At 38.8% G+C, this 126,650-nt stretch overlaps 4 protein-coding genes across 4 annotated transcripts; 1 reads left to right on the top strand and 3 right to left on the bottom strand.

Annotated features, from left to right (window-relative positions):
* Nucleotides 1-23,162: 23,162 nt before the first annotated feature.
* LOC118819180 (granzyme-like protein 1) lies at nt 23,163-27,568 on the top strand. Its single transcript, XM_036586865.1, has 5 exons — nt 23,163-23,220; nt 23,942-24,092; nt 24,716-24,857; nt 26,396-26,644; nt 26,782-27,568. The coding sequence occupies exons 1-5, from the start codon at nt 23,163-23,165 to the stop codon at nt 26,935-26,937; spliced, it is 756 nt and encodes a 251-aa protein (XP_036442758.1). The 3' UTR covers nt 26,938-27,568.
* A 21,773-nt stretch (nt 27,569-49,341) lies between these two features.
* On the bottom strand, nt 49,342-64,191 carry LOC118819283 (granzyme B(G,H)-like). Its single transcript, XM_036587001.1, has 3 exons — nt 64,087-64,191; nt 49,672-49,920; nt 49,342-49,532 (listed from the first exon to the last, which is right to left on the bottom strand). Exons 1-3 carry the CDS (start codon nt 64,189-64,191, stop codon nt 49,377-49,379), a joined length of 510 nt encoding a protein of 169 aa, XP_036442894.1. The 3' UTR covers nt 49,342-49,376.
* Nucleotides 64,192-82,644: 18,453 nt separating this feature from the next.
* Nucleotides 82,645-85,663, bottom strand: LOC118819375 (complement factor D-like). The gene is made up of 5 exons (XM_036587130.1): nt 85,591-85,663; nt 85,236-85,386; nt 83,848-83,989; nt 82,966-83,211; nt 82,645-82,854 (listed from the first exon to the last, which is right to left on the bottom strand). Exons 1-5 carry the CDS (start codon nt 85,646-85,648, stop codon nt 82,702-82,704), a joined length of 750 nt encoding a protein of 249 aa, XP_036443023.1. The 5' UTR covers nt 85,649-85,663; the 3' UTR covers nt 82,645-82,701.
* Nucleotides 85,664-90,813: 5,150 nt separating this feature from the next.
* Nucleotides 90,814-97,954, bottom strand: LOC118819282 (granzyme G-like; the record flags this gene model as incomplete). The annotated part of the gene is made up of 5 exons (XM_036587000.1): nt 90,814-90,985; nt 91,104-91,356; nt 93,361-93,424; nt 94,747-94,887; nt 97,921-97,954. Coding segments are annotated over 5 exons (648 nt in total), but the record flags the coding sequence as incomplete, so codon positions are not given.
* Nucleotides 97,955-126,650: the final 28,696 nt, after the last annotated feature.

Below are 126,650 nucleotides of genomic sequence, written 5' to 3'. Positions count from 1 at the left end.
ACAATTTGCCCATGCAGTCTTTCACAGGGTGGTGAAACCCTTCTCATCTTTACTTCTGAAAGACTCAGCCTCTCTGGGATGCTCTTTTTATAACCAGTCATGCAACTGACTTGTTGCCAATTAACCACAAGGAGTTTTTAGCATTACACAACTTTACCAGCCATTTGTTGCCCCGTCCCAACTTTTTTGAAACGTGTTGTTGGCATCAAATTCAAAATGTGCATATATTTTTCAAAAAACAATAAAAATTCTTTGTACTATTCTCAATGAAATGCAGGGTTTTAAATGATTTGCACATCATTGCATTTTTTTTTTTTTATTTACATTTTGCACAGAACCCCAACTTCTTTGGAAATGGTGTTATATAAGTTATACAAGTTATATAAGATATAAATTAAGTGTAGCGGGTAATGCTGGGGCTTTGCATGCTGGTGGCTGGGGTTCAAATCCTGCATACATAATAATCTTACTGTTTTTGCTTGCCTTTGGAAAAAAACTGCAATGTATCATTGCAATATAGTAAGTTAATTTTATTTCATCTTCATCTTTCATCTTCAGCAGAAGAATTCATCAAGTGTAACGCCACAGAACTGATCAGATGCTCGTGGATAGGTTAGAAGAAAAGGCTTTACTGATTAATGCAGAATCCAAGCTCATTGTCAAAAAAAACAGGCGTGGGTCAAATCCAAAACAATTCAGTACACAAGAACAATAATATAAAACAGGCAAACAACACCAAAATGGGCAAAGAGAAGGGGAACGACGATTGGTTGTGGTTGGCGGAACAGTCATGTGCTCTCCAAGAGAGTTCTGGGAGTTGGATTCTCCCCCAACGACGAACAGGGTGGAGACTGGTGATGACCCTGGAGCGTGGTGCAGGCTTGTCCAGATGTCGGGCGGGGAAGTCTGCGATCAATCCTGGGTCCAGGACATCATGCACTGGTACCCAACACTGTTCCTCCGGACCGTATCCCTCCCAGTCTACCAGGTATTGCAGCTGATCCCAACATCTCCGGGAGTCCAGCAACCACCTAACAGTGTAGACTGAAGCTCCATCCACTACCTCCTGTGGGGAAGGGGTGTCATCGGTCAAGGCCTCGTCCAGTGAACCTGAAAACACAGGTTTGAGATGGGAGACATGGAAAGAACCGGACACAAGATATTGAGGTGGCAAATCAAGTTTGTAAGTCACATCATTAATCCTTTCAAGAATTTTAAATGGACCAATATACTTAGGACTTCATTTCTGACTCCCTTCTGCAAGCCTGAAGTCCCTGGTCGAACGCCATACCCAGTCTCCAGGTTGGTATGAGGGGTTCTTACCTCTGCGCCAATCTGCTTGTCTTTTGTTTAATTGCAGCACATCCTCTATCCTGCGGTGAGTCTCCTCCCAGACTCGTTCGCTGTGCTTCATCCACTTATCTACAGCCAGAACGTCGGTGGAGACCCCTGTCCAAGGAGCTATGGGAGGCTGGTAACCCAGAACACACTGATATGGTGTCAGTCCAGTAGCTGAGCTTATTAATGAGTTCTGTGCCATCTCTGCCCAGATTAGATATTTTGCCCAGTCATTCTGATTATTATGGCAATAGAGTCTTAAAAACTTTCCTAATTCTTGGTTCACCCGCTCACACTGTCCATTCGACTGAAGGTGATACCCAGATGTTAAGCTCACTGATACTCCTAAATGTTCGAAGAATGCTGACCAGACATGTGAGGTGAACTGGGGTCCTCTATCGGAAAGAACAAAATAACAGAAAACCTGATTAGCCAAAGTCTCTGCTGTCTGAGATGTGGTGGGCAAAGAGGAAAATGGAATAAAGTGTACGCTATGGGAGAATCTATCAATAATAGTGAGTATGGTGGTAAAGCCCCGCGAGCTAGGTAGGTCAGTAACAAAGTTCAATGCTAAATGTGACCAGGGACGATTTGGTACGGGTAATGGCATCAGTTTACCAACTGGTAACGTCTTTGGGGTCTTACATTGTGAACATATAGAACAGGATGATACGAATTTATGGATATCTTTGTTCATCGTCTCCCACCAATATCTATTGGAGAGAAGTTGTTGAGTGTGCATCTTGCCTGGACGACCAGCTGTAAGTGATGAATGGGCCCATGTTATCAGTTTATCTCTACATTCCTCTGGAACATAAATTCTCTCTGCAGGGCAGTGTTCAGGGATATGGATATTCTCTAAAGCTCTCCTCGTTTCCTCATCAGTGGCCCAACGAAAGGACGAAATCTGAATATGTGAAGGTAGAATGTTCTCTAGTTCCTGCTTTTGGTCTCCCCTGTCCGTTTCTTGATAAATTCTAGAAAGTTCATCTGCTTTAGTTTTACGTGACCCAGGACGATATGTTAAATTGAAATCTAGAAAAGAATAATGACCATGTGCTTGACGAGGATTTAGACGTTTAGTGTTGCACATGTATTCTAGATTTTTATGTCCTCCAGTCAATTTCTCCACTCCTCTAACACCAGTTTAATTGCTAGAAGCTCTCGGTCCCCTATTCCATAATTTTGTTCTGTTGGAGAGAGTTTGTGAGAATAAAAAGCAATGGGGTGCAATTTAGGAGGAGTGCCTGACCTTTGTGACAAAACTGCTCCAACCCCTGCCTCTGACGCATCAACCTTGGTGATAAAAGTTAGCAAATCCCAGAAATCGTTGCAGTTCTTTAATTGTCATAGGTTTCGGCCAATTCACCACTGCTTCAATCTTGTGGTCATCCATTAAAATGCCATTAGAACTGATGACATATCCCCAAAAGGTCACAGACTGTAAATTAAATTCACACTTTTCCCCTTAACATACAGATTGTTATCCAGAAGACATTTTAAGACAGAATGGACATGACTTACATGAGTAATTTGATCAGCAGAGTAAATGAGAATATATAAGCGATTTAAGCAATTACGTATTCGCCTATAAAATCTCGCAGCACGTCATTAATGAATGCTTGAAACACTGACAGTGCAACAGAAAGGCCAAAAGGTATAACAGAGTACTCATAGAGTTCCCTAGCGGTGATGAATGTGGTTTTCCATTCATCTCCTTCTCTGATGCGCACCAAGTTGTAAGCGCTCTGGAGATCTAATTTTGTGAAATACCTCGCACCACAGAGTTGTTCTAGAGCTACCGCAATGAGGAGACACGGACAAGGGTATTTTTTGGTAACTTGATTGAGACCTCGATAACCAATTCATGGACAAAGGCCTCCATCCTCCATCCCGAAAGGGGCAAAGACAAAAGGCAGAGTCATAAATCCAGAAAAGATAATTCAATACACAAAAAGGGCAATACAAGAAAAAAAACGCTCGGTTGCTCAAGAGAATGAAGCAATACCTCGCAATATCCCAACTAAAGCCCAGGCTTTAAATACTAACTACTCCTAGTCATGTGACAAACGAAACAGGTGCAACTGATCAGTACTCCGGAGAAGGGGAACGACGATTGGTTGTGGTTGGCTGAACAGTCATGTGAACTCCAAGAGAGTTCTGGGAGATGAAGTTTGTTAGGTTGACGGATCTATTGGAAGGCGTGACACCAGTGAGGTGGAGGCTACAGTCTTTCATTAAATGAAATGTAAACTGGACAATTGAATGGCTTAACAACCAGCATTATATTTGTGTTCCATAAAGTGTATGTAATCCTACTAATTTGCTTTTACTTAATTATTGTAAGGATTTGTCAAAAACCAGACGCTCGCGGATTAAAAGGACAAAAGGTGTTTTGATCGGGCTAGGCAGATGCAAGGTCAGAAGGCAGACGTGGGTCAAATCCAGAAGACAAACTATAAACAAGGCGGTGATCATATCACCGAGCAGACAAAGTCCAAAAAGGGGCAAGGCAAAAACAAAGTCAAAAAACAGGCAAAGGTCCAAAAACACTGATCAGCAAAGACAGGCAAAAGTACAAAAGGGCAAAGGCAAAAGGCAGTCAAAGAACAAAATAATGGTCAAACAACGTACAGCAAATAACACTTGGGAAAAACGCTCAGTATGTTCGTGGAGAAGCAATGAGTTTTAGTGTCGGCCACGCCCTTTTCTCCTTCGTGGATTCAGGGCAAAGCGTCTGCCTTTGTATTTCGGGAACCTGGTCTATAGGTTATATTAAAACGGAACCTCGCAAAAAAAGGGACCACCGGGCCTGTCGTGCAATAATTCGCTGTGCAGTACGAAGATATTCACGGTTTTTGTGGGCGGTAAGGACTATAAAGGGCTGTGATAGAACTGCCCCAACACCAGTTTCGGAGACATCTACTTCTACTACAAAAGGCTGTTCTGGATCAGGGTGTTTCAGGATGGGTGCAGTTGTGAAGGCTACTTTGAGACCCTGGAATGCCTGTTCTGCTACTTCGGTCCATTTTATCTTCTTGGGGTAACCTTTAAGCAGGGATGTCAGAGGAGTGGCAATGCTACTAAAGTTCCTGATAAAACGTCTATAAAAGTTCACAAAACCCAAAAATCTCTGGAGTTCTTTGACAGAACTAGGGGTAGGCCACTGAACTACAGTGTTGACTTTTTGGTCATCCATGATGACTCCCTGGTGGCTTATTATGTATCCCAAAAAGGATGCAGACTGTAGGTAGAATAGGTGGATAGAGAGCCCGAAGGGCATCACCAAGTACTCATAGTGCCCTCTGGTGGTCAAAAATGCTGTCTTCCACTCATCTCCTTCCCTCACTCTAACCAAGTTATAAGCACTACGGAGATCTAATTTAGTGAAAAGCTTAGCACCTTTTAGCTGTTCTAGTGCCACGGGTACTAGTGGAAGGGGATATGGATATGATTTAGAAATTTGATTAAGGGACCGGTGATCAATACATGGACGCGATCCTCCATCCTTCTTCTTTATGAAGAAAAAGCTAGATGCTATAGGGGACGTAGAAGGTCTGATGAATCCCTGATCTAGGGCCTCTTGAATGTAAACATCAAGGGCTTTTTGTTCTTCCTGTGTGAGTGGGTATGCTCTAGACTTGGGCAATACGGGGTTTTCTACTAGATCTATCGCACAGTCATAAGGGCGATGAGGTGGTAGCTTGGTGGTGTTCTACCAGTCTCGTGTGGATAAAGTTTCCTCCGGCTCCCAAGTCGATCAGTGCTGAAAGGACAAGAGAATTGGGATGACAGTACAGAGTCACAGGTAACAATACTAATTTAGAGACCAACCCCTTTGTGGGCACTCCACATGCTGTGCAGGGGTTGGCTCCTTCGGTTTTTGTGGCCGTGCTCGGCATTCATGAAGCCGATGTCCTTCCTTGCCACAGTACAGGCAGAGATGATTCTTCATTCTGTGTTGTCTTTCTTCCTGTGATAACCATGAGGAGTCACATTGCATGGGTTCAGAGGAATCGTTGTTGTCTCGCGGAAGAGCTCTTTTGTATTCTCTAATGGGTCTGGGTCGTGAACGGTGATGTAATAAATGATCTAATTTAATCGCTAAAGTGATGAGCTGATCAAGTGTTAAATTGTCATCTTTACTGGCCAGTTCATTGAGAATCTCTGGATTTAGCCCTTGACGAAATATAACCAGAAGTGCAGCCTCATTCCAGCCGCTACTGGCAGCGAGAGTTCTAAATTCTAGCGAATAATCAACCACCGAGCAATTTCCTTGACATAGCTTGCACAAGAGTTCTCCACTAACCTTCCCTTCATAGGGATGGTCGAACACCGTTTTGAATTGTGTCACGAACTGAGCATACGACAGATGATGAATATCAGTCCAACTGGCGGTAGCCCATTCCAGTGCCTTACCCGCTAAGTGAGATACAACAAACGAAATTCCTGCTTGATCTGAGCTATGAGGGGAATTTTCAAAAAACACAGCATTGTAGCAAAAAACCACAAAATTTATCTGGATCACCTTCGTACTTATCAGGCTTACTAACAGGAAAACATGCTCCTGAGTTTTCCACAATCGCTGGAGAGGGAACTGGACTTACCGCTGGGTCTGTGAGGGTCATATGCTGTAACTGTCCCGTTAAATCCTTTACACTGGCGACCAGCTGAGCCAACTGAGCCTGTTGTTCAGCCTGCTGTTGAGCGAGTGTCTCCAAGGAGTGTGTCACTCCAGATAGTACTTGCTGATGACGACCCAGAAGTTGAGAGCCTTATGAAAGGCTTCTTGTTCCGCCGTCTGCATGTTTGGCGAGGTATTCTGTAAGGATTCGTCAAAAACCAGACGCTTGCGGATTAAAAGGACAAAAGGTGTTTTAATCGGGCTAGGCAGATGCAAGGTCAGAAGGCAGACGTGGGTCAAATCCAGAAGACAAACTATAAACAAGTCGGTGATCATATCACCAAGCAGACAAAGTCCAAAAAGGGGCAAGGCAAAAACAAAGTCAAAAAACAGGCAAAGGTCCAAAAACACTGATCAGCAAAGACAGGCAAAAGTACAAAAGGGCAAAGGCAAAAGGCAAAGTCAAAGAACGAAATAATGGTCAAACAACGTACAGCAAATAACACTTGGGAAAAACGCTCAGTATGTTCATAGAGAAGCAATACCTCGCAAAGAACTAAACTAAAGCCTGGGCTTAAAAGCTAATCTGACTGAGTCATATGATTCAAAACACAGGTGCAAACATTTAGTACTCAGGTGAGCGCGACCTCTGATAGGAGCGCAGAATCTCCTCAGAGTTCATGTCATTCCCCATAGTATTGTGGGTAATGCAGTCTGTTGAGTTTTCAGAGTTGGAGGGAAGTTGCGTTGTCACATGATCCTCCTGAGGGTTCTGGGAACTGAAGTCCAAGTTTTCTTGTGACACAGGTCGATGTGTGACAATTATAATGAAGTAATTTTATCAATTGTTATTGATGACAAAAATGAGTCTGCATTTGACCACAGAAGAGATTTCTAATGACATCATAAAAGGCTCTTTGAACATTGTCTTGTGAAAGATGTCTTGTGAGTGTCAGTAGTGAACATTGAGGACAAATGTCATAAAAACTTTCATTCTGGCTCCTAACAAGAGGGTTTTTGGATGGTCCTTGGGTGGTGTCATGAACTTTCCTAACATGGAGAACAAATGTAGAGAGGGGGAAGAAATTATTTCAGCATATTTTTACTCTTTCATAGTCAATAAGTAACTAATCAGGAACTAAGCAGGAACATGTGAGTAGTGCTGCATTAACACTTAAGTAACTACACTTAACTACCAAGGACCACTAGTTAACTGCTCAGTAGGTAATAGTGAACTAATGATTAGAAAAAATAAGATAAGATAAGATAAGATAATCCTTTATTAATCTCAAAACGGGGAAATTTGCGGTGTTACAGCAGCACAGAAGACAGAGCAGCAGGAAATATACAAACAATATATAAAATAGAATAAACAATAAAAATATATGTATTGTACGTGAGTGCACAGTGGGGAAAGCATCCCACGTCCTTACCGTCAGTGTCATGTCGAGTGAAACATGTATAATTACCTTTACCAGGTTCGAACCGGGGTGGGATATGTCCTATCTTTTGCACTGGTGGAAATTTCCAATGCATAGCAGCACAGTCAGAGTCATTTGAAAGTGTTCTATGAGAAAGTAAAGTCAACAAACAAAGTGTACAGTTGTAATCATCTGACAAAGCTGGAAATGGTGATGATGTCAGTACTGGCTTAGCTGTAGAACATGCATAACAATTTTTTGCACCTAGGGTGAGTGCAGTGTAATGTATCCAATCAATCCATTTATTTGTATCTCTAAATCCAGTCTCTACTGCTATCACTTCATCAGAGTCTCTAAAGGAAAGGGTCTTAATTTCTGGAACAACTTTAGGTGAAATGGTGGTGTTTGGCTTAAGAACTACAATTTTAAATCTACCTATGGGGTCTCTGAATGTCCAAATGTCCCATTCATCAGTGCAGTGGCATTGTTAATGGTGAGATAGAGTGGATTACAGTTCTGCGAACATGGGTGTGTGCTACGACCTTGAATTAAGGTAAGACTATTCTGGAATTTTTTCCAATTGGGTGTAGACTGTCTGTAAATGTATCCATTAACACCTGTATTCCACCATACTTCATCCCATCGCCTACAGACCCAAGAAGGGTCATGCTGATATGTAGTACTCACACACATATATTTATCTGTAGTCATCAATTGTTGGGCATAAGTTGCATCTGAGCAAGAGACTACTGAACAAAAGTCAAAGTTAAAGGTAGTTGAGTTGCCCTCAGTAATTGTCAAAGTTAACTCAGTGCCATTGATAAGGGGTGTGATGGCTAGCAATAAAACTAGAATCTGCAACATGTTTATGAATGTGTATGTGCTAATGTATGTACATGTGTGCGTGCGTGTAGGGATTCCAGCAAACAGGAGGAGCTTTTACCCTTCTTGTAGTATATTGGTGCTCGGAGTGCAGGCACGCCCTATCAGCACTCGTCCCACCTCAACTGGGCTCCAGCACACCCTCCTTAGCCTGAATCCTACCTCAGTCTGTGTCTGGTGAGTCTGGTTTTGGTTCTGCCGGTGGATCTAAGTCTGCCAGTTCAGAATCGGAGTTGTCACTGTCCTCCCTGACAGGTGGTCTCAGTTCCTTCCGGGCCACTGCTCTGGTTCGTGGCCTTGGGAGTCCACTTGGTCCTTCCCCTCCAGAGTCGTCTTGGCTGTCCTGTCCCTCTGGCTGGACTGGTTCTGGGGGTCTGAGTGCTATTGGAGCAGCTGAACAATGATTCAAATGAATCCATACTTTTCTGCCTTCTACTCTGACAGCAGTTGGAGTAGCTAGGACCACTTTAAATGGACCTTCACATCGTGGTTGTTGCCAGCCTATTTTTAAGGTTTTTATATAAACATAATCACCTGGAAGCACTTTTTTCAGTTCCTCTTTTCTAATTTCTGATCTACGCCCTTCAGTAGCACCTTTAACGTCATGAAAAATCTCCCTATGAATTTTTGTCAAACAATTGACATAGTCATGCAATTCGTCTTGCAATAGCTCGAGCCGGGGACCTCTAGTAGGTGCCCTCAAGTAAGTTACGGGCATTGGCCGTCCAGTAAGCATCTCATGCGGAGTCAGATGCGTATTACGATTAGTCGACATTCGCATACTCATTAGTGCCAATGGTAGGGCATTTAACCAATTAATTTTCTGTCCACTCGCCTCACATAATTTAGCAATTTTGGCCTTAAGAATACCATCTTGGCGTTCAACCATACCCTGTGATTGTGGATGATAAACACATCCAAGTCTGCGCTTGATGCGAAATGCCTGTGTGATTGTTGCAATAACTTTATTGACAAAATGTTGGCCATTATCAGAACTAATCTTATCAGGTATGCCAAACCTAGGAATGACTTCTCTTAGCAGAAACCTAGCTGCTGAACCTGAATCTTCCTGAGTAGTCGGCTGTGCCTCCATCCGACGAGAAAAAACGTCTACTATCATTAAAACGTAACGGTATTTTTGGACTGGTTTAATCATGTCTACATAGTCCATTACTATATGTCCAAAAGGACCATCTGGTACTGCAATGTGTCCCAAAGGGGCAGTAAATGACTTTCTATAATTGTACTGTACACATGGCACACATCTACTTAGATATTCGTCGATAGCTGGAACCAAATAAGGAGACCACCAATCTTGTTTAACCAACTTAATTACTTCTTTTTGATTTACATGTGTTGGTCCATGTGCATCATGTATTAAAATGTTTAGCAATTTTAGGCGCGCCACATATAGGCCATTTGGTCTATACCAAATGTCATGAATACAAGTTGCTCCTCTACGCTTCCAATTGTCTTTTTCAAATCTTGCCGCTAAACGCTGCAACTCTTTTAAGCTAGTTAGATCTGCTGTGTACTGAGGCTCCTGAAGATCTGATAAGCTAAGATCTCGACCTAATCGTGGATGGTCACCCATCTGACCCTCTATTGGACATTGAAGAACTGCTGATGCAGCTTCCTTAGCCTGCTGGTCAACGAAATTGTCTGACTTATGTCCTGCACATTTGACTATAGCGAGTTTCTCAGGAAGTTGAACTGCCTCTAACAACTCTGCTATCGCATCCCCATGAGAAATTTTTGTTCCGTCGGCTCTTACAAAGCCTCTTTGTGCCCAGATGGAACCATAAATGATGCACACGCCGTAAGCATAGGCTGAGTCAGAAAAAACTGTCAGACGCTTGTTTTTTGCTAATTGACATGCAGTCGTTAATGCTTTTATTTCAGCCAATTGAGCTGAGCAGGGTTGAGGGACACTAGCCCTGAACACTGTTTCAAAGTCATCAGTGTCTGGCCTATATTTAGCTACAGCAAAACCCACTAAATTTCCCTCTGGTCCTCGAAAGCAAGAACCATCTACAAATAAAACTAAATCATTGTCTATCAATGGCTCAGTATACAAATCTTGCCTAGGTCTCAAAAAATTTGCAGTCAACAATTCACAATCATGTGGCTCACCATCCTCAGGTGTAGCTAACCTCTCTGCCGGGTTCACTTTGGAACACTTCCGTGTTGTCAACTCAGGAGCTGAAAGAATGATGCCATATCCTGTCCTCTTAGCATTAGTCAACACAAAAGAATTAGATGTTAAAAGAGTATGTAGGGCATGATTTGTAAAAAGCTCAACCTTATGTCCCATCGTAATAGATGTTGCTTTTTCATAAGCAAATGCTGCTGTTGCTAATCCTTGATAGCAAGGTGGCATCCCTTGTTCAATTTTATCTAGTTGGGTGCTAAAGTAAGCTATTGGTTGACTTTGGCCATCATGCTCTTGTGATAAAACAGCATTAGCATACCCATTCTTTGTGGCTACGAATAACTGAAATGGTTTAGAATAATCTGGGTTGGCAAGTGCTGAGGCTGTACACAAATCTATTTTAATGGCCTCAAAGGCTTGTTCAGCTTCCTCATCCCACACTAGCCGTCCTTTAAAATTTTGTTGACCCACACTACGCATCCTTCTTAATGGGGCAGTTTTTAAAGCAAAATCACATATCCATTGTCTGCTATATCCTACCACACCTAGAAACGTTAACATTTCAGAAACTGATGTTGGTTTCAGTGCACTTTGAACTAATTTTATATGAGATGGCATGACTGATCTCTCATTTCCCCTTAATCGTCGTCCTAAATAGTCTACTTCTCTGGCACAAAATTGTAACTTATCTCTACTGACCTTATGTCCCTTTTCAGCTAAAGCTGTCAGGACTGTTATAGAGTCCTTTTCACATTGTTCTCTGGTGGGGCTACAAATCAACAAATCATCTACATACTGTAGGATTGTACTTTCCACCTGAATATCACTTAAATCTGCTGCCACTACTCTGTTAAAAACTGACAGGCTCTTGCAATACCCTTGTGGCAGTCTCATGTACGTATATTGTTTACCTCCATATGTGAAAGAAAACAAATATCTAGACTGTTCGTGCAATGGAATGCTGAAGAAGGCTGAACACAAATCAACAACTGTATAGTACATTGTATCGGCTGGAATATTAGAAAGCAAGGTGTATGGATCTGGCACAATAGGTGTTTCAGCATCAACCACAGCATTAATTGTGCGTAAATCATGCACCAAACGCCATTTGTCTGAGTTTGGTTTTTTGACCGGGAAAAATTGGAGTATTGCATGGGCTCTCAGTTTCAACTAAAACTCCTGCCTCCACTAGTCCCTCAGTTGTTGATTTAATCCCTTCATATGCAGCTGCACTAAGAGGATACACTTACATGTGATTTTAACTTAATTTGAACTTCTCCTGCAGACCTAACTAGGCCCTGGTCCATAGTTCATCAGGAACTTGTTTCAATATCATTTCTTGTTCTTCAGTGAGAACATAATGAGAGGCTGGTTGAAATCTGTCCACCAAGACCTTTTCTGCCACCGTTCTATCCACTGACTTCATTGCGATCCGGTAGTAGGCACCATCTACTGAGCGATGGATGTACTTATTGTCAGTCTTTATCCAGTTCACTTCCTTGCTGGCTTTCATCATTGGTCCAAGCTCTTTAGGTTGACAATCTTTTGAAACCATCAATGAAACATGTGGAACAGCATCTTGTACTTTATACCATTGTATAACATCAGGGTCTAATTCTGCATATACAGCTGCTCCTTGTGGACCTATAATTAAATCTCCTGTGATCACAAGTTCTTCCTTCCATACAATCTCTCCAGGCTGAATCATACTCTCCGTGAGCACTCTTTGGGTCATACAGGAGTGTGCAGTGTAAATCATCAATTACTTCTGTCATTTCCGGTCGAACAGCTTGTATCCATGTCTTCCATAGCATGTAGTTGTTAAACAGATTAGGCTCCATCAATTTCAGCCAATAAACTGATGGTAGATGTGTTGGGGGTTCCTGTTCAGCTGTAGTCAAAAACATTTGCCATACAGGCGCTGGAAAATCTACAAGCACTCCATCAGGAGTACATTTAATGTCAGCATTCAGCTTACACAATATATCTCTTCCCAATAAATTTACTGGACAGGAATCTGAATATAATAGAGGCATTACTACTCTTTGTGAATCAATGGCCAGTTCTAATGGTTCTGTAAATTTTAATGTTTGCATCTTCCCAGAGAAACCTTGTGTCCTAATCTTTTTATTAGACAAGGGGAGGTGTGCCACATGTGGGCCAATCACAGAATGCGTGGCTCCTGTATCCACCAGAAAAGGTAAAGTTTGTTGGCCATTTATTGACACCTGCAATTTGGGTTCCCCCCCCTGAATTTGTGGAGGCCACCAAATGCAGATATTCCCCCCCTAGGTTCTTTGGGCACCGTCAATACCATTCTTGGTTAGATGTGTCTCCATTGGCGCAGTTACGACTCACATGCCCTGGTTGTCCACACGTCCAACAATATATTGGAAATCGTGGGTATTGTGGATACTGTTGGTCTCCTTGCATATTCGGCATCTGTTGATTTCCTACTTGTGGTGGGATGCCCATTGGGGGCATACTCATTGATCTCCCTAGACCTCCTCTTCCTCTGTTTCTTCCTCTTCCTCTTCCTCTTCCTCTATTTCCTGGTCCTCTATTCACATAAACATTAATTGGAGGCATTCCTGTAGTAACTGGAACAGGCTGTGTGCTTGGCATAATCTGTGGATTGATAACTTGACTTGATTGAATCATCTGATTAACTTGGCCTGGTTGAATCGCTTGATTTGGTTGGATTGCTGAATTTGGCTGAGTTACAACTGCTGCTTGTGTGATCACATGTTCTTGAGATGTAGACATCACTTGGTCTTGTTGTTTTGGTGTTGGCACTCCTCCTTGTGGTGTTATGACTGCAGTTTGATTAGCTGTTTCCTCTTTCTTTTTATCCTTCTTCTTCAGTTTATTCAGTTGCGCTTGCTGTAGGCGTGTTGCCAGCTTTTCGTTGCTTTCTCTTGTTCTTTCTTCTTCCTGTATCTTTCCACATGATGAATCACATGGTCTTTGAATACTTTCCACTCCATATTGTGCAAGCCCACAACTTCGTCCAGAGCATTCTGCACTTCCTGTGGCATACTTCTCTTAAGCATCATTTGGAAAAGCCTTTGATTGGTTTCAGTCTGGTTCCAAGATGAACCTGTTTCTTCTAGCCACTTTTTCTGAAAACTACTGATGAAATCATTGACACACGCTCCTGGTTTCAACTCCATTGTTTCCAGTTGGCTGGGATCCATTACTGATGGATACTCTTTTCTTATTGCATCCCACACACTGTTTCTGTATGGGTCAAAAGGCTTATCATCATCATCTTGAGTGGTGGCTAATGCTGACCTATGAGCCAATCCAAGAATAGCTTCCATCTTCACCTTTCCTACTCCTATTGTTTGGGATAATATGGCTTTAATATCCCCTATTGCCAATCGTTGTCCAGCTGTGCGTTCTTCAAAAGCTGTAATCCACTTCTGTCCTCCATCATTTATACTTGGCAGTTGTTCAACTAATCCTTTTAAGTCTGCAAATGACCAGGGCACATAGGTGCGCTTGTACCCTTTGTACAGTAGGGGGAGTTGACTTCTTGGTCTGAGGTCATACCTGGATCGGTGTGACTCTTCCTCATCATCACTAAATTCTCCATCTAAACTCAGACGGTCTGCCTCTTCCCACTCTGGGTTTTCTTTCCATGTAAGTCTCTTCCTGATTCTTTGCCATTTTTTATTTACTTCATCTGCCATTTCTTTACACCTCTTTTTCTCGTGTTCCTTTTGCCTCCCTTCTTCCTCTCTTTGTTGCTTTTGTTGTTCTTCAAATTTCTTCTTTTGCTCATCATACTTTTCTTGAAGCTCTTGACGTTCTCTTGTCATTTCCTCTTCATACTGCTTGTGTTGCTCTCGGTGTTCCTTTGCTGCTTCTTTCAATTCCTCCAGCCTTTGCTTCTCCTCCAGTGTGGACTTCATTAAGGAATCCATTTCCTCTCTTATAGCTTGTTGTCTTCGTCTTCCTTCTTCAATTGGTTCAATGACAATTTCTCCGTGTATCTGTTGGAGGACTGGTTCACCACACATAATATTTCTTGGCATTGCCTGTGGTTCACATGACAGAAAATGTTCAGTTTGTGGATTGGGCATTGAAACTGCTACATTTCCAGAATTAGGGGTGCTAAATTTTCCTGGCACTGGTCCCATAAAAGATTCGAAAGTTTGAGGCCTTATCTCAATACTATGACGCAGCCATTCATCACTTGTCACCGAAGCAGGTTCTGACATAGCTGGTGATGTCACTAAATCTTCATGACTGTGTAAATCTATTAATTCTCTCTCTTGGGCCTCTGTTCCTCCTCTCTCTTGTTCTGTTGGCTCAGTCCTGAACCTTAATGATCCTTTCATTTGCAGCTCCGCTTCTTTCCATTCCTCTGTTTCAATCACTGGGAAGTGACGAGCAACTCTTTTACGTTTTGAAATGGTACGAGGTGCTGGTGCATATGGAGGAGGTCTTTCTTCGTTTATTTTTATCTGTGGGCCTCTTGGTTCTTTTTTTCTTTGGCTGCTCTGCTCCCTCTCTAAATGCTTGCAGGATTGCTAATCTTCGCTGCTTCTTAATGAGCTGGGCCTGTGTCCTTCTAGCCTTTTTTCCAGTAGTCATTAATTTAATTTGATACTCAACTAATTGAGCTTGTGTCTTGCGTGTGCCATTCTCCTCTAAGTTTTTTACCATGTCACATAAGTCTGTATCAAATGACCCTCTAAGAGGCCATTGTTTTTCTTCAAAGCGTGTTAACTTGTTCCATTTTTTCATGCACTGTTTTAACTCTTTCTTGGATGCAATGCCTTTTGAGAGCATTAAGCTAAGGGGCATACTTTGTCCTTGTTGCTCAAGTTTAGCTAACTTGTTACCCATTTTGATCGTATTCTATAAATTAATAACCTAAGTCTTCTTATAAATCAATGCTGTCTGTGTTTGAAGCTCACTGGGTGTGTGTGGGTGGAGACTCCTGTGTTCCACACGGGAGGGGCTGTTAGCATGCACGCAGTCCCCCTCCTCTCTCTACTTCTCTCTCTCTCTCCACTGGAACACACTTTGTCTCTCCTGTTAAAAACAAAATTTATTATCATTTCTTGTTTTGTTGTAACTTTTCCAGTGTTATATCTTATTACAAACTTAAAATAATTTAAACAGTTAAGCTTTCATCAATCATGCCCCCACACTTCCCTTTTACTCTCTTAATTCAACGGAAGAGTGTGAAAATAATCTCCCTTAACCAACTCATTCTGTGAATTTCTAATAACATGTTGGACTCGTACCAGAGCCATACTCCTACTGTTCTGTGTGCTGTGTACCACTACTGCTTCCAGATCCGGATTTGGCTGTAATATGGCATATATTGGATCTGTTTCCCTAATTTTAACCCATCGCACTGGCCGCCACCAACCCAAAGCAGATGCCTTCTGTCTGGTCCATAACTCATCTTTCTTTGGGAAAACAAATATACTGGATTTTGTTCTATATACAACATCCATATCTATCGTCCTCCCTGCGTTATTCTACGTATATGCTCACGACCCAAGACTAGATCTCTATTCCAATCCACAACTGCATTTATCTTACTCACTGTGGTATTTAATCTCGCTAACAACTCACATTACTGATATAGCCTCAAAGCATCAATCCCGTTCCTCAACACAGACGTAGCTGATCCTCAGTGTTACTGAGCTCTGCTAAAGCCTGAGTAGACTGATAAATCAATGTGATCAGTTATTAATCTGTGTTACTGAGCTCTGCTAAAGCCTGAGTAGACCAGTAGATCAATGTGATGATCAGTTATTAATCTCAGTGTTTTTGAGCTCTACTAAAGCCTACTTACTGGAGATCAGTCACCACGGACACACTTCCTAGCTTTCTCCACAGACACTCACACCACATGTAGGGCAGTGGACCAAACCACTGTGAGGCACATGAAGGTGGGATGTAATCTTCTGAAACTTAAAAACAAATTGTTTGGGGCCTAGAATTTGCATAATTATTCGCATATTATTAAGTTTTTTGAATGCATATTATTATTTTATTTAAAATTATATAGTTATATTTACAAAAATATCTTGAGGGGGGAATTGAAAGAATATGGAGTTGAAATGCAGATATGACAGTCGGTGCTGGAGAGATGCTTTACTACAAAATGGCTGGTGACTTGAAACTAAAAAAAACTAAAAAAAAAAAACAAAAAAACGAGTGATTATTTGCCCAAACTCAACAAGTAGCTCCTCTGTCTCACACAGCAGAGTGAAGGCATGTATCTCTTCCCCTTTGTTCTCTCTCCTAGCTCTCTCATTAGCTTTCTCATTACCCTTCTGCTCTGCAGTGATCAGAGGCCTGCTGATATTTTTATGAGTAGTGTATTGTGAGACGGACAGCCATGTATTTGAGTGATTCAGCCAACAGCTAATGAGAAAGACATAGGCATAATTCCAATTCATCTGATCTAGCCACTTACTAAACTGTATGACCTCATTTGCACCTGGTCACTTCATATGACTAGGATTTGGATTGTGTGCTGATAAAAATTTTAGCCACATTAATTTACACTTGGTAGTCAAATGTGTCTCTGGTCAGTCAGACTAAAATCTGACTGCTGTGTGGGACAGAATATGCAAATCTGCCCATTATGTGGCAATGTGAACGGTGGGTCGCTGACTGTTTAGTAGAGCAGCAGCCCCTTTTTCAAACATGTAAATGAAATGCATTTAGTTATACATGCTTAACTTACACACTTGCATTTGAGAAATATAGGCATAGTTTGCCTTGCAAGATAGCTGGCTATGGCTACCAGCTAAAGTTAGTAGCCATCCCTTAATCTAGTTGTTTAGTTTAGTTCGGTGGGTGTGTTTGAGCAGGGCAGGGGTCGGCAACCCAAATTTTAAGAAAACCATTTTGCCCTTTCAACAAAAATCACACCACCTCAGGAGCCACAACATTTGATCTCCATTTTACCATCTTGGCTGTAAATATGTCTCAGTATGTGCTAATGTTCTAGAATAGGCTAAAAATATAATAGAATATAATTATGATAGTCTATACATGAAAGTGCAGACTTACTTTGCTCTGTTTTAAGCTTAGCTCAACTATAGCAGCTATTCTCGCATCTCCAACAGGATACTCTTCCGAAAAAGTAAAATAAGTTCTTATAAAATGTCTCCCAATGTTCGACTATTGATGAAGCAGAAGTCAGCTTCTCATTCGCCAGCTTCTTGTTTGAATTTTCCTGTTCCACCTTAAATGGTGTCTGAGGCACCAGAATGTTACTGCTGTACCATTTAAGGTGGAAGAGGAAAATTCAAACAAGAAGCTGGAGTATGAGAAGCTGACTTCAGCTTCATGACTTTTTAGTGGTTAACAGTTTCTCGTTGCAAATTAAACGTATGAGGAAACAATACAAGCTGGAGTGCTTATAAACACAAATTCAGCTCCAATAAAGTCCATTCATCTCCAAATTATGTTTGTCTTAAATCTTTCCCTTTGACATTCCGTTAGCTGCTAGGTGAGACTGTTATCTGCGTTGCTATGTGACCAGCAGTCTGTGCACCAGAGGTTCAAGGGTGAATTAGCAGATATAGGCTATATTAACTCAAATTTTTAAGACCATTTATTGTTAAAACTATGTTAGAACGATCAAAATAATGAAGTTTTAAAATAATTCCCCCAAAGTCTTTGAATATATATGTAAAATTGTGGAAAATTGCTTCACTATTTTCTTTTTTTTCTGGGGAAAGACTGCCATGCTTCTGGCTCTAATTGTGCCCCCTCCCCTGGGAATTTTGGCTTGCATGATGGCCCTGGTGCTGCCTGTCACATAATGCTGAGGTAAACCTCTGAGGACTGATGTTTCAATCCTAATTATTTGGGGTCATTTGAGGAAATTACACAGATGCTTTATCCTGTACGAATCAGTCAGCCATGCAAAAATGACATTATCAGACTTCCTCTGGTAATACTAAACAAGCTCAAATAGGGCTTTAGATTCTCTCTCAGATAACCTAGTTCTGATGTCTGACCTGTTCCCAGGAACATGCTGGTTTTAGACCTTGCAGCTCCTGTTGCCATCTCCATCACTGAGAGGCTCTCTATGTCTCTATGCATGGCCCAATTCATTGTTGAACACTTCCAGCTCTAGCCTCAGAGATCGCTCCAGTTCTAGCCTCACAGATTGCTCCATCACAAGCCTTAGTGATTTCTTTAGCACTAGCGTCAGTGATTGCTCCATCACCAGCCTAAAACATTGCTCCAGTTGTCGTCTCAGCCTCAAACACTCTGCACACACAAGTGTGTGGACAATCAGGCCAACACTTTGCCAGCCATAAAGTTCATAACTACTTGTACAAATCAAAACCTTTCAATCAAATGATTTCAAAGGCTTTATATAATTCATTTATTTACTCTTTTTCACAAAATGGCATTTCTGCTTGTTCTTCAGTATTGTTGATAGAATATATTTCAAAGGAAGTGTGTATGATTTACAGAACTAGAAGCAAAAGATTTTTTGTCTTCATAGCTAAGCAAGTAAATTTTATTGTGTTTAAATGCATTTTTTGTACTATGGCAGTTGTACACAATTTTTTTAATAAGAAGAAAGCTGCTTTCCATTTGATCTTGGCCTGGCAGTCGTGAAGAGGTATGAACTGTTCTCACCGCAGGAGGTTCTCACCCCTCCACTTTTCACCCCTCTTTGCTCACTAGCAGCTCAACGTAGAGTCACAAAATTTCACACAGAGAAGGCCAGCAGTGTCCTAGTTAATCTGTCACAGAATTACAAGCAAAAAATATTTTAGTTGATTAAGTTACTTGAAAATATCAGGAGTGAGTGGAAGGCGGCCAAGAGGAGCTGTGGGGAGTTCCACCAAGAACAGAAGAATTAAGTGCCCCATGGCATTTGTGCTGCCTACAACTGCATGAGCCCAGGGACTTGGCTTGAATTGGTGGGTCACCAGGACAATCGACTTTTAAAAGGGGGGGGCGATGTAGTGACCTGCTACTGGCTGCACATCTACACATCTCTGTAGATCAGTGCCTATAGTCTGAGTATGCCTTCATCTTTGTAATGATTGCTTTATGCGCTGTAATCCTACAATAATATCCCTGTCTATGTAGTTGTGGTTATATGAATATGCACTTGTACATATGAAATGTAGTTTCAGGTCTGACATTGCTTCGTTTCGCCAAAAAAATTTAGTTTCTGTTCACAATTCAATTTCAAGCCATGATATAAATGACAATATTCAAAATCCAGTTCTTGCATTTAAATGTAAACCTTTTGTGACATGATTGTAACTCCATACTATTAATTATATATTCTAAATGAAGTGAGTAGTACTATTTATCATGGTAATAGTGCTACATTTACATAGGAACTGTGCATTGATCACATGCATTTAATGCACGTTCATGTGGTGTGAAGACTTTCGGATCTGCGGATAGGTAATACAGGTCTCTGCGGACTTTTGCCCATATTATTTTGATACAGACCCAGAGTCAGGAGGGCATTTAGTGGGGCAATGCCCCACCAACCATTCATCATGCCCCACTAAACCCACTATTTTGTTCATTTTTATAGTGACAAATAGGAAAAAAGTGTCAAGCACACTTGGTATAAAAGGCTATTTCAACTAATACGGGAGGATTTGTATGCTCTTCTTATATCGGCCGCATTTTTGGGATCAGCTGTATGTTGTGGTAAGATAAATCAGTAGATAGATTTCCTAAATGGGTAGATATTTGGTGATTTGCTATAAATGTAGCTCTCCTGTTGACTTTCTCCTAATTGTGACTTCTTGGAAAAAATAGAAAGGTCTTCTGCTGTACAGATCTACTGCAGATTTCTTACCTCATGTGTTTTTACCCAGTTGCACAAACTCACCTGTGCCCCCCATCTTCAGATGCTTGAATCATGATTTAGTTCTGGTGTTGGGCAGGTTTGCTGTCTGGTAGGCCCAAAGCCATGTCTAGGGCTGATGCAGTCTCTAAAGGTAGGGCTGGAGTAGAGGTGGACAATGGCACAAATATAATATTGTGATACTTCAAGACATTTTCACAGCACGCAATATGTCACGATATTTTTTATTCAAATATCTCATAAGTTGGAACTGAGAAAAAAGAACCAGTAGTGCTACATTTCGTACAAGCAAAAACTGTGAACACTGAGTTTTATTCAATACTTGTCATATTGTGTTGTACTAAAACCAGTTAAACAGGACTAAGTTTGCTCTCATTATAAAGAAACCTGCAGTTGGTCAGTGTTCAAGTTCTGATGATATGCACCATATGTTCAGAAAAGCATATGGTCTTGTATTGTAACATAATTAATCACAATAACAATTTGTATTGTCATATTGCCCAGCCCTATACAGGAACAGTCCTTAAAGTCAGGGCTGGTGCAATCTCTAAAGTTAATTCTGGTTCAATCTGTGTGTGATTGAATTGGCAGAAGCAAACACTGGTAATTCAACAGTGTAGAAATGTAATCAATTTAAAACATTTCTAAATAGATTGTTTACTGTGCATTAAGCTTTATCATTATGACCTGTATTATTACATAAATGGAGGTTTTCTTATGTAAAAAATCATAAATAATTGTTTTATTAACTGAATAAGGCAAAATTAAAATTTGTTGAGACATTAAGTGTGGTTATTATTCGATAACTGAGGAAATCAGATTTTGTCAGTAATCTGATCAACACATTTACATGCACTCGAGTAATCAGATAATAGGGAAACTCAGGTCTGCATTTCAGGCAGTAATCAGATTTCTGCCTTTTGTAGACCTGAAGCCAATAATCCAGAAGAAGACGTGATGTAAATGTAATGTAAAACTCAAACTTCATGCTGCATCTTTTTTTTTTTTAAAAAAAAACATCACACCACTTTACCTGAAATTATTAACATACATCATCTAGAAGATGAAGAATGTTTAAATCCTTCATCCGTCAGGCATGTGGTTGGTTTCAGCATCACTCCAAAAGTGTTTTGCTGCGTCTCGCAGCAACGCTGCTGGCTTGTTTCTAGTACCGCCTTCTATTTTCGCACATGTGCAGACTGAGAAATCTGAAAGAAATCAGAGTAAGAGTTTACATGCACTGAGAAATCTGATTACTGAGCTAAAATCCAGCTCTCTTTATTGGATTTCTTAGTCAGATTTCTAGACATAGGTCTGATCTAAGAAATCAGATTATGCTGTTTACATGACCATCTGAATAATCAGGTAACTGCAGAATCCCAATTATGATCAGATTATTAAGTCCATGTAAACGCACTCATTGTTATGCAAATTAATGATAATGTATTATCAAAATGCTAATAAATAGGCATTAACTTTGTGATTAAACTTGTAAATTTGTGATACAGTTTTTTTCATTTCTAATTAGTCATAACTAAACTGCACTTTTTAATATGAGACACATCTTTAAGTATTAGTGACTTATTAAACTTCTATTAACTCAACTGCAATAAACTCCAAATGCTGCCCATTTTACATTTATAAGATGTGAATTTAGATGATAATTCATGCTCAATAATTTGCATGATAAGGGCTTAACACAGCCTTCATTGAGCATCATTACAATTAATAATGCAAGTATTAGTGATTTTCACATAATATACCACTAATTATGTACTAATATATTTTACAATGAATAAACCTTAAATTATAGTGAATATGCCATTTTGAAGCATTTAATTTGGTCTTTACTGACCAAAGAATAAGACCTTAATTAATTTCCAAAATCCCTCAAATAAAGTGTTGCCAAGCAATTTTGTACAAATATATGTACATACTGTGAACATGCAATATGAACACTGGTTGTCATTGCATATTTATTACACTTTGGATGTTGTAATAACTGTATTTTATTTTGCTCCGCCATTCTTCAAGATCTGCATTAATGAGATGAGGCTCAGCCTTTCTCTGGGAATAGAGCAGGTTTGGTTCTATGAGCTGCACTGCTCTTGAGTGACCCTCTGATGCAGTACCAGTGGCCTGCGGTTCTCCTCCGTCTCGCCGACCTGTCACACATCCCCACAGCACTGGAAACAATGAAAAGTTACATTCTATAATGTGGTTATTTTAAACAATGAACAAATATAATGTTGGCAATAAGGGGTGTTAAAATTGGCCACAGCAAGTTTTCATTATCATACAAATTAGGAATTTATGCAAAACTCTGTGTGGCTCTTAAAACTAAATACTATGCAGATATTAAAAGTGTATTGGGTAATGCTGTGGCTTTGAAAAATTGAAGCTGCACAACCATTCTGTTTCCTTCAGGAAATGCACGTTTCTAGTTATGATAAATTCATTTGATCAATTGTGAGCAATAATAAAAATCAATCTGTGTTTCACAAAAAGGACTTTTCTAATGACATCATAAAAGCCTTTTTGAACATTGTCTTGTAAAAGATGTGAATGTGAGTAGAGGACATTGTGGATACATCATAAAATTCTTTCTGTTTGCATTGAAGTCCCCGTAGTTACTGAAAAAATAATAATAATAATAATAATAACAATAAAGCCTTCTTATGTAATAAGCCTGGGATTTTAAGGGGCTAAGTTAAGACTCTGAACCATGTAACAAATAGAGCGGTTTACTATAGTCACTGAGGTCTGTAAGCTTCCCACTGCTTCTCATTTCTGTTGAAAAGACACAGATCAAACCACAACAAAGCCCCTTCTTCTTTTTTCTTCTTCTTATTCTCTGTACTTCTCATCTTCTTCGAGGAGATCACACTCTCTCCCAACAGAATCATGACTCTCATCTCTCTGCTCCTGCTGGCTGCTCTGCTGCCATACCTGAGCCACTCTGGTGAGCTTCACTTAGACCAGCTGAAGACTTGTATAATGGAAGAATGGCAAAAAATTCTGCTTTCAAAACTGAAAATAATTTTGTATCCAGTCCCCAAAAGGTGTTGAGGTGGTATTTTGAGTGGTCCTTTTTTTCAGATGAAACAGACACTCAACAGACTCTCAGTAACATGTCAGAAACATATGAGGGTTAGGATTAGGTTTTGGGTTAAGGTTAAGGTTAGGGTTAGGATTAGGGCCAGGGTGAGGGTTAGGTTTTCATAAGGTTGGGTAAGGTTAGGTTTTGTGTAATGGAAGTAACATATTAACAGTACATCTACTTAATGTAAGTAAAGTATCAACGGAACATCTACAAGATATTTACTTCAGTGTATTCAGATGCTGCACTACTGCTACTTCACTGATATGTTGTTGATGTGTTACTCATAATCTGTTAAGAGTTTATTAATCATCTTCAAAGGACCACTCCAAATAAAGGGTTACAGAATTATATTCATGAAAAAAACAAACAAACAAAAAGGTCTTCAATTTAATGCAGATCAAACAGAATTTATTAATCACTGCTTAATGTTTTCATTTGCATTTCACATACTGTCCAAACTTTTTTGGTTTGTACATTTTATGAACATGAATCAAACTGTAATTCAGACTGAGGTGAGTTTTGAGACACAAATACATGCAGAAAGTAAGATTATAACTCCTCTACCTTTTTTCTCTCTCAGCCAGTGTTAAGGTTGGTATAATAAATGGCACGGAGGCTGAACAGCACTCCAGGCCCTACATGGTGTCCATTCAGAAAAAAGGAAAACCCATCTGTGGTGGTTTTCTTGTGTCTAAAAAGTTCGTCCTAACGGCTGCGCACTGCTGGAAGAAGTAAGCCTTTAATTTCTAGTGCTTTCTCACTGTAGTCCTTAGGACCAAAATTACATACTGAAATAAAATACACTGATCAGGCCTAACATTATGACCACCTCCTTATTTCTACGCTCATTGTCCATTTTATCAGCTCCACTTACTATATAGGTGCTGACGTGGTGGTGGTGTGTTAGTGTGTGTTGTGCTGGTCTGAGTGGATCAGACACAGCAGTGCTGCTGGAGTTTTTAAACACTGTGTCCACTCTCTGTCCAATCTATTAGACACTCCTACCTTGTCAGTCCACCTTATAGATGTAAAGTCAGAGACAGTATCTCATCTGTTGCTGCACAGTTTGTGTTGGTCATCCTCTAGTCCTTCATCAGTGGTCACAGGACGCTGTTGGCTGTATAATTTTGCTTGGTGGACTATCTCAGTCCAGCAGTGACACTGAGGTGTTTAAAAACTCCAGCAGCACTGCTGTGTCTGATCCTCTCAGACCAGTACAACACACACTAACACACCACCACATCAGTGTTACTGCAGTGCTGAGAATGATCCACCACCCAAATAGTACCAGGTGTTGTGATATATTAGGGCCTGTTACCAAGTGCCTTAATCAGCTTTAAAATGTTTCTCTAAGGAAAAAACGACTTACGGCTCTGCTGGGTGCTCATGATCGGTCAGACAAGAAAGACGGTTCCATCCACATGAAAGTGAAGAATTACTACCCCCATCCGAAATACGACACCAGCACACATGACAATGATATCATGCTTCTGAAGGTAAATAACTGGACCAGTAGTGTAAATTTAGCTTTAGAAGTCTTTAGGGCATCATTAGCAGCCCAGGGTTTGAATGAAGGACTGAGTGGTCTGAGGGGTCACAGACTTCCAAAGACAAAAGAGACAAAATTGAACTACACACACACACACACACACCCTGGACAGGTCACCAGTCCATCACTGGGCAGACACTCAGACATATACATTCACACCTAGGACCAATTTAGAATCTCCAGTTCACCTGACTTCATGTGTTTGGACTGTGGAAGGAAACCAGAGCACCCGAAGGACACAGGGTGACCACACAGAAAGGACCCTGGTCGCCCAGCTGGGCGAACTGAACCCAGGCCCTAAGCTTGTCATAACAACTGACATAACCCTGCATAAATGTTTATAAATGCTTATTCCAATAGGCATCATACATTCGCCACTTTGGATCAAAGTTAGCCAAAGCAGCCTTTATGACAGATGATGCCTACTGGAATAAGCATTTATATCAGTTGTCATGTCAAGCTTATGTAGGTTTCAGGTAGCTTTATGAACAGTACCCTACAGTAACCACTGTGTGTTATCATTTTTTTCTGCATTTAGCGTTTTCCACCCTTTAGCTTCTATTCTTTATAGCAGATTTGCTTTCATTTTTTCAAACAAGTCTCTAACGTAAACCATTAAAGTTCAGTCTTAGAAGTTGATTGCATTTTCCACTTCTCACAGTTAAAAAATTAGGCTCTTCAGTCCGGTAGACATCTCAGGTGTCTAGTTTTGGTGTTCTAGTACAAATTTCAAAGGAATTTTAAACCACTATTTTTTTCAAGTTGATTTGAGCTGTCTTGTCACAGTGGAAAGAAGGAACAACATACCTGATTTTTTTTCAGTTCCAAAGCAGAATTTGGGCTTGATTTTCTCCTTTCTTTCTCAAAGCTGAAACCTTTAAGTGCTGCTTATCTGATGGTGACAGTTTTGGTGGTCTACCAGGTCTTGCACTGTTGTTAGGAGTCCAGTTTTCTTTGCATCTTTTGGACATTTTTTAAACTGATGTTCTCTGAAATATCTTATGAAAAATTAATAACTTGTACTTAATGGTCATAATGACCAGACACTGATCTCTGACTTTTGCACAGTAGTGAATAACCTGTAAAAATACATTTATAACTTCTCATTTTGTTCTTCTCATAAAAATAATACAATTTAACAAGAAAGTAACATTATCCTGATTTAAGTACAAATAATGTGAAGGCCTTTCAGTACAGTTATAAGAGCTACTATTGAGTCAAAGCACAGCATCTAGCATTCTAGCTGGTGAACTTTTGGTCTACAAACCTTAATATGAAATTTGATTTAAATCAAAGAATTTATTTTACAAAGTCAACATCAAGTGTTCAGTAAAGAAACATAAATAGCGTCTAATATCAGCTAATTGTGTGAAAATGAAGTGTGTAGGCCAGCTGGGTGTAATCTGGGTTACTGTGGAGGAGCGGAGCTTCGCATTACACTGTGCAGTCTTGTTGATAATTAAGCTAATATCTATCTAGTCACAGCTACGTGGAAAAGCCAAACAGAGCAAAACTGTTAACTGGATCTCCATCCCTAAAACAAATGAGGACATCAAGGCCAACTCGGTCTGCAGTGTAGCTGGCTGGGGAGGAACAGGATCCTCTAAACATGGTAGCAAGCGTCTCGTGGAGATCAATATTACTATTGTGGACGAAACAGAATGTAATAAACTCTGGGAGAACCGTCTGACCCCAAGGACGATATGTGCACTTCATTCTGGAGGATCGTGCAAGGTATGAGAACATACAGGATGATTAATATGGTCAGTCTGGATTATTGTGTTGGCCCAACACTAAATAATAAACTAAAGGAAATAAAGTCAATTCTAAAAAACTGAGGATAGTAAAGTGTTTCATTTGTGTGTTAACAGGAAGATTCTGGAGGTCCTTTGGTGTGTGGGGACACTGCTGTGGGCATTGCTTCCTTCAGTCAGAAGGACAAGTGTGATGCACCCACGAAGCCAAAGATTTTTACCGAAATATCAGAATTTCTGTCCTGGATCAAGACTGTTATTGGGAAAGTTTAATCTGCATTTGACAAAAAACAAAACATTCACCACAATTTCCTCTCAATAAAAGCATTTCCAAAGCATATTTCTCGAGCATATTCTTTGATGGAAATGTATGTGAGAAATCCTGTGGAAATTCATCCTCACAATTCTGTATGATGAAGTGCCTCACGAGGTCAGACAACTTCTTAAACTTACAGTGCTTGACTGCAGTAAAATGTCATGGAAAAACAGCATGCATCTAATTAAAAAAAAACCCCAAAAACTTAAACTAATACAAGTTGCCTGGGGGCCTAATCTGGAGGGGGTACCCACCCCCCATTACCTCATCTCACCTAAACTGTCTTACCGTCACATGCAACTCAGACTATACAGAGTTCTATTATGGTAGTTACAATTTTGCCCTTTTTACATACACTTTGTTTCTTTAGTTAGCCTCGACCTTCTGTGACAAACACCTTTATTTTTCTTCATTTTAATTCATAACCATACCAATTTTCTAAATTAATAATCACTGGCCTTAAGCTATTGCATTTGGTTATACCACTTTCTATAAGTTTAAGGGGCTAAGCTCTTGATTACATCACATCAATACAAATATCCCACTTTTCCCTTTATTATCGAATATATATGAAATATGAATCTCTCGATTATCCCTTAGTTATGACTAAACAGGTTATTCCTAATTGTGACTAAACAAGCAAGTGTTAAAATTTACATTTGCACGTGAAATGGGTAAAAAATAAAACCTATGGTCCAAACTAGGTCTGTGTGTATGTGTGCAGGCCAAGGCTCCTAAACAATGGCCAAGTGTCCCTATCATAGTTACAATTTGTGTTCAAGATGGGATTGAGCAGTGCTTCCCAGGCCTGGTTGAAACGTATGTAGCTAAAAGCCCAAGCACATACAGCGAGGCCTTGTATGTACCCACAGAGGCCTGCACACACAGAGACAGAGAACCAACACAGTATAGCATAGTAATATGGAAATAAATCAACTATTAATGTGGTTACAACTGAGTCTCTCTACATATGTGTTTCTCCTCTCTTAATAGTATATTGTACAAACAGGACACACACACACACACACACACACACACAGGAAGAGCTGCCCAGAGTGAGCCATACAGCATAATAATTATTTAGGATTAAAATGATCAAAATTATTACTTGAAAAAATCATTCACATAAAAAATCGTTCACATTATCAAAAAAATCCCCCTCAAAATCTGCTGCAAACAAAACCATGTCCCCTCTAAAACACACAAATTCCTCTCTTCTGTGCCTTTCTAATGTCTGAGGTACAATCAATATCTCAAGCAAATGCGACACACTGTAGGTGTATTCACATGTTATTTTTTTATATATGTAAATGTATAGTTGATTTATTTGACATGACATTTTCTTTATGTTAATGTATGGGTAAGAATAACCCCTGCCATTAGGGGGCGCTGTAGCAGTGGCAGACGCCAGATTGTGGTTTGGAGCAGTTCAGGGAAAACCTCTCAAATGCAATTGGGAGCTTGAACAGAAAACCACTGTCTCACCGTCTCCTTTCTTTATATATCCTGTCTCAGGTAGGGAAATGAAATAAGTTCACAAAAGCACTATATTTTGAGTTAGAAGGGACCTATAATAGGAAGAGGTTGTTTGATGGTGAGAAACATTGAGTATGTGTAAATAATAGTACAATTTTGTGAAGTACGTGACATACAAGAACTGTGAAATGGCGGACGCTCATTGCCTGGTTGTTCTTTTACCAAGTTTTAAAACATTTAAGCTTGTGGTGGTTCCGAGTGCTTTTGGAGAGAGTAAGTGGATAAATTGGTAGTGCTTAAGGGACTGTGAAGTTTATATTGCTAACGCTAAAAGGAATAATAGCTATAATCTTTAATAAGTGTCCTGTTTGCCCTTATAAACAAGCTGCAGGCATTGCTAACCTTAGCCTGTCGGCCCTCATGGATAAGCTGTAGGCTCCACTAGCATTAACCTCTGCTAGCTTTAGCCTGTTGCTCCTTATAAACAAGCTGGAGCTCCGCTAGCCTTAACCTCCGCTAGCTTTAGCCTGTTAGCTCGTACGGACAAACCATAGACCCCGCTAACCTTAACCTCCGCCAGCTTTAGCCTGTTACTCCTTATAAACAAGCTGAAGCTCCGCTAGCCTTAACCTCAGCTAGCTTTAGCCTGACGGCCCTTATAAGCAAGCTATCGGCTCCACTAGCTTTAATCTCCGTTAGCTTTAGCCAGTTGGCTGTTATAAGTAAGCCATAGCCTCTGCTGCCATTAGCCTGTTGGCTTTTGTAGACCAGCTTTGAGCCTCCGCTAGCGTTTAGCCATTTTGCCTTGTTCAGTGAGCCTCAGTAAGTTATTGTTAGCATTTACTGACTGACCTGCAGCTTTAAACTAGTTAACATTGGAAGTTTGCCTTCATTGATGTAATACTCACGTGATTATGAAAAAAAGAAGTAATTTTAGTAATTGTGATGATGTTTACTTTGTTTTACATTTAAATGAGTTTGGGTTCAGTATTTTGGTCAAGTCCAATGAAGGAAGTGCAGTCACAGCAGAAAAGAGCTAATACAATGGGAATAGTATTGTGAACAGAATGCTGAACAGAGCTTAAGGATCCACAATGAGTTGAGAGTGTTTATGTGAGGTATTGAGAAAGCTTTAAGTCTATTTTATGCGTCAGTGCATTTGTGTATTAGAATAATAAAGCTAAAGTGGTAAGTATATATATATATATATATATATGTGTGTGTGTGTATATATAGATAGATAGATAGATATGTTGATTATAATGTCATATTTGTGACATGTATATTAGACATGTCTAACTGTACTTCTATGTGAAGGACTAGAATAAGCTTCTATTGAGTGTTCATACATGAGGATTTCTCTATATACTTTTATATGAAGAGCTAAACTGTGAAATTGCACAAAGGACAATGAAAGACCAAAGCCTTAGTTAAAGATTATTCAATAAAAAGAAAAAAAATGCAATTGGGAGCTTGAACAGAAAACCACTGTCTCACCGTCTTCTTTCTTTATATATCCTGTCTCAGGAAAACATAACTGTTGCCCCGCCTCACACACTCTGGGGCGTGTAACACAAACAGTATTGTTAGCTAATAGAACTGTTAATTTGTAACGAGTTCTCTGCACATGCAATAAATCTACATGCTTAATTGGAGTTTTTGGTGGAATTTTCAGCCATACACTCTCAGAAAAAAAGGTACTAAACTGTCACTGGGGCAGTGCCCTCTTGTCACTGGGGTACATCTCAGTACCTTTCATCAGGGAACATAATTGTACCATAACTCATTGAAATCATATTTTCTCAGTCCAGGCTTTTTATTTCAGTGTTCTGTTTTAAAACATTAGGTAATCAAAAGGTTCAAATATGTACTTTTTACTGAGAAAACTTATTTAACGTTCACAATTGGACCTTTGAGCTCCTGCTCCTCAAGGTGTGGTTTTGGTTCCTACCCTAATAAGACTCCCACCCACATTTAGCCCAAAATTTCTCACGGTTGTCCCTAGACATTCTTGTAACAAGATCATGTTGGGCCCCATTACCATGGTTTAATTATGACTTGGAGATGCACACATAAGAAATTGAAAGGGAGCAAGATATTCACAGACCATCACTAAATTTGTAGCAAAAAGGCAAAATGTTTAAATGTAAATCCAAAGCAACCATGTGGCTCAGTCACAAAAACTAGGAAAGCAAAAAGACAGAAAATGTGAAGAAAATAAACAAGTAAACTAATAAAACTGCATGAACTATCAAGATTTCAGAGAGCGAGAGAGAGATGGGGGTTATTTAAATGAACTGAGAAGGGTTACAGGTTTGTGGATCTACTCAGTGTTGTGGTAAGAGTGACCTCTAGAGGTGAGGAGTGAAATCCCCAGGCACATATTTGACATACAGATAGTGTATCTGAATACAAAGGCCAGATTAATCCAAGTCATGGTCCAGGTTCCTGATTGTTGGTCTGTTATAGTTGTCAAATAAGCTTTGATGTCAGAGCTTTACTCTATTGAATAGTTACAGATTAACCTGCATCTGCATGACTTCTTTTTACAGAGATGGTGGGGGTCCTTTAAAATGTAATAAATTGCTGTAAGTAAAGTTTGTGCTTTGAAGAAGGCGAGTTGTTATCATACAGCAAAGATCTGTACAAAGACATCCAAAGATATGAAAGGTCATTCCAGAAGAAAAGGAAAAAATTGGAATATCACGGAAGTTTCCAAAACTGAAGTTTTGAAAAATGGTTTGAAGATACAGAGAAAGTGGTACCCATAACAGCCCTGTGAGACCTGGTAGACCACTTAAAATGTTCCCACCAGATAAAAAGTACTTAAAGCTTTCATCTTTGAGTGGTAGGAGAAGATCAGTTTCTATCCATTCTCCCACTGTGAGAAGACAATTCAACACTGTGGGTCTGAAAGAGTGTGTAGCTGTTCAGAAGCTCATACAAAATATACAAAAAAAGAATGTTTGCAAATCACACAATGAAGCTGCTGGTGTTCTCTAAGAATAATGGACTGACTGACCTCCTCAGGTTGATGTTGAGTGTAGACCTCAGCATCACTGAATGTGTTTGGGATTACTTGGATTATGAAAGGAAAGATGTAAGCGTCTAAGACTGAACTTTGGAGGTAAAATATTCCTGCAGATTTCTCTGAAAAGCTAAGTCTTCTGAAAAGAATATAAGCTGTATAAAGGTACTGCGCTTTGCAATCTTCATGTTACTGAGCTATACTCAGGCTTCAGTAGACTGATAAATCAATGTGATGAGTTATTAATCTGAGTGTTACTGAGCTCTGTTAAAGCCTGAGTAGACTGATAAATCAATGTGATGAATCAGTTATTAATCTGAGTGTTACTGAGCTCTGCTAAATTCTGAGTAGACTGATAAATCAATGTGATGAGTTATTAATCTCAGTGTTACTGAGCTCTGTTAAAGCCCGAGTAGACTGATAAATCAATTTGATGGTCAGTTATTAATCTCAGTAGTGGACATTTTTGTGAGTAATACATTTAGCATCAATGTTGTACTGTCCTGCTCAAGGGATTGTGGGAGCAGCAGTGGACTGAAACAGGTGGTGAGAGAGGGAAAAAATTTGTTTGAATTTTTGGAACTTTGTTTAATGATGTGAATTTTTCATGAAAAATATTAACAGAATAATTTAGTGAAGAAAACTGCCAAAAACAACTGGAACAATGTGAATTAAGATATTTTCCATATACATTACTTTTTAATGTACTGTTACGGAATACTTTAATGAATACATTTATGACAGTGTATTCAGTATTCAGGCAATAAGCCAAACAACTGTGAGGCACATGAAGGTGGTGGGGGTGGGGGGGGGTTTGCATTAGCGCAAGTTATTTTAATTCATATTTAAAATTTATGCCTAATGATTAGTTCACCATGAATTTCAATGTAAGGAACTGATGTCAGATTCATGACGTGCTCTTAAATTGCAGAACTGTTCGCACCTTTGTGGTCTTGAGTATGTGTAGATTCTGTTCTTACTGCATAAGTGGGTGTCAGTTGTAATACCCGCCCTTGACACCAGAGGTCAGCCTCACCTGAGTATTGATCTCTTTAACCTGCAGCTCATCTAATTCCCTTTAAAAGGACCTACACAAACATATACTCTCTGTGAAGTATTGCTAGTTCATCTGTGTACAGAGCCTTATATCACAACTGTTGCTGGATTCATGGTTTATTTGGACTTTCTTCTGAACTCTGGATGCGCTTTGGTGCTTTTGCTGTTTTTTTTTTGTAAGTCATCTTGGTTTTTGAATATTTTGAACAGTCTCTGATTCTGGTTTTTGTGGTTTTGATATTGTGTTTTTTGAGTAAAGGGGAGAAAAAATGGATTCAAACACCACTGAAGAGGCTTCATTGCAGTGGGTCTTAAAAGGATTTATTTATTTTTTTTAATTATTGAATGGGGCCCAGTGACCAGATCTTTTTTCTTTACATTGACTTGATAAATATCTCTATACCAGTGAAAAATTGAGCTCTCTCAAGATAATTCTTCATTTGATTAAAATCAGTGTTGCCTGAATCACTGACCGTCTTACACTACAGAACTGTTGAAAGTTGAGCCCTTAAAATCTAACGTTTGTGTAAAGTGGTTATTCACAGTTTTAACCAGTAGGTGGCGGTGTGCGCATTCACCGTTCCTCTTATTCCTTGTTGTGGTGCTGCTTCCCTATAGTCACAGTACTGTTTTGTTTTGTGAAGGTGAAAACTTCTGCCTGTTGTGACCCAACCAAGAGAAGTTTGCAAATAAAGCAGCACCACCAGCTGATTCACCACAGTTCTGTGCTCCCTGGTTCCTTTTATTCCATCACTTCACAACACAGAGCCTTGCTAGGGAGCTGCTTGAGAGGAAAATGGTTATTTTGAAAACATCAGCAGGCCTCTGATCACTCCAGAGCTAAAGGAAGAGTAAAGATCAACTCATTTCCCTTCTTACACTGCCAAATCATTTGCACCATCAATCTCTTCCGATCAAGCTCACCAACCTGGAAAGTCATTTCAGATTGTGAAAATTTGTTGACGGGCAAATCAGGGTTAAAATTTGGGCTAAAAAAGCAGAGTAGGTCACTTCATAATTATTCTGGCCTTTTTTTCATTCAAATACAAATTAGAAATTGCTAATTTTGTCATATTTGCAATTGCATTATGCAATTTTATCTAACACTGTTCACAATCTTAGCGATAATTTCAAGATGATCTAGCCACTTACTAAACTAATTCCCCTATCCAAACAATATCACAATGTCGTTGTTCTCATAGCTACTCCATAATTCTGTTAATGAGTCACTCAAATGTGAAAAGGAGGGGATTCACAGCCTGTAACTTCTCTTTTCTTGTAAGATTTACAGGATTCATGGTTACAGTCAGGTTTCATATAAACAGGTACATTTACAAGTCAGAAGGAAGTGTAACAGCTTTATTGTTATGAACAAGTTTAGGCCTATTTCAAAAGCGTGATAGACTCAAGTTCAGCAAGTTCACGGATGTGCATAACCATACTTAGATCTCATAATTGCAATTCTCCAGACATACTCTGGGAAACTTGTGCACTCAAACTGGAAGACATTAGAGCAGTGTGTGAGGTTAGAGCTTGAGGGTGTGAGATTTTAACAAGGTCAGTGAAGGAACTCAACTGGGGGGGGACAACTTAAATCCTTTTTTTCACTTCCCTTTATTCCCTTTGTCTTCTTTTATTCACTTTTTTTAAAATACTTACGCTGTTGTCACAAGTGACTCGAGAGGAAGGCTTAGAGGAATCAGCAGCAAACTCTGAGACTTGAAAGCTATTACCCAAATACCAGCTTTATCAAGCAGTGCGTGCATGTCATACAAACTCATGACTGAGCACAGAACAAACAAAGAGCCACTCTTAACTAGAGCCAAACACAAGTGTGACCAGTTGTCTCTAATTGCCTAGAGGTGGCTCTCTGCTTCAATCTAGTGCTGGCATTTGACCACAAGATGGGTGACAGTGCTCCTGCCAGTGGCAGACTCACAGTGTGTTCCAAATTTAGGGGCTGCTTAGACCCGGGAAGGCTGAACCGAAATGAGACGGTCTGCCCTATGGCAGAGCCTTCGAAATGGGTCTAGTCACGCTGCTGTGATGCAATCGGCCTTCAAATGCAGCCTCGGAAAGACGCAGCCCCTGAATTGAGGCACATGGTGAGACTGACAGGTTACACATGTTGCCAAAGAGTAAAACAAGTTCTGGAATCACAGGCTCTCACTTTCTTAACTCTCCACCTGGTGCTCTACCTTTGGTCACTGTTCGCTGATCCAGCATTCGCTGGTAATAATTCTGCAATGAATTACCTTCTACAATTCCCCAAATTCAGAATATTTTTCTTTTTCTTGAAACCTGAAGACAAGGCTAACAGCTAAAATGGAGCTAAATTTGACCCAATTCCTTATCCGAAAGTCCATGACCACACTACTGAAATCCATGCTATAACTGTGCACTATGCACCAGCATTTTGAATTGTTGTTGATAATGTGGCTCACACACAGTGAAATGAGATGTGGAGTCTCCTCCCTCATCCAGTGTTGCATTTCATTCAGCCACACAATGTGTTGTTATTGTTTGGAAGTGTTGCACCCGTCATGCTGATGTAAATGTTGGGTTGCATGTTGATATTTCAATCCAGGCTATGTGGGGAAATTACACAGATGCTTTTTCCATAAGAATCAGTCAGCCAAATCATGCACAAATGACATTACCGGACTTCCTCTGGTAATACTCAAGCTCAAATAGGGCTTTAGATTCTCTCTCAGATAACGTAGTTCTGATCTCTGACCTGTTCCCAAGTGCATGCCAGTTTCAGACTTTGCAGCTCCTGCTGTCATCTCCATCACTGAGAGGCCTCTCCTCTCTGCTCCTGATCAAGCCTCTGTCTCTATGTATGGCCCACTTCTCATTACTGACTGTGTTGAAAGATCACACAGTGTTTCAGCCCTAACCTCAGAGATTGCTTCAGCGCTAGCCTCAAACATTGCTCCAGTTCTAGTCTCAGCTTCAAACACTCAACAAAACTCAACTTCACACAGAAATGTACAGACAATCAGGCCAACATTTTGCAAGCCATAATGTTCAGGACTGTTTGTACAATGCAAAATATTTCACTTAAATGATTTCAAAGTTTTTATCTAATTCAGTGCCTTTATTAACTCTTCTTTCATGGTGCTAATTCTGCCTGATTTGGAGGTCCCTGTTGAGCCATGCAGCATTTTTATTCTACAGTATTGTTGATAGAATATATGTAGATGGAAATGTGTACTGTTTACAGAACCAGAGGCAAACTGGATGTTTGTCCTCATAGGCAAGTAAGCAAATCAACATTTATATTTACACCTTTTTTAAATGCTTTTTTTGTACTATGGCAGTTTTTTGATAAGAAGAAAGCTGAAGTGCTTTCCATTTGATCTTGACCCGGCAGAGGCTCATGGCAGGTGCGCCCCCTCCTAAAAAGTGACTTAAATGTGATTAGATGTAATGGTTTGTTAGTATAAAGATGTGTAGTTTGTGTTTTTTTTTGTGTATTTGGTGAGCCAGCATGGTGAGAGAGAGGACATTGCACCATGCAGCGTGGAGAGCTTCTGCTGGCAAGTAAATGGATGCCAGCCAGAAGGTTCAGAGAAGAATATTGTATGCATTGTAACATAATTTATCACAATAATAGTTTCTATTGTCACATTACCCTGCTCTAGGCTGGAGCAGTCTGTAAAGTTAGGGCTGGTGCAATCTCTGAGGTTAGAGCTGGTGTAATCTTTAAAGTTAAGGCTGGAGCAATCTCTGAGGTTAGAGCTGGTGTAATCTTTAAAGTTAAGTCTGGAGCAATGTCTGAGGTTAGGGTAATGGACAGAAAGTGGACTGGGGATAGAGAAAGGACTGTCATCAAAAATAGAGAGTGGACAACAATCGGGGACAAAGAGTTAGTCACAAAAAAAATAGGAGCTGAAACAAGAGTCACATAAAGAACCAAATGAGGAGCTAAATAAGTTACTAGAGTGAGACCAAAACAGCCTTCCAATTAAAAAACAAACTTACGGGCAGGAAGGAATTAAGAAATGTACAGAGCTAGAACCTAAAGCAGGGCAGGGAGCAAAATCAGCGATAAGGCCCGAATCAGGATATGTGGCAAAGAGATCAGGGACTAAAACTTCACTGAATACAGACTAGACTGACAAAACAAGATCCATTTCCATATATTGGTTGCCCAGCAAAAATGATCTCAGTGAGACCTACGTATGAGCTTTGTATCACATTAGTTGGTACATCTGTGAAACAGGATACAGGTTCTATATCTGCACAACTGACTAGGACCACTTTTGAACGAGTATGCAGGCAAGATCTCCAACCTTGCTTTAGTCATCTGTAGATGTAAAAACAAGTAAAAATAAAAATGATGAATTTTGCACATCTTTCTGATTAAATTCATATGAAATAATTCTATGAGCAAATGGCTACTGTGTTTATTTCTGGTAGAATTAAAAAAAAGGAATTGTGAGACCAAGCTAGCTATAATGCTAAAGTTAGCTGAAATTCAGCATGCGACTTGATATCTCGGATTTATACAAAACTCTGTGCAGCTCTTAAATAGAGCTAATAACTAATACAACCCCATTTCCAAAAAAGTTGGGACACTATGCAGAATGTAAATAAAAATAGAATGCAATGATATGCAAATCATGTAAACTATTTTTTTAATGGAAAATAGTTGAAAGACAACATATCAGATGTTGAAACTTAAATTTTACTGTTTTTTGAAAAATATATGAACGTTTTTAAATTTGATGCCAAAAACATGTTCCAAAAACGTTGGGACGGGGGTATGTTTGCCACTGTGTTTCATCACCTCTTCTTTTAACAACACTCTGAAAGCCTTTGGGAACTGAGGAGACCAACTGCTGTAGTTTTAAAAGTGATATGTTTTCCAGTTCTTGTTTGATATAGGATTTCAGCTGCTCAACAGTTCGGGGTCTCCTTTGTCATACTTTTTTATTTCTTAATGCACTAAATATTATCAGTGGCTGACAGGTCTGGACTGCAGGCAGGCCAGTTTAGCACCTGGACTCTTTTAATATGGAGCCATGCTATTGTAAAACGTGCAGAATGTGGTTTGACATTGTCTTGCTGAAATAATTAAGGCCTCCTCTGAAAAAGACGTTGTCTGAATGGCAGCATATGTTGTCAAAACATGTATGTATCATTCAGCATCCTTCACATATGTGCATGTCACCTATGCCATGTGCACTAATAAACCCTCATATCCTCATGGATGCGGGCTTTTGAACTGTGCTCTGATAACAAGCTGAGTGGTCTTTAGCCTGGAAGAGACAGTGTCCATGATTTCCAAAAGGAATTTCAAATGTTGATTTGTCTGACCACAGGACACTTTTCCACTTCACCTCAGTCCATGTTAAAGGAGCCTGGGCCCAGAGAGGGTGGCAGCATTTCTGGATCCTGTTTATATGTGGTTTCTTCTTTGTGTTTGAGTTTTAACTAGCATTTGTTGATGCAGCATTTTTACAGACAGTGGTTTTCAGAAGTGTTTCTGAGCCCATGCCATAATTTCCTTTACAGAATTGTGTCTGTTTTTAACGCAGTGCCCGAAGGTCATGCCTTTTTTGGCCATGTCCCTTGTATACAGAGATTTTTCTGGATTCTCTGTATCTTTTTAATGTTATTATGTACCGTAGATGATGAAAAGCAAAAGTTCTTTGCTATTTTCTGTTGAGAATCTTTGTTCTTGAATTGTTGCACTATTTGCCCGTGGAGTCTTTCACAGGGTGGTGAAACCCTTCTCATCTTTACTTCTGAAAGACTCAGCCTCTCTGGGATGCTCTTTTTGATGTTGGCATCAAATTCAAAATGTGCATATATTTTTCAAAAAACAATAAAAATTCTCAGTGTTCTGCCTCTAGGCTTTTGAAATAGTGTTTCAAGGCACAGTAGCACCACCCTTTGGTTGAGGCAGGTGTTGCACCCTGGCAGACAGGAAACAGGAAACCAGAGACCCATGTTAGAGTATTTATGATCGATGAGACTGTCTTTGTTTGTATTAGCTTAATGAATCTTGCTGTAGGTTAGACTGTTGGGTTTGCATAATGTACATGTGTTAGTCATGCTTAGCTAACATGTTCAAACCTCCATCATTTGTATGTTAGTAATTCGAAGTATGTTTTATCATTTTCAGTTTACTCCTTTGTTGTACCAACATGCCCTTCAAGAGTCTACACTAAAATTGGAGCTAGAATGCTAAATCCTGACTCTCGTGTTGTTATTCTGGGAGTTTGGCTGGCTGTCTAATTTTGGTTAAGCCAAACCATTAGGAGGACAGTACACTCAGCATTTGATATTTTGTCCTTGTACTATTTTCTATGAAATACAGGGTTTAAGAATGATTTGCACATCATTGCATTTTTTTATTTTTATTTACATTTTGCACAGCATCCCAACATTTTTGGAAATGGGGTTATATAAGTTATATACGTTATATAAGATATTAAAAAGTGTAGTGGGGAATGCTGTTGCTTTGCATGCTGGTTGCTGGGGATCAAATCTTGCATACATAATAATCTTACTGTTTTTGCCTACCTTTGGAAAAAATATTGCAATGTATGATTGCAATATAGTAAGTTAATTTTATTTCATCTTCATCTTTCATCTTCAGCAGAAGAATTCATCAAGTGTAACGCCACAGAACTGATCAGACGCTCGTAGATAGGTTAGAAGAAAAGGCTTTACTGATTAACGCAGAATCCAACTTGTCAAAAAACAGGCGTGGGTCACATCCAAAACAATCCAATACACAAGAACAATAATACAAAACAGGCAAACAAGACCAAAAGGGGCAAAGACAAAAGGCAGAGTCGTAAATCCAGAAAAGATGCAATACAAGAAAAAAATGCTCAGTAGCTCAAGAGAATGAAGCAATACCTCGCAATATCCTAACTAAAGCCCGGGCTTTAAATACTAACTACTCCTGCTCACATGACAAACGAAACAGGTGCAACTGATCCGTACTCCGGAGAAGGGGAACGACGATTGGTAGTGGTTGGCGGAACAGTCATGTGCTCTCCAAGAGCGTTCTGGGAGTTGGATTCTCCCACAGTGACGAACAGGGTGGAGACTGGTGACAACCCTGCAGGGGCGACCCCTGGGGTGTGGAGCAGGCTTGTCCAGATGTCGGGTGTGGAGGTCCACGATCAATCCTGGGTCCAGGACATCATACACTGGTACCCAACACTGTTCCTCCGGGCCGAATCCCTCCCAGTCTACCAGGTATTGCAGCTGACCCCAACGTCTCCAGGAGTCAAGCAACCGCCTAACAGTGTAGACTGGAGCTCCATCCACTACCGGTCTACTATCAGTCAAGGCCTCGTTCAGTGAACCTGAAAACACAGATTTGAGAAAGGAGACATGGAAAGAACCGGAGAAACGATATTGAGGCAGCAAATTAAGTTTGTAAGTCACATTATTAATCCTTTCAAGAATTTTAAATGGACCAATATACTTAGGACATAATTTCCGACTCCCCTCTGCAAGCCTGAAGTCCCTGGTCGAAAGCCATACCTGGTCTCCAGGTTGGTATGAGGGGTTCTTACCTCTGCGCCAATCTGCTTGTCTTTTGTTTCCTTGCAGCACATCCTCTATCCTCCAGTGTGTCTCTTCCCAGACTCGTTTGCTGCACTTCATCCACTCATCTACAGCTGGAATGTCGGAGGAGACCCCTGTCCAAGGGGCTATGGGAGACTGGTAACCCAGAACACACTGATATGGTGTCAGTCCAGTAGCTGAGCTTATTAATGAGTTCTGTGCCATCTCTGCCCAGATTAGATATTTTGCCCAGTCATTCTGATTATTATGGCAATAGAATCTTAAAAACTTTCCTAATTCTTGGTTCACCCGCTCACACTGTCCATTCGACTGAAGGTGATACCCAGATGTTAAGCTCACTGATACTCCTAAATGTTCGAAGAATGCTTACCAAACTTGTGAGGTGAACTGGGGTCCTCTATCGGAAAGAATGTCCTCAGGGATGCCAAATAACGGAAAACCTGATTAGCCAAAGTCTCTGCTGTCTGGGATGCGGTGGGCAAAGAGGAAAATGGAATGAAACATACAAAATACAATCTATCAATAATAGTGAGTATGGTGGTAAAGCCCTGCGAGCTAGGTAGGTCAGTAACAAAGTTCAATGCTAAATGTGACCAGGGACGATTTGGTATGGGTAATGGCATCAGTTTACCAACTGTTAATGTCTTTGGGGTCTTACATTGTGAACATATAGAACAGGATGATACGAATTTATGTTCATCATTTCCCACCAAAATCTATTGAAGAGAGAAGTTGTTGAGTGCGTGTCTTGCCTGGATAACCAGCTGTAAATGATGAATGGGCCCATATTATCAGTTTATTTCTACATTCCTCTGGAACATAAATTCCATATGATATGGATATTCTCTAAAGCTCTCCCCGTTTCCTCATCAATGGCCCAACGAATGGACAAAATCTGAATATGTAGAGGTAGAATATTCTCTAGTTCCTGCTCTTGGTCTCCCCTGTCCGTTTCTTGATAAATTCTAGAAAGTGCATCCGCTTTAGTGTTACGTGACCCAAAACGATATGTTAAATTGAAATCTGTAAAAGAATAATGACCAATGTGCTTGACGAGGATTTATACGTTTAGCGCTGCGCATGTATTCTAGATTATGTCCTCCAGTCAATGTCTCCACTCCTCTAATGCCAGTTTAACTGCTAGAAGCTCCCGGTCCCCTATTTCATAATTTCGTTCTGTTGGAGAGAGTTTGTGAGAATAAAAACAATGGGGTGCAATTTAGGAGGAGTGCCTGACCTTTGTGACAAAACTGCTCCAACCTCTGCCTCTGACACGTCAATCGGGGTGGATTGGGGTGTTTTAAAACGAGGGCAGATGTAATCGACTCCCTAAGTCTGGAAAATGTGTTTTCTGCCTGCGGAGACCAAGACAATTTATGATGATTACCCTTCAGAAGGCCTGTCAATGGAGCAGCTATGGAACTGAAATTGCGAATAAAGCAGCGATAAAAGTTAGTAAATCCCAGAAATCATTGCTGTTCTTTAATTATCGTAGGCTTGGGCCAATTCACCACTGCTTCAATCTTGTGGTCATCCATTAAAATGCCATTAGAACTGATGACATAACACAAAAAGGTCACAGACTGTAAATTAAATTCACACTTCTCCCCTTTAACCTACAGATTGTTAACCAGAAGACACTTTAAGACAGAATGGACATGACTTACATGAGTAATCTGATGAGGGGAGTAAATGAGAATGTCATCGATATAAGCAATTACGTATTTGCCTATAAAATCTCGCAGCACGTCATTAATGAATGCTTTAAACACCGACGGGGCAATAGAAAGGCAAAAGGCATAACAGAGTACTCATAGTGTCCCCTAGCGGTGATGAATGCAGTTTTCCACTCATTTCCTTCTCTGATATGCACCAAGCTGTAAGCACTCCGTAGATCTAATTTTGTGATATACCTCACACCACGGAGTTGTTCTAGAGCTACCGGAATGAGGGGATGCGGACAAGGGTATTTTTTGGTAACTTGATTGAGACCTCGATAACCAATACATGGGCGAAGGCCTCCATCATTTTTCTTAATGTAAAAGAAACCAGAAGCTGCCGGTGAGATGGATGGTCTAATGAAACCTTGCTCTAACACCCCCTGTATGTAAGTATCCATGGCTTTCTCCTCTTCCTGGGTTAAAGGATATGCTCTAGGTTTTGGTAAAGTAGCGTTCTCAACTAAATCTTTTGCACAGTCATACTGACGGTGAGGAGGTAATTTGGTGGCATTACCCTTACTGAAAACTTCTAGAAGGTCATTGTATTCGGCAGGTATGTTATTGTTTGTCTCAGTATTAGGGCTTTCAATGGAAGTTGACTTGAGGGAAATGGAAGGGATTGTTAGACAATTCTAATGACAAAACTCTGACCAAAACAAGATTTCATGATCGAACCAGGAAATGCATGAGTTATGTTTCTCTAACCATGGCGGCCCGAGAATGACTGAGAATTCAGTAGAATTGAAGATAAAAAAAGAAATAAGTTTCACTCATGCTCAGCTTAACAAGCTCAGTTTTTTTGTGTAATGGAGCCTGCTCCCACTGGCTCTCCATCCAGGGTGATGACTCGTAACAGTGTTTTCAGAGGATTCACTGGAATCTGCAGTTCCTCAACCAGGCTGGCATGAATAAAATTTCCCTCAGCTCCAGAGTCAGTCAAGCCTGAAACGACAGAAGAACCTCTATGGAAGGACACAGTTACAGGAATGATAAAGGATTTAGGAGCCAACCCCTTTGTGGGCACACTCACCACATTTCCAGGGGTTGGCGCCTGAGTTCCGTTCGGACAGGATCTGCAATCCCTTAGGATGTGACCTGCTTGGCCGCAATACAGGCACAGACCCTCCTTTAAGCTTTGAAGCCTCTCATCCGGGGATAGACGTGATGAGTCGCACTGCATAGGTTCCTATAGATCGCTGGCAATCTCCAGTCTTCTTCAGGATACCATTGTTGAAGATCTGATGTTTTTTCACTGAGTCTTGCAGTCCCGGGAAAGCTGATTGAATTTCAAATGAATAAATACTGAAATAAGCCTGTCTAATGTTAACTCATCATCACAACAGGCCAGTTCTGTTAGTATATCTATTATGTGTTAGTTAGTAGATAATAGTGAACTAATGATTAGGGTAGTTTACTATTAACTAAACAATAACAACTGAGTCTCATAGGCTACGTTTACACAGCAGGCCGCGTTCGGCTGTTCCGTTAGAACATGGAGCGGTTTGATGAGTCTCTTCTAATTTTTTAGTACAGAAACATCAGCCTAAATGTTTGAGTCTCGGCAGCGCGAAGTTGTACTGACGTAAAAGTCGCATGAATTCCGATCTGGCTGTTCAGACAGAGTCGCATTGCACACAGATCGGATACGTATCGGATTTCAGTACCACATATGAAAGTGTCTCAAATCAGAATTGAAAATGTTAGATTCAATGCATTTTTTGCTGTTCACACAGCCACACAGATGACACATCTGTGTCACATTTGAGGAAAAAGATCAGATTTGGGCCACTTTTACCTGCTGTGTAAACGTAGCCATTGAGAATTACTTAGTAACTATAGTTTCTTAGAATAACTACTCATAAATTACCGATCAATTCAACATTAATTGCTCAATAGCTGAGTCTTACAAGGTTCCTGGTGAACTGATAACTGATGTAGTGTATTCCAACACTTCTAACAGTAGTGAAATACACTACCCATTGTGCAGTCTCAACAATATAACAGATTATATTCTCCATTTCTATTGACAGAAACAGGTATCCTCAGAGAAGGCTGTGGGCATCACACCACACTGTACAGACTGATGTCCCTCATGTGTGTTTTGATCAGAAACCTTAAAAGGCTAATGCACATGTTCATATTTGGCAGTATGAACCAATTTGCACACCAGCCTACAAATGGGACAACTGCTTAAATACTACAGTATTAAGTAGACCAGTCTGCGTACCTCTCATCTTTAGAAAAGAGAACACCATTCTTTTCTGCAGGAGCACATGTGCCAGGGTTTCTTCTGAACAGTAGTTCTCCTTTAAAGTTTTATTGAGGGCAGAGTCAGTTAAAGAGAGGGCTCATCTGCAATATCTGACTGTGGATGTGTCCTGCCTTCAAATTTACTTGGTTCTAAATGTTACCAAGTGATTATGTAATTACTGTCTGTCAGATAATGAATGAGGTGTTCCTGATTAGGAGCTAATGGTGATCAGGAACAAAAAGTGACACACATGGTAACTCATTATTAATGTATAAGGTGTTATTGTGTTCTTCATTAGGAGTTAATGATGATCAGGAACAGTATTACAAAGTGAAACACATGGTAACTCATCATTAGACAACTAAGAGTTAATGATAATCAGGAACAATATTATAAAGTGATATACATTAAAAATAAACCCCTAAAGAAATTATGTACTGTAGTACAAAAAATATTAATAAAGAAATTTTGAAAAAAGTAAGAGTAAATAAGCTGTTTGAGTCCTTTTTTATTTGTGAACAGTCCAAAATGTGAAAACATCCCTGAGTTAGCAAGCTATATTATTGAAGATAATATGCCCAAACAAAATGAAATCAAAATCTGTGATTACTACCGAAGGAGAAAGTCTGAGAGCTGAGACTGATCTGTAATGATATGTAATTACTGTCTGTTAGATAATGAATGAGGTGTTGCTGTTCTTCATTAAGAGTTAATGAAGAGCAAGAACAATATAAAGTGAAACACATGGTAACTCGTTATTAATGAACAAGGTGTTATTGTGTTCTTCATTAGGAATTAATGATGATCAGGAACAATATTATAAAGTGAAACACACGGTATCTCATAACTAATGAACTAGGAGATGATGATCAGGAACAGTATTATAAAGTGAAACACCTGGTAATTTATTATTAATGAACTAGGAGTTAATGACGATCAGGAACAGTATTATAAATTGAAACACATGGTAACTCACTATTAATGAACTAGGAGTTAATGATGATCAGGAACAGTATTATAAAATGAAATACAGGATTAAATGCTCTCCTTTCCCAGCACTTGGAAAAACCTCACAGGCACTCAACAGAAACACCAAAGCTATCATAATGAGAGTCCTGTGCAACTCTACTGTTAAATTTAAGTTTATTTAATTCAATAGAACTCTAGAATGTTTATTTTATGTGTGAGACTCTCTATATTTATACTCCTACAAAAAACAAACAAACAAAAAACAGGAGTGGTGAGACCAAGATAAGATTTTTCAGCATTTAAAAATAAAAAGAAAGAAGAGAAAAAATACTAACAAGGTTCCTTATCATTCATTATACATTATATATAGATGAATATTATAACATTTTGTAAAACTAGACAAAACTAGACATACATAGGCTGAAAATATTGTGAAATGTTATTATATGATAATATTAGTTCAATTCTGCATTATAACTTTGACGGTAGATTATTCCCTGTCCCATCTTCTCTAAAATCTATTTGGAATCTCTATCTAAGGTCAACTAAATATAAACCAAACAACATACATGCATTTTTATTATTAAATGAAAACGTTCCCATCTGCCCAGTTAAGCCATCACCACAATCCACTACTACTACTGATGATGATTATGATGATGATGATGATGATTATTATTATTATCATTATTATTATTATTTTGTACTAGTTGTAGTATAAACACATAGAGGTTTAAACATTTTAGAGTTCTGTTAAATTAAATAAACTTACATTTAACAGTAGAATTGCATGGGAATCTTCTGTTAAGCACAAACTAGCACAATGGACTCAGCACTAATGTAGAGACACAGTTAGCTGACTCGCTAACTAATCTGAGCTAAGTTGGTTCAGTCTTCTTCAGCGTCTGTTTTGTTACATTGTAACAGAATTATAAGCCCATGTTAGTGCTTTATTAAACCTAAAGCTGCTGCTGATGTTCTGTTATGCCTGCATGCTAGCTAGGTAGTTAATTTAGCTAACGTGAGCTAAGCAAAAAGGCAGTAAAACTTTGTGCCTCAGAAATGAAACAGAAAGATGCGTAATTAATGCAATAGCAAAACATACTGTGATCAGTCTCAGCTCTCAGACTTTCTCCTTCGGTAGTAATCACAGATTTTGATTTCATTTTGTTTGGGCATATTATCTTCAATAATATAGCTTGCTAACTCAGGGATATTTTCACATTTTGGACTGTTCACAAATAAAAAAGGACTCAAACAGCTTATTTACTCTTACTTTTTTCAAAATTTCTTTATTAATATTTTTTGTACTACAGTACATAATTTCTTTAGGGGTTTATTTTTAATGTATATCACTTTATAATATTGTTCCTGATTATCATTAACTCTTAGTTGTCTAATGATGAGTTACCATGTGTTTCACTTTGTAATACTGTTCCTGATCATCATTAACTCCTAATGAAGAACACAATAACACCTTATACATTAATAATGAGTTACCATGTGTGTCACTTTTTGTTCCTGATCACCATTAGCTCCTAATCAGGAACACCTCATTCATTATCTAACAGACAGTAATTACATAATCACTTGGTAACATTTAGAACCAAGTAAATTTGAAGGCAGGACACATACACAGTCAGATATTGCAGATGAGCCCCCTCTTCAACTGACCCTGCAGACAAATATGACATATCATCAACATATCTATACAAAGTAAACCATCACAATTACTAAAATTACTTCTTTTCTTTTCATAATCACGTGAGTATTACATAAATGAAGGCAAACTTCCAATGTTAACTAGTTTAAAGCTGCAGGTCAGTCGGTAAATGCCAACAATAACTTACTGAGGCTCACTGAACAAGGCAAAATGGCTAAATGCTAGCGGAGGTTCAAAGCTGGTCTACAAAAGCCAACAGGCTAATGGCAGCAGAGGCTATGGCTTACTTATAACAGCCAACTGGCTAAAGCTAACGGAGATTAAAGCTAGTGGAGGCGATAGCTTGCTTATAAGGGCCGTCAGGCTAAAGCTAGCGGAGGTTAAGGCTAGCGGGGTCTACGGTTTGTCCGTACGAGCTAACAGGCTAAAGCTAGCGGAGGTTAGGGCTAGCGGAGCACCAGCTTGTTCATAAGGAGTAACAGGCTAAAGCTAGCGGAGGTTAAGGCTAGCGGAGCTCCAGCTTGTTTATAAGGAGTAACAGGCTAAAGCTAGCGGAGGTTAAGGCTTGCGGAGCTCCAGCTTGTTTATAAGGAGCAACAGGCTAAAGCTAGCAGAGGTTAATGCTAGTGGAGCCTACAGTTTATCCATAAGGGCCGACAGGCTAAGGTTAGCAGTGCCTACAGCTTGTTTATAAGGGCAAACAGGACACTTATTAGAGATTATAGCTATTATTCCTTTTAGCGTTAGCGATATGAACCTCACAGTCCCTTAAGCACTACCAATTTATCCACTTACTCTCTCCAAAAGCACACGGAACCACCACAAACTACTGTGAAGCTGAAATGTTTTAAAACTTGGTAAAAGAACAACCAGGCAATGAGTGTCCGCAATTTTCAAAGTTGTATGTCATGTACTTCACAAAATTGTACTATTATTTACACATATTCAATGTTTCTCACCATCAAACAACCTCTTCCTATTATAGGTCCCTTCTAACTGAAAATATAGTGCTTTTGTGAACTTATTTCATTTCCCTACCTGAGACAGGATATATAAAGAAAGGAGACGGTGAGACAGTGGTTTTCTGTTCAAGCTCCCAATTGCATTTGAGAGGTTTTCCCTGAACTGCTCCAAACCACAAACTGGCGTCTGCCACTGCTACAGCACCCACTAATGGAGGTTCTTCTTACCCATACATTAACATAAAGAAAATGTCATGTCAAATAAAGCACATATACATTTACATATAAAAAAAAATAACAATTGTGAATACACCTACAGTGTGTCACATTTGCTCGAGATATTGATTGTACCTCAGACATTAGAAAGACACAGAAGAGAGGAATTTGTGTGTTTTAGAGGGGACATTTTTTTAAGTGAATGATTTTTTCAAGTAATAATTCTGATAATTTTAATCCTAACTAATTATTATGCTGTATGGCTCACTCTGGGCAGCTCTTCCTGTGTGTGTGTGTGTGTGCCTGCCTGTGCGACCCAGACTATGTGGTGTGTGACAAGCAGGCCTGATTGTGTTAAAGGCTAGGGGCTGGAGAAGCACACACATACCTACACACACACACACACACACACACACACAGATCCTGTTTGTACTATATACTATTAAGAGAGGAGAAACACATATGTAGAGAGACTCAGTTGTAACCACATTAATAGTTGATTTATTTCCATATTACTATGCTATACTGTGTTGGTTCTCTGTCTCTGTGTGTGCAGGCCTCTGTGGGTACATACAAGGCCTCGCTGTATGTGCTTGGGCTTTTAGCTACATACGTTTCAACCAGGCCTGGGAAGCACTGCTCAGTCCCATCTTGAACACAAATTGTAACTATGATAGGGACACTTGGCCATTGTTTAGGAGCCTTGGCCTGCACACATACACACAGACCTAGTTTGGACCATAGGTTTTATTTTTTACCCATTTCACGTGCAAATGTAAATTTTAACACTTGCTTGTTTAGTCACAATTAGGAATAAACTGTTTAGTCGTAACTAAGGGATAATCGAGAGATTCATATTTCTTTGTACTCTCTTGATCAATGATAAAGGGAAAAGTGGGATATTTGTATTGATGTGATGTAATCAAGAGCATAGCCCCTTAAACTTATAGAAAGTGGTATAACCAAATGCAATAGCTTAAGGCCAGTGATTATTAATTTAGAAAATTGGTATGGTTATGAATTAAAATGAAGAAAAATAAAGGTGTTTGTCACAGAAGGCCGAGGCTAACTAAAGAAACAAAGTGTATGTAAAAAGTACAAAATTGTAACTACCATAATAGAACTCTGTATAGTCTGAGTTGCATGTGATGGTAAGACAGATCAGGTGAGATGAGGTAATGGGGGGTGGGAACCCCCTCCAGATTACGCCCCCAGGCAACTTGTATTAGTTTAAGTTTTTTTATTTTTTATTATTATTTTTTTTTAATTAGATGCATGCTGTTTTTCCATGACATTTTACTGCAGTCAAGCACTGTAAGTTTAAGAAGTTGTCTGACCTCGTGAGGCACTTCATCATACAGAATTGTGAGGATGAATTTCCACAGGATTTCTCACATACATTTCCATCAAAGAATATGCTCAAGAAATATGCTTGAGAAATGCTTTTATTGAGAGGAAATTGTGGTGAATGTTTTGTTTTTTGTCAAATGCAGATTAAACTTTCCCAATAACAGTCTTGATCCAGGGCAGAAATTCTGATATTTCGGTAAAAATCTTTGGCTTCGTGGGTGCATCACACTTGTCCTTCTGACTGAAGGAAGCAATGCCCACAGCAGTGTCCCCACACACCAAAGGACCTCCAGAGTCTCCCTGTTAACACACAAATGAAACACTTTACTATCCTCACAGTTTTTCAGAATTGATTTTATTTCATTTAGTTTATTATTCAGTGTTGGGCCAACACAATAATCCAGACTGACCATATTAATCATCCTGTATGTTCTCATACCTTGCACGATCCTCCAGGATGAGGTGCACATATCATCCTTGGGGTCAGACGGTTCTCCCAGAGTTTATTACATTCTGTTTCGTCCACAATAGTAATATTGGTCTCCACAAGACGCTTGCTACCATGTTTAGAGGATCCTGTTCTTCCCCAGCCAGCTACACTGCAGACTGAGTTGGCCTTGATGTCCTCATTTGTTTTAGGGATGGAGATCCAGTTAACAGTTTTGCTCTGTTTGGCTTTCCCACGTAGCTGTGACAAGAGAGATATTAGCTTAATTATCAATAAGACTGCACAGTGTAATGTGAAGCTCCACTCCTCCACAGTAACCCAGATTACACCCAGCTGGCCTACACACTTCATTTTCACACAGTTAGCTGACATTAGACGCTATTTATGTTTCCTTACTGAACACTTGACGTTGACTTTGTAAAATAAATTCTTTGATTTAAATTATATTAATGTTTGTAGACCAAAAGTTCGCCAGCTAGAATGCTAGATACTGTGCTTTGACTCAATAGTAGCTCTTATAACTGCACTGAAAGGCCTTCACATTATTTGTACTTAAATCATGATAATGTTACTTAATTTCTTGTTAAATTGTATTATTTTTATGAGAAGAACAAAATGAGAAGTTATAAACGTATTTTTACAGGTTATTCACTACTGTGCAAAAGTCAGAGATCAGTGTCTGGTCATTATGACCATTAAGTACAAGTTATTAATTTTTCATAAGATATTTCAGAGAACATCAGTTTAAAACATGCCCAAAAGATGCAAAGAAAACTGGACTCCTAACAACAGTGCAAGACCTGGTAGACCACCAAAACAGATCAGATAAGCAGCACTTAAAGGTTTCAGCTTTGAGAAAGAAAGGAGAAAATCAAGCCCAAATCCAGCTTTGGAACTGAAAAAAAATCAGGTATGTCATTCCTTCTTTCCACTGTGAGAAGACAGCTCAAATCAACTTGAAAAAAATAGTGGTTTAAAATTCCTTTGAAATTTGTACTAGAACACCAAAACTAGACACCTGAGATGTCTACCGGACTGAAGTGCCTAATTTTTTAACTGTGAGAAGTGGAAAATGCAATCAACTTCTAAGACTGAACTTTAATGGTTTACGTTAGAGACTTGTTTGAAAAAATGAAAGCAAATCTGCTATAAAGAGGAGTTATAATCATACTTTCTGCATGTATTTAGTCTCAAAACTCACCTCAGTCTGAATTACAGTTTGATTCATGTTCATAAAATGTACAAACCAAAAAAAGTTTGGACAGTATGTGAAATGCAAATGAAAACATTAAGCAGTGATTAATAAATTCTGTTTGATCTGCATTAAATTGAAGACCTTTTTGTTTGTTTGTTTTTTTCATGAATATAATTCTGTAACCCTTTATTTGGAGTGGTCCTTTGAAGATGATTAATAAACTCTTAACAGATTATGAGTAACACATCAACAACATATCAGTGAAGTAGCAGTAGTGCAGCATCTGAATACACTGAAGTAAATATCTTGTACTTGTTACTTCCATTACACAAAACCTAACCCTCACCCTGGCCCTAATCCTAACCCTAACCTTAACCTTAACCCAAAACCTAATCCTAACCCTCATATGTTTCTGACATGTTACTGAGAGTCTGCTGAGTGTCTGTTTCATCTGAAAAGGACCACTCAAAATACCACCTCAACACCTTTTGGGGACTGGATACAAAATTATTTTCAGTTTTGAAAGCAGAATTTTTTGCCATTCTTCCATTATACAAGTCTTCAGCTGGTCTAAGTGAAACTCACCAGAGTGGCTCAGGTACGGCAGCAGAGCAGCAAGCAGGAGCAGAGAGATGAGAGTCATGATTCTGTTGGGAGAGAGTGTGATCTCCTCGAAGAAGATGAGAAGTACAGAGAATAAGAAGAAAAAAGAAGGGGCTTTGTTGTGGTTTGATCTGTGTCTTTTCAACAGAAATGAGAAGCAGTGGGAAGCTTACAGACCTCAGTGACCATAGTAAACCGCTCTATTTGTTACATGGTTCAGAGTCTCAACTTAGCCCCTTACAATCCCAGGCTTATTACATAATAAGGCTTTATTGTTATTATTATTTATTTTATTTTTTTTCCAGTAACTACGGGGACTTCAATGCAAACAGAAAGAATTTTATGATGTATCTCTGATGTCCTTTACTCACATTCACATCTTTTACAAGACAATGTTCAAAAAGGCTTTTATGATGTCATTAGAAAAGTCCTTTTTGTCAAACGCAGATTGATTTTTGTTATTGCTCACAATTGATCAAATGAATTTATCATAACTAGAAACGTGCATTTTCTGAAGGAAACAGAATGGTTGTGCAGCTTCAATTTTTCAAAGCCACAGCATTACCCAATACACTTTTAATATCTGCATAGTATTTAGTTTTAAGAGCCACACAGAGTTTTGCATAAATTCCTAATTTGTATGATAATGAAAACTTGCTGTGGCCAATTTTAACACCCCTTATTGCCAACATTATATTTGTTCATTGTTTAAAATAACCACATTATAGAATGTAACACTTTATTAAAGAAATTTTCATTGTTTTCAGTGCTGTGGGGATGTGTGACAGGTCGGAGAGACGGAGGAGAACCGCAGGCCACTGGTACTGCATCAGAGGGTCACTCAAGAGCAGTGCAGCTCATAGAACCAAACCTGCTCTATTCCCAGAGAAAGGCTGAGCCTCATCTCATTAATGCAGATCTTGAAGAATGGCGGAGCAATATAAAACAGTTATTACAACATCCAAAGTGTAATAAATATGCAACGACAACCAGTGTTCATACTGCATGTTCACAGTATGTACATATATTTGTACAAAATTGCTTGGCAACACTTTATTTGAGGGATTTTGGAAATTAATTAAGGTCTTATTCTTTGGTCAGTAAAGACCAAATTAAATGCTTCAAAATGGCATATTCACTATAATTTAAGGTTTATTCATTGTAAAATATATTAGTACATAATTAGTGGTATATTATGTGAAAATCACTAATACTTGCATTATTAATTGTAATGAAGCTCAATGAAGGCTGTGTTAAGCCCTTATCATGCAAATTATTGAGCATGAGTTATCATCTAAATTCACATCTTATAAATGTAAAATGGGCAGCATTTGGAGTTTATTGCAGTTGAGTTAATAGAAGTTTAATAAGTCACTAATACTTAAAGATGTGTCTCATATTAAAAAGTGCAGTTTAGTTATGACTAATTAGAAATTAAAAAAAATTGTATCACAAATTTACAAGTTTAATCACAAAGTTAATGCCTATTTATTAGCATTTTGATAATACATTATCATTAATTTGCATAACAATGAGTGTGTTTACATGGACTTAATAATCTGATCATAATTGGGTTTCTGCAGTTACCTGATTATTCAGATGGTCATGTAAACAGCATAATCTGATTTCTTAGATCAGACCTATGTCTAGAAATCTGACTAAGAAATCCAATAAAGAGAGCTGGATTTTAGCTCAGTAGTCAGATTTCTCAGTGCATTTAAACTCTTACTCTGATTTCTTTCAGATTTCTCAGTCTGCACATGTGCGAAAATAAACGGCGGTACCAGAAACAAGCAAGCAGCGTTGCTGCGAGACGGAGCAAAACACTTTTGGAGCAACGCTGAAACCAACCACATGCCTGATGGATGAAGGATTTAAATATTCTTCATCTTCTAGATGATGTATGTTAATAATTTCAGGTAAAGTCGTGTGATGTTTTTTTTTAAAAAAAAAAAAGATGCACCATGAAGTTTGAGTTTTACATTACGTTTACATCACGTCTTCAAAAAGTCTGGATAATTGGAAAACTTCAGGCCTACATGAGTCAGAGTAATCGGATTTCTGCTTTGCAAGCAGCCAATAAACTCAAAGAAGTTACATAAAAGTAATGTAAAACTCAAACTTCATGCTGCGGCTTGAACAAATAAACTTAAAAACCACTATACCTGAAAATATGAACATACATCATCTAGAAGATGAAGTATATTTAAATCTATCATTTTGTCAAGCATGTAGTTGGTTTCAGTGTCACTCCAAAAGTGTTTAGTTGCCATCTCACGGCAATGCTGCTCACTTATTTCCAGTACCGCCATCTGTTTTCACACATGCGCAGACTAGAAATCTGAAAGAAATCAGAGTAAGAGTTTACATGCACTGCATGTTTACATTACATGCATTTCTAGACCTTATTCCAATCTAAGAAATGGTAGTGTGCTGTTTGCATGACCATTTAAATAATCAAACTGGAGAAATCCGATTATGATTGGATTATTGAGTGCATGTAAACGCACTCACTGATTTTGCCCTCCCTTGTTTGTTTCTTAATTCTTTTGTTTTTTGGGACACCTAATTCTTTGTCTTTGATTGGTGTCCACTCTCTGCTTTTATATTAAATCCTTTCTCTATCCCCAGTCCACTGTCTGTCCCTGGCCCAACCTCAGAGATTTCTCCAGCCCTAACTTTAGAGATTGCACCACCTCTAACCTCAGAGATTGCACCAGCCCTAACTTTAGAGATTGCACCAGCCCTGACTTTAAGGACTGCTCCTGCCTAAGTATTGAATAAAAATCATTGTGTTCACAGTTTTTGCTAGTACCAAATGTAGCACTACTTGTTCTTTTTTCTCAGTTCCAACTTATGAGATATTTGAATAAAAAATATCGTGACATATTGTGTGTTGTGAAAATGTCTTGAAGTATCACAATATTATATTTGTGCCATCGTCCACCTCTACTCCAGCCCTACATTTAGAGACCGCACCAGCCCTAGCCATGGCTTTGGGCCTACCAGACAGCAAACCTGCCCAACACCAGAACTAAATCATGATTCAAGCATCTGAAGATGGGGGGTACAGGTGAGTTTGTCCATGCAACTGGGTAAAAACACATGAAGTAAGAAATCTGCAGTAGATCTGTACAGCAGAAGACCTTTCTATTTTTTCCAAGAAGTCACAATTAGGAGAAAGTCAACAGGAGAGCTACATTTATAGCAAATCACCAAATATCTGCCCATTTAGGAAATCTATCTACTGATTTATCTTCCCACAACATACAGCTGATCCCAAAAATGCGGCCGATATAAGAAGAGCATACAAATCCTCCTGTATTAGTTGAAATAGCCTTTTATACCAAGTGTGCTCGACACTTTTTTCCTATTTGTCACTATAAAAATGAACAAAATAGTGGGGTTAGTGGGGCATGATGAATGGTTGGTGGGGCATTGCCCCCTAAATGCCCTCCTGACTCTGGGTCTGTATCAAAATAATATGGGCAAAAGTCCGCAGAGACCTGTATTACCTATCCACAGATCCGAAAGTCTTCACACCACATGAACGTGCATCAAATGCATGTGATCAATGCACAGTTGCTATGTAAATGTAGCACTATTACCATGATAAATAGTACTAGTCACTTGTGCAGCCAGTAGCAGGTCACTACATGGCCCCCCTCTTTTAAAAGTCGATTGTCCTGGTGACCCACCAATTCAAGCCAAGTCCCTAGGCTCATGCAGTTGTAGGCAGCACAAATACCATGGGGCACTTAATTCTTCTGTTCTTGGTGGAACTCCCCACAGCTCCTCTTGGCCGCCTTCCACTCACTCCTGATATTTTCAAGTAACTTAATCAACTAAAATATTTTTTGCATGTAATTCTGTGACAGATTAACTAGGACACTGCTGGCCTTCTCTGTGTGAAATTTTGTGACTCTACGTTGAGCTGCTAGTGAGCAAAGAGGGGTGAAAAGTGGAGGGGTGAGAACCTCCCGCGGTGAGAACAGTTCATACCTCTTCACGACTGCCAGGCCAAGATCAAATGGAAAGCAGCTTTCTTCTTATTAAAAAATTGTGTACAACTGCCATAGTACAAAAATGCATTTAAACACAATAAAATTTACTTGCTTACCTATGAAGACAAAAAATCTTTTGCTTCTAGTTCTGTAAATCATACACACTTCCTTTGAAATATATTCTATCAACAATACTGAAAAGCAAGCAGAAATGCTATTTTGTGAAAAAGAGTAAATAAATGAATTATATAAAGCCTTTGAAATCATTTGATTGAAAGGTTTTGATTTGTACAAATAGTTATGAACTTTATGGCTGGCAAAGTGTTGGCCTGATTGTCCACACACTTTTGTGTGCAGAGTGTTTGAGGCTGAGACGACAACTGGAGCAATGTTTTAGGCTGGTGATGGAGCAATCACTGAGGCTAGTGCTAAAGAAATCACTAAGGCTTGTGATGGAGCAATCTGTGAGGCTAGAACTGGAGCGATCTCTGAGGCTAGAGCTGGAACAGTGTTCAACAATGAATTGGGCCATGCACAGAGACATAGAGAGCCTCTCAGTGATGGAGATGGCAACAGGAGCTGCAAGGTCTAAAACCGGCATGTTCCTGGGAACAGGTCAGACATCAGAACCAAGTTATCTGAGAGAGAATCTAAAGCCCTATTTGAGCTTGTTTAGTATTACCAGAGGAAGTCTGGTAATGTCATTTTTGCATGGCTGACTGATTCGTATGGGATGAAGCATCTGTGTAATTTCCTCAAATGACCCCAAATAATTAGGATTGAAACATCAGTCCTCAGAGGTTTACCTCAGCATTATGTGACAGGCAGCACCAGGGCCATCATGCAAGCCAAAATTCCCAGGGGAGGGGGCACAATTAGAGCCAGAGCGCATGGCAGTCTTTCCCCAGAAAAAAAGAGAAAATAGTGAAGCAATTTTCTGCAATTTTACATATATATTCAAAGACTTTGGGGGAATTATTTTAAAACGTCATTATTTTGATCGTTCTAACACAGTTTTACCAATAAATGGTCTTAAACATTTGAGTTAATATAGCCTATATCTGCTAATTCACCCTTGAACCCTGAAGGTTGGTGCGCAGACTGCTGGTCACATAGCAACGCAGATAACAATCTCGCCTAGCAGCTAACGAAAAGTCAAAGGGAAAGATTTAAGACATAATTTGGAGATGAATGGACTTTTTTGGAGCTGAATTTGTGTTTATAAGCACTCCAGCTCTTGTTTGAATTTTCCTGTTCCACCTTAAATGGTACAGCAGTTACATTCTGGCGCCTCAGACACCATTTAAGGTGGAACGGGAAAATTCAAACAAGAAGCTGGCGAATGAGAAGCTGACTTCTGCTTCATAAATAGTCGAACATTGGGAGACATTTTACAAGAACTTATTTTACTTTTTCGGAAGAGTATCCTGTTGGAGATGCGAGAATAGCTGCTATAGTTGAGCTAAGCTTAAAACAGAGCAAAGTAAGTCTGCACTTTCATGTATAGACTATCATAATTATATTCTATTATATTTTTAGCCTATTCTAGCACATTAGCTCATACTGAGACATATATACAGCCAAGATGTTAAAATGGAGATCAAATCTTGTGGCTCCTGAGGTGGTGTGACTTTTGTTGAAAGGACAAAATGGTTTTCTTAAAATTTGGGTTACCGACCCCTGCCCTGCTCAAACACACCCACCGAACTAAACTAAACAACTAGATTAAGGGATGGCTACTAACTTTAGCTGGTAGCCATAGCCAACTATCTTGCAAGGCAAACTATGCCTATATTTCTCAAATGCAAGTGTGTAAGTTAAGCGTGTATAACTAAATGCATTTCATTTACATGTTTGAAAAAGGGGCTGCTGCTCTACTAAACAGTGAGCGACCCACCGTTCACATTGCCACATAATGGGCAGATTTGCATATTCTGTCCCACACAGCAGTCAGATTTTAGTCTGACTGACCAGAGACACATTTGACTACCAAGTGTAAATTAATGTGGCTAAAATTTTTATCAGCACACAATCCAAATCCTAGTCATATGAAGTGACCAGGTGCAAATGAGGTCATACAGTTTAGTAAGTGGCTAGATCAGATGAATTGGAATTATTCCTATGTCTTTCTCATTAGCTGTTGCCTGAATCACTGAATATATGGCTGTCCGTCTCACAATACACTACTCATAAAAATATCAGCAGGCCTCTGATCACTGCAGAGCAGAAGGGTAATGAGAAAGCTAATGAGAGAGCTAGGAGAGAGAACAAAGGGGAAGAGATACATGCCTTCACTCTGCTGTGTGAGACAGAGGAGCTACTTGTTGAGTTTGGGCAAATAATCAGTCGTTTTTTTTTTGTTTTTTTTTTAGTTTCAAGTCACCAGCCATTTTGTAGTAAAGCACCGACTGTCATACCTGCATTTCAACTCCATATTCTTTCAATTCCCCCCTCAAGATATTTTTGTAAATATAACTATATAATTTTAAATAAAATAATAATATGCATTCAAAAAACTTAATAATATGCGAATAATTATGCAAATTCTAGGCCCCAAACAATTTGTTTTTAAGTTTCAGAAGATTACATCCCACCTTCATGTGCCTCACAGTGGTTTGGTCCACTGCCCTACATGTGGTGTGAGTGTCTGTGGAGAAAGCTAGGAAGTGTGTCCGTGGTGACTGACCTCTAGTAAGTAGGCTTTAGCAGAGCTCAAAAACACTGAGATTAATAACTGATCATCACATTGATCTATTGGTCTACTCAGGCCTTAGCAGAGCTCAGTAACGCTGAGATTAATAACTGATCATCACATTGATCTATCAGTCTACTCAGGCTTTAGCAGAGCTCAGTAACACTGAGATTAATAACTGATCACATTGATTTATCAGTCTAGTCAGGCTTTAGCAGAGCTCAGTGATGCTGAGATTAATAACTGATTATCTCATTGATTTATCAGTCTACTCAGGCTTTAGCAGAGCTCAGTAACACTGAGATTAATAACTTATCATCAGATTGATTTATCCGTCTACTCAGGCTTTAGTAGGAACTTCTGTGTTTGTAAAGAAGCCATTAATTGTGGTCCTCTTTAGAAATCGTCTAATGTGCATGTTTGCTAGATGCCATAGTAAATAGTTGATGGTGTTTTTCTTTGAATATTGTATTTTTTAATTTAGTTGGTAAGTATTCTAAAAGTATTCTCCTAATATTTGTTCTAGGTAACTGTACACTGAATCACTGAATTTTTGACTGATTTTCAAGTAGTTTGGTTTGTTACAAATACCAAATGTGTTTTTCTGGTACAAGACACTCTCATACCAAAACATTTTGTCTTTTGTAGATGGTAACAGTAATATTTCTATAATATATTTAAGATGAACTTACTCTACGTAATAAAGAAATATAACAAACACTCATCAAACAATATTTTGTTTCAATTAGTTGGGTCATTTGGTGAAGTATTTCTTCTGCTTTTAGAACTGTACTTATTTTAAATTGTATGTTCTTGTGAAGCTACTGTAGCAGACTCAGAGATTAGACTAATAACATTATTTGTTATTTAATGACTTCATAAATCACAAAATTATGATTACAAGGCAAATTCATACCGAAACTATCTTCCTGATGGCTCTCAGTGACAATTTTGTTCTGTGATGTGATGAGGTCACTGTTGTAATTAGGAAAACTGCACCTGTATATGGGGTACTACAGGCCATTCTTGGTATTGCTGGTTAAATATAAAAAAACCTGTATAAGCTACTGGACAGAACAGTTTTATTGTTTTCAACTGTTACCAATGCATGCTGTGTAGTTAAACTCAGGGGTTAAATTTGTCCAGAGCCAACCAGAGTAGAGCTTCAGCACATTTGGGTCATCTCCTTGCCCCACAGAGCTGAGCTCTGGTGGTATAATTTGATGAAAATATAAATTGTTTCATGTAAAATCTTTGTGAAGTTGATTTAACTATTTGATGTGATAAACTATGGGGAGAAATAACCTCTAAACATTCTGGAACCTCACCCTGCTGAAAAAGAGATGATTGCATCTGTATGTGTTTAGCCATTTAGCATTCATATTGGTTGGATTTATTCAGAGTGGGCATTGGTCAGATTTATTCAGAGCAGGCATTGGTTGGATTCATTCAGAGTAGGCATTGGTTGGATTCATTCAGAGCAGGCATTGGTTGGATTCATTCAGAGTAGGCATTGGTTGGATTCATTCAGAGCAGGCACTGGTTGGATTCATTCAGGAGTGGGCACTGTTTGCATTCATTCAGCAATGGCACTTTTAACCAGTTCAAATGAAACAATCTTTTCAATCTGAATTGTTGTTGGTTGGCTAAAAACAAAAGTGTGTTAACATATATGCATAATAAATGAAAAGTAAAGTAGCCCAGATACAGTGGTGGACGAAGTATACAAATCATGTACTTGAGTTAAAGTAGAGATACCCAAGGTAAAATATTACTCCAGTAAAAGTAGAAGTTCCTCCCTTTAGGCCTCCACTTGAGTAAAAGTACAAAAGTATTTGCCTTCAAATGTACTTAAGTATCAAAAGTAAAAGTATTAAAAGATTAATTATGACTCTGATGTCCTATTATCATTTTTGTAAGAAGACTCTTGCTTCATTAACTCATTTTAGGTGAAAATACTCCAGTGTCACTCTTGGTAAACCAGTCTTTAATAGAATGTCATTAATTAGTCTGATGCTGATGTCTATTAAAATTATCATAAGCACAAAACACTGAAGGCAAACAATTTCCGTTAGGTTATCATGTGCAACTCCTGAACTGGCCACCAGAGGTCATCCTCTCCAGAATTCTGACTGCCACTCACCCACACCTGTTGTTAATCTCCGTTCATCAACTCCCCTATAAATACTCACACTCTCGGTCCACTCATTGCGAAGCGTTGTTGGTGTGTCACTACAATCCTGAGCTGTTTCTCTGTAAAAAATGAAAGTGTTTGTATAAATTCAGAAAAAAGACACATGCCAGTCACAACTGCATATGTGTATATTTCTATATTGTGGTCTATTTACACAAAGTTAGGTTAGTTCCATCATTTATGTTGGAATAGATGCTCCCAAAATTTTACGCTGCTGCACTGATGTTCAACCGTATGCTTGCACTGAGTCGGTATGTCCAACAGGTCAAAACAAGCTCAAAACAAAGTGCGCGCTGTGCCCTGATTGGTGTTCTTGCTTCATTTTTTATACACACATAAACCAAAAGGAACAACAGATTTCACATAATGTAGTGGATAAAAAGTAAGATATTTGACTTTGAAATGTATTGGAGTGAAAGTAAAAAGTCACCAAAAATGGAAATACTTCAGTAAAGATACACGAAAAAACTACTTAAGTACAGTAATGAATTACATTTACTTAGTTACTGTCCACCACTGCCCAGATATGACCAAAAGGATCATCATGAGTCTAGTGTCCTCAGGTGTCCCTCACTGTACGAAGATTCATTATTGCTCTTATCAAGTAGTTAGACTACAGTTGAGAAGAAAAAGATCAAATCTAGGCCCGATGTATAAGGAATAGCTCACTTGATACAGCACATCTCTTTGCATGCACAAGAGAGAGTAGAGTAAGTTAACTCTAAATTATGAGTAACATTCATAACTTTTATAACATGCATATATAAAGAGGATAAAATGGTATGACATACGAGAGGAATCTACTGTCAGCTACATGAAAATCACTCAGCAATGATTATGCTTGAAACATATGCATGAGAAATGTCTTAATTGAGGTGAAATTAGGCAAATTCTTCTATTTTGCTTTACTTGTCACATGCAGGCTACAAGTACAGACTTAATCCAGGGCAAATGTTCTGTCATTTTGGTGTAAATATCTGGCCTGACCTGCGATGGACTGGCGACCTGTCCAGGGTGTATCCTGCCTTCCACCCAATGACAGCTGGGATAGGCTCCAGCGCCCCACCGCGACCCAGAAGGATAAGCGGTTTAGATGATGTGTGTGTGTGTGTGTGTGTGTGTGTGTGTGTGTGTGTGTGTGTGTGTGTGTATCTGGCTTGATGGGCTTGTCAGATGTGTATTCCTCACCCACTGCTGTATTATTACACACCAAAGGACCTCCAGAGTCTCCCTGTGAACAAACAAAAAAAAACACATTACTATCTTGCTAAAGTCATAATGTACATATTATGAGTTTATGTGTTGCATCAGGACAAAACAAGATGACTGTTTTCATCAGCCTGTGTTTTTTTCATACTCCAGGATGAACTGCACACACCATTTTTGGGTTTAGAGACTGCCGGAGTTTGTATCTGTATCTGTATCTTTTCTTGTCTATGATACCGACACGTTTCCAATAGGACTTTAATCTACTTAAACCCTCATGGTTCCTTTTTGCCCCATCCCACCAGACTGAAGGCCGATGTGGGTTTGATGTCCTCCGCTGTTTCAGGGATAGAGATCCAGTTGGCACTTAACTACTTGATAAAGCCTTACTGTGCCTAAGTCAAGACTGAGACCAGGAGCGAGCAAGACAAAATGTAAAAAAGAGCAGTTCTTTGAATTTCATAGTCATATCCATTATACCTTCTTATCAACAGAATAATAAATTAATATTAATTATTGTTTTGCCATCTAGTGTCAACCAAAGGAGGATGAGTTTCCCTTTTGAGTCTTTGATCCTCTTGAGATTTCTTCCTCTTTGTAATTAGCCATCAGTTACTCCTCCTTTAGGTGCAAACGATGACTAATTACAAATAATAGTTATTTACCTACTACTGGCTTGATAAGGCTTAATCAGCGCATCACAAGTGTTCTAGAAAATGCTTAATTTAACATAGTAATAAGCTGTCAGATAATAATAAACAGCTTTTTTTAATAAGTGCATTATAATATCCCTCTGTAAGTGTCTGCAGCTATAAATAAAAAAGCTTACCTGTTTCAGCAGCGCGCAGCCATCATGACGAAACGTTCAGACACAGGAAAGCCACCACAGATGTGTCCTCTATCGGTCCTCTGCATAGACACCCTGTAGGGTCTGGAGTGAGGTTTAGTCTCTGTGCCATTCACTATATTCACTGAACCAACATTAACAATGGCTGAGAGAGAAAGAAGGTGAAAAGGATATAATCATACTTTAAATTAATCTCTATGTGAATTTTGTGTGAGCGAGACTCATTTTAGGCCACAATGTTTGTTCATGAAAACTGCAGGCAAATTACTGACTGAAATCAGACTGTAAGATAGGTAAAAGCATTGTACTGGAAGTCAGTATGTTTAGGTGACACTTATCAGAGTAGCTCAGGTACAGCAGCAGAGCAGCCAGCAGAGGCAGAGAGATGAGTCATGATGCTGTAGAGAGAGAGTGATCTCCTCAAAGAAGAAGAAGAGTTTAAATAGTGCTGGGAAGGTGAGAAGATTCAGTTCCTCTCAGACCTTCTTTCTTGTGGTTTTCTTTGTGATTTGTAAAAGGAAATGAGACGCTCACTGACCTGAGTAAATCCATGGGTGCATGATTAGAAGTGAAAGGAACTCAAAAGCCATTGAATGGATTTCAAACAGTAAGGTTAAAAGTGTGTGGAATGATTGTAAATTAGGATTATTTAATGATCCTAAAATGCTGTGTTACAGGTTTGTGGGAACCCCTCTCTACACTGCAGAACATAACAGTTGCCCTCACTAAACTTAATATAGTTTGGTTTACTCATCTTACTGATATGAATCTAGTAACACATACTATTTCATGTATAATCCTTAGTTACTTAGGTGAATCTAGATAACACTGCACTCCAAATGTAATGTTTGGACATAATTTGAGAAAATCAGCTGGCCTTTACATTGTGTGAAAGCGTGATGACGAATGGACCAAAAGAAATTCAGCAAAATTGTGTGTAATAAAGTCTTTTCATCAACTTACATTGAACAGAAATGCCCAGTTCAAACACAGGGAGAGGGTAACGCAGGTGGACCCAACATTCGAGGAGGGTAGACACTTCCAACGACTAGTTTATTGCAAAGCCCATCCTCCTCAACACAGTTACTCTAAATAAAGTCAACTACCAATAAACCAAACAACAATAACAGACTGTTTTTGTTGTCTCCCAAGAGCCACTTTGCATGGCTGTAGTCCCCAAGTATATATTGCTGCTCTTGGAACGAAACCTTGCATCTCCATTTTTGTCATTTTCCAGTTTTTGACATAGTTTAAAAATGTCTGTTGTCTTTTACATTGTGTGTAAATTTCATGATGAATGAACCAAAGGAAACAGTCCAAAATCACTTGGAAAGATGTCTGGTTCCACTGACTGACATTAAAAGTAAAGTATGCATTGTCCTTTCATATATATATATATATATATTATATATAATATATATTATATATATATATATATATATATTCTGACTGTGTAAGTTTTTCTCTCTCTCTCTTTCTCTCTCTCTCTCTATACATATATACACTGCTCAAAAAAATAAAGGGAACACTCAAATAACACATCCAGTCCATAGCTTCAATGACTTCATCTTGCAGGAACTGCTGACACACTCCAGCCACATGAGCGCTAGCATTGTCCTGCATTAGGAGGAACCCAGGGCCAACCGCACCAGCATATGGTCTCACAAGGGGTCTGAGGATCTCATATCGGTACCTAATGGCAGTCAGGCTACCTCTGGCGAGCACATGGAGGGCTGTGCAGCCCTCCAAAGAAATGCCACCCCACACCATTACTGACCCACTGCCAAACCGGTCATGCTGAAGGATGTTGCAGGCAGCAGATCGCTCTCCACGGCGTCTCCAGACTCTGTCACGTCTGTCACATGTGCTCAGTGTGAACCTGCTTTCATCTGTGAAGAGCACAGGGCGCCAGTGGCGAATTTGCCAATCCTGGTGTTCTCTGGCAAATGCCAAGCGTCCTGCACGGTGTTGGGCTGTGAGCACAACCCCCATCTGTGGATGTCGGGCCCTCATACCATCCTCATGGAGTCGGTTTCTAACCGTTTGTGCAGACACATGCACATTTGTGGCCTGCTGGAGATCATTTTGCAGGGCTCTGGCAGTGCTCCTCCTGTTCCTCCTTGCACAAAGGCGGAGGTAGCGGTCCTGCTGCTGGGTTGTTGCCCTCCTACGGCCTCCTCCACGTCTCCTGGTGTACTGGCCTGTCTCCTGGTAGCGCCTCCAGGCTCTGGACACTACGCTGACAGACACAGCAAACCTTCTTGCCACAGCTCACATTGATGTGCCATCCTGGATGAGCTGGACTACCTGAGTCACTTGTGTGGGTTGTAGAGTCCGTCTCATGCTACCACGAGTGTGAAAGCACCACCAACATTCAAAAGTGACCAAAACATCAGCCAGAAAGCATAGGTACTGAGAAGTGGTCTGTGGTCCCCACCTGCAGAACCACTCCTTTATTGAGTGTGTCTTGCTAATCGCCAATGATTTCCACCTGTTGTCTATTCCATTTGCACAACAGCATGTGAAACTGATTGTCAATCAGTGTTGCTTCCTAAGTGGACAGTTTGATTTCACAGAAGTTTGATTTACTTGGAGTTATATTGTGTTGTTTAAGTGTTCCCTTTATTTTTTTGAGCAGTGTGTGTGTGTATATATATATATATATATATATATATATATATATATATATATATATATATATATATATATAATATATTTCCAAAAGTATTCATTCACCCATCCAAATCATTGAATTCAGGTGTTCCAATCACTTCCATGGCCATAGGTGTATAAAATCAAGCACCTAGGCATGCAGACTGCTTCTACAAACATTAGTGAAAGAATGGGTCGCTCTCAGGAGCTCAGTGAATTCCCGCGTGGTACCGTGATAGGACGCCACCTGTGCAGTCCTGAAATTTCCTTGCTACTAAATATTCCACAGTCAACTGTCAGTGGTATTATAACGAAGTGGAAGCGATTGGGAACGACAGCAACTCAGCCACGAAGTGGTCTGCCACGTAAAATGACAGCGCAGGGTCAGCGGATGCTGAGGGGCATAGTGCACAGAGGTCGCCAACTTCCTGCAGAGTCGATCGCTACCGACCTCCAAACTTCATGTGGCCTTCAGATTAGCTCAAGAACAGTGCACAGAGAGCTTCATGGAATGGGTTTCCATGGCTGAGCAGCTGTATCCAAGCCTTACATCACCAAGTGCAATGCAAAGCGTCGAGTGCAGTGGTGTAAAGCGAACTGGACCCTAGAGCAGTGGAGACGTGTTCTCTGGAGTGACGAATCACGCTTCTCCGCCTGGCAATCCGATGGACGAGTCAGGGTTTCGCGGTTGCCAGGAAAACGGTAATTTTCTGACTGCATTGCGCCAAGTGTAAAGTTTGGTGCAGGGGGGATTATGGTGTGGGGTTGTTTTTCAGGAGTTGGGCTCGGGAACTCTTAATGCTTCAGCAGACCAAGAGATTTTGGACAATTTCATGCTCCCAACTTTGTGGGAACAGTTTGGGGATGGCCCCTTCCTGTTCCAACATGACTGCACACCAGTGCACAAAGCAAGGTCCATAAAGACATGGATGAGCGAGTTTGGTGTGGAAGAACTTGACTGGCCTGCACAGAGTCCTGACCTCAACCCAATAGAACACCTTTGGGATTAATTAGAGCGGAGACTGCAAATTTTGACCTAAAATATACTTTTTAAAATACATTCATGATGTGAGGTACATGCAAGCTGTTACAACGCAAAATAGTACACAAAGAAAACTTGTTGTTTTTCAGATTTACCACTGTTTTACAGTTGTAAACATTACACAAAAAAGCTCAGAAGATTCATGTTCATTCGCTGGTCATTTTGGACAGTAAATATAAAATGGCATTGTGGACATTGTGACCCCTGGTTCCTATTACTAACATTGTAAAGTAATGCACTTCAATAAGTTGCTCTACATCTGGAGACTACTCCACATTTTTACATGAAAATGACTATTAATACATTGTCTGATGACTGAGACCTTGTATTAAGATTAAGTTTTGGGATATGCAACTTGTCTAAAATGTATTTTTAAAAATCCATTTATGGCAGAAAGTTTTATGCAGATTGCTAGAAGCCAAAATAGCAAAGAAAAAATCAGGCTTATCTCTTAGTTATGAACATTATACATACACCAAACTCAAAAGATGTGTAGTTTCACTGGTTGAATAGTAAATGAAATGGCTTTATTTCCATTGCAGACACTATAACCCTTGGTTCCCATCACCACCACTGTAAAGAAATGTGAGTCTGTTTTTCTACAATGAATCATTTCACATCACAGCTCTCTGAATGACACAAGTTCACATCTCAAAGATTGGATTTTACAGAAATTTGGAAAAATCAATGGAATTCGCCTTTAAGACTAACTCAGGAGGTCTGCACTGTAGTGCATGTAGTTACTGAATCATAAGCAGTATCAGCATTTCAGTATCTTTTCATACTGAATGTGCAAGAGTACCAAGAGTTTACAACCTGGCCTGAAAAAACATCTTTTTTTACTGAAATATGTCAACAATAAAAACTCAACCTTTCACTCATCATCTAAGCTGCTTATCCTATGGGGCAGGGGAGGGGTTCTGGAGCCTATCCTGGCACTTACTGGGTGGAAGGCAGGAAACACTTTGGACAGGTTGCTAGTCCATCACAGGGCAGACACACAGCCATATACACACCTAGAAGCAATTTAGCATCTCCAATTGGCCTGACTGCATGTCTTTGCACTGTGGGAGGAAACCTACATAGACAAGCGGAGAACATGCAAACTCCACACAGAAAGGAACCTAGTCACCCGGCTGGGGAATCGAACCCAAGCCCTTCTTGCTGTGAGGCAACAGTGCTACCCACTGAAAAAAATCTGGTTAAATTGTTAATTTAAACCTATTAGTTGGTAAAACAGGCCTACAGATTTAACAAGTGCAAAGAATGTAGGCTACATTCAAATTGCTAAGCTAATGCTATCTTTAAAGACAAGTAATGACACATTTTAAAGCCTTGAATTTCAGGTAATAACTCCCTTAACAGTCCCCATCTCCCATGATACAGTGCCTAAACACTGCAATTAAGCAAGATTACATTGTGCTTCAGATTTAGTTGGATCCGCGACACCTGTGGATTGAACTGCCCAAGACTCATCTGCCTACTGGGCTGGCCCAAAGTTTGCTCCACCTCTAGCCTTAGAGATTGTGACAACTCTAGCCTCAGAGATTGCTCCAGACTTAAACTCAGAAAGTGTTCCTACTGTATCCTCAGAGGTTGCTCCAGCTCAAGCCTCAGAGCAAAATTGCTCTGGCCCAAGTCTGGACCAAGTTTAACTGGCAAATTTTGCTCAAATGTAACAAGAAACTATGTCCCAAACATTATTCACCAATGTCAAATCAGGTCCAGTTCATAAAATCTGTGTAGTGTGCAGTGTAAATTTTTTCCAGGTTGGTTGGTGGACTGTTGGTACATTAATTGTAAAAGAATATAATGATGATGGATTTAAATAGCTTTACATTATAGCACATTTGCACACAGTGAACCACTGTAGTGAACCTAAACCATGGACAATATAACATCATGTATGATAAAATCACTGAAAAATACAACTGAAAAGCAATCCACATGATCAGTCCCACTGTGTGTTCATCATATGGTCCTGATGACTGTGCTCAGGCCATTAACACTAAAACAGCTGTCTGTGCATACTTTTGATTTCATTAAGCAAATAACCATAGATATACATACACAGCTGTTGTCAGTTGTTCTCAGTCTGAGGCGATACGTCTGTAAATCCGCTATGTTGGAGCATAAAAATTCCGCTTATAAACTACACGTGTACTGAGAGATGATGAGTTTTTATGACTAAACAACTTCCTTAATGCTCAACTGATTTTCACCTAATTTGTTTTGCTATAATGCTCAGACATGTCTGCATGTTGTTGCACAGCACTGTATTTGTGAAGTCTGCCCTGTGATGGACTGGTGACATGTCCAGGGTGTTTCCTGCCTTCCTTCCAGTGACTGCTGGGATAGGTTCCAGCACTCCAGATGAAACAACAATCAACACATTCATGATCCAGATTTTGAAAAACCTTTATTTTTTATTTTAACAGTTATTTTACCAGGCAATATATTAAGAACAGAATGCTTACTTACAATATCAGCAGGCAAGTGCCAGAGGACACTTGTGGGGGTGGCAGGGGGAGAGGGGAACAGAATCTGAACATGTATTTACTGTCCAATGGTAGAGCTCAATAAGAGTGATATAGAAGATTTTCATAGAGGGCAAAGCAGATTTCTTTATTTTGACAATTTGCTTACACTTGTTTACATATGGAATGCTAAAAATGAATAAAAATAATACAATGGTATCTAGGTCATACAGACTCTCAGTTTTAGAACTGTGAACTTTTCAAAAATGTGTTGCTGTAATCTCTGAAAGAGACAAGACCACTGCATTAAAAACAGACATGATTCTCTAGTGGAAATCACTGCATGGGCTCAGAAACACTTCTGAAAACCACTGTCTGTGAAAACAGTTCATCACTACATCCACAAATGCAAGTCTGTCTTGAAAAGAATGTCTTGAAAAGAAGAAACCACATATAAACAGGAACTAGAAATGTCGCCGCCTTCTCTGGGCCCAAACTTTCACACTGGAAGTGTAAGCTTTTGGGAACTAAGGAGACCAACTGCTGTAGTTTTGAAAGTGAAATGTTTTCTCATTCTTGCTTGATATAGGATTTCAGCCACTTATCAGTTCGGGGTCCCCTTTTTCTTTTTTTTTTTTGTTTCATAATGCGCCAAATGTTTTGATGCTGTTGTAATACATCCAGAATGTGGTTTGCATTGTCTTGCTGAAATATACCAGGCCTTCTTTGAAAAAGACGTCATCTGAATGGTAGCAAACGTTGCTCCAAAGTATGTATATGTTGTTCAGCATTAATGGTGCCTTCACAGATATGCAAGTCACCCATATCATGTGCACTAATGCATCCCCATACCATCATGGATGCTGGCTTTTGAACTGTGTGCTGATAACAAGCTGGATGCTCCCTGTCCTCTTTAGAATGAAGGACATGGTGTCAATGATTTCCAAAAAGAATTTAAAATTTTGATTTGTTGGACCACAGAACACCTTTTCCTCTTCCAGTGAGCTTGGGCCCAGAGAAGGCGGTGGTATTTCTGGATCCTGTTTATATATAGTTTCTTCTTTGCATGGCAGAGTTTTAACAGCATCCAATCTTTTTAGAACCAGGGTTGTAACTAGACTGTGGGTGTTCAAAATTTTGAAAATGACTGTACAAGTTCACTGCGACCACAGGGGTTAGAAGGCTTTCCATTGGTTCCCCTTTCTATGCAAAAGACATACAACAAACTGACAAATTATGTTAATGGGCAACTTCCAGTGCAATGCTCATATCTATCTTAAAAGTTTTATTTGTCATTTTTATTTGTCATTTTATTTCCAAATGACAAATAACTCTTGTTATTTGGGCAATTAACATCTTCATAAGCCTACATTATAGTACAATATACACCAATCAGGCATAACATTAAAACTTTTCCATTTTATCAGCTCCACTTACTATATAGGTGCACTTTGTAGTTCCACAATTACAGACTGTAGTCCATCTGTTTCTCTGCATACTTTGTTAGCCCCCTTTTACCCTGTTCTTCTGTAGTCTGGACCCCCATGGACCCTCACAGAGCAGGTACTATTTGGGTGGTGAATCATTCTCAGTACTGCAGTAACACTGATGTGGTGGTGGTGGGTTGGTGTAATAAATGGCTCCGAAAAAAGGTCTGGCCCGATGTTCAGGTCTCAAATTCAAAATCAACATTATACTGAAGATACGATGTCAAAAGAAGATGATTCACTTACATCTTAGAAAAACTCCAAGTTCTCTTTGAATACTTCAGTGCCTTTGCAAACATCAGATTCATCCACTCGTGGAAGGGGTCAAAGTACAATTGATTTCACAAACTGTTCATTACACATTTCCACCAGAGAGGTCTCCAAGTGCACAAATTGTACATAGTGTAACTTTAAAGAGCTGGTTGTCTGGATAAACATCAATTGATACACTTAATTACAGGGTGGAATCACCTTATAGTTAATTGAATTGATGGCTCAGAGTTATTTGACTACTGCCCCCACTGTCAGGGAGAGGAAATTCTAAGGAGTAATTCCAACAGACAGAAGCTTACAGCAGTGCTGCGTGCTCATGATCTGTCAAAAAAAAGAGAAAAAGGTTCTATCTGCATGAAAGTGAAGTCCGAACACCCCCATCCACAGTTCTGTTTAAAGACTGCAGACTATGACTGCAATTTCCAATGCAATTTACAGGGGTAGACCATTTAAGTGCTTTATACAGAATAATGAATTTGTGGCATAAGTAACCTCAGTACTGTTTTAGAGATCATGCTCATATTTTACTGACTCATCTTTTTCTATTTATGTATATAAATGTCAGTGGTTTGCCATGTCTATTTGAGCTAGGCTTTCACTTTGAGCCATAAAGGTCAAAACAGAAGGAAAAAAAAAATCTGATAATGCTAACATCTGCTAGCGCCCCTATGGGATTTTAGTAACTTGTTAGCACTAAGCTAATGGCGATTTGCGTGATCATTTATTGGCCGTTCTACGTGGAACACAGACATTTGAAGCTTCTTAAAACATTCCATGTTTTACTTGAAGCTTGTGACAGATATATTAGCGTATGTTTTACCTTGTAGCAGTTCCACACGGACTCTATCAGGTGAGCGCTCTGGTATGAAGCTACCACTGTTGTTTTTTGTTGATTAGGCTGCCACTGATTTTCACTGTTATCGACGTATCTAGGACTTCCAGAAGGCCTAGAATGACTTTTTTTCCCCAGACAAAATTGGTCCTGCTATTGGAAATCAAAATGTGATTGGTTGATTCCTTTGTCACCATTACAGACATGTACTTTTTAGTTCCTAGAAATCATTAGGTTGGTATGAGGTCAGCCCAAATTTGACGCCTGCAACACATTTCAAGAAGGTTTGGACAGGGGCAATATAAGTTTCTGGAATGATCAAATGAAATGCCAGTTTCTGGAATGATCAAAGACACATGTTCTAGAACCTTCCACAGGTAAACAGGTGAATCAGCATAAGGTGATGCTATCGTGTTTGGTATAAAAGGAGCATTCACAAAAGTTATGGCATGTTTTACATTGTATAAAATTCTACAAATGCTTTACAGATGCATTTTCAAAGTAATTTTTCATCTTGCATATTCAAAATGCTTTTATCCAAAGCAATTTACAAAGGCATGTGAATGTACTGTTAGAGGTTTCATCCACCGACTCTTATTGGTATATTACCAGTGGGGAACCCTCAGGGCCTTCTAGGCCTTCAGAGAAGGACTAATGGTTTCTGCAAACTAAAAAATACAAGTCTGTAATTTTTATTTCATATTTATTCAATAGAATTTTGCTTGTATTTAAACTTTGCAAGAATTACAGTACTACTTTTGTTTCATTGTTATGTTCTGGGTGGAAACAAAAAGGACCAATTTTATGTGAAAAACACATCACTTTACACGTTCTGAAAGTCCTAGGTGCATCACTGACTGTGAATACAAACGACAGCCTAATCAATGGGCTGTTGGAAATGGAAAACAGTGACTGGAACAGAGCTCATTACTGAATCACTGTGAAACTGCTAAAATGTAAAACATATGCTATTATGTCTGTCATAAGCTTTTAGAAGCTTAAAATATCTGTGTTTAATCTAGAATGTTCAAAAACATTTCAGGCAAACCACTGTCAGTTTAGTGCCAACAAACTACTAGAATCCCATAGGGGTGCGAACACAAATTAGCATTACTGAAGAGGTGGGTTTTTCCTCAAGTTTTAACCTCTTACAATCCCAGGCTTATTACATACTAATGCTTATTATTCAGTAACTACAGGGACTTCAATGCAAACTGGCTGAGCTATAGTTAGGTTATAGAAGTGTGTAATAAACCTTTGGCCATTTAAGGGGTTAACAGAGTTTATTTATTGTTCAAGCTGAAGGCCTAGCTTTAATAGTCACGGTTTGCCACTGCATATTATGTCGCCATGTAAGATACCTGCCTGAACAAGGCATTGAAACCTATTCTCCCAGAAGCTTTCTGTTTCTAGCTCCTACTCTATTACCAATATTATTACTCATAGACACCTTAAATTGACTGGAAAGAAACTGTGGTATCTTGTGGGTTATGGTAGAAATGCTTTATGGTAATCTATTAGTCTAGTAATGGGTTTAATACATGTTAAAAATTTTAATAATTAAATAACAAAATATCCACACTTCAATACTATTTATAAACCTAAAATACTGCAATATTGTACTGTATTTTTTTTCTCCCACCTCTTGTGATGTACAATCGAGGTTCTAATGCTTATAAACAGGGAAACTGTCAAATGCTAATTGAGTAAAAATGTTCAGTCACTAGGTAGGCTAGCTAAGTGTGCAAGGCAGTTTGGCTTACAGTGAAAGAGTGAAGCTACACATCTGTCACACTTTGCCAAAAAGAGCAAAACTATCGACTGGATCTCCATCCCTCAAACAGAGGACAATGTCCTGGCCAACTCGGACTGCAGCTAGATGGAGACGCACAGGAAGCGATGTACGTTCAAGTAAACGTCATTTGGAGACAAAAACCAAGATTGTAGACAAGACAACATGCAAGAATCAGTGGGCGAATCTAATCCCGGGGATATCTATTACTCCGAGGATGATGTGCAGTTCATCCTGGAGGAATTTGCAAGGTGTGAAAACATGCAAGCTGATGAATATGTTTACTCAATTATATCTTGCTTTGGGCCCAGTCCCATTTCACCTCTTGCCCCTACCACTTAGCCCATAGCCCTCTATTTTGCGCGTTCATGTCTAGGGTTAGGGTGTCCCAATTTTTGTTGAGATAGAGAGGTAGGGTGAAGTGTTAGGGCTACATGGCCCTCCAAACAGAGGTTTTTCAGAGGCACACTTCAAATGGAGTGATATGAGAAAAAAAGAAAAACCGGCAAGATGGCAGCGCGAGCGACCAAAGAAACCCACAAATGTGAGAATTTTCTCTGTTACAAAAAATTACAAAAAAATATTAGTTTAATGTCTTTTCAATGTATTATGGTCATTTTCTTCATAACAAGCAATATCCCTTATAGCATGCTAATGTTTCGGTAGCTAGCTAGCTAAATTTCCTATTCCAGCTTAAATAGCCCAGCAGTATTGATGTCTGAAGTGCCAGAATGTAACTGCTGCACCATTTAAGGTGGAATGGGAAAATTCGAACAAGAAGCTGGTGAATAGCTGACTTCAGCTTCGTATCACCAAATAATTAGGTTGGGTGATAATAAATAATTGTCTTATACCCCCTCTTTGAAAGCATGTGATGCCCTAAATGTAACTAAAGCCCAGCAGTGAGGTTGCTGAACTTTTGCCTTCTCTGCTATCACTGAAGATGGGCCGGGTCGCCTACAGAGCACTGCTAGTAGCCTGATAAGCAATGTTTTTTTTCTCCTCCAACTAATATTTAAAACATTGTAAATGTTTGAACATTTTTAAAACATTTGGCAGTTGATATACAGAGTGCCTTCTACTGCTACAGTATCTGGGAGGAATATGCTTTGAATATTATGCTGCAATGAGAGTTTCTTGTTAATTAGTCAGAGTATTTTCAAATTCATAACAATACAGTGGATAATTAAGTAATTCTATCAAAAAATGAAAAAAATAAGAAGCTATAGAGAAGCTAACTCTGTGCATCATAGTACTACACATGCATAAATAGCTAAAGGAAATACCTTTAAAAAAGATTAGCTATAAGATAATCCACTTGCTTAAAAATGGGAATACCAAAGAAAAATAAGTAAAAAAACAGGACTTTTCCAAAACTGCAGTTCAAAAAAAGTTGAAAAAATGGAACTCCAAACTACCTTAGAAGGCCTGGTAGACCACCAAAACTGTCTCCATCAGAAAAATAATACTTTCATCTTTGAGAGAGAGGAGAAAATTCACTTCACTCTTGCTTCAGCTCTGAAAAAATCCACAGGTGTTTCTGCCAGTCCTTTGACTGTAAGAAGATGATTCAACTCAACTGGGTGTTGAGCCAGCAACCGGAATGTCATGGGTTTAAATTCCAGGACTGACTGAATATCCCTATTTGCGCCCTGGACAAGACACTTAACACCCCACTGCTGCAGGTGGCGCTGCCCTGCTGGTGACTCTGTGCTGCTCCCAGACTGGGTATAGTAAGGCAGCGAAATAATAAATTTTCCTTGTAGGATTGATAAAGAAGTTTGATCTATGGGGCCGCTGCCACCACACTGTCAAAATAACTTTATAAACAGCTGTAGTTACACAGAGAATAAAACATGAGTATGAGTAACATGAGGATAATTCAATGTATTTAGACCCAAAACAGCAAATAGTGGTTATCACAGCAGGATATGTAACTCATATTATTACTTTCTGGGGAGAAGTCTGGGGACTTCTGGGGACTCTATACAACTGTGTAGCGAACACTGGCTGAAACTTTACCCCCAGGCTGAGTGTTTCTAATGTATCAACAACCCAAAGTTAAGGGCCTTTTGGCTCCAGCGAGTCTGGAGTTGAAAGTGTAAATCTGTCGACTTAACACTCCCAACCCCAAACTCAGTCAAATTTACGACTGAACCAAGAACCAGCACCCCTCTCCCTCGACCCAGGGGGCAACACCTCCCTGGAATATTGGCCACATGGCCTTCCAAAGTCCTGTGGACAACTTTATCTTTAAGTAACAGAAAGTACATTTCTAAGGTATATGTCCACTCCAAACTGCAACCATTCGTTAGAACTCTTTTTACCTAGACTAGACATACCAAGAACGGAACTGATACGACAATCTGGACTGCAAATTTCAACTTTCTAAATTCCCTAGGGATCTCAAGCATGGACCCACAGCACCCCCAAGGAGTGAAAACGCGAATTACCACATCACCACCGTAAGGACTTGTGCTTATAAGGAACCCAAGAAACTTCTGGCTTTGTCTGCTTGATTATCAACATTTACATAATCTGTAAGCAATACTACTTGTTGTATTAATCTTGTTGTTGTGTAGTACCTAAATATTACCTGTATCTTTTTCTACTATTAAGTGCTAGAAATACGTAGAGTATAACTTTGATAACAGTCAGACCCTGCCATTTAATTGCTATGAGTTTAGACCATTGACCAATATGTATCCTGAATGTGGTTTTCTTTTATTTTCCTCCTTTGTTCCTTTCCTTTTATTCAGATATTCAGATATGATAGGCAAATATTACCTGTGTTCTTTAACATATGTTGTGTATCAGGTAACAAGGGTTAAACTCTCTCTTAGAAACATGCCTGAATATCCTAGTTGTTCATTCCTTGATTTTGAAAGTTAAACCAATTTGATGATATAGGAATGTTTCTTTTTCTTTGTTTAAACTAGCTGAAACAAAGGAGGCAGTGATTCTGGGGAAGGCATTCCTAAAATTATGCACAACCAATCAGAGTTGGAAACAATGAGTAGCTAGTTAACTTTAGGTGAGGAGAACCTATCAGCACTCTGGCTCCACCTCCAAAGGGTAGCAAAGCAAAACCAGAGTGCACGGCAAATTTTGGTAGTTCAGTTCAGAGTCCCGCGTTCTCAACAAGAGGATAGCTAAATTTCTAAGTTTGTGCCGGCCTTGGTCAGAAAGACAGGTCAGAAGTATTAGAACGCTAAATTTTCAGATCTGAACCTTTGTTTGTTTTGTAACTTGCCTGTTTGTCTACACACCTTAAGTTTGAACCACCCTCAGAGAAGGAAGGTGGATATTTCTTGTCTGGCCAGGGAGAATATATCCATAACTTTCGATTCTGCTAAAGAGAGGTAGTTAGTTAAATTAGTATCACCAGTCTCAGAACCCTGATTGCAACCTGAACCTCGCCAGCGGAGTGGGAGCGGTTCTGACGCCACGGAGACCCAACATCGCACCCAGAGCCACGGACTGATCTGTGAACAGATCGACCATCGAAAGGCTGCCCAAGCTCCACTGTCAGACGGCCACGAGACGCCTCCGCCCAATCACTCTGCACGGAGATGCAGTATCCACGGCCAGCGAGGAGATTAACCACTGCGTGAGCTCCAGCCTTCGATCGAGTCTGTCCTGAGACGACCCCTCCTGAAGTCAGCCCCTGACTCCAACGTAAGCTGGTTCCATCAATTTGCAGTCAGGGCCCTGACGCCAATTTATTTAATAAGAGAACTTTTAATAGGTACATCCAGCCATATAGTTATTCCCGTCCACACTTAGTTTAATTCTCTAGAGGCTCTCCCAAGCGACTTCCCAAACCACATTGCCTCACACCGTTTAGCCGTGAATCACTCTAACTTACTCAAGCTATTTTGTCATTTTGACTTTCATTACTATCACTTTGTTTTGTTTTGTGGTTTTATTTTCTATTGTTTATCATTGAATGTAGTCCAAAAGTAGTTTGATATTTAGCCAATAAATTCCCTTTTCTGAAGCATCCTTGGTGCGAGCGTTTCTCTCTCTTGCCCTGGTCTGTAGACTTCAAATAAATCCGGGTTACCCCCACACCCTCACATAAGGTTCTAGCAATAATAACATTAAAAATTGCAAAACCCGTTACAAATGTCACATGTATAAGCTGGAAAGTAAATCAGAAACACCTCAAAGTATGATGCAAAATTCAGAGATAGTTTTCTGAAGTAAATGTAAGAACCCAGTTAAACCATAAGTATAAGAAAGAACCACTGCATTCTTTCACAGCCAAGATTCAGTCTCATTTATAGGTAATAAGCAGATACATACTATGAAAAATAACTGTATTTTGACACCATGTTAATTACCCGGCACGTTTTACACAAAATAATGACACAGGACTAAAAAGTTTGTACCTCACACTTACCCAGTTATTACACAGAACATGTGGGGCATTTCAGTGTAATTTAGTTGATACCTAACACACTAATTTGGTTAATACCTAGAACTTAAGCCACTGAAAAAGAAAAAAAGTGTCTTTTCAAATGTTTCACCCCGATTTCTCCTCAAAAATGACTGCGTTTGTGAAGTAGTTGATATTTGTCCAGACAACCAGCTTTGGAAGCGTCTACATGAATGACAAAAGTTAACAGTATTGAAATGAGTACATTTTAACTTAAGTAGTTATTTTCATCCTAAGACCCACATCAAGAAAACACTATAAATATAAGCTTACTTCTCTCGGCAGTGACACCATGTAGGGTCTGGAGTGAGGTTTAGCCTCCGTGCCATTTATTATACCAACATTAACACTGGCTGAGAGAGAAAGAAGGTGGAGGGGTTATAATCATACTCAGTGTGAATTACCTCAAACAGATTTATTCTGTAATGTATGCATCTGAAAATTACATGTGAGAATTCTGAAAGGCGAATAACAACTCTAACTTTAATCAAGCTTTAAATGTAAGAACAATTCAGTGAAAGTAGGTATTTTTAAATGACGCTTACCAGAGTGGCTCAGGTATAGCAGCAGAAGCAGAGAGATGAGAGTCATGATCTCCTTGGAGAAGAAGAAGAAAAAAGAAAGGTGAGAAGAGTCAGTTCACCACAAATGTTCTTTCTCATGGTTTGTTGTGGTCTTATTGAACTCTGTGGTGTCTGATAATCAGTTCAGGGTTTAGTGGTTAAGAGTCTTGACTTGAAAAAGAAAGTGCTTAATGTATTTCATATGAATTTAAGATAAGATAAAACTTCATTAACCATTGCAGTGAAATGTTGGTGCAGCAGCAAACATTGTATACAGCATTCACAAGACCTCCTGAAAAATCCTACTTTCCAAATCTATTATGTCCCAAATATATTGAATTTGATCTGTTTCTTTTTGCTTTTAATGCAGTGCTGCAGTAAACAACCAGCAAACTATCCTTCGAGTTCTCCTCATCATTTTGCACTTTCTTGGTTTTAATCATACTGACGATGCTGATGTGAAGCTTTTCATAACTCGTTAATGCTCACACTGTAAAGAAGTGCTGTAAAATGCTGCATTTTGGAAGAAACAGGACAAGCATCTTGCCAAAAAAAGTTAAAATGCTGGATTTTACAGTAATTTGTAAAATTACTGTTTTTAGCAAAGCATATTTTTAAAGTGAGCGCTACTTTGTGTAGTCTTGAGCCTGTGTCTAGAAATTGTAGTAACTGGAGTGCAGCTTCTTTGCATTTCTGTTCATTTTGTTCATTTGTTTTATGTTGTGGGCCAAATTAATTTGTTTCAAAGTTAAAAAACCAGGAAAAATATTTTTAATCATTTTTGGAGCATGAAACGTCTTCTGCTGGACTTACAGCTCATTTAGTATGATTTGATTTGAAAGGGTTAGTTTGACCTGGGAACATTATTGCTGTTACTAACGGTTGAGAGTAACAGGAAGGTTCATTTTGTCAAATACAGTTCACTTCATGGAAGTTTTTCTATTTTTACCCCAAAAATACATTTGAAATTGTGTTACATTTTGGTTTTCTAACCATAATAACCATAATGTTGTTTTGTGTGTCAGACACTAGTTAAGTAATGAAGGGCTACATGATATTTATATCTGCTCTTGGAACTTTTGTTGCTCAAATTAAAAGGGCACGGAGGGTGGGTTGATAGTTGGTCTTGGGGTTTGTTTTTTTAATAAAGAGCGCTCACATTAAACAAGAGAAGTGTCAGCAGTTGTTTCAGTTTTCTAGTAATCAATAGTTGGACACTCTTGTAGCCAGTCATACAGTAATATAAGTAGATGTAAGTAATAAATGTACATCTGTATGTCACAGTGAAGCTTTCAGCAGCTGATGCTGACATATTTGTGTCATTCAGTAGGGTGCACTTTGATCCCATCACTGCTGATTTAAATCTTACATTTAAGAGTTTTTAAAGGAACTACCAAAAAAAGCCTTCAAAAGACTTTACGTTTCTCTTGTGTGCAGTTTGAGGTCAAGTTGGCTTTTGTTCTTCAAGTTGCTTTCTGAAAGCAGTATTTGTGGTCAGTTCTGTGGTCTCACTATCAGTAAACTGATAGTTTGGACAGCTTGTTTAATTCGAAGCAACAGGTCTACAAGCATGCTGTCTTGTGGCTGCTGTGTTCTGTGTCAATGATGCAAACTCAAACTTCACATTACAGATGAAATGCAGTGTAATTTAATGCTGCTCTAGTCTGTCATCTAATCTTTGAATCACACAAACAACAGTAACTAAATTACACATAAAAATTATGCTATAACTTTCTGGTAAATATTTTGTAGTTGGTTTTCAAATAGCACATACAATGTCAACAGTGGGATGGGTACATAAAATTTAGAGCATCTTCATACTAGAAATATGTAAAAGAGAAAGTCTGTGACAGTACAGAACATTTTATAGCAGAGAGATAAGAGTCATGTAGAGAGAGAGAGATTGTTCTCCTTGAGGAAGAGTTTATGGCCTTATTTTCAAAAAAAGTTGGGACGCTGTGCAAAATGTAAATAAAAACAGAATGCTATGATGTGCAAATTGTTTAAACCCTATATTTAATTGAAAACAATACAAAGATAACATCTGTTGAAACTGATAAATTTTATTGTTTTTTGAAAAATATATGCCCATTTTGAATTTGATACTAGCAACACATTTCAAAAAATGTTGGGACAGGGGCAACAAAAGACTAATAAAGTTGTGTAATGCTAAAAAAAAAAAACACCTGGTGAAACATTTCACCACTAATTAGGTTAAAAGGCAACAGGTCAGTAACATGACTGGATATAAAAAGAGCATCCCAGAGAGGCTGAGTCTTTCAGAAGAAAGGATGAGGAGGAGCTCAACACCCTGTGAAAGACTGCACAAGCAAATGGTGCCAAAATTCAATTCAAAAGTAAAATAGCAAAGAACTTGGGGATTTCATCGTTTACGATACATAATATCATTAAAAGATTCAGAGAATCAGGAAAAATCTCTGTATGCAAGGGGCAAGGCTGAAAACCAATGCTGGCTGGCTGGCATTAAAATACAGACAAGGTTCTATGGTGGAAATCACTGCATGGGCTCAAACACTTCTGTAAACCACTGTCTGTAAACATAGTTTGTTGCCGCCTCCACAAATGCAAGTGAAAACTCTGCCACAAAAAGAAGAAACTATATAAAACCGGATTTATAAACACCACCAACTTCTCTGGGCCCAAGGTCACTTAAGATGGACTGAGACAAAAGTGGAAAAGTGTCCTGTGGTCCAACATATCAAAATTTGAAGCTTTTTTTTTTGGAAACATGGATGCCACATCCTCTAAGCTAAAGAGGAGAGGGGTCATCCAACTTGTTATCAACACACAATTCAAAGGCCAGCATCTATGATGGTTTGGTAGTGCATTAGTGCATATCGCATGGGTGATCTGTGAAGGTACAATTAATGCTGAACAATAAATCCAGATTTTGGGGCAACATGTGCTGCCATCCAGACATGTAGTGTTTTACACGGAAAGACTTTGCTTATTTCAGCAAGACAATGCCAAACCACATTTTGCACATATTACAACAGCATGACTCTGTAGTGAAAGAGTCTGAGTAGTAAACTGGCCTGCCTGCAGTCCCACCTCGTATCACCCACTTAAAAAAACATTATTATAGCACATTATGAAACGAAAAAAAATACAACAAAGTAGACCCCAGAAAAATTTCTCTGCTTCAACATTTGATGTGTTGTCTTTGTACTATTTTCAATTAAATATAGGGTTTAAACAATTTGCACATCATTGCATTCTGTTTTTATTAAGATTTAATTAAGCATCCCAACTTTTTTTTATTCTAAATCCATGGGTTTTAATGCACAAGCCATCTGAATATTACTCTTGCCTATTGTATGCTAATATTTTATCATATGAGACATGTCTGTTGTTGATTTTATTTTTATAAAGCTTTAACCCTGTGATAACTTGCACTTTGAATATTATATGTATTTTAATTTATTATTTTTTTCATATAAATTTCTTTGGGAGAAGACTATGTTTTGTAAGTGTATATTTATGTAGTCTGCAGTGAGAGCTGAAAGGAGAGGGGTTTCTGCATTACACCTTCTCACTGACAACAAACTGTTTTAACTTTTTACTTCAACACAGAGCAATAAATGAATGAGGTGACAGTTCAGACTCCTGGGCAGTTTTTCTCACACACAGGCTGAGTGGAGGCCAGAAATCAAAGTTTAGAGATTGAAGCAGTTTTACATCAGTAACAGTAAGACCACCCTTTATTAATTCCTGCTGGGAAATGTAGGTGGTGCAGCAGCATACATTCAATTCAGTATTTATAAAAACAGTCAGTGAATTTTACAGTGTGTATCATCACAGTCCTCCTGATAATATCCTGCTTTTCCAAATTAATTCTTTCCCAAAATAGACAGAATCTGATCTGTTTCTTTTTGCTTTTACTGAAATGCTGCAGTAAACAACCAGCAAACTATCCTTCGAGTTCTCCTCATCATTTTGAACTTTCTTGGTTTGAAGGTTCTGGTGTGAAGCTTTTTGTAACCTGCTTATGCATATGTTTATGCTTGTGCCGTAAACTGCCTATGGAAATACTGCAGTGATCTACTGCATTCCTTACCTACAAAGTAATTCTGTATCAACGCTGCATTCTGAGAAAAACGCAAAGTGTATTGGTAACGTGAGTGGTTCTTTGTGTAGGCCTTAGCTGCCCATTTCTAAATATAGTAGCAATGGACGTTCCACACAGTTTTGTTAGTTGGTATTTGTTAATTTCTTTAATTTTGTCAATTACAGTTCACTTTGTTATTATTACCCCAAAGATATGCTGCCATTAGAAACTTTAGAAGAAAGGGCTGGGGCCATGCAAAGTGGCTCTCAGGATGCTTCACACTCTTTTCTGTAAAAAGAAAACTTATTGTTGCTGTTGCTGCTGATATGTTGTCATGTTGTAAGATGTTGTAATGTTAGTGGAGGCTGTTCAGGCATGGGCAGGAGTGGGCAAGAACAACAGTAGATTTTGTGTATGCAGGCGGATGTGATTAGTCATTGAATTGGGTGGGTGTGAGCATCACCCCACAGACTCAACTTCACTCTGACATTTCCCTGATAAATCCATGTGCTTAAACCCTTATTTGTGTCACTCCCTGCAGTAGTTTTGGAACAGAAGAAAACTGAAACTGGAGACAGTAAAGAATATGCTTGAGAAATGCTTTAATTGAAATGAAAGAAGCTGAGTGCTTCCTTTTTGGTTCTTTTGCAGACTACCCTCTTGCGATAATGGACCTGATCCAGGGCAGGAAGGCGGAAATTCTGGCATAAACATTTGGCCTTGCTGTTGAATCACAGCGCTGCTCACCGAAAGAAACAATACCCACTACAACATTATTACACACCAAAGGACCTCCAGAGTCTCCCTGTTAACAACAACACAAATCATTGTATTACTTCGTTGTGTAATTGTCAAAATGTATGTATTTCATGATGTACATCATTGGGTCAGATAAACAGCCTGTATTTTTTCATACCTGACAAGATCCTCCAGGATAATGTGCACACACCATCCTTTGGGTTAAATTGTTCCAATAGTAAGCACACCTTCTCCTGTCTATGATCGTGGTTCGTGTCTCCAGAAGACGGTTAGCTGGGGGTCTAAAGGCTCCTGTGCGTCCCCAGCCAGCTACACTGCAGACCGTGTTGGCCGGGATGTCCTCATCTCTTTGAGGGATGGAGATCCAGCTGACAGTTCTGGTCCTTCTGACTCTTCTACGCAACTGTAGGAAGATCATGCTAAATGATCAACAAGCTGGCAGAATGTGATAAATGTAAACTTTCAGTGGTAACACGCTCTATGAATAACAAGCCTATAAGAATGCATTCATTTGTCATTATAATCATGGCTATAAATATTCATAAAAATGTATTGTACTTTATAGCCATGTTAGTCCATGTAATTACTAGGTAATAAACTGTAGGAAGCAATGAGCCTGGGCACTTAAAGGGTTAATTACTGCATGAGGGATATTTAGAGCTGCAATTCATTTCCTCCTAAAGAAGTCAAACTAAACTCTCATATATTTCCCCAAGCACCAGAGAATCTATAGCAGGTGGCAGCTGCATTCTTATAGAACTGTGAAGACTCAAAGGACCATTTGAATATATGCATAAATGATGAAATGTTTCTTTAATTTTTTTTTTCTTAAAGAGGAAAACCTAATGGATATGTTTCTTTAAAGAACCACTGGTTTTAAATGGTTTTAAGAAGCAGCAAAAGGAGTTTCACTATTGTTACAAGTCAAAGAACCTTGTTTGCTACTATGTAGAACCAATAATCTATGTTGTCCAGTAGCCCCAGCCAAACTTGGGAACGATCGGCTAGTATTTTTATGTGCCTCAGTGTAGTTATTTACCTTCAATAGCATGATATCGTAGTCTAAAGTGTGTGGATTGAACTGCCGATGGCGGTAGTAAAACTTCACATCCATGCGGAAGGAGCCTTCACTGCTCTTTGACAGATCATGAGCACCCAGCACTACTGTAAGCTTCGGTTCGCTGTTTAGGAAAAAAAAAATACTCATGCTACACATTTTATATATGGGTCAAAGCTAAATGATCTTAATATGTCCATTAACATCTCATATTATTATATATGCAAAAAGAAGAGTTTAATTTCAAACATATTTTACAGTCACTGGTGTTATATGAATATGGTGTAACACCAGTGGCTGTGACTCCAGTGACATTCTGGTTAAAACTGAGGATTTTGTAAATTGGCTGATTTATTGTCAGTCAGATGACCTTGTGCACCTATTTAAAATCAGTAATACAATAATATATGGCATTATTTTGACAACATTTTAATAACCCAGCCATTAAAGCACATAACACCGGTGACACAGTGCCGCCTGATAAACAAAATTATTAATACATTAATGAAATGTAGTGAGGACTCGACAAATGAATTTTTAAAATAAAATGCGTATTCTTAAAATGTAGCATAACGTTAATGATATAAAAAGTAAACATGAATCTGTTTTATACAAAGTCTGAAGTTAAACCTCATATTAAAAATGGTTTCTCAAATGTTAAAAATTATTTGTGACGAGCTGTTTTATGTATGTAGAGTGAGTATGAGACAGGATAAAAAAAGAAATAATTGAGAAATCATAAGGGAAAATTATTATTTAATCTCAGATGAACTGTGTAAATGTACATCCAGACTTTTTGAGCTGTGCCTAATATTTTAAGCATCTTTTTAAGCCCTGCAACCTTTGTAACATGGTTTCCCACTCCAAATGGAGAATGACCCGTATCGTCACTGTCCACAACAAACAAGTATCTCTTTTTTTTTGCAAAATTTTAGTTTTCTGTCTAATTTGATCTCAGCAACTGCCCTTTACATTGTGTGAAAATTTTATAATATATGGAAATGCTCCAAAATGGCTTGAAATAAAATCTCTTTGCATCAACTTAAGCTAAAGGTTTCACTCTCTCTTGTAAAGTTACTATTTTAGAGACACTTGTTTTTTCTCTGGAATGTGACAATATGTAATATATTGTTTATTATTGCTAATTAATCACTCATAAGTTCCTCTTAAAATTTAATTTCAATGAGAATGGGAGATTATACATGCATTTTAACAAACCTTATTTCATAGTCAGGTGACTCCAAATTAATTGGTTGAAATTTGTCCAGACAACCAACTTTGTAAGCAAAGACTGGAGAAAGTTTGTAACCTTGAAAAAAAACATATTTTACCAATATTTAATCAAGAAAACACTATAAATAAAAGCTTACTTCTTCCAGCAGTGCGCAGCCGTCATGACGAATTTTTTAGACACAAGAAAGCCGCCACAGATGTGTCTTCCATCTTTCTGGATAGACACCATGTAGGGTCTGGAGTGAGGTTTAGCCTCTGTACCATTCACTATACCAACATTAACACTGGCTGAGAGAGAAAGAAGGTGGAGGTGTTATAATCACACTCTAAATTAGAAGTAAATTACCTACAACAGACTGATTTTATTCTATAACTTGTGCATCTGAAAATTACATGTGAGAATTCTGAAAGCCGAATAACAACACTAACTTTAATCAAGCTTTAAATGTAAGAACAATTCAGAGAAAGTAGGTATTTGTAAATGACGCTTACCAGAGTGGCTCAGGTATGGCAGCAGAGCAGCCAGCAGAAGCAGAGAAATGAGAGTCATGATGCTCTTTGGAGAGAGTTTGATCTCCTTGGAGAAGAAGAAGAGTTTAAATAGAAAGGTGGGAGGAGTCAGTTCACCACAAATGTTCTTTCTCATGGTTTGTTGTGGTCTTTGAGGAAGGTCTTACTGAACTTTGTGGTGTCAGAAAACTGGCTCATGGTTTTGTGGTTAAGAGTCTTAACACGAAAAACAAAGTGCTGAGTGTACTTCATATGAATTTAAGGTAACACTTCATTAACCACTGCGGTAAAATGTTGGTGCAGCAGCAAACATTCAATACAACATTGACAAAAACAGTCAGCAAGTATTACAGAATATATCAGGGCTGGTTCTAGAGCCTTTTCATCTCAGCGCTCCTGAAAAATCCTACCTTTCCAAATCTATTATGTCTCAAATATATTGACTTGGGTGTTTTTCTTTTTTCTTTTCTTTAAACAACCAGAAAACTATCCTTCAAGTCCTCCTCATTATTTTGCACTCTCTGTGTTTTAATCGTACTGAAGACGCTGTTGTGAAGCTTTTCATAGCCCTCTGATGCTCACACTGAAAAGAAGTGCTGTAAATTGATGGTGGAAATATTGTAGTTTTCTATGTAAATGCTGCATTCTGGGAGAAACAGGTTGAGTGTCTCACCAAAGAAGTCAAAATGTTGGATTTTACAGTAATTTTGTGTTTTTTGCAAAGCAAATTGGTAAAGTCAGCACTACTTCTGTATGCAACAATGAAGCTTTCAACATCTGATATAGAAATATTTGTGATGAACGTGTTTAGGCCTAACTGAAGAGGGTGCTTTCACAGAAATGCAAGCATATGCTTTGATCCCATAATGTTTTTAAATATTGAATTCAACATTTTTTAAAGAAATTAACTAAAATTGATGGTATTTTCACAGTATTTGTGCTCACTTGTGTGGTCTCAGTATCAGTAAACAGATGGTTTGTGTGGCTTATTTGTTTAGAACTAGATACACATGGCTGTTGTGTTCTGTGTAAACTCAGAAAACTTGACTCTACAGATGAAGTGCAGTGCACCTAAATGTTGTTCTAGTGTTTGAATCACACACAGATAATAACACTGTAAAAGCCTTCTTTTGACTCTCCAACACTGAATGCCTTCTTCCAAGATGTTGAGAATCATCTGCTACCATTTTGTCTGTTCTTGGATGCACTTAAAATAAATTGTTGTATAAGCTCAAAATTCAATTATGCCACACATTTCCATTGAATCAAATTGAGTAGAGTCGGTATACACAGACTTTATTACCTCAACATAAAGTTCAGTTGTTGATGGAACAAAATTGTAACACTTCAACACAATTTCTTTGGGTTTTATTCAAATTAATTCCATTTTTTGCAAACCAGTTACCAATATCAACACAGTTCATTTATTTAATGTCGACATGTTTTTAGCCAAATGAGTCCTTTCTTTTGTAGCCAACTAAAAACTTTTTTTTTTTTAAATGTTTTTCTTCTTCCCCACCCCCCATCTGTTTGGATGCCCCAGAGCCTAAGGAAGGTGCTGAATATTTGTCAATTCACAATTGTCACATAACTGGTTTCAAAATATCTACTAAAAGACACTGAACCTTAAATAATTATCAACAACATGTTGACATTTTTCTTCTTCTTCTTCTTCTTCTTCGTCACTACTAAAACAAATTGTGTAGACCAATCCATAAGTTAAGATATAAAACGGCAGTATTCCCAAGACGTCATCTAGAAGGAAGCACACCTTGCTCCAAAATGTTTTTTTCAGTGTTGATGGTGCCTTTACTTTACCCTTTTAGATAGGAAAACGTATTAACATAGTAATGACTCATGATTTAATTCTGATGAAACATCATAGGCTTACATGGTACACAATTTTAAGATCACCTGTCAATTTTGGTACTGGTTTGTTACTAGGGGCTGCTGTGACTGCTAAAGAGCTGTTTCCTACAGTTTTGCATGCTGTTTCATTGAAGGAGACTATAAGAGGTCTGCTAGGGATGATATAATAGCTTGTGAAGTATTGCTGCTATCAGCCAATCAAATTTCTAATTTCTCAAATCCAATATTTCCAAAATAATTTGAATTTGATCTGTTTGTTACTGGAAGTTGGTCTGGGGGTTTCATTTTTAATCAAGAGCGCTTTGAAGCACACATTGCACAGGAGAAGTGTCTGCAGTCATTTCTTTTTTGCAAGTCGCTGGTTAAATCACCCCAGCCACTTATATCAATCAATAGTTGGCCAGTAATACAGTAATATAAGTACATGTAAGTAATAAACATATATCTGTATGTGACAGCTTTTTAACAGCTGATGTACAGGTATTTGTGATGAACAGGTTTGGACCTGTCAAGAGGGTGTGTTCACAGATGTGTGGGACTTCTCTTTGATCCCATAACAGCTTTTATAAATCTTTAATTGAAAGATTTTCAAATAAATTAAGAAAAGTATTTCAAAAGCCTTTTTTATTCTCAGACTGATACTTTAAGATAAGAACAACAAGAATGCATGTTTCATGGAGTCTTGTGTGCAGTTTGAGGTCGTGTTTTTGTTCTGCCACAACATTCACAGTTGGTATTAGAATAGTGTCTGTGGTCACTCCTGTGGTCTCAGTTTGAGTAAGCTGAGGCTTTGTTGTGTTCTGTGTCAATGACACTCATCGAACTCAGAAAACTGGATTCTACAGGTAAAGTGCAGTGCTACTAACTGCTGCACTAATCTGTCATCTAAACTTTCAATCACATGCAAACAATAACACTAAAACAGCCTAATTTTGTCTCAGAAACACCGAATGTCTCATTAGATGACAAGATACTGAGAACCATCTGCTGCCATGTTATGTGATCTTGGAGATGGGTAGTAACTAATGCCATTAAAAAAAATAATGCTTTTTCTTCTTCCCTGCCCAGTCCTGATGCCCCAGTGCTCTTGGATATGGCATAACATTGAGCTTGGGCAATATAAATAACTGTTAACCTCTTAAAATCCCAGGCTTATCACAAACAAAAAAGGCTTATTATTCAGTAACTACAGGGACTTCAGTACAACTGACTGAGCTATTCTCAGATTATAGAAGTGTGTAATAAATCTTTGGGCCTGCTGGTGGGCCCTGGCCATATAAGGGTTTTAACATATTATTATTATTATTATTATTATTATCCTGCGATGGACTGGCGACCTGTCCAGGGTGTATCCTGCCTTCCGCCCAATAACAGCTGGGATAGGCTCCAGCACCCCACCGCGACCCAGAAGGATAAGCAGTTTAGATGATGTATGTATGTATGTATTATTATTATTATTATTATTATTATTATATTTATTTATTTATTTATTTTTGTTGCTGTATATGCCCATCTGTGTAAGTATATATACACATACAGGCATATACTAAAGTTTGAACACCCCAAGTCAAATGACTAATGTTATCCTTAATGTTTTACTGATTTTCTAAGTGAAATAAGATAACACACCTTTGACAGACAATATCCTTAAATATGGAATTTTTCTGCATATTTTTGTGGAGTAATTAATTTTTTTACTGATATATTGTGGGAAAAACCTAAAATATAAAATGTGTCAACTTTTTCTTTTATTTGGTTTTCAAATAGAACATACAATGTTTACATGGCCATAGGTACATAAAATGCAGAGCATCATGGTACTCGAAATATGCAGAAAAGATTTTGGAAAAAAGGTCTGTGACCCCTTAACATTACAGTCTTATTACAGGCTAGGGCTTATTATTCATTAACTACAGGGACTTCAATGCAAACTAATGGAACTTTTGTTAGGTTATAGTAGTGTGAAATAAAACTTTGGGCTGGCCAGCGGACCCATGGCTTGGTAAGGGGTTAAAATGTGCAGTAGTGTGTTCTTTGTGGAGGATGTGTTAACTTATTTTCACCTAGAAAATCAACAGAACATACCATTTGACCAGAGACATCTCAATGTTTTCATTTTCAGTACTAATAAAGGCTTCACTGAAAAAATGAATGTTGAAGCACTCTTTGTTTCATATCTTTAGATGTCTTTAGAAAGCCATTTGCTTTATGGTAACAATTCCCCTACTTCCAAACACAAACTTTACTGATACCAATTTTATTACATTCGAAAGGACCCCCGCCGTCTCTGCTAAAAGAAGTCATGCAGGTTTAGGTGGAAACTGGTCTATAACTATTAGATAGAGTAAACATTGAACACTGAAGCTTATTTGACAACTGGCATGAATCTGGCCTATATATCACATCTGTGCCTGGGGATTCCACTCCTCACTTCTAGAGGTCACTCTTGCCACAACACTGAGTAGATCCACAGACCTGTAACCTAAAAAGTATTGTTTATTTTCTGCACATCTCCTGATTTTCTATCTCTGTGCTTTCCCAGTTGTTGGTCCTGCTTTAACACGTGTTTGCTTTGTATTTACATCTAAGCACTGTGTCCTGTTTGCTGCTGACTCAGGGTCTGTTCAGTATCTTGCTCCCTTAGAATCTCCTATGTATCTCCAAGTGTCCATTAAAATGCTCACGTGGGGCCCAGTTTGATCTCGTTATGAGAATATCTGGGGACAACCATGAGAAATTTTGGGCTATGTGTGAGCGGGAGCGTAGACGTATTGAGGTGGGAACAAACTGAGTATCATATCTGTAAACCAACCCAAAACCTCAAGAAGGAGGAGGTCAAAGTAGGGGACAATGGTGTGCTCCAACACTGACAAAAAGCCACTGCATTTAATGTTAACATGGCTAAAAAGTCACCCCAAAAACAAAAAGAAAAAAAAGCATGTAAATGTTTACTGTATGTGCAGAGAACTCATTAAAAATATATAACAACTAAAAATGTTTCACTAGGTTTGCTTTTGTTATCGATTGTACTTCAGACATTAAAAGACTACAGAGGAATATGGGGTGTGTTTTAGAGTGGGTGTGGCCTTGCTTACAGCAGACTTCATCACATTCAAGCACTAAAAGTTTAAGAGGTTGTCTATAGTTGTGTGGTCAGGCCCTGGGAGACCACCATTAACCTGTTTTTTCCTTCCTTGATGTTTGACTTCATTTGTTACACTTTATCATACAGAAGTGTGAGGATGAATTTCCACAGGATTTCTCATATACATTGTCATCAAATAATATGCTTGCAAAATGCTTTTATTGAGATGAAATTGTGGTGAATGCTTTGGTTTTCGTCAAATGCAGATTAAACTTTCCTAATAATGGACTTGATCCAGGGCAGAAATGCAGATATTTTGGCAAAAATCTTTGGCTTCATGGGTGCATCACACTTGTTCCTCTGACCGAAGGAAACAATGCCCATAGCAGTATTCCCACACACCAAAGGACCTCCAGAGTCTCTCTGTTAACAACACACAAATGAAACACATTACTATCCTCACTTTATTTACTTTGGTTTATTGTTCAGTGTTGGGTCAACACAATAATCCACACTGCCTGTATTAATAATTTTCCCATACCCTGCAAGATCCTCCAGGATGAAGTGCACATATCATCCTTGGGGTCAGAAGGTTCTCCCAAAGTTTCTTACATTTTTTTTTGGCCTCCATAAGATGATTGCTACCAGATTTGAAGGATCCTGTTCTTCCCCAGCCAGCTACACTGCAGACCGAGTTGGCCTTGATGCCCTCCTTTGTTTTAGGGATGGAGATCCATTTTACAGTTTTGCTCTTTTTGGCTTTTCCACGTAGCTGTGACAAGATAATAATTTGCCTAGCAAGACAAGACTGCACAGTATATTGCGAAGCTCCACTCCTCCACTGCAACCCAGATTACACCCAGCTGACCTACACACTGCATTTTCAAACAGTTAGCTAACATTAGATGCTATTCATGTTTCCTTACTGAACACTTGACACTGACTTTGTAAAATATAATATTTGAATAAAATTATATTAGTGTTTGTAGACCAAAATTAGCCAGCTAGAATGCTAGATGCTGTGCTTTGGCCCACTAATAGCTCTTGTAACTGCACTGAAAGGCCTTTACATTATTTGTACTTAAATAATGATAATAGTACAACCCCAATTCCAAAAAAGTTGGGAGGCTATGTAAAACGTAAATAAATGTAAAAAACAGAATGCAATGATTTGCAAATCTCAGACCCTTATTTTCTTATCAATAGAATATACAACATATATCAGATATTGAAAGTGAGACATTACCATTTCATGAAAAACATTAACTCATTTAGAACTTAATGGCAGCAACGCATCTCAAAAATGTTGGGACAGGGCCACGTCTACCATTGTGTAGCCTCCCCTCTTCTTTTAACAACAGTCTGTAAACGTCTGGGAAGTGAGGAGACCAATTGGTGGAGTTTAAGGAGAGGAATGTTGTGCCAATGTTGTCTGAAGTAGGATTCTAGCTGCTCATCAGTCCTCGGTCTTTGCTGGATTTTTGTTTTGTGATGCACCAAAAGTTGGTGAAATGTTGGTTAAAGGTCTGGACTGCAGGCAGGTCAGTTCAGCAGACTCTTCTTCTGTGAAGCCATGCTGTTGTGATTGATGCAGTATGTGGTTTAGCATTGTCTTGCTGAAATATGCAAGGCCTTCCCTGAAAGACGCTGTCTGGCTGAGAGCATCTGTTGTTCTAAAACCTCTTTATACTGTTCAGCATTGATGGTGCCTTTCCAGATGTGTAAGCTGCCCACACTATAGGCACTAATGCAACCCCATACCATCAGAGATGCAGACCTTTGAACTGTGAGCTGATAACAAACTGGATGGTCCCTCTCCTCCTGAGTCCGCAGGACACGGCATCTGTGTCCAAAAAGAAATTTCATATTCCAAAAGCCACAGGACAGTCTTCCATTTTGCCTCAATCCATTTTAAATGAGCTTTGGCCCAGAGAAGACGGCAGCGTTTCTGGATCATGTTGACATATGGCTTCTTCTTTGCATGATACAGCTGATACAGCAAGATAACAAGCATCCAATATTGACCGTCAGCCTTGTCCCTTGCGTACAGGGATTCCTCCAGAGTCTTTTGATAATATTATGTACTGTAGATGGTGGGATATCCAAAGTCTTTGCAATTTTACATTTAGGAACATTTTTCTGAAATTGAACCACAATTTTTAGACGCAGTTTTTGCAGATTGGTGAACCTCTGCTCATCTTTGCTTCTCAGAGACTCTGCCTCTCTAAATTGCTCTTTTCATACCAGTCGTCTGAGTTATTTTGCAAATTGCTCCTCCAGCTGTTTTTTTATTAGTACCACTTTCTTTTCCAGCCTTTTGTTGCCCCGTCCCAATTTTTTTGAGATGTGTTGCTGCCATCAAGTTCTAAATAAGTTAATGTTTTTCATGAAATGGTAAAATGTCTCACTTTCAACATCTGATATGTGTTCTATGTTCTATTGTGAATAAAATATGGGTCGATGAGATTTGCAAATCATTGCATTCTCTTTTTATTTACATATTACATAGCATCCCAACTTTCTTGGAATTGAGGTTTTACTTAATTTCTTGTTAAATTGTACACTCATTGTCAGAAGAATAGTTGCACCCAGACGGAAGTGCTATTCACAAGGATGATAAAGGTTACCAGGAGCAATAAATGATTAAAATTTAGACTGATATGGGCAATATTTATTGAGCTACACATACAGAAGTCAGATGTCTCGGCATGGTGTTGTAGAGGTTCCTAATGGTGTCCTGCGATAATCCATCCCATGCAGCTTGTTGTGGGTCACTGGTTTCTCATCATTAACATAACGTTGGGCTGTCGTTTGAATTGCCTTCGAACTCTTCTCTGAGGCACACTTCGCTTGCAAAGGATGCTACCAACACAGCAGCATGAGTCAGAATGAAAAGCATGCGCAACAGGACAACCTTATATAGTCAGTCAGTTACAACGATAAGGCCCGTCCTTGCTTACGCCACGTGCGGCCAAGCGTGAAACTTCAATCATTCACATGTCTCTGTCACTCATTCGGCTAGTCAGCCAACAAACTACAATCCACAAAATACACTGGGGAATCAGGAGATGGAGCTATTTCCTTCGCTGGCCAGTAATGACTCGGACTCCATTTCCCAGGATCGTCAGCCAGCTCACATGACTCCGCAGAGATCCTTATCATCCTATCACCATTCAAGATCACCTGAATACTAATGCTGTGCACCTGTGCATTTGTGTCATTTGACTCAGATAGATGGTATTTTAGCCCGGGCTATAGCTAGAATCATTGTGAGGTATTGCTTTCCTTTGAGAAACTACTGAGCATTCTTCCTGTTGTTATCTATCATGTGTATGACCACCTGCTTTCCGTTTCTCTGACTCTGTTTTTGGATTTGCCCCTGTGTACTTTTGTCTGGTTTATTGGATTTATGGTTTTGACTCATCGCCTGCTTTTTGGACTTTGCACTGTTTTCCCCCTGTCTGTTATGGTAGCCCTTTCTCTACTGCTGTTTATATTGGAACTGACCCATGCCTGTTTGCTGACTATGTTATACTTGCCTGAGTCCACAAGTAAAGCTTTGTTTGTGTTTTTTAACCACAAGCATCTGCTGACTGGTCATATGTTACAGTCTCATGATGTCAAACCTACCCACCCAGTTTTATTCCTGTCAGTTAATTCCTTCTGGGTACAACTATTTTATTGACAATAAGTGAATTATTTTTGTGGGAAGAACAAAATGAATAAGACAAGTTATAAGAGACTATACACTACTGTGTAAAAAGTTATGAGACTACTTTTACTATGTAAAAGTCAGAGACCACCCTTCATTTAATACTTTTCTAGCCTCTATAAGGAAGTGGAAAGTCAAAAGAAAATAATAGCTAAAAACAGGAATTTTCAAAACTGCAGTTAAAAAAAAGAACCAAAGATACAAAGAAAATGGACTCTTAACAATGATGTAACCAGCAGATAAACACTTTGTCTGAAAGGAAGTATTGTTGTCCACAAGCTGTTACTGAGCAAAGGAAATTTAACTGCATTTACTTGTATGATGTGATGCAGAAAATGCAGCCAACCTATAAGACTAAATTTTAATGTTTTACCTTCAAGATTTCTTTAAGAAGAATGGAAAGGATGGAAGTGCTAAATGCAGAAAAAGAAAATGTTCATTAGTTAAATTTACTATCCAAACAACTTCTGACAGTGCGCAGCCATCATGACGAATTCTTCAGACACAAGAAAACCACCACAGATGTGTTTTCCTTTTTTCTGACGAGAAACCCTGTAGGGTCTGGAGTGAGGTTTAGCCTCTGTGCCATTTATTATACCAACCACAACACTGGCTGAGAGAGAAAGAAGGTGGAGGAGTTATAGTCATACTTTCTGCATGTATTTGTCTCTCAAAATTCACCTCAGTGTGAATTACTTAAAGTAAACTGATGTCACGCTGTAATTCACTACTTTTATTCTCAAGTTTGATTCATGTTTATGAAATGTACAAACAAAATGTACAAATGTGTATTGAAGACAGTATAAAACACCTTTGTATCTTATGTATCTTATGAAACTATATTTTTTGCAAATATACACTCATTTCATATTAGAAGCCCAAGACATTCCAGAAAAGTTCCTTTTAAAAATGCTTCTTGGGGACTAAATACAACAATTCAGCCAGTTTTAAAGGCAAAATTTTAGGCCATTCTTCTGTTAGATAAGCTTTTACCTGCACAACCAATTGATACTTTCATTGTGTTTTTTGGAGAATATTATACTTTATATTTTAGAGACTACACGCTGTATAGTGTATTTCAATACTGCTAGAATTAGTGGAATACACTACATTCACCAGGAACCTTGTAAGGCTCAGCTATTGAGCAATTACTGCTGAATTCATCAGTAATGTATGAGTATTTATTCTAAGAAACCATAGTTACTAAGTAAGTCTCTATGAGACTCAGTAGTTATTAGCTAATAATTAGTTCACTATCACCTACTGAGTAATCAACTAGTACTCCTTTGTAGTTAACAGTATTTACTGAAGTGTTAATGCAGCACTACTCATTCATTCCTGATTAGTTCCTGATTAGTTACTTATTAACTATGAAACAGTATTGTAGTGTTACCTGCACATCCGTGAAGGCACCATCAACACTGAAAAATACATTTTGGAGCAAGGTATGCTTCCTTTTAGATGACGTCTTTTTCAGGGACAATACAAAAATACATTCTGCACATGTTCAAACCACATAGCTGTTGCAGTCCAGAATGATCTCCTATTTCAAAACAATGTGGCAAATTAAGAAGTACAAAAACCCACAATGAAGGCCTCTTTTGGTTGTGCAAGTGAAGACTTGTCTAACGGAAGAATGGCATAAAAGTTTGCTTTCAAAACTGGATGAATTGTATTTTGGGCATCAAAAATGGAATGAGTGTATATTTACACAACAAACAAAAAAAAAAACAACAATCATTAGTTCACTTGTACCTACTGAGTGATTAACTCCTTGGTAGTTAATAGTATACTAATATAATAGTATACTTAATAGTTACTTAAAGTTAATGCAGCACTACTTATTCACTCCTGATTAGTTCCTAATTAGTTACTTTTTCCTGATTAACTACGAAACAGTACTGTAAAGTGTTACTGATGTGCAAGTTACCTATGCCATGGGCGCTAATTCACCCAGATCTTGGCTTTTGAACTTTACGCTGGTGACAATCTGGAACATCTTTTTCTTCTGTGGCCCCGAGAACATGACGTTCATTTTCATAAACAATCTGAAATGTTTGACTTGACAGACCAAAATACATGTTTTCACTGTGCATCTATTCATTTCAATTGAGCTTGAGTCCAGAGAGGTTGGCAACATTTCTGGACGTTGTTGACATATGGCTTCCACTGTGCATAGTACGGTCTTCACTTGAATTTGTGGATGCATTGAGGAATGGTGTTTACTGACAACAGTTTGTCAAAGCGTTCCTGAGCCCATGTGGTGAAATTCATCACAGAGACATACCAGTTTTTAATGCATTGCCGAGGGATTAAAGGTCACAGGTTGTTGTTTTTAGCTTTGTCCTCTATGCACAGTTTTCTCCAGATTCCCAAGTCTTCTGATTACATTATAAACTACAGAGCAGTGGTCTCCAACACTGGTACTGAAGAGCTACCTTTCTGCAGAGCCTAGTTCCAACCACACTTTGCAACACCTGCTCCAACTAATCAACCTCTTCCCAATTCCCTGATTCGCTGGATTAGATGTATTAGAGATAAGTAAGGGGCAGGGCAGCTTATCGGATACAGGTTGGAACTAAACTCTGCAGGAAGGTGGCTCTCCAGGACCAGGGTTGGTGACCACTGCTGTAGAGGGTGAAATACTTAAAAACCTTGCAATTGCTTGCTGAGAAACCTTGTTCCCAAACTGCTGGATTATTCTTTTGGCAAACTGGTAGGCCTTGGGCCATCTTTACTAAGAGGACTAGGCCTTTTTTAGATACTTGCTTGATACCCAAGTTTTCTACCTATTGCCTCAACTGTTTAAGATGACGTTTCACAATGTTCCTAGTCTTAAATTGGCCACGTTCCATCTTTTTTTGGAAAGATTTGCAAGCATCAGTTCCAAAATGATCATTTGTTTACATAAAACAATGAGATTGATAAGGTGAAACATTCCTTACAGAGAGGTTACATATATTTCATATATGAAGTGTGCAAAAACCACATTTACAAGCACTCACAGGTGTGTTATATGTGAACACGTTTTCCCATGATTGCATATTTTTCATATTTCAATTTCATATTTTTAACATGTGACGTTTTCCAAAACACATGAAATTCATGTGACTTTTTTGTAAGGAACTATATATTTTATATATTTAGCATACTAAATGAAATACAGGTCAACTTGCCTTTACAAATCACGGGTTTCTGTTTTAATTTGCATTTCACACACCAAACCAAACCAATCTACTTGAAGTTTGTGCCCACAAGAAACATGAACAATGTCTAGTGTGTCGAGATGCACTGTGATCCAGTCACTCAAACCACTATTGGAGGTCCTCGGGACACATATGGCCACATAACATTTGTAGTGTAGACACTAAAGTGTCCTGATGTCTCCATGACAACATGGAAAGACTGCCTAATCAACTGTGTCACCACTGTGTAGTTTCTTTCTTCGTTTCCTCTTTTGCTTGCTTATGAATTGTGTTAGCAATCTATGCAGTCTCAATGTTTGTACATGAAAACAAGGATTTGCTGGACATTACTAGGTACATCTCATATCTCTAATTGTTCATCCTCATCAGCCTTATCAGATCACTTGACAGATATTAATGCCAAGTATTAACAAGGTCTAAGTGACACTCACCAGAGTGACTCAGGTGTGGCAGCAGAGCAGCCAACAGGAGAATAATAAGAAGAAGAAGAAGAAGAGGAAGAAGAAGAAGAAGAAGTAGCTTTATCGTGGTTTGATGTGCGTCTTTTCTTTAGAAATGAGAAGCGGAAGCTTACAGACCTCTGTGACATCAGTAGATTGGTCCATTTTTTCTGTGGTTTAGAATCTCGACTTAAAGGTAATTATGTAGCTCTTGCAATATTAACTTAATGTTAATATGTTTATGTCTGCTTTTGTATGAAAGTGTGCACAGATGTCTTTGTACTGTGTGTATGTGTACATACTGTACTCTGTAAAAGACCATCCTGTATTTATTTAATTTCTAACCAAAAACACCATAAAGTACAAGTTATTCATTTTCAATAGATATTTTTGAAGATATTAAATACAAGATCTTGGTCAAGGTCTTTTTATTAAAGATTTCACAAAATACAAAAGAAAGGCAGTCCCATACCCCAAACCTACCCATCATACACACCCATCCCGCCCACCTTCCAGACCTACCTCAGTAAGAGAAACTGTATAGATTCTTTACAGCTTTTATAAAGAACTGAAATATTAAACTTAAAATAAATACATATTATGAAGCTACATTTTCAACTTCCATTTTATCCACATATGTTAAGAAAGACTGCCAAATCCTAAAAAATCTTTGTAAAGATCCATGAAGAGAGTATCTCATCTTCTCCAACTTGAGGTACTGCCTAACCTCTTTGATCCACTGAGAATAATTAGGAGCAGAGTACAAAAGGCCCATACGTTGCATTTATAATTATTCATTTGGGTATCTGGTGGTGCAACACCGAATAATGCAATATAAGGAGAGTAGCTTATTGGTTCTTCCAGAATTTTAGAGAGAGTATAAAAAATAGATTTCCAAAAGTGATATAATCTTGGGCATGTCCAAAACGTATGTAGTAAACTTGCAGGGTCTTGCTTGCACCTATCACATGTAGAGTCCAAATCAGGTCTAATTTTGGACAGTCTAACCTTACACCAATGAAGTCGATGTACTACCTTGAACTGTATGACAAAATGCCTTGACAAATTGAAGATGAGTACATTCTTCGAAGAATTTTCTGCCAAGTCTCATCTGGAATTTGTTCATCTAAGTCCTCTTCCCACCTGCTCTTAAGTCATCTAAAGCTGACAAATTATGAGAGATGAGAAACGGATATATCCTGTCAATACACTGCTTAACACCTTTCCTGAGTTTGAAGATAGAGTCCATCAATGACGTGGGAGGGTAAAGAGGAAAACAGTCAAAATGTGAGGCTACAAAGCTCCGAAGCTGTGAGTATCTAAAAAAATATGATCACCGGTTGTTCGAAGGATGCAAAGTTATTGTCTATATAAAGGTCTTGTAGTGATGAGACCCCATTGTTAGACCAGATATTAAATGCTCCATCTGATGTTGAGGGGATAAACATGTGATTTTTAGCTATGGGGGTGAATAATGAGGGGTTGTTGAGTGTAAATGACCACCTAAATTGGGTCCAAATTTTTACTGATTGTGCAACAGTGGGGCTATTGCTGTAACAAGAAATAGGCTTTTCCAATGGGAGTTTAGAGCACAGTAAGACAGATACAGAGGTGGAATTACAAGCTGGGCTTTCTAACATTAACCACTTGGGGGTATCTAAGCCCTCTGTATCCTTCATTCAATACATCAGCACATTGATATTCGCAGCCCAATAATAGAAACGAAGATTTGGGAGTGCCATACCACCCACAGAACGTGGTTTCTGCAATATGCATTTCCGTATGTGAGGGAGTTTATTATTCCAGAAGAAAGTTGATATCAGTGTATCTATGAATCTGAAGAAAGATTTTGTCAAGAAGATAGGAAGACTTTGAGATACATATAAAACTCTGGGGACCACATTCATCTTAATTGTATTAATCCTTCCACAAAGAGAGAGGGGCAGTAGATTCCAACGTTTAATGTCTGTTTCAAGCAAGATATCAAGGGTAGAATGTTGGTCTTGTAAAGATCTTTACAGTTATGTGTGATCCAGATACCCAGATATTTGAATTTCACATTGAGTTGAATTAAAAGAAATATTCTTAGCAGACTCGTTGATTGGCATCAGCTCACTTTTAGAAAGATTTATTTTGTAGCCAGAGAGTTTGCTGAATTTACTAAACAAATCTGGCAGTCTGGGTAGGCTTGACAGGGGGTCTGATATATAGAGCAATAAATCATCTGCATAAAGCAATAATTTGTGCTCCTGACCTCCATGATTAATTCCTTTAATATGCCTATTTTGTCGCAGAGCTATTGCAAGTGGTTTGATGACTAGGAACAAGGATGGAGACAGTGGACACCCTTGTCTCATACCACGCTGTAATTTAAAATACGTAGATAGTTTGTTATTCATATGCACAGCAGCTAATGGGGAAGAATATAGAGTCTTAATATGAGCTATAAATTTTGGGTTAAAACCAAACTTTTCAAGGGTATAAAAAGCCCATTCCACCCCGTCAAAAGCTTTTTCCGCATCAAATGATAGTAAAATCTCAGTGGTAGTGGTGAAGATGGATTAAAAAGAATATTTAAAACACGTCTTATGTTAAAAAATGAGTACCTGTTCTTCATAAAGCCTGTTTGGTCTGTAGAAATGATGGAAGGAAGAGATACTTCGAGGCGGAGGGCTAAGAGTTTCCAAGGATCTTTACATCTGTGTTCAGGAGTGACACTGGGCGATATGAATTACATTGTAGAGGATTCTTGTCTTTCTTTAAGATGAGTGAAATAGTTGCTTCGTGCATAGTTGGAGGAAGGGATTGAGATGCCAGCGATTCCTGAAACACAGAGAGAAGTGGGGCAAGTTGTTCTGAAAGAATTTAGGTGGATAGCCGTCCGGTCCCAGCGATCTACCACTTTGCATACTTCTAATCGATTCTATAATCTCTGCTATGGAAATATCATTTTCTAATTCCGCAGCTAAATTTTTGTCAATTCCAGGGATGTCAAGATTATGAAAAAAATGCTCTAACGTGGTTTCATCATCGGGTGGCTCTGATGTGTAAAGGGAGGAATAGTAACAGTGGAAGCATGAACTTATTTTTCTATGGTCATTATGTTTTAAACCTTGTTCATCACTTATTTCAGAGATATATTGATTGGCGGTCCTTTGATGTAATTGATGTGCTAAAATTTGTTCCGCTTTTTAAAATGAGGTTTTCCGTCTGACGTGTCGAGAGAAGGTCAAATTCCATTTTAAGTATCAAATGTTGGTTAAGTATGTCATCGGCAGGCGAATGACTGTATACTGTATCCAGCTTCAAAATATCATCTGTTAACTGCCTGAGGCGTTCATTTTCCACTTTCTTACACATTGCACAGTATGAAATAATCTGGCCCCCTTAAATATGCTTTTAACGCCTCCCATACCATTGATTACCACACCCCAGGGGTCTGATTATGGGCGAGAAAAAATTCAATCTCCAATTTTATGAAATTTACAAAACATTCTTCGGAAAGAAAAAGGGGGTTGAGCCTCCATGGGCAGTAATTAGATACTGCACCCGGAATGCCCATCCTCATCAAAAGGGGGCTATGGTCTGAAATGACTATGGATTGATATTCAGAGTCAGTTACCACAGGGAGAAGCTTTTTATCTATAAAAAAAATAGTCTATCCGTGAAAACATCTTGTGGACCGGGGAAAAGAAAGAGTAACTTTTAGAGATGGGATTGCAGAATCGCCATACATCCGACACGCCATATATCTTAAGAAAGAATTTAATTGATTGGGCCGATTTCGACTTATATCCCGCTATAGAGGGACTGCAGTCTAAGCCAGGAGAAAGTACATAATTTATGTCCCCACCTAAAATGAGATGATGTGAATCCATGTTTGAAAGCCTAGAGAAAAGTTTAATAAAAAAGGTCTTGTCGTCAATGTTTGGGGCATAGATGCTCTGCTGCTGTAATGATATTTTTCGCGTGCGCCCTTGCTTTCACTGGATCCAGAAATTCCTTGACGTCTCCATTGTTCGAGATGCGTAGTCGAGCTGGGAATAATATACCATAGTGACTGTCCCGTCAGCCTCGAAGAAGATTCCTGACATCACTGAACGCAGCACGAACCCTGGCCACACTCGCAGTATAGTCAGGGAAGATGGCAATCTGTTCTCCTTTGTAGTGAAGCGGTCCATTCTCCTGGGCTCGGCGCAGCACATCCACACAGTCCTGATAGTAATGAAGTTTGGCAACGATAACTCGTGGCCTTCCATTGGGCTTTCGTGGGGTCAAGGCCTTTGTGCGAGCGATCGACTAGAATGTCTTTTTCCAGATGTAGCACTTCTTTCAGTAGCTTAGAAACTGCCACAGTAGAGCTTGAGCCAGGTTCTTACACAATACCCACGATACGGATGTTGCATCTCCACATCCTCCCTTCCATGTCCTTGCACTTCTCCCTCAGTTTAGCTACCTCGTCTTTGAGCCCGGCCACTATAGTCTACAGTGTCGTTACCTCGTCCGACCATGTTGACAAACCTTCTTCCACATTGTTAATGGTATTCCTCATAGCGTCCATTTCAGAGTGAATGGTTGTTGTGCTGTTCGCAATTCCGGATTTGACTTCTTTTAGCTTGTTCTTTTAGAGAGCTTAATTCTTCCGCAAGTGCACTTTGGCTGTGACTTGATAATGGCAGAAATGTCCATTCTCAATGAGGTGAAGACCTCGGCTTTCAGAGGCACATCATCCATTTTTGGCTCTGCCTGTGGGCTTGGTGGTGAATTGCAGCGGTCAGCAGTAGTTTGCGATCTGGAGGCTTTGGGCCTACTGCTTGCAGTGGCATTGTATTTGTATTTACGAAGACTGGCGGCCATAAATGCGGCAATTAAAGCTCAAACTAAAAACAAAAGTAAAACAAAAGTTTAAAGGAAGTTAGGCAGGAGCCACTCTCAACACGTCCTACTCCATTGCCGGCTCACCAGCTCCCCCACATGCAAGATAATTTAATAGAAAATAGACAATAAAGAAGAACATTTCACTGCTGTTGGAAGAAAACCTTGTATCTCCATTTTCGCCATTTTTCAGCTTTTGACATTTGACAACACCTGTTTCCCTTTACATTGTGTGTAAATTTCATGATGAATGGACCAAACCAAAATTACTTGCAAAAAGGTGTGGTTTCATTGATTTACACTACAAGTAAAGTAGGCTTTTTCCTTCTCCTGTGAAGTTACCATTTTGGAGATACAAGGTTTTCTTCCGACAACAGCGATTTGCACAATAAACATTGGACTGTCCACTCCGGAGTCCAGCCCTCAACATTATTGAATGTAATTGGAATTATTTGGATCATGAGAAGTAAATGCTAACCCAACTTCTAAGACTGACCTTTGGAGATGTGGAAAAATACCCCTGCAAATTTTGTTGAAAAACTGAGTCTCCTGAACAGAATGTAAGCTGTAATAAAGCATTAAGAAAAGTGTGATACATCTATTAAATGTGTGATATAACTATTAAATGTTCTGCTTTTGTCCTGACACTGAAAAATTAATAACTTGTACTGTATGGCCATTATGACTGGAAATTACATAAATCCAAGGTGATCTCTCAGTTTCACACAGTGTAAGTGTAGGATGTGTAATTGGATGTATTTATTCTAGACAAAGTTGAAGTGTTCTTCAGCTAGTGCTTTTAGCCAAAAGAGTCCTGTCTGTCTGAATGTCTGTCTGTCTGTCTATTCAGAGTTTTATATTAGAAATAGTTGTTTCATGGCGTAGTTAGAATTTGAAATGTGGGCTAAAATGTAATCTCATAACACCTAGTCTAGTTGATTTGGTAACACATTACAATACCGTTTTGTAGTTAATAAGTAACTAATCAGGGACTAAGCAGGAACAAATGAGTAGTGCTGCTTAATGCACTTAAGTAACTACTCTTAACTACCAAGGACTACTAGTTAACTACTCAGTAGGTAATAGTGATGATTAGGGTAGTTCACTATCAGCTAAACAATAACTACTGAGTCTCATAGAGAATTACTTAGCAACTATGGTTTCTTAGAGTAAATTACTGATCAATTCAACATTAATTGCTCAATAGCTGAGTCTTACAAGGTTCCTGGTGAACTGATAACTGATGTAGTGTATTCCAACACTTCTAACAGTAGTGAAATACACTAAACATTGTGCAGTCTCAACAATATAACGGATTATGTTCTCCATTTCTATTCACAGAAACAGGTATCCTCAGAGAAGACTGTGGGCATCACACCACACTGTACAGACTGATGTCCCTCGTGTGTTTTGATCAGAACCAATTTGTACACCAACCTACAAATGGGACAACTGCTAAAATACTACAGTATTAAGTAGACCAGTCTGCGTACCTCTCATCTTTAGAAAAGAGAACACCATTCTTTTCTGCAGGAGCATGTGTGCCAGTGTTTCTTCTGAACAGTAGTTCTCCTATACTACATGTATATTAGACATGTCTAACTGTACTTCTATGTGAAGGACTAGAATAAGCTTCTATTGAGTGTTCATACATGAAGATTTCTCTATATACTTTTATATGAAGAGCTAAACTGTGAAATTGCACAAAGGACAATGAAAGACCAAAGCCTTAGTTAAAGATTATTCAATAAAAAGAAAAAAAATGCAATTGGGAGCTTGAACAGAAAACCACTGTCTCACCGTCTTCTTTCTTTATATATCCTGTCTCAGGAAAACATAACTGTTGCCCCGCCTCACACACTCTGGGGCGTCTAACACAAACAGTATTGTTAGCTAATAGAACTGTTAATTTGTAACGAGTTCTCTGCACATACAATAAATCTACATGCTTGATAGGAGTTTTTGCTGGAATTTTCAGCCATACACTCTCAGAAAAAAGATACTCAACTGTCACTGGGGCAGTGCCCTCTTGTCACTGGGGTACATCTCAGTACCTTTCATCAGGGAACATAATTGTACCATAACCCATTGAAATCATATTTTCTCAGTCCAGGCTTTTTATTTCAGTGTTCTGTTTTAAAATATTAGGTAATCAAAAGGTACAAATATGTACTTTTTACTGAGAAAACTTATTTAACATTCACAATTGGACCTTTGAGCTCCTGCTCCTCAAGGTGTGGTTTTGGTTCCTACCCTAATAAGATCACACTCCCACCCACATTTAGCCCAAAATTTCTCACGGTTGTCCCTAGACATTCTTGTAACAAGATCATGTTGAGCCCCATTACCATGGTTTAATTATGACTTGGAGATGCACACATAAGAAATTGAAAGGGAGCAAGATATTCACAGACCATCACTAAATTTGTAGCAAAAAGGCAAAATGTTTAAATGTAAATCCAAAGCAACCATGTGGCTCAGTCACTAAAACTAGGAAAGCAAAAAGACAGAAAATGTGAAGAAAATAAACAAGTAAACTAATAAAACTGCATGAACTATCAAGATTTCAGAGAGAGAGATGGGGGTTATTTAAATGAACTGAGAAGGGTTACAGGTCTGTGGATCTACTCAGTGTTGTGGTAAGAGTGACCTCTAGAGGTGAGGAGTGGAATCCCCAGGCACATATTTGACATACAGATAGTGTATCTGAATACAAAGGCCAGATTAATCCAAGTCATGGTCCAGGTTCCTGATTGTTGGTCTGTTATAGTTGTCAAATAAGCTTTGAAGTCAGAGCTTTACTCTATTGAATAGTTACAGATTAACCTGCATCTGCATGACTTCTTTTTACAGAGATGGTGGGGGTCCTTTAAAATGTAATAAATTGCTGTAAGTAAAGTTTGTGCTTTGAAGAAGGTGAGTTATCATACAGCAAAGATCTGTACAAAGACATCCAAAGATATGAAAGATCATTCCAGAAGAAAAGGAAAAAAATTGGAATATCACAGAAGTTTCCAAAACTGAAGTTTTGAAAAATGGTTTGAAGATACAGAGAAAGTGGTACCCATAACAGCCCTGTGAGACCTGGTAGACCACCTAAAATGTTGCCACCAGATAAAAAGTACTTAAAGCTTTCATCTTTGAGTGGTAGGAGAAGATCAGTTTCTATCCATTCTCCCACTGTGAGAAGACAATTCGACACTGTGGGTCTGAAAGAGTGTGTAGCTGTTGAGAAGCTCATACAAAATATACAAAAAAAGAATGTTTGCAAATCACACAATGAAGCTGCTGGTGTTCTCTAAGAATAATGGACTGACTGACCTCCTCAGGTTGATGTAGAGTGTAGACCTAAGCATCACTGAATGTGTTTGGGATTACTTGGATTATGAAAGGAAACGTAAGCTTCTAAGACTGAACTTGAGGTAAAATATTCCTGCAGATTTCTCTGAAAAGCTAAGTCTTCTGAAAAGAATATAAGCTGTATAAAGGTACTGCGCTTTGCAATCTCCATGTTACTGAGCTCTGCTAAATCCTGAGTAGACTGATAAATCAATGTGATGAGTTATTAATCTGAGTGTTACTGAGCTCTGTTAAAGCCTGAGTAGAATGATAAATCAATGTGATGAATCAGTTATTAATCTCAGTGTTATTGAGCTCTACTAAAGCCTGAGTAGACTGATAAATCAATGTGATGATCAGTTATTAATCTCAGTGTTACTGAGCTCTGCTAAATCCTGAGTAGACTGATAAATCAATTTGATGGTCAGATATTAATCTCAGTAGTGGACATTTTTGTGAGTAATACATTTAGCATCAATGTTGTACTGTCCTGCTCGAGGGAGTGTGGGAGCAGCAGTGGACTGAAACAGGTGGTGAGAGAGGAAAAAATTTGTTTGAATTTTTGGAACTTTGTTTAATGATGTGAATTTTTCATGAAAAATATTAACAGAATAATTTAATGAAGAAAACTGCCAAAAACAACAGGAACAATGTGAATTAAGATGTTTTCCATATACATTACTTTTTAATGTACTGTTACGGAATACTTTAATGAATACATTTATGACAGTGTATTCAGTATTCAGGCAATAGGCCAAACACCTGTGAGGCACATGAAGGTGGTGGTGGGGTTGCATTAGCGCAAGTTATTTCATATTTAAAATTTCTGCCTAATGATTAATTCACCATGAATTTCAATGTAAGGAACTGATGTCAGATTCATGACGTGCTCTTAAACTGCAGAACTGTTCGCACCTTTGTGCTCTTGAGTGTGTGTGGATTCTGTTCTTACTGCATAAGTGGGTGTCAGTTGTAATACCCGCCCTTGACACCAGAGGTCAGCCTCACCTGAGTATTGATCTCTTTCACCTGCAGCTCATCTAATTCCCTTCATAAGGACCTACACAAACATATACTCTCTGTGAAGTATTGCTAGTTCATCTGTGTACAGAGCCTTATATCACAACTGTTGCTGGATTCATGGTTTACTTGGACTTTCTACTGAACTCTGCATACGCTTTGGTACTTTTGCTGTTTTTTTTTGTAAGCCATCTTGGTTTTTGAATATTTTGAACAGTCTCTGATTCTGGTTTTTGTGGTTTTGATATTGTGTTTGAGTAAACGGGAGAAAAAATGGATTCAAACACCACTGAAGAGGTTTCATTGCAGTGGGTCTTAAAAGGATTTATTTATTTTTTTAATTATTGAATGGGGCCCAATGACCACATCTTTTTTCTTTACATTGACTTGATAAATATCTCTGTACCAATGAAAAATTGAGCTCTCTCAAAATAATTCTTCATTTGATTAAAAATCAGTATTGCCTGAATCACTGACCATCTTACACTACAGAACTGTTGAAAGTTGAGCCCTTAAAATTGAACGTTTGTGTAAAGTGGTGTTATTCACAGTTTTAACCAGTAGGTGGCGGTGTGCGCATTCACTGTTCCTCTTGTTCCTTGTTGTGGTGCTGTTTCCCTATAGTCACAGTACTGTTTTGTTTTGTGAAGGTAAAAAAAACTTCTGCCTGTTGTGACCCAACCAAGAGAAGTCTGCAAATAAAGCAGCACCACCAGCTGATTCACCACAGTTCTGTGCTCCCTGGTTCCTTTTATTCCATCACTTCACAACACAGAGCCTTGCTAGGGAGCTGCTTGAGAGGAAAATGGTTACTTTTGAAAACATCAGCAGGCCTCTGATCACTCCAGAGCTAAAGGAAGAGTAAAGATTGACTCATTTTTCTTCTTACACTACCAAATCATTTGCGCCATCAATCTCTTCTGATCAAGCTCGCCAACGTGGAAAGTCATTTCAGATTGTGAAAATTTGTTGACAGGGGCAAATCAGGGTTAAAATTTGGGCTAAAAAAGCAGAGTAGGTCACTTCATAATTATTCTGGCCTTTTTTTCCATTCAAATACAAATTAGAAATTGCTAATTTTGTCATATTTGCAATTGCATTATGCAAATTATATCTAACAGTGTTCACAATCTTAGCCATAATTTCAAGCTGATCTAGCCACTTACTAAACTAAGTCCCCTATCCAAACAATATCACAATGTCGTTGTTCTCATAGCTACTCCATAATTCTGTTAATGAGTCACTCAAATGTGAAAAGGAGGGGATTCGCAGCCTGTAACTTCTCTTTTCTTGTAAGATTTACAGGATTCATGGTTACAGTCAGGTTTCATATAAACAGGTACATTTACAAGTCAAAAGGAAGTGTAACAGCTTTATTGTTATGAACAAGTTTAGGCCTATTTCAAAAGCGTGATAGACTCAAGTTCAAGAAGTTCACTGATGTGCATAACCATACTTAGATCTCATAATTGCAATTCTCCAGACATACTCTGGGAAACTTGTGCACTCAAACTGGAAGACATTAGAGCAGTGTGTCAGGTTAGAGCTTGAGGGTGTGAGATTTTAACAAGGTCAGTGAAGGAACTCAACTGGGGGGGGACAACTTAAATCCTTTTTTTTTTTACTTCCCTTTATTCCCTATGTCTTCTTTTATTCACTTTTTTAAAAATACTCACTCAAAAATATGCTCTCACTTTCTTGACTCCACCTGGTGCTCTACCTTTGGTCACTGTTCGCTGATCCAGCATTCGCAGAAGCCACAGACCTGGTTTAGTTCATGACTCTTGTCTAGATCTAAGTCTGTCTCTGTACCTCAGAATTACCCCATAATTAAGTTTCAGTCCCTGTTCCTGATTAGGCCCATCTCTGTTTTCCTCTCTCTGCCTTAGTCATGTCTTTTTTGATATACGCTTGTCACTATTTTAGCTCCAGGTCCTGATGAGATTTTCTTAAGCCCTATTCGAGCTGGATTAGTTTTATCTGGGAAGGTGCTGTAATTTGATTGATTACCAACAAGATCAGAGATTTTAATCCAGTATGAATCTGCAGTGTTGGTAGTTTTTATCAGTCTACTAAGTAATAATTCTGGAATGATTTACCTTCTACAATTCCCCAAATTCAGAATATTTTTCTTTTTCTTGAAACCTGAAGACAAGGCTAACAGCTAAAATGGAGCTAAATTGACCCAATTCCTTATCCCAAAGTCCATGACCACACTACTGAAATCCATGCTGTAACTGTGCACTATGCACCAGCATTTTGAATTGCTGTTGATAATGTGGGTCACCCACACTGAAATGAGATGTGGAGTCTCCTCCCTCATCCAGTGTTGCATTTCATTCAGCCACACAATGTGTTGTTATTGTTTGGAAGTGTTGCACCCGTCACATAATGCTGATGTAAATGGTTGCATGTTGATATTTCAATCCAGGCTATGTGGGGAAATTACACAGATGCTTTTTCCGTAAGAATCAGTCCGCCAAATCATGCACAAATTACATTACCGGACTTCCTCTGGTAATACTCATCAAGCTCAAATACGGCTTTAGATTCTCTCTCAGATAACATAGTTCTGATCTCTGACCTGTTCCCAAGTGCATGCCAGTTTCAGACTTTGCAGCTCCTGCTGTCATCTCCATCACTGAGAGGCCTCTCCTCTCTGCTCCTGATCAAGCCTCTGTCTCTATGTACGGCCCACTTCTCATTACTGACTGTGTTGAAAGATCACACAGGGTTTCAGCCCTAACCTCAGAGATTGCTTCAGCGCTAGCCTCAAACATTGCACCAGTTCTAGTCTCAGCTTCAAACACTCAACAAAACTCAACTTCACACAGAAATGTACAGACAATCAGGCCAACATTTTGCAAGCCATAATGTTCAGGACTGTTTGTACAATGCAAAATATTTCACTTAAATGATTTCAAAGTTTTTATCTAATTCAGTGCCTTTGTTAACTCTTCTTCACGGTGCTAATTCTGCCTGATTTGGAGGTCCCTGTTGAGCCATGCAGCATTTTTATTCTTCAGTATTGTTGATAGAATATATGTAGATGGAAATGTGTACTGTTTACAGAACCAGAGGCAAACTGGATGTTTGTCCTCATAGGCAAGTAAGCAAATCAACATTTATATTTACACCTTTTTTAAATGCTTTTTTTGTACTATGGCAGTTTTTTGATAAGAAGAAAGCTGAAGTGCTTTCCATTTGATCTTGACCCGGCAGAGGCTCATGGCAGGTGCGCCCCCTCCTAAAAAGTGACTTAAATGTGATTAGATGTAATGGTTTGTTAGTATAAAGATGTGTAGTTTGTGTTTTTTTTGTGTATTTGGTGAGCCAGCATGGTGAGAGAGAGGACATTGCACCATGCAGCGTGGAGAGCTTCTGCTGGCAAGTAAATGGATGCCAGCCAGAAGGTTCAGAGAAGAATATTGTATGCATTGTAACATAATTTATCACAATAATAGTTTCTATTGTCACATTACCCTGCTCTAGGCTGGAGCAGTCTGTAAAGTTAGGGCTGGTGCAATCTCTGAGGTTAGAGCTGGTGTAATCTTTAAAGTTAAGGCTGGAGCAATCTCTGAGGTTAGAGCTGGTGTAATCTTTAAAGTTAAGTCTGGAGCAATGTCTGAGGTTAGAGCTGGTGTAATCTTCAAAGTTAAGTCTGGAGCAATGTCTGAGGTTAGGGTAATGGACAGAAAGTGGACTGGGGATAGAGAAAGGACTGTCATCAAAAGTAGAGAGTGGACAACAATCAGGGACAAAGAGTTAGTCACAAAAAAATAGGAGCTGAAACAAGAGTCACATAAAGAACCAAATGAGGAGCTAAATAAGTTACTAGAGTGAGACCAAAACAGCCTTCCAATTAAAAAACAAACTTATGTGCAGGAAGGAATTAAAAAATGTACAGAGCTAGAACCTAAAACAGGGCAGGGAGCAAAATCAGCGATAAAGCCCGAATCAGGATATGTGGCAAAGAGATCAGGGACTAAAACTTCACTGAATACAGACTAGACTAACAAAACAACATCCATTTCCATATATTGGTTGCCCAGCAAAAAATGATGTCAGTGAGACCTACGTATGAGCTTTGTATCACATTTGTTGGTACATCTGTGAAACAGGATACAGGTTCTATATCTGCACAACTGACTAGGACTACTTTTGAACGAATGCAGGCAAGCTCAGCAACCTTGCTTTAGTAAAAACAAGTAAAAATAAAAATGATGAATTTTGCCCATCTTTCTGATTAAATTAATATGAAATAATTCTATGAGCAAATGGCTACTGTGTTTATTTCTGGTAGAATTAAAAAAAAGGAATTGTCAGACCAAGCTAGCTATAATGCTAAAGTTAGCTGGGTAGCTAATGTCCTTATGATTCTGAAATTCAGCATGCGACTTGATTGATATCTCGGATTTATACAAAACTCTGTGCAGCTCTTAAATAGGGCTAATAACTAATACAACCCCATTTCCAAAAAAGTTGGGACACTATGCAGAATGTAAATAAAAATAGAATGCAATGATATGCAAATCATGTAAACCATATTTTTAATGGAAAATAGTTGAAAGACAACATATCAGATGCTGAAACTTAAATTTTACTGTTTTTTGAAAAATATATGAACGTTTTTGTATTTGATGCCAAAAACATGTTCCAAAAACGTTGGGACGGGGGCATGTTTGCCACTGTGTTTCATCACCTCTTCTTTTAACAACACTCTGAAAGCCTTTGGGAACTGAGGAGACCAACTGCTGTAGTTTTGAAAGTGATATGTTTCCCAGTTCTTGTTTGATATAGGATTTCAGCTGCTCAACAGTTCGGGGTCTCCTTTGTCATATTTTTTCATTTCATAATGCACTAAATATTATCAGTGGGTGACAGGTCTGGACTGCAGGCAGGCCAGTTTAGCACCTGGACTCTTTTAATATGGAGCAATGCTATTGTAAAACGTGCAGAATGTGGTTTGACATTGTCTTACTGAAATAATCAAGGCCTCCCCTGAAAAAGATGTTGTCTGGATGGCAGCATGTATTGTCAAAACATGTATGTATCATTCAGCATTAATGGTGCCTTCACAGATGTGCATGTCACCCATGCCATGCGCACTAATGAACCCTCATATCCTCATGGATGCGGGCTTTTGAACTGTGCTCTGATAACAAGCTGAGTGGTCTTTAGCCCGGAGGACACAGTGTCCATGATTTCCAAAAGGAATTTCAAATGTTGATTTGTCTGACCACAGGACACTTTTCCACTTCACCTCAGTCCATTTTAAAGGAGCTCGGGCCCAGAGAAGGTGGTGGCATTTCTGGATCCTGTTTATATGTGGTTTCTTCTTTGTGTTTGAGTTTTAACTAGCATTTGTTGATGCAGCATTTTTACAGACAGTGGTTTTCAGAAGTGTTTCTGAGCCCATGCCATAATTTCCTCTACAGAATTGTGTCTGTTTTTAATGCAGTGCCCGAAGGTCATGCCTTTTTTGGCCATGTCCCTTGCATACAGAGATTTTTCTGGATTCTCTGTATCTTTTTAATGTTATTATGTACCGTAGATGACGAAAAGCAAAAGTTCTTTGCTATTTTTTGTTGAGAAACTTTATTCTTGAATTGTTGCACAATTTGCCCGTGCAGTCTTTCACAGGGTGGTCAAACCCTTCTCATCTTTACTTCTGAAAGACTCAGCCTCTCTGGGATGCTCTTTTTGATGTTGGCATCAAATTCAAAATGTGCATATATTTTTCAAAAAACAATACAAATTCTCAGCATTTGATATTTTGTCTTTGTACTATTTTCTATGAAATACAGGGTTTACGAATGATTTGCACATCATTGCATTTTTTTATTTTTATTTACATTTTGCATAGCATCCCAACTTTTTTGGAAATGGGGTTATATAAGTTATATATGTTATATAAGATATTAAAAAGTGTAGTGGGGAATGCTGTTGCTTTGCATGCTGGTGGCTGGGGATCAAATCCTGCATACATAATAATCTTAATGTTTTTGCCTACCTTTGGAAAAAAAATATTGCAATGTATGATTGCAATATAGTAAGTTAATTTTATTTCATCTTCATCTTTCATCTTCAGCAGAAGAATTCATCAAGTGTAATGCCACAGAACTGATCAGACGCTCGTAGATAGGTTAGAAGAATAGGCTTTCCTGATTAACGCAGAATCCAACTTGTCAAAAAACAGGCGTGGGTCACATCCAAAACAATCCAATACACAAGAACAATAATACAAAACAGGCAAACAAGACCAAAAGGGGCAAAGACAAAAGGCAGAGTCGTAAATCCAGAAAAGATGCAATACAAGAAAAAAACGCTCGGTAGCTCAAGAGAATGAAGCAACACCTCGCAATATTCTAACTAAAGCCCGGGCTTTAAATACTAACTACTTCTGCTCACGTGACAAACGAAACAGGTGCAACTGATCCGTACTCCGGAGAAGGGGAATGACGATTGGTAGTGGTTGGCGGAACAGTCATGTGCTCTCCAAGAGCGTTCTGGGAGTTGGATTCTCCCACAGGGACAAACAGGGTGGAGACTGGTGACAACCCTGCAAGGGCGACCCCTGGGGTGTGGAGCAGGGTTGTCCAGATGTCGGGGGTGGAAGTCCACGATCAATCCTGGGTCCAGGACATTATACACTGGTACCCAACACTGTTCCTCCGGGCCGAATCCCTCCCAGTCTACCAGGTATTGCAGCTGAACCCAACGTCTCCAGGAGTCAAGCAACCGCCTAACAGTGTAGACTGGAGCTCCATCCACTACCGGTCTACTATCGGTCAAGGCCTCGTTCAGTGAACCTGAAAACACAGGTTTGAGAAAGGAGACATGGAAAGAACCGGAGAAACGATATTGAGGCAGCAAATCAAGTTTGTAAGTCACATCACATTAATCCTTTCAAGAATTTTAAATGGACCAATATACTTGGGACTTAATTTTCTTGTCTTTTGTTTCCTTGCAGCGCATCCTCTATCCTCCAGTGTGTCTCTTCCCAGACTCGTTTGCTGCACTTCATCCACTCATCTACAGCTGGAATGTCGGAGGAGACCCCTGTCCAAGGGGCTATGGGAGACTGGTAACCCAGAACACACTGATACGGTGTCAGTCCAGTAGCTGAGCTTATTAATGAGTTCTGTGCCATCTCTGCCCAGATTAGATATTTTGCCCAGTCATTCTGATTATTATGGCAATAGAATCTTAAAACCTTTCCTAATTCTTGGTTCACCCGCTCACATTGTCCATTTGACTGAAGGTGATACCCAGATGTTCAGGTCACTGATACTCCAAAATGTTCGAAGAATGCTTACCAAACTTGTGAGGTGAACTGGGGTCCCCTATCGGAAAGAATATCCTCAGGGATTCCAAATAACGGAAAACCTGATTAGCCAAAGTCTCTGCTGTCTGGGATGCGGTGGGCAAAGAGGAAAATGGAATAAAACATACAAAATACAATCTATCAATAATAGTGAGTATGGTGGTAAAGCCCTGCGAGCTAGGTAGGTCAGTAACAAAGTTCAATGCTAAATGTGACCAGGGACGATTTGGTATGGGTAATGGCATCAGTTTACCAACTGTTAATGTCTTTGGGGTCTTACATTGTGAACATATAGAACAGGATGATACGAATTTATGTTCATCATTTCCCACCAAAATCTATTGAAGAGAGAAGTTGTTGAGTGCGTGTCTTGCCTGGATAACCAGCTGTAAATGATGAATGGGCCCATGTTATCAGTTTATTTCTACATTCCTCTGGAACGTAAATTCCATACGATATGGATATTCTCTAAAGCTCTCCCTGTTTCCTCATCAATGGCCCAACGAATGGACAAAATCTGAATATGTAGGGGTAGAATATTCTCTAGTTCCTGCTCTTGGTCTCCCCTGTCCGTTTCTTGATAAATTCTAGAAAGTGCATCCGCTTTAGTGTTACGTGACCCAAGACGATAAGATATGTTAAATTGAAATCTGTAAAAGAATAATGACCAATGTGCTTGACGAGGATTTAGACATTTAGCGCTGCGCATGTATTCTAGATTTTTATGTCCTCCAGTCAATGTCTCCACTCCTCTAACGCCAGTTTAACTGCTAGAAGCTCTCGTCCCCTATTCCATAATTTCGTTCTGCTGGAGAGAGTTTGTAAGAATAAAAAGCAATGGGGTGCAATTTAGGAGGAGTGCCTGACCTTTGTGACAAAACTGCTCCAAACTCTGCCTCTGACACGTCAATCGGGGTGGATCGGGGTGTTTTAAAACGAGGGCAGATGTAAATGACTCCTTAAGTCTGGAAAATGTGTTTTCTGCCTGCGGAGACCAAAACAATTTATGACGATTACCCTTCAGAAGGCCTGTCAATGGAGCAGCTGTGGAACTGAAATTGCGAATAAAGCGGCGATAAAAGTTAGTAAATCCCAGAAATCATTGCAGTTCTTTAATTATCGTAGGTTTGGGCCAATTCACCACTGCTTCAATCTTGTGGTCATCCATTAAAATGCCATTAGAACTGATGACAACACAAAAAGGTCACAGACTGTAAATTAAATTCGCACTTCTCTCCTTTAACCTACAGATTGTTATTCAGAAGACACTTTAAGACAGAATGGACATGACTTACATGAGTAATCTGATGAGGGGAGTAAATGAGAATGTCATCGATATAAGCAATTACGTATTTGCCTATAAAATCTCGCAGCACGTCATTAATGAATGCTTGAAACACTGATGGGGCAATAGAAAGGCAAAAGGCATAACAGAGTACTCATAGTGTCCCCTAGCAGTGATGAATGCAGTTTTCCACTCATCTCCTCCTCTGATGCGCACCAAGTTGTAAGCGCTCCGTAGATCTAATTTTGTGATATACCTCGCACCACGGAGTTGTTCTAGAGCTACCGGAATGAGGGAATGCGGACAAGGGTATTTTTTGGTAACTTGATTGAGACCTCGATAACCAATACATGGGCGAAGGCCTCCATCCTTTTTCTTAATGTAAAAGAAACCAGAAGCTGCCAGTGAGATGGATGGTCTAATGAAACCTTGCTCTAACACCCTTGTGTATGTAAGTATCCATGGCTTTCTCCTCTTCCTGGGTTAAAGGATACGCTCTAGGTTTTGGTAAAGTAGCGTTCTCAACTAAATCTTTTGCACAGTCATACTGACGGTGAGGAGGTAATTTGGTGGCATTACCCTTACTGAAAACCTCTAGAAGGTCATTGTATTCGGCAGGTATGTTATTGTTTGTCTCAGTATTAGGGCTTTCAATGGAAGTTGACTTGAGGGAAATGGAAGGAATTGTTAGACAATTCTAATGACAAAACTCTGACCAAAACAAGATTTCATGATCAAACCAGGAAATGCATGAGTTATGTTTCTCTAACCATGGCGGCCAGAGAATGACTGAGAATTCAGTAGAATTGAAGATAAAAAAAGAAATAAGTTTCACTCATGCTCAGCTTAACAAGCTCAGTTTTTTTGTGTAACGGAGCCTGCTCCCACTGGCTCTCCATCCAGGGTGATGACTCGTAACAGTGTTTTCAGAGGATCCACTGGAATCTGCAGTTGCAGTTCCTCAACCAGGCTGGCATGAATAAAATTTCCCTCAGCTCCGGAGTCAATCAAGCCTGAAACGACAGAAGAACCTCTATGGAAGGACACAGTTACAGGAATGATAAAGGATTTAGGAGCCAACCCCTTTGTGGGCACACTCACCACATTTCCAGGGGTTGGCGCCTGAGTTCTGTTCGGACAGGATCTGCAATCCCTTAGGACGTGACCTGCTTGGCCGCAATACAGGCACAGACCCTCCTTTAAGCTTTGAAGCCTCTCATTCGGGGATAGACGTGATGAGTCGCACTGCATAGGTTCCTATAGATCGCTGGCAATCTCCAGTCTTCTTCAGGAAACCAGTGTTGAAGATCTGATGTTTTTTCACTGAGTCTTGCAGTCCCAGGAAAGCTGATTGAATTCCAAATAATAGAATTCTAAATACTAGAATAGATACTGAAATACGCTGGTCTAATGTTAACTCATCATCACGACAGGCCAGTTCTGTTAGTATATCTATTATATGTTAGTTAGTAGGTAATACTGAACTAATGATTAGGATAGTTTACTATTAACTAAACAATAACTACTGAGTCTATAGGCTACGTTTACACAGCAGGTAAAAGTGGCCCAAATCTGATTTTCTCACCAAATCTGATTTTTTTGTTTGGCTGTTCACATTATCTTTTAAACGTGACCTGTATGCGACATCAGTCTGAACAGATCATGCTCCTAAACAGACCCGCATGCGCAAAAGAACAGTGCTTCACGTGGTGGCTCGTCCAGAGGTAAACAGTCATGATGACCATCGAACGCCAGTCGCTCCTGGAGCTTTCAGTTTCGTCTTCACCAGCATCACATGAGCGAGTATAAAGTTCCAGTGGTTAACAGCTGGGCTCATCACCCACAATGTGTTCAATTCGCTGAAAAAGGGCACATTATTCGGCCATGGCCACTTCTTTGGTTTGTGTCCTCGGATTCTTTAAAGTGTTCTCTGACACGGCACGCTGCACCCTCTGCGTCCCCCGGCCGCGTTCGGCCGTTCCGTTAGAACACGGAGCGGTTTGATGAGTCTCTTCTAATTTTTTAGTACCGAAACATCAGCCTAAATGTTTGAGTCTCAGCAGCGCAAAATTGACGTAAAAGTCGCATGACTGTTCAGACAGAGTCGCATTGCCACAGATCGGATACATATCGGATTTCAGTACCACATATGAAAGTGTCTCAAATCAGAATTGAAAATGTTAGATTCAATGCATTTTTTGCTGTTCACACGGCCACACAGATGACACATCTGTGTCACATTTGAGGAAAAAGATCAGATTTGGGCCACTTTTACCTGCTGTGTAAACGTAGCCATAGAGAATTATTTAGTAACTATGGTTTCTTAGAATAACTACTCATAAATTACTGATCAATTCAACATTAATTGCAATAAACTCAATAGCTGAGTCTTACAAGGTTCCTGGTGAACTGATAACTGATGTAGCGTATTCCAACACTTCTAACAGTAGTGAAATACACTACCCAGTGTGCAGTCTCTACAATATAATGGATTATATTCTCCATTTCTATTCACAGAAACAGGTATCCTCAGAGAAGGCTGTGGGCATCACACCACACTGTACAGAATGATGTCCCTCATGTGTGTTTTGATCAGAAACCTTAAAAGGCTAATGCACATGTTCATATTTGGCAGTATGAACCAATTTGCACACCAGCCTACAAATGGGACAACTGCTTAAATACTACAGTATTAAGTAGACCAGTCTGCGTACCTCTCATCTTTAGAAAAGAGAACACCATTCTTTTCTGCAGGAGCACATGTGCCAGTATTTGTTCTGAACAGTAGTTCTCCTTTAAAGTCCTCTTGAGGGCAGAGTCAGTTAAAGAGAGGGTTCATCTGCAGTCTGACTGTATGTTTCCTGCCTGCAAATTCACTTGGTTCTAAATGTTACCAAGTGATTATGTAATTACTGTCTGTTAGATAATGAATGAGGTGTTGCTGTTCTTCATTAGGAGTTAATGATGATCAAGAACAATATAAAGTGAAACACATGGTAATTTATTATTAATGAAGTAGGTGTTATTGTGTTCTTCATTAGGAATTAATGATGATCAGGAACAGTATTATAAAGTGAAACACAGTATCTCATAAGTAATGAACTAGGAGTTAATGATGATCAGGAACAGTATTATAAAGTGAAACACATGGTAATTTATTATTAATGAACTAGGAGTTCATGATATTCAGGAACAGTATTATAAAGTGAAACACATGGTAACTCACTATTAATGAACTAGGAGTTAATGATGATCAGGAACAGTATTATAAAATGAAATACAGGATTAAATGCTCTGCTTTCCCAGCACTCCGAAAAACCTCACACGCACTCAACAGAAACACCAAATGCTATCATAATAAGAGTCCTGTGAAACTCTACTGTTAAATTTAAGTTTATTTAATTCAATAGAACTCTAGAATGTTTATTATTTTAAGTGTCAGACTCTATATATTTATACTCCTACAAAAAACAAACAAACAAACAAACAACAAACAGGAGTGGTGAGACCAAGATAAGATTTTTCAGCATTTAAAAATAAAAAAGAAAGAAGAGAAAAAACACACAAACAAACAAACAAAAAACAGGAGTGGTGAGACCAAGATAAGATTTTTCAGCATTTAAAAATAAAAAGAAAGAAGAGCAAAAAACACTATCATTTATTATACATTATGTATAGATGAATATTATATTTATAACATTTTATAAAACTAGACAAAACTAGACATACATAGGCTGAAAATATTGTGAAATGTTATTATATGATAATATGAGTCCAATTCTGCATTATAACTTTGATGGTAGATTATTCCCTGTCCCATCTTCTCTAAAATCTATTCGTAATCACTACCTAAGGTCAACTAAATATAAACCAAACAACATACATGCGTTTTTATTATTAAATGAAAACATTCCCATCTGCCCAGTTAAGCCATCATGGAAAGATCAATTAGACTTTATTTGCAATAAAATATTAAATATAGGGTCCTAAAGTCAAATTTTCTGTGGGCCAAGTGCCAGGTGGTCTTCTCCAAAAAGGCCTGGTAGAGAAAATGTAAGTAAAAAATGTTCTGTATTTTTCATCCAAGTACTTCAAATATGCACTCATTCAAGTGCATCTTGCTTAGTGCATATTAGCAAGTCTCTATCACCACAATCCACTACTACTACTGATGATGATTATAATGATGATGATGATGATGATTATTATTATTATTATCATTATTATTATTATTTTGTACTAGTTGTAGTATAAACACAGAAGTTTAAACATTTTAGAGTTCTGTTGAATTAAATAAACTTACATTTAACAGTAGAATTGCATGGGACTCTTATTATGATAGCATTGACATTTCTGTTAAGCACAAACTAGCACAATGGATTCAGCACTAGTGTAGAGACACAGTTAGCTGACTCCCTAACTAATCTGAGCTAAGTTGGTTCAGTCTTCTTATACAACGTCTGTTTTGCTACATTGTTACAGAATTATAAGCACATGTTAGTGCTTTATTAAACCTAAAGCTGCTGATGTTCTGTTATGACTGCATGCTAGCTAGGTAGTTAATTTAGCTAACGTGAGCTAAGCTAATAGGCAGTAAAACTTTGTGCTTCAGATGTGAAACAGAAAGATGTGTAATTAATGCACTAGCAAAACATACTGTGATCAGTCTCAGCTCTCAGACTTTCTCCTTCAGTAGTAATCACAGATTTTGATTTCATTTTGTTTGGGCATATTATCTTCAATAATATAGCTTGCTAACTCAGGGATGTTTTCACATTTTGGACTGTTCACAAATAAAAAGGACTCAATAAACAACTTATTTACTCTTACTTTTTTCAAAATTTCTTTATTAATATTTTTTGTACTACAGTACATCATTTCTTTAGGGGTTTGTACAGTGTGGTGTGATGCCCACAGCCGTCTCTGAGGATACCTGTTTCTGTGAATAGAAATGGAGAATATAATCCATTATATTGTTGAGACTGCACAATGTTTAGTGTATTTCACTACTGTTAGAAGTGTTGGAATACACTACATCAGTTATCAGTTCACCAGGAACCTTGTAAGACTCAGCTATTGAGCAATTAATGTTGAATTGATCAGTAATTTATTCTAAGAAACCATAGTTACTAAGTAATTCTCTATGAGACTCAGTAGTTATTGTTTAGTTGATAGTGAACTACCCTAATCATTAGTTCACTATTACCTACTGAGTAGTTAACTAGTAGTCCTTGGTAGTTAAGAGTAGTTACTTAAGTGCATTAAGCAGCACTACTCATTTGTTCCTGCTTAGTCCCTGATTAGTTACTTATTAACTACAAAACGGTATTGTAATGTGTTACCAAATCAACTAGACTAGGTGTTATGAGACTAAATTTTAGCCCACATTTCAAATTCTAACTAAGCCATGAAACAACTATTTCTAATGTAAAACTCTAAATAGACAGACATTCAGACAGACATTCAAACAGACAGGACTTTTTTGGCTAAAAGCACTAGCTGAAGAACACTTCAACTTTGTCTAGAATAAATACATCCAATTACACATCCTACACTTAGAGATCACCTTGAATTTATGTAATGTCCAGTCATAATGGCCATACAGTACAAGTTATTAATTTTTCAGTGTCAGGAAAAAAACAGAACATTTAATAGATATATCACACTTTTAATAGATGTATCACACTTTTCTTTATGCTTTACTACAGCTTCCATTCTGTTCAGGAGACTCAGTTTTTCAACAAAATTTGCCGGGGTATTTTTCCACATCTCCAAAGTTCAGTCTTAGAAGTTGGTTTAGCATTTACTTCTTCTCATGATCCAAATAATTCCAATTACATTCAATGATGTTGAGGGCTGGACTCCGAGGTCCTCACCTCATTGAGAATGGACATTTCTGCCATTATCAAGTCAGAGCTAAAGTGCACTTGCGGAAGCATTAAGCTTTCTAAAAACGAGCCAAAAGAAGTCAAATCCAAAATTGCGAACAGCACAACAACAATTCACTCTGAAATGGACGCTATGAGGAATACCATTAACAATGTGGAAGAAGGTTTGTCAACATGGTCGGACGAGGTAACGACACTGTAGACTATAGTGGCCGGGCTCAAAGACGAGGTAGCTAAACTGAGGGAGAAGTGCAAGGACATGGAAGGGAGGATGCGGAGATGCAACATCCGTATCGTGGGTATTGTGTAAGAACCTGGCTCAAGCTCTACTGTGGCAGTTTCTAAGCTTCTGAAAGAAGTGCTACATCTGGAAAAAGACATTCTAGTCGATCGCTCGCACAAAGGCCTTGACCCCGCGAAAGCCCAACGGAAGGCCACGAGTTATCGTTGCCAAACTTCATTACTATCAGGACTGTGTGGATGTGCTGCGCTGAGCCCGGGAGAATGGACCGCTTCACTACAAAGGAGAACAGATTGCCATCTTCCCTGACTATACTGTGAGTGTGGCCAGGGTTCGTGCTGCGTTCAGTGATGTCAGGAATCTTCTTCGAGGCTAACGGGACATTCTCTATGGTATATTATTCCCAGCTCGATTACGCATCTCGCACAATGGAGACGTCAAGGAATTTCTGGATCCGGCGAAAGCAAGGTCACACGCGAAAAATATCATTAGAGCAGCAGAGCATCTATGCCCCAAACATTGACGACAAGACCTTTTTTATTAAACTTTTCTCTAGGCTCACAAACATGGATTCACATCACCTCATTTTAGGTGGGGACATAAATTATGTACTTTCTCCTGGCTTAGACTGCAGTCCCTCTATAGCGGCATAGTCGAAATGGGCCCAATCAATTAAATTCTTTCTTAAGATATATGGCGTGTCGGATGTATGGCGATTCTGCAATCCCATCTCTAAAAGTTACTCTTTCTTTTCCCTAGTCCACAAGATGTTCTCACATCTGATAGACTATTTTTTTATAGATAAAAAGCTTCTCCCTGTGGTAACTGACTCGGAATATCAATCCATAGTCATTTCAGACCATAGCTCCCTTTTGATGAGGATGGGCATTCTGGGTGCAGTATCTAATTACTGCCCATGGAGGCTCAACCCCCTTTTTCTTTCCGAAGAATGTTTTGTAAATTTCATAAAATTGGAGATTGAATTTTTTCTCGCCCATAATCAGACCCTTGGCGTGTGGTCTTCAACGATATGGGAGGCATTAAAAGCATATTTAAGGGGCCAGATTATTTCATACTGTGCAATGTGTAAGAAAGTGGAAAATGAACGCCTCAGGCAGTTAACAGGTGATATTTTGAAGCTGGATACAGTATACAGTCATTCGCCTGCCGATGACATACTTAACCAACATTTGATACTTAAAATGGAATTTGACCTTCTCTCGACACGTCAGACGGAAAGCTTAATTTTAAAAAGCGGAACAAACTTTAGCACATCAATTACATCAAAGGACCGCCAATCAATATATCTCTGAAATAAGTGATGAACAAGGTTTAAAACATACCGACCATTGAAAAAGAAGTTCATGCTTCCACTGTTACTGCCCCCCCCCCCTTTACATATCAGAGCCACCTGACGATGAAACCACGTTAGAGCATTTTTTTCATAATCTTGACATCCCTGGAATTGACTAAAATTTAGCTGCGGAATTAGAAAATGATATTTCAATAGCAGAGATTATAGAATCGATTAGAAGTATGCAAAGTGGTAGATCGCCGGGACCGGACAGCTATTCACCTAAATTCTTTCAGAACAACTTGCCCCACTTCTTCTCCCTGTATTCCAGGAATTGTTGGCATCTAAATCCCTTCCTCCAACTATGCACGAAGCAACTATTTCACTCATCTTAAAGAAAGACAAGAATCCTCTACAATGTAATTCATATCGCCCAGTGTCACTCCTGAACACAGATGTAAAGATCCTTGGAAAACTCTTAGCCCGCCTCCTCGAAGTATCTCTTCCTTCCATCATTTCTACAGACCAAACAGGCTTTATGAAGAACAGGTACTCATTTTTTAACATAAGACGTGTTTTAAATATTCTTTTTAATCCATCTTCACCCACTACCGCTGAGATTTTACTGTCACTTGATGCTGAAAAAGCTTTTGACGGGGTGGAATGGGCTTATCTTTTTATACCCTTGAAAAGTTTGGTTTTAACCCAAAATTTATAGCTCATATTAAGACTCTATATTCTTCTCCATTAGCTGCTGTGCGTACGAATAACAAACTATCTACGTATTTTAAATTACAGCGTGGTATGAGACAAGGGTGTCCACTGTCTCCATCCTTGTTCCTAGTCATCAAACCACTTGCAATAGCTCTGCGACAAAATAGGCATATTAAAGGAATTAATCACGGAGGTCAGGAGCACAAATTATTGCTTTATGCAGATGATTTATTGCTGTATATATCGGACCCCCTGTCAAGCCTACCCAGCCTGCCAGATTTGTTTAGTAAATTCGGCAAATTCTCTGGCTACAAAATAAATCTTTCTAAAAGTGAGCTGATGCCAATCAACGAGTCTGCTAAGAATATTTCTTTTAATTCAACTCAATGAGAAATTCGAATATCTGGGTATCTGGATCACACATAACTGTAAAGATCTTTACAAGACCAACGTTCTACCCTTGATATCTTGCTTGAAACAGACATTAAACGTTGGAATCTGCTGCCCCTCTCTCTTTGTGGAAGGATTAATACAATTAAGATGAATGTGGTCCCCAGAGTTTTATATGTATCTCAAAGTCTTCCTATCTTCTTGACAAAATCTTTCTTCAGATTCATAGATACACTGATGTCAACTTTCTTCTGGAATAATAAACTCCCTCACATACGGAAATGCATATTGCAGAAGCCACGTTCTCAGGGTGGTATGGCACTCCCAAATCTTCGTTTCTGTTATTGGGCTGCGAATATCAATGTGCTGATGTATTGAATGAAGGATACAGAGGGCTTAGATACCCCCAAGTGGTTAATGTTAGAAAGCCCAGCTTGTAATTCCACCTCTGTATCTGTCTTACCGTGCTCTAAACTCCCATTGGAAAAGCCTATTTCTTGTTACAGCAATAGCCCCACTGTTGCACAATCAGTAAAAATTTGGACCCAATTTAGGCGGTCATTTACACCCAACAACACCTCAATATTCACCCCCATAGCTAAAAATCACATATTTATCCCCTCAACATCAGATGGAGCATTTAATATCTGGTCTAACAATGGGGTCTCATCACTACAAGACCTTTATATAGACAATAACTTTGCATCCTTCGAACAACTGGTGATCGTATTTTTTTAGATATTTTTTAGAGCTCTGTAGCCTCACATTTTGACTGTTTTCCTCTTTACCCTCTCACGTCATTGATGGACTCTATCTTCGAACTCAGGAAAGGTGTTAAGCAGTGTACTGGCAGGATATATCCGTTTCTCATCTCTCATAATTTGTCAGCTTTAGATGACTTAAGAGCAGGTGGGAAGAGGACTTAGATGAACAAATTCCAGATGAGACTTGGCAGAAAATTCTTTGAAGAATGTACTCATCTTCAATTTGTCAAGGCATTTTGTCATACAGTTCAAGGTAGTACATCGACTTCATTGGTGTAAGGTTAGACTTCAAAATTAGACCTGATTTGGACTCTCTAAAATTCTCTAAAATTCTGGAAGAACCAATAAGCTACTCTCCTTATATTGCATTATTCGGTGTTGCACCACCAGATACCCAAATGAATAATTATAAATGCAGCGTATGGGCCTTTTGTACTCTGCTGCCTAGGTGATTAATATTGCTTAGATGACCCTCTTCCCCCTAATTATTCTCAGTGGATCAAAGAGGTTATGCAATACCTCAAGTTGGAGAAGATGAGATACTCTCTTCATGGATCTTTACAAAGATTTTTTAGGATTTGGCAGCCTTTCTTAACATATGTGGATAAAATGGAAGCTGAAAATGTAGCTTCATAATATGTATTTATTTTAAGTTTAATATTTCAATTCTTTATAAAAGCTGTAAAGAATCTATACAGTTTCTCTTATTGAGGTAGGTCTGGAAGGTGGGCGGGATGGGTGGGTGTGATAGGTGGGTTTGGGGGTATGGGACTGCTTGTCTTTTGTATTTTGTGAAATCTTTAATAAAAAGACCTTGACCAAAAAAAAAAAGATCTTGCATTTAATATCTTCAAAAATATCTATTGAAAATGAATAACTTGTACTTTATGGTGTTTTTGGTTAGAAATTAAATAAATACAGGATGGTCTTCTACAGAATACAGTATGTACACATACGCACAGTACAAAGACATGTGTGCACATTTTCATACAAAAGCAGACATAAACATGTTAACATTAAGTTAATATTGCAAGAGCTACATAATTACCAATTAAGTCGAGATTCTAAACCACGTAAAAAATGGACCAATCTACTGATGTCACAGAGGTCTGTAAGCTTCCGTTGGTAACACTTTACATTAAGGGTCGCTAATCAATCATTAAATATATAATAATCAACTATTAGTTTCCCATTATTTAGTTATTAGTTAACTCTTCATTAAGCATTAGCTATTACTTGGTAATTGATTAAGCACTTATCAATTAGTAATTAAGTACACTATTAGTTGATAAGTTAGTTTGTCGTTAGTTTATGGCTCACTTACTCATTATCTGTGTGCTAATTGCTGCTTATTACATTGTTAATTAACTAATAAGTATTTTTCTTCATATAAAGAAGTAACATGATAACTTACTAGCACTTATGTGTTAATCCCGCTAATTATCTGTTAATTAACTTTCCATCACCTCCATATATTCAGTTGCTTCACTTTTCTCACTTTGGTTCTTGTTTATTAAAGATGCTTATGGTCACATCTGACCGTAAGATGAGCGCACACAAATTCATGGACGGTTTTGTTATTCATCATGTTCA

The sequence above is a fragment of the Colossoma macropomum genome, unplaced genomic scaffold (genome assembly GCF_904425465.1).
Source record: "Colossoma macropomum unplaced genomic scaffold, Colossoma_macropomum, whole genome shotgun sequence".
NCBI lineage: Eukaryota > Metazoa > Chordata > Actinopteri > Characiformes > Serrasalmidae > Colossoma > Colossoma macropomum.
This window is presented reverse-complemented; position numbering and strand designations above follow the sequence as displayed.

What these genes read in the sequence shown, in the direction of transcription:
- LOC118819375 (XM_036587130.1), bottom strand. Translation starts at nt 85,648, where the DNA reads ATGACTCTCATTTCTCTGCTTCTGCTGGCTGCTCTGCTGCCATACCTG. An exon ending in GCTGCGCACTGCTGGAAGAA is followed by an intron (nt 83,990 to 85,235) that starts GTAAGCTTTTAT and finishes TTTCCTAAACAG; the next exon opens with CGAACCGAAGCTTACAGTAG. An exon ending in ACGATATCATGCTATTGAAG is followed by an intron (nt 83,212 to 83,847) that starts GTAAATAACTAC and finishes ATCTTCCTACAG; the next exon opens with TTGCGTAGAAGAGTCAGAAG.
- LOC118819180 (XM_036586865.1), top strand. Translation starts at nt 23,163, where the DNA reads ATGACTCTCATCTCTCTGCTCCTGCTGGCTGCTCTGCTGCCATACCTG. An exon ending in GCTGCGCACTGCTGGAAGAA is followed by an intron (nt 24,093 to 24,715) that starts GTAAGCCTTTAA and finishes TGTTTCTCTAAG; the next exon opens with GAAAAAACGACTTACGGCTC. An exon ending in ATGATATCATGCTTCTGAAG is followed by an intron (nt 24,858 to 26,395) that starts GTAAATAACTGG and finishes ATCTAGTCACAG; the next exon opens with CTACGTGGAAAAGCCAAACA.
- LOC118819283 (XM_036587001.1), bottom strand. Translation starts at nt 64,191, where the DNA reads ATGGTGTGGGGTGGCATTTCTTTGGAGGGCTGCACAGCCCTCCATGTG. An exon ending in ATGAGATCCTCAGACCCCTT is followed by an intron (nt 49,921 to 64,086) that starts GTGAGACCATAT and finishes CTCTTGTCACAG; the next exon opens with CTACGTGGGAAAGCCAAACA. An exon ending in ATCCTGGAGGATCGTGCAAG is followed by an intron (nt 49,533 to 49,671) that starts GTATGAGAACAT and finishes GTGTGTTAACAG; the next exon opens with GGAGACTCTGGAGGTCCTTT.